The 144,179-nt window shown below is 38.8% G+C and overlaps 2 protein-coding genes across 2 annotated transcripts; both read right to left on the minus strand.

Annotated features, from left to right (window-relative positions):
* Positions 1-51,558: 51,558 nt before the first annotated feature.
* Positions 51,559-76,562, minus strand: kif3a (kinesin family member 3A). Its single transcript, XM_036575613.1, has 17 exons — positions 76,412-76,562; positions 74,112-74,394; positions 72,749-72,893; positions 71,315-71,399; positions 70,864-70,969; positions 69,607-69,746; positions 69,307-69,504; positions 68,899-69,073; positions 68,084-68,182; positions 60,233-60,389; positions 58,555-58,735; positions 58,143-58,253; positions 55,092-55,217; positions 54,831-54,884; positions 53,302-53,370; positions 53,068-53,195; positions 51,559-52,299 (listed from the first exon to the last, which is right to left on the minus strand). The coding sequence occupies exons 1-17, from the start codon at positions 76,415-76,417 to the stop codon at positions 52,251-52,253; spliced, it is 2,112 nt and encodes a 703-aa protein (XP_036431506.1). The 5' UTR covers positions 76,418-76,562; the 3' UTR covers positions 51,559-52,250.
* Positions 76,563-78,186: 1,624 nt separating this feature from the next.
* sh3rf2 (SH3 domain containing ring finger 2) lies at positions 78,187-98,351 on the minus strand. The gene is given in 11 exon segments (XM_036575612.1): positions 78,187-78,473; positions 80,088-80,374; positions 81,097-81,389; positions 82,191-82,456; positions 82,698-82,868; positions 84,115-84,172; positions 84,175-84,235; positions 88,944-89,213; positions 92,085-92,180; positions 95,590-95,856; positions 97,634-98,351. Coding segments are annotated over 11 exon segments (2,358 nt in total). The 5' UTR covers positions 98,042-98,351; the 3' UTR covers positions 78,187-78,292.
* Between the last annotated feature and the right edge of the window lie 45,828 nt (positions 98,352-144,179).

Consider the following 144,179-nt stretch of genomic DNA (forward strand, 5'->3'; position numbering starts at 1 on the left):
AAATAATGCTAAGCCGGCTTTCAGGTAAGTGATTCATCACAGTGACACCAACAGCAAAGTTGTGGGCTGCTGCACTACCACATCTGATACACAGCTAATTTGTGGCTGTTAATGTATGGTTTAGATAAACGATTTCTTTCTAAAGCGTAAGTGAGGTGATTAGGGTTAGTACTGTGAAAAAGTCTTAGACAGGAAGGAAAACTGTTTTGTTATGTATGTTTTTGTCTGTGGAAACATCAGTACATTTAGAAACAAACATAAATACAGTACAATTAAGCAAGATTTTTTGTTTCCTTTTTAAGCTATCGATATCTTATACACAGTTAGAAGAACACAAGTTTGGTTCCTGAGCCACTATATAGATTTGTTAAATTCCATCACAGTACACTGATTTAATTTAACGAAGAATAGATGAGCCAGCTATTGGATGGACACAGTAAATACTGGATTTCCCCGAGAGGAGCTCGGAAATGGTTACGCTAATACAGTGATAAGACACTAAATCACAACATATTGTTCATTTGTGTATTTATTTTTATTCTGTCAGCTTTTTTTCTAACAAATACAAGCATACTGCCCAGCTTTGCATCTCACATTCCTGAATGCCTATAATTCTCGACAGTACTGTATGCCTCCATATATAACTGAAATTGTACTGTCTTCCAATATGAAATGATCATTCAGCTCTTTTTTCTTCTTTAATGACAAGTCACCTTCGGAAGAAGACACTCTGTGGTGTGTGGTTAGTTCAAAATAGTTATCTCTGACGTGCAATCAGTGACTGAACTCAATCAAGAGATTTGAAGGGATTGCCAGTCACATCCTCTGTCAAGACTATAAGAAGACACAGAAGAGGCAGAGGACACAGAGGTATAGCACTGTAGTTCTGAAGAGGTAAAGACCACTGTAGAGACCTGCTAATTGACTGAAGCTGCCTACATCATGAAAACCTTCTCACTTTTCCTTCTGACCGTCATGGCGGTTACTGCAGCACCTACCACACCATCGTCATCGGACGAACAGAGAGTTCAGCGCGTGATCTTAAAAGAAATCATGCAAAGTGTGAAGCACTTGAACGCCTCTTTAAACAATACAGCAAAGAAGGTAAGACGTTATTTCGCTTCAGTTCTGTTTTAGTTCTGGCACTTAACGACAAGATACTTAAAAGGTCATAATACAGGAAAAAAGCATTCAACTAACAACTGTTGCGCTAACATTTTCACAGATTTTTGTTCAAGAAGCAATAACAACCAGACACTGCACTGTAAGTACAAATAAGATCTTCGTCTGAGAGAAATAAAATGTACTTTGTATCAGCTGAAATAAACTGTTCTCTGCATTACTAAATCTGACACAATGCACTTTTCCAGCTGGAAAACTTCTGCAAAGCAGGGAAGGCTCTAGAGAAACTTAAGGCAGAAGATCTCGGACTTGAGGAAAAAGACTGGCTGTTGCCCAGGAGCCTCGTGGCCTACACGAGAGTGAGTGATTATGATATCAAAGCTTTTTTTTCCAAAATGCAAAAAAACACATTTTACCATGATTTATGACCTTAAAAGATTTGTTCTCTAGATATTAATACTGCAGACACAACACAATCAAACAACCGCCAACCACATTAAAGAACTACTGCAGATTCAAGTAAGATTAAGTAGAGCAGTATGTCGTTGCTGTGAGAACAAAGTCTTGTATCACCAACAAAGTAACTTTACAGAACAAAAAAAAAAAGCTTCTCAACTTTCAACGTAAGTTAATGCAACAAGATTTTATTTTAAGTCTTCAGACTTCTATTGGTCTGTTCATCATATAATTTTGACACAGCATACAAGGCAGCTGGCATTTACTGAAAATGATAAAAGAAAAACAACTTACAAAAATGGAAATGCAAGGTGCAACAGTGACATAAACTGCACTGTCTTCTTTGTGACTTGACAACAGAACAGCAAACACAACTTTTCTTTGTTATCTTTCTTCCTTTAACACTGATTATGTTCGTTATGACTGTTTAACTCTCAGTTTGACATGACTGTTTGTTTTGCCTGCAGAGCATTCAGTGCAAAGACCCAGCATCAGATCGAGGAGCTGAACTTCAGGACCTTCTGCGTAACATAAAAGAATGTGCCCAGATGATATATGCAAAGGCTTTTTGATATTTATACCGTAACATCTGCATTTGTGTTTCTTATAATTTATGTTTAGCCTTCTGTTGAAAATGTTCATACATTGTTAATTTATTCATAAATTATTAGAGTATTTATCAGATATTTTTATGTAAGACCCATGGTGCCCATTAAAGACCCATTAAAAAATATAATGTCGCATAAGTGCTTTCTTTTTTCCGTCTTTGTTCCTGAAAATACTGCTGTCAAATATGTATGCATTTTCATGAAAAACAAACCTGAACTTTTACTAGTAATAAACTAGTAAGTACACAGTGCACAGCAAATGTTGGTGCAAAATAAAAGTCGCACTTCTTTGCTCTTTATGGGGAGATGATACGTGTTACCTCATATTTACAACCCCGTAAAAGAGAAAGTGACTCATTAAGAATCCTTTAAGATTCAGATAAACTTCAAAGAGTACATATTAATAGGAAGATACGTTCACGCACAATTCCACTTCAACTGAAGATGACCTTTTTCTCATATTTTCCTTACAAGATTATCTCCGGGGGTATGTGTCATGGCCTTTTTGATCTTTTCGAGTGCTATTCCTTCTGGAGGGTGTAGAATATTCAGTTTGAAGTGTTATACTGGTGACTTCTGTAAATGAGACTCCATTAAATAGCCAAGTAAGAAGTAATTTACCAAACAAAATCAAAGTTCATTTCTATAATCAAAACTCGTAAATAGATAATGAGGAACAAAACCTCCTGAGGTCTGTACTGAACTACTGCCAGTATTACAACCTATGTAAGCACGATGTCCACACTGTCAGTTTTCATCTTACAGGAATGGTAGTAATTTAATTTTTCATGTTGTAATGTTAATGTTTTATGGTTAATACAGTGTCTTGTGCGATGGTTAGTTCTGCGGGCCAGTCTGACTGAACAAGAAGCTTTCTACATTATGCCGCAGCTAACATTACTGAATAGAAACGAGCACAGAAAATGAATACATGAATACAACTTCCATAAGATAATATTTGACCTGAAGCGCATTTGGTCACATGCTGAAAAAGAGCGTGACAGCAGGCCCACATCAAATTCAGAACCTGATGAGACAAGCTTTTTCAGTTGGCAGCTGTGACGGTGGAATGACTAAATATGAAACTAGAAAACAAACAGAATACAATTCAGTAAACAAGATGTAAAAGGTTTGACAGACTGGCTGGAACAAAGCCCTGTTCAGGTTCAAGTACTGAAAAGGCGACCTTTTTATGTTTCTATTCAAACAGCAAAAGTGTACTTTTTGTAGTGGAAGGAAGTGCCAACATTAAAGCATATCTGATACAATGTGTTGAGCTTCATTGTTTTACTTTTTCCTTTCTTTTGCAGAACTGTTGTATTAAAGCAACGAAACAAAGGTTATGTGTAATGACGAACAACATAACAGCAGTGATAATCTGTGACTGAATCACAGCCGTGATGTTGTTGGCAATAACACATCTCTTCTTGTTTACTCAAGTAGATACTGATGCATTACTTTATGAACAGATAAACTCCAGCTTACATGGCTCTAATACAACACTTTTTTTTAAAACATTTTTTTCCTGTTTAGAGTCATGACCACTTTCCCAGGGTTCCTGGACCACCAGTGTGAAAAGGTGCCATGAGACCTTCTCCAACATCTTTTCCACCTGCTGGTCAGGTAGCACTGGTGAGCACCTCAACATACTTAAAAGAGAAAGCAAGCACAACTCCTCCACACATTTACACAGATGCCATGCCATGACTGCACGTCTACCTTAGCTTACCAAAAGGAGATTGCACATGACTCAGCTCAGAGTCAAACATCCTTCTTTCTTTCAAAATGAATGACGGGACTTATCTGTACCAGAACACCTTGGCAGGAGGTTTCACTTTAGTTCACTTTGACGTGTAATCAATGAAGATATCTGGAAGGCTTCCCAGACTCGTAAGTAGGGCAGTCACATCTTCTGTCAACATTATAAGACAAAGGCACAGAAGACGTTGCAGTCTTAGGCAGGATAATTGACAGAGGCCAACAATAAGCTCATAATAAATAATTATTAAAATATAATTTTCAAAAGTCACAATAAGATCTTTTGACTTATTCTGTTAGGGCTATTCTCATAAAAACGACAAAAACTGGAACCTACGGAATAAAATCATGGGAGTCTTGCTAGAGCTGCATCACGCCCACGTCATCTCGATCGTTCAGTGTTCAGGATGGTCAGGATGGCGGTCTTAAGTCAGTCTTTTTCTCGTCTTGACTTTCCAATAAAATAAACTATGTTTAAACTAAACTAAAAAGAGAGAGAGAGAGAGAGAGAGAGAGAGAGAGAGAGGAAATGTATGCGTGGGTGCCTGAAATCTCTGTAAAAAAATAAATAAATAAATAAATAAAAGGCGAATCTGCTCCACTTTAAAACAATAATTATATTAACCTAAAAATGTAAACTGACTGTTTTAATATTTCAAGCTCACTGAGTGTAACAGTAATGTAAGGAAATGCACAGAGGACTTTAAGAATGGCATTACTGAAGAAGCACCACATTGTTTTTTTGCTTTTCTGTTGTTATTTTGTTTGTTTTTTATGGTTTAGTTCATAACACTCTCAATCAACAGTGCTCAAACGCTGCATGTTTTGTTGATGTGTAAATCTTTATGTTCACTGAAAAACTAACTGCACCCTTTACAAGTTAATTTAAAAAACACTGGGTGATGATCTGCAGGAATATACAGTGCTACAGTGAACAGGGCTGAGCCCCAGATCCTAACACGGCCAGCCAACGTGTCTTCAGATGTGTAGCACCATAGAGTGGAGAAGGAAAAGGGTTTCTCTGCTTGTAAAATTCCAACAGGTAAATGATGGGACATAATCTCAAAACCTAGTCGCAGTCTTACGAATAGTGACCCTGCAAGATCCCCAGTCTTTGCAAAATTATAGTCTGTGACTAAAACTCTGTGAAAATGAGTGCGTTTACATGACTTAATAATCCGATCATAATCAGATTTCTGCAGTTATCTGATTTTTCAAATGGTCATGTAAAAACCATACTCCAATCAAGAAATCTGACTAAGAAATCCGATAAAGAGAACTGGAATTTTGTCTCAGTAATGCGATTTCTAAGTGCATGTGAACTCTTACCCGGATTTCTTTCGAATTTCTCAGTCTGCGCATGCACGAGAACAGACGGCGGTACCGAAATAAGCCGCAAAATGGCAACAAAACACTTTTGGAGTGACAGTGACTCGACTAAATGAAGAATTTAAATATTCTTCCTCTTCTCGTTGATGTATGTTCATGTTTCCAGGTAAAGTGGCACGATGGTTTTTGTTTTTTTCAAAGCCACAGCATGAAGTTTGAGTTTTACAATACGTTTATGTCACGGCTTATTCTGTGAGTTTACTGGCTGGTTGCAAAGCAGAAATCTAATCACTGGCTGACTCATGTAGAACGGGAGTTTCTGATTACTCAAGTGCATGTAAACGCATTGATCAGATTATTGACAAAATTTGATTTCCTGCAGTTCTTGGATTATTAAGTGTTAGATGGGAGAGTGTGTCACTCTTTTCAAAGTCTTATAGTCTATGGCTAGCATTAGATGGTATCTATCCATTTACAACAGGCACAGATCAAGCAAGAGTACTTAAGTCAAGCAGTCAAGATAAGATGCAGGTCCAAATTATGTCATTTATATACTATAAGTACCTGACCAGACCTGCTCCTTCAGTCCTGTCAGTCTCTCCTTCTTCCTCTCTCTCTCCTCGCCTGTGTAAAGTTAGCATGTTATTTATTCATTAAACTTTTTTTATTTATGAGAACTAAAGGCTTAATGAAAGATCAATCAGTTATTGTTTATTATTTGAACTGGCAAAAATCTTACCTGACTGGCGCCTTCGCTGAGCGAGTAGCACCAGAGACCCGCCCCCAGCTCTGATATGATTGGCTTACAATTTACGAGGTGTGATATGATTGGCTTACAATATTGGATGTCTGATATGATTGGCCGAGCCAGGCGTTCCACTTTTCCCCAGTGCTAAACAGCGGAAGATTGTCTCTTCAACTGGTACAAGAAAATCGCAGCACCGCCGAGGCAGCGGAGCAGAGCAGCAGCAGCAGCGCCGCCTCCGTGATGAGCTTAAGTTTGAGCAGTGTTTACCTTCTGAACTGCATGCAGCACTGGTTTGATTAGGTCTGATCTGATTGGCCGAGATTCACTTAGATCCATAAAACCTTTTTCCCAATAGCTTCTGATTTTCACAGAGGACAGAAATATTCTAAATGAGATCTCATTTTAATCTCATGAGGTCAGATTGAGCTGTTTTCTCCTGTTTCTGAAATTTGGCTGCTGAGAAATAACGCTCAGATTTTCTCACTTAGATCCAAATATTGTCACGCATATGGATTAACTCTTTAGTGTCTGACTCAGCTCAGCTCAGCCTTAGCTGAATAATATTTCCATAAGAAAAGTATAAGAGCTCATTATTTCCTTATACAGTTCTAGTTTATATCACAGAACTCTTTCAGGGGTCTGTCAGTGTAGAAGGAGAATTCTCATTCATCACCAGAACGTCTTACAATTACACGGTTAGGTTAGTCTGCTTTATTTTCTCTTAGAATTCAGAAATCAGTTATTCTTTATTGATACAATATTGAGATCTGCTTTATTTCTTTGAGACAATATTAAGAAAAACATGTTTTCCTCTGGGTTTTTCTGGGAATAAAATATGGTACAGTTCTCTTTGATTTGAAAGAGCTGTATGCCTGTATTTTCAGTATATGGTGCAAGTGAGGAAGGTGAAAGCTACAGTAAAGGGATAAATGTTTTCTACACAAGACACTAAATGTAAGCAGCACAATGATGTTACAGTACATATCTGAGTTATCCCACAATTAAAAATTGTCTCTACCTGTGATAAAAATAAATAAATATTTTGAAAATAAAATGAAATTAAAGTGGGCTAACTAGCTTAGCTTGTCTGACGATTTGTCTGGGTTAACTCATCCTGCTGCACTTCTGCTCTTTTGCCAGCCGATTATTAAAATAACATGCACACAATTTAATTTCTTTAATTATTTTTATTTTATATCTCTAATATTTGGTAACTGCACACACATCTGCAACAGTCCTTCTATCAGCATGTGTAAAGTTACATGCTAGCTAGCTACAGGTAGGGCTGGGAGTGGATCCCAAAAAGAATTCGGGAATCAAGAGTCGACTCCAAAGCTTGGGGCTCAGTTCCACTCCGTGACTTTCAGGTTTGCCCACAATCAGAGTGTGCATGGAAAAGGGCTGCCAGGTTGGGGGATTTCCCACCAAACTGGGCTAGTTTGAAAATGCGGTTGAAGGTAAAACTGAGGGTTGAATTTTTTTTAGCTATTTTCAAAATGTACCATGGCTGTCAAAATGGTTAGACTGCAAACAGTAGAAATGAAAATGAATTGTCTTGTTGGTGTGTACTGGTCCTGGCTTGAACTGCTGGGCTGACAGACAGGTACAGTAGACAACACTTGAGAGAAAGAGAGCGAGAGAGAGAGAGTGAGAGAGAGAGAGAGCGAGAGAGAGAGTGAGTGCACGCCGCATTTGATGTTATGGAACTAGGAAGTTTGAAGGTGGGTGAAAGTGCATGTAATGCCACAAAAAAGATCTCAGGAAGTCAAGTGAAGAGGTATATAGACAAGCAATGTACTGTAATGTAAATGCAGCCTAACACATATTGTACTGTTACTTTGGTGAAATAGCAACTGCAGCTCTCTGCATAGGAACTGACGTTTGTTAGGATCTAGATTCATGCGTTTGTAGAGCCTAACAAACTTCAGTTCTAATTAAAACGTAACTAATTACTACTCACCTCTGAATAAACTACTATTTATGTCTTTTTTTTAAGCCTACACTAAGCATGGTTGAGGATTTCTTGATAAAGTATCTGCACCAAGATGTAATCTCCACATTTCAAATGCAAAGCAACTTGGATGTTAATTTTATCATTACTTTATTCTCAGTGTTATATGCCACAGGCTGCAGACAACTGGACACATTCATGTTGACCCCTTACAGCACCTCTTCTGAAACTGGTGACACAGATTAAAACACAGCTGTGCTGTGGAAAGCACCCACCACCGTGGGCTAAACTTGCAACAGTGACAACATAGTACTGTTGACCCAGATCTCAAGTTATTGCTTTGGTTTTGCACTTCAAATGTAAATGCATAGCCAACTACATAGTGAGTTACACAGTAAGTTATTTTTACGGTCGATTTACAATTTGTATTGACAGGTTTGGCTCTGAGCTTATGATGTTTGTTTCAGTGTCAAGCAATGACAAAAGATGTGGCAAAGCTGCAAATCATGTCTTTTCTTTCTGCAAAACAAGATTATGCACACAATTATAACTGTTCATCAAATTCAGTTCATGTTAAAAGGTTCTAACCATACAAACACACACATGTGCTTTGGGCGTCCAGGGTCCTTTCTGTGTGGAGTTTGCATGTTCTCCCCGTGTCTGCATGGGTTTCCTCCCACAGTCCAAAGACATGCAGTCAGGCCAATTGGACACTCTAAATTGCACTTAGGTGTGAATGTGTGTGATTGTATATGTCTGTCTGCCCTGTGACCCAGAAGGATAAGTGGTTTAGAAAGTGTGTGTGTTTGTGTGTGTGTGTGTGTGTGTGTGAGAGAGAGGGACTATTTGCTTTTGTTATTGCTGCCGATAACTGTGACTTCAAAGGATTAAAGGGCCACATCACAGAACACTGAATTTTGCTGCCTATTTTAAAATAAAGGAGTTTGATAAAGTAACATTGTTAAAGTTTCAAAACGTGTTCGCTCCACAGTCCATACAGTCCCTATATACCATTCTACTGAAGTATTAAGTAGTCAGATCTTTTTTATTTACATTTTTTTTTTACATGGGTGATGTTATGATCCTGATAGAATAAAACAAAACTTCTAACACAACAATCAAACATAATGATTTAAGAGAACATCATTAATAAAAGGTATATACATAGGACATTGGAAAGTATACGTAAGACAGCAAAGCCCCTGAGACTTTTTCTGTGTGTTGGAAAATACCAGAACTTTTCTAAGCCGCAGAGTTCTTCAAGCAAACCCTTTGAACCATAAGCCACAAGGAAGCCAGCGTATAAACAGGTGCTTGATAAGCACCAAAGGAGGTGCTGGGTACCAGAGATGCAGCTTGGCCTTTTTAATGAGTAGATACAAAAAAAGACAAGTAGACCTTTTTAATGGGTCGAATTTAATTGGGTCCAAAAAAGTAATAAATCTTTGGTTTAATGATGGGCAAAACAGGCTGTGACACAACAAAAGAGAGAGAGTGGATTACCTCATCTCTGAAAACTGTATAAAAACATGGAACTCTGTACATTTTATTCTCATTTGGGTCCAGAGCCTAATGCCCAGGCTGAATGCACTTTGCCTGTAGTAAAGACTGAAGCCTTTTTTCTCCGACTGAGCCCATCGTCTGAAGTCTTCTTTGTAAACTTGAGATAGAATATTTGGTAGATGTAAGTGATATGTAACACTTACAGATAATTTGTTAACAAATAGTCTGGCATGGGTGATTGGTGTCACATTAGGTAGCGACAATCTATTTAAACCCAAGGCATTTATTGGGATTGAGTCATTGAGTAGGCCGCTTACTATGAGCTAATGTATAAACTCATGCATATAAGCACGAGAACGCTCAAACTATCACATTCAAGTGTTTATCTGTAGTAATTAAGGGTTAAACCAGCAGCCCCAACCTCAAGTGATACAGCCCCAGTTTGCTGATTACTGATACTTTTACAGAAGATAGATTGTTGTGTGTGTGCGTGCGCGCACGTGTTCCGCTGTAAGTACGCTGGCGCAGTATGGCTGCCGCTTTACATCGGTTTTCTGTTAGCTTTGTATTGTTTGTTTTGATGTTCGCCTGAGAAGTTTGCCATCATAACCACTGAGATAGTGGCTGAGAGCGGTTTTCCAACTGTGGCTCGGGGGCTTATTGGACTGGCTGTTTGGGTGACGCCGCATCGCGGCTATTATGCAGCCTGGACCGGCTGCTTGGGTGACGCTGCGGCGTGTCTGCGGGGCTCTCTGGACTGGGGACCGGATCGACGTGGCATCACAAGACCTGGGCTGGCTGCTTGGTTACTGCTGCACTACAGCTGTGAGGCTGCCTGGACCAGTAGTGTTCGGCTGCATGAGTAGCGATTAGAGCTGGGCGATACGGCCAAAAATGTTATCATGATAAACAAAATTCATCAGCCTTTGCTAAAGACTCATCTTACTCGTGGTCCCCTCCCTCACTAAATCATGTAGAAAAATTCTGAAGTAGTGTTGCTTTCCTTGCAATAGAAAACGCCACCAAGACTTTCGCTTAACGTGGAAGTGTGAGAATGGTGTATTATATCGAACATTTATCAAACATGTATCGTTTTATCGAGGAAAAGTTATATCACGATAATTATCGTTATCGTTATCGTTTTATCGCCCAGCCCTAAATACAACAAAAAATTCTTCTCAAACCTCTACAGCATCTGCCGCTAGAACCAGCCATTATTAAAAAGGTACTAACAAAATACTTTTCTCAGACGTCCAAAACACTCATGTTTTTTAAAACGGTATTGATGACTAGTCCACTAGTAAACTTTTGAACACCTAGTCGACTATTAAAATTAATTGTCGTACTCCTAACAGGGACATACAGAATATGCCGTGACTCCTATAATGATCGGCACCTTGGAAAAGATGAAGAAGTGTTGTCAAAATGAATGTGTACATTTTTGCGATTGACTGTGAAATATTTAACGTGTTTTAAAAAATTAACGCAATTAACACAGCTGGGTGTTTATTTCTTGTGGCGGCTGACCTATGACTAACTGTACCGCCAAATCGGACCATCCTGGCTAAAGATGGATAAGTTGTAGGTGGAAAGTATTACTTTAAAAATTTGCCTGATGGAACTTTGGGGAAAATTTAAGCTATCTGCACAGTTCGCAAAGCCGAATTTAATTAGCACAGAAGTAATTTGTCTTTGACATATCACCTCAAAGCAAAACACCATACTGAAGCAATCTCTTTGAGGACTTGTCAGTTTACATCACAGAAGTGTGGCACTCGTGGATGAAAAATTAAACCTGTAAGTGAGAAGGTAACTACTGCTTTGGTTACCTGGATAGCTAAACACTACTGTCCTCACTAGTTGTGAGGATTGTGATTGTGATTTAACGCTGCTAAAGCTGGTTAGGATGTACAGAAAGAGGTGAGTTCGCTGTAGGTCAGTATAGTTACACCACTGACCTCGTCACTCACACTCGGTCACAGGAGAGCAGATCGCCGGTCGCTCCACTCAAACAGGGAATGTATAACTCCGCGTTTCAGCCTTTGCTAAAGACTCATCTTACTCGTAGCCCCCTCCCTCTCTGATTATGTAGAAAAACTCTGAAGTGCGCCCTCTCCTGGCGACAGCAAAGTACTGTCGTTTTCCTTGCAGTAGAAAACGTCAACAGGGCTTTTGCTAGAACGTGGAAGTGTGAGAATGGTGTATTATATCGAACATTTATTAAACATGTCGTATCGCTCTATCGAGGAAAAGTTATATCACGATACTTATCGTTTTATCACCCAGCCCTAGTAGCGATATGCCGCAGCCACGAGGCCTCTGGACTGGTGGTGTTCTGCTGCAGGAAAATGCTACCCCTTTGTGGCGAAGGACATCTTCAGCCTTCAAGGCTTCCTGGTCCGGCCTCCTGTGTGATGCACCGTAGTTGCAGCGCGAGACTTTCCCCCGCTGCTAACGACTCTTTCTGGGCTAGCTAGCTGAGTGACTCTGTGCTGTGGTCACTGAAATTTCTTCCGCTAGCTGTCGGAACCGTGGAGTGTGTGTGTGTGTTCTGTGTTCTGTATTGTTGATTATATATTGATTGTAAAGTGTCCATGAGCATGGGAAAGGCACTATATAAATAAAAGTGATGATGATGATGATGATGGAACTGAAATCTGAATAAGCTGACTTCAGCCTCAAGAGATTATTGCGATTGTGTGAATCTCTCTACAATAGGGGTGCAACGATTATTCGACCTAGTTTACTAAAATCAACGACCAAATTAGTTGACAACTAATTTAATAGTCGGGCAGCACGGTGGCGGAGTGGGTAGCGCTGTCGCCTCACAGCAAGAATGGCCTAGGTTCGATTCCCGGCCGGGTGACCAGGGTCATTTCTGTGTGGAGTTTGCATGTTCTCCCCGTGTCTGCGTGGGTTTCCTCCCACAGTCCAAAAACATGCAGTCAGGCCAATTGGACATGCTAAATTGCCCCTAGGTGTGAATGTATATGTCTGTCTGTCTGCCCTGTGATGGACTGGCGACCTGTCCAGGGTGTATCCTGCCTTCCGCTCAATGACAGCTGGGATAGGCTCCAGCACCCCACCGCGACCCAGAGGGATAAGCGGTTTAGATGATGGATGGATAGTTTCGTGACGTCGTCACACGTCACATTTCTCGTGCTCACGAAGAACGTTTTGACATTACCGCTTATTGGAGAGTTAACAACAGTGCGATGGCAGCCTCAAGAACAAAATCCTCAACAGTGCGGGAGCTAAACTCAGAAAAAGGTCAGCTGTACTATTTGTAAAGCCGACCTTAGCTGGCTATGGGAGCACATCCTCCATGATGGAGCATCTGAAGAGGAAACTTGTCGGCTATGAAGGCGATTCATCTCGGTAAGAGGGACATAGTTAGGAAAACAAATTAACCAAAGGCTCGACTAAACAGGTAAGTTTTAGCCTAGACTTAAAGATGGAGGCTGTGTCTGAGTGTGGTCAAATTTCCTGGTTTTGCTGAGAACTCTGGCTGCAGCGTTCTGGACTAACTGAAGCTTGTTAAGGTTATGAGAAAAAAAAAAAAGAAAAACTGGCAAGATGGCTGTGCGAGCGAGCAAAGAAACCCATAAATGTGAGTAGTTTCTCCATTAAAAATTACGATTAACATTGTATTATCTTAGTTTAATGTTGTTTCAATGTATTATGGTCGTTTTCTTTGTAACAAGCATAAAAAAATTGCTAAAAGTATGCTAATATCTCGGTAGTTAGCTAGCTAACTTTCCCATTCCAGCTTAAATACTCCAGCAGTGTTGATGCCTGAAGCGCAAGAATATGACTGCTGCACCATTTAAGGTGGAACAGGAAAATTCGAGCAAGTAGCTGGTGAATAGCTGACTTCAGCTTCGTATCACCAAAGATTTAGCGGTGAGCAATAATAAATAATTGTCTTATTCCCCCTCTTTGAAAGCATGTAATGCGCTAAATGTAACTAAAGGCCAGCAGCGAGGTTGCTGAACTTTTCTCTTCTCTGCTATCACTGAAGTCGGGCCGGGTTGCCTACAGAGCACCACTAGTAACCTGTTAATGAAGTAGTGTTTTTATTTATTTATTTTTTTTAATTTGAGGGTTGTCCCATTTCGTAGGGCAAGATTTCAACCACTAGCCCTTGGAACGGAGTTAGGGTGACACTCGAAAACAAAGGGTAGGGGTAAAAAGAAGAAATGGGATTGGGCCCAAATAGTGTGTAAAAATAACGCATATGCCATTAGAGGTGCACTCGTTAGTGTCGTATTTGAAGTACAGAAGTGTGTGGTTTGGGACGCAGCGATAGTTGAGCTAGCGAGCTGGTTAGCTAACGCTAATGATAAAGCTAAATTCCGTCCTACTTCATGTTGTGAGCTGGGCTGTAGCATTTGTATTTTGAAATGCTGTTCTCTGTAATCATTAATGGAGTTTGGAACAGAGAAGCAAGTAACTTATTCACAGCGACCCTGTTCACTTTCCAGATAACGCTTACAGTTTTAAACACTGCATCGTTGTGTTAACATTGAGGCCACCGGTGCGGTCAAATTCAGTGAACACAGGGGAACGACTGCAAACAGTTCTCTGTGAACATACAGGGCAGCTGGACAAAGGGTTACTGATGAAATGAAGTGTTTACACAAAATCTTTGAAATTCAACTGTTCATAGAGAAGTTTGCCACAAACATTCGTTATTTGGTAATGTAGTGATTCATAATCTGAATAATCGATTATAATATCCGACTATCAAATTAGTCGTTTGTTGCAGCCCTACTCCACTATATTATCCAATCTGCCGCTGGCTGAAACAACAGGCAGCTCTACCGAGTTCATTATATTTGCTTCCATGTTTGTGATCAGTGATGTGCCAGTGTTTGAATTATAAGCTCCAGTTGCGTTAAAAGATTAACTGTTTTTTTGTTTGTTTGTTTGTTTTTTTATCGTCCAAAACCGAAAACGAATGTAAAACGTCGTTGTGGTCGGTTCTCTGCGAATTTGGTACTTACGGTGCTGTTTTACTACATAAGCTGGCATGGACTTTGTGAAATTGTCAAAGCAAACATCTAACATTACTTCAGTGCATCATCATAGGTAAGACAATAAATAGACCATAAACAAGTTTCATATTCTCCATGGCAATACGCTTTTGTCTACAATGATTAGGTTTAGGTGTTTAAGTTTGCTGTGTTGTTTTTCCCCATCTTCACACATCAGCTGTTTAACTTTTCTATTCTATTCTATTCTATTCTATTCTATTCTATTCTAACTTTCATGTGTTTTTTGTTTTGAAAATGATTAGGTTTTAAATTTGTACATCTTTAACTTTGTAGGTTTAACTATCCAACTTTAACTTGTCTTCTCTGGACAGAGGTTGTGTCAGTGGTGAACATGCTTTATAGTGAAGGTGCTGCAGTGTTGGTTGTGTATGTGTGAATCCAGCTTTCTGATTGGTTGCTCTTGTTTTGTATCAGGATGGAAGTGTTGGAATATGTAGGGTGATGACTGCATTGTTGACAGTTTATAGCCTGGCTTTATTGACATTTGTAATGTTGGATAATTCTTGGATTCATGCCTGGTCGAGTGGTTGACCGGGAATCCAAGGTTTACCAAAATGAAGGACTGGAACTCCAAAGATAACCAAAGAAACCTAGGAAACACAGGAACCCTGGAAACAACCCCAACACATACACTCTCACTATAACACCCACCTTAAGTGTCATTGTCTCTTTTGCTCAACTCTGGTTGCTTGTCACACTAATTTTTCACCATCACTCTTATCTCTACTCTGGGCTCACTCTGTACTTTTTTAAAAGGAAAGAAACCTGCATTTCTTATTTTCATCATTTCATTCATTCAACCAGACCAAGTTAATAAGCATCTTGTCTTTTATGTCATGAGTCTTTGCGGATTCTTTAGGTTTGCACACATTAGAAGTCACTCTGAATTAGAGCATCTTCTAAATGAACAAACATAAATATGATTCAGTGTTTTCAAACCAGCGCATAATACATTGCAGTGCAAAAGTCAGAGACCAGCCCTCATTTATTTATTTCAAGTTATGAAAATAATGGCTATTAAGTAGAAGTTATTAATTTTTTCGGGGGATATTTCTAAGGAGATTAGATCAGAGGTGGTAGAAGTCCACAAGTTCCTTAGTTAAGTAAAAGCATGAGAGATATGACATATTTTTTGCTTAAGTAGAAGTATAAAAGTACATGCTCCTAATGTACTTAAAGTAAAAAGTACAAGTATTTTTTTTTTAATTATTGCTAATTCAATTTTTTAAAAAAGACACATTGTTGTTGAGGGTTAGGAGGCACAAATCCGTGAAACTGAGTGTACATAATGGTCATAATGGTTTATACTAGAACTGCAGGCATCATCCCCAAAAATTCAGTTGTCCAGAGCATCCAAACATGTTTCCTCCTCAAGAATTTGAGATGGACATTGCTGGAATCTTACACAGGCACACACACACGCACAAACATTTTCTAAACCGCTTATCCTTCTGGGTCGCAGGGGGTGCAGTAGCCTATCCCAGCGGTCAGGGGGCGGAAGGCTGCTGGAATCTCATCAAAGAAAAAACTCTTGATTTTTATTTTAGCAGTCAATACTGAACACCAGATCAGATGATTCCTTTAAGTAAGGCCGGGGCTGGAGTGGGATTTGTTTTCAGACCAGGAGTTACGTGATGCAGACCAGCCCACCTCAAACACACACACACAAAACAAAACAAAACATGCTGATGTACAAAAGGAAAAATAAAAAAACGTGAAAAGAAAATGAGTTCTCACATAGAACAATGTACATAGGAATACCCCAGCTCAACCTCAACCTCAGCACAGGTTTCATTTCATGTCATGTCCCAAGGTTGCAAGACTGAAGAGACTTCTCTCAAGCTCTCATTCCAAAAATCCCTCCCTAGGCTGTAAATACACCTCCCTGTGTATTTACATCGCTAGCCCCGCCCCAAGTTAAACCAATTAACACAACGGGGTAGGTGCTTCTCAAACATAAAACAATCTTCAGGTGATTACTCAGCACCGTGTTTAAAACTGACATGTCATTAGGCCTAAACACGTTCCTCAGGTAAGTATACTTTAATATAGTCATTAGTAATAATGTCCTTCTTCCTTTTTGAGGTTTGCTGATGACAGGATCACCCCCCTTTCTCCATATGACTGTGGGCCCTTAAAACATCGATAAAAGAGGATGACAACCAGCTTGGCAGTTCACCCAGACGTCTCAACAGACAACATCAAGAGGTTAGTACAATTACGTAAACATATATATACATCATATTGGTGATGAGCTGGAGACTCCAGTTTCATCACAACATTGCAGGACATCAGCATGTTTTGTTTTGTTTGTGTGTGTTTGGGGTGGGCTGGTCTGCATCACGGAACTCCTGGTCTGAAAACAAATCCCACTCCATCCAGCCCCTGCCTGCAGTTTTTTCTTTGAGATTCCAGCAGCCTCCAGCAGTGTGTGTGAGTGAATGATAGAGAGAGAGAGAGAGAGAGATTCCAGCAATGTCCATTTCAAATTCTTGTGAAGGAAACATGTTTGGATGCTCTGGACAACTGAATTTTTGGGGATGATGCCTGCAGTTCTAGTATAAACCATTATGACCATTATGTACACTCAGTTTGACGGATGTGTGCCTCCTAACCCCCAACAACAATGTGTCTTTTTTAAAAAATTTAATTAAGCAATGATTTTTTTTATTCAGAATGACTTCTAATGTGTGCAAACCTTAAGAATCCACAAAGACTCATGGCATAAAAGGCGAGATGCTTATTAACTTGGTCTGGTTGAATGAATGAAATGATGAAAATAAGAAATGCAGGTTTCTTTCCTTTTAAAAAAGTACAGAGTGAGCCCAGAGTAGAGATAAGAGTGATGGTGAAAAATTAGTGTGACAAGCAAACAGAGTTGGGCAAAAGAGACAATGACACTTAAGGTGGGTGTTATAGTGAGAGTGTATGTGTTGGGGTTATTTCTAGGGTTCCTGTGTTTCCTAGGTTGTTTCCTTCTCTGTGAGTGAGGAAGGACTTGAGATGGTGTTTGATTGAGTCACTGCGGAGATCCCCAAGCTGAATCAAACAACAGCCATCTTTAAAACCACAAGTGTCACTGCCTAATAAATTTGGTGACTGTTTGCAATTTCTTTCACATTTTCCAGTCAATAAAACATGCCTGCAGTGCAAAATGAACGAACTTCACCATGTCTAGTTATTTTACGAATGGTATTTTTGTCACAAACCCCTCTTTGTCTCATTAAATGCCACATAGCTACCGCTCATGGAAATAAATGCTCAACAGTGGGGGAACAATCTGCTTGCAGATCTAGACTATAAGAACAGATTATGAACTAGTAACACCTACAGTAATTATGCAATGCATTTACACATGCGTGCAACTCTGTTCTTACCAAATGGCTTCAAAGTGTGGTCTATCTGTGCTGCCATGCAGTGCAGAGAATATCTATAATTTATACAGTAAAATAAAACATACATTTGTGTTTGAAATAGCCTACTACAAACTGCTCACACACTGATTGTGCCCAAAAGTAGTAAGTTGTATGTAGTTTGTGACCAACATGACCAACAAAGATACCCAGATGATTTACTGCCTGTCAAAATTTTCCAGTACACAACTGGAGCTATGTTTGCCATATTAGGCATCCCGAAGTACAACACAGCCATTAATCGCCTTATCCAACCGCCTGGTTTGCTCCAAACAGTTTGATAGCCCTGGTTTTAGTCTTTAATGGATATACAAATGAAATGAGAGGAAATTATTTGTCCTGCTGCTTTCTCTGCTGGTCTTGAGGTGGGTTTGCTTAAAGTTAACTAAATGCACAGGTTACGTGGTTAAAACAATAACTCAAAAAAATTGGTCTTAACCAAATAATCCGCTCAGCATCGGCTTTTCAGGCTCACGTTTGGAGTCACACTGATTATTATTCAGTCAAACTAGCTCATATTATCAACTTCAGTTCAGTATGTAGTATGTCATTTCAAATACATCCATTATCTTCATCTTTTCTGTAAAACTACACACTCAAACATGAAGGTTCTTCAAGGGTTCTTTAGTAAAGAAAATGGTTCTTTATAGAACCATTAACACTCAAAGAACCCTTTGCATGAATAAAGGGCTCTTTTCTTCGTGAAAGCGTTCTTCAGATTGATGGAGAATGTGCTGTAGATGGTTCTATATAGCACTTTTTTGAAAAGGGTTCTATATAGCACCAAAAAGGGTTCTTCTGTTGTTACAGTGTCAGGCTTGTTACAATAGAAGAACATTTTTCAAAAATCTCCACCACATACTTCATCAATCTGAAGAACCATTTCACAATGCGAAGAACTCTTTAATCATGCAAAAGGTTCTTCGAGCATTCATGGTTCTATATAGAACCATTTTCTTTACTAGAGAACCCTTGAACAGTTAGGATTTTTAAGTGTGTAGGTGCCAAAATTACTCTTCTGAAGCAGCAAAGGACCGTCATCTTCACTGCAATTTGATTTGATTTTTCAGTTTTCATGACTTAAGTGCTAAAAGAGCTAGGTAAGCTGCATTATGCTGTGTGAACCAGGATAAATGCAACAAGTTTATGCAGGGAGATTCACTCGAAAGAGGCCCCTGAATATTCTGTTGTAACTCCCATTAGGAGGAAGCAATCTGAACTGAAAAAATACGCTACGTACCTTGACGTATGTGTAATCGATTGCATTACATGCGATGCAATATCTCCGTAATAGCTCCTGGAATTTTCTTTTTTATCATATATGTCATTATATAGACTTTAAAAACTTTGTCTCGCTGTGTAAGTGTCCTAATACTAACTTTTATGACCTTTGAGATTCGGTCTTTAGTGGTTTTGCAGTGTCATGTTAGCGCCAGTATTGTAGGAGAATTGTACTGTCCCACATTGAGTTTAATACTTCACAGCTCTACCCATAGAATTTAGGATCTAGGCATGTAACATATTTTTAGTTTGTATTTTGCAGTTTTAGTAAAAACTGCAACTTAAAGCCAAACTGTGAACACAGTAAGATGAGCCCTTTCTCCTGTTAGCATTTGAAAGAATAGTTTTTTAATGGCATTTTATTTTTCTACATCATTTTAGCATGGCGTCTGTCTAAATGTCATTGTTCCACTTGTCATGAAATATTCACACAAAGTGTTCAACTTAAATAATAAATAATGATGTGAATAAAATCTTGTTACATGAACTTATATTAAAATACTGATGTGATATTACTGTAGTTTTTTCCACCTTTCTTTGTAATTAGCTTTCACCAAGTGTGGGATGACTTTCGTAGAAGCTGACGTGTAATCAGTGATATATCAAGATATACAGCTAGGCAGTCTATGTCACATCCTCTTTCAATACTATAAGAAGCAGATGCACAGAACACAGAGGTATAGCACTAAAGACACTGCAGCTCTGAGATCTCACGTCGTGGTCAAATCATGAAGACCTTCTTGTCTTTCCTTCTGATCATCGTGGTGGTCACTGCAGCAGCTGCCGCACCATCTAGGTCTGACAATCATATACTTAAGGGTGGGAATTTAGTAAAAAACACGCCAGACGTGCAGCGCTTGAAAAGAAATGTACATCATCAAATACGGGAACAAAAGAAGAGACTGTTAAAAGAAATCATGAATGACATAAATGTCGCTAAAAACAAGCTATCAAAGCAGGTAAGATTTATATGAGATGCTAAACACCAGGATTTGTAGAACTGCAGACAGGCTTATTCTTTGCAATGCCACAGCGAATTACTACAGTCATCTCACAACACAGGATGGTAAAGTTAATCTAACGAGAAATCAACTGCTCTGTTCTCAGATTCTTGACAAATGGGTCCCGGATGTTTTACAGAAGAGCTGCACGGTGAGTTATATGGACATTCCAACAGAACTTGTCTGAATTACAGTTCATTTAGGAAATGCTAATAAATGAGCATTTACGCTTTACCTGATGATGTGTTTATGGCTCTTCTAGCCTGAGGAAATATGCAAAGCAAGAAAAATTCTGGCCACATTTAAAGCAAAGGACCTTGGACTAGCGAAAAATTGAATGGATGCTGCCTAGGAGGCTATTAGTCTACACAAAGGTGAGTGACTCTGATGTTATGAAAGCATAAAGACTTTATTTAGGTTATTTCAATATTCTTAGAAAAAGTGGAAGCTTTCTAATTACTGACAAGGACTTTAACAACTGCATTAAGAAACTAAGCCAGCAGGACCAGCATCAGCTCCTCAATTTAGTACGTTCATTTAATCACTGCTGGAATATTTAAATAAAATAGTACCTTTACAGATGAAGAAAAAAAAAAACCTTCTTAACTTTCAGTCTAACTTTCCGGACTTCATGCTGACTAATTTTGATCATTTGCAGCTGTCGTTTTCAAATTATGGAAAAAGATGGAAGAGATAGAGGGTTACAACAGTGACGATTAGCTTTTGGTGTACAAAACGTTATCAAATTGTTTTATCTCACATTTAAGAAACTATATATACATTTATACATGTGATTATATGACAATAAATGTACAGTTTTACTTTGATCACCACAGAGTTTTGACTGTTTTACTTTAGGTTTATTATGTTTGTGTGTTTCATCTACAGGGCACTGACTGCTCAGAGACACAAACAGACTCTGTTGAGTCTACACTGTCAAGTCTTCTGCAGAAAATACATAAATGTGCTCACTCTGAGCTTAATTCCATCTCTTGATTGTTTACCACTTTAGGGCATTAGGATTTATTCAATGTTAATATTTATATTGTCAGTTTTAATATTTTTATTGTCTGTATGTTACTGTTTATTTATGGGAATATATTTATTAAGTGTTAATTTATTTGTAAATGTATTTGTAAATTATTGAAATAATTTATCCATAAAATATCACTAAACTAAACACAGTGTGTTTGTCTGTATTTAAAAAAAATGATATTTTAATAATTATGTTCATAATTAACATCCTGTAACATCCATGACTGTTTTCATGGTCATAAAATGACATAATTTGAATAATAATGCAGTTTATAGCACAGCAAATATATCGATTTTGTGTAAATAGTGAAGGTCACAATATTTTGAATACCATGCGCATACATGTAACATGTAATGTTTCATGTAATGAAGTAATAAGCAATGGTAATGATATCTTTGTTTATAGAGCATTTTTCATACCTGCGGCAGCTCAGAATGCTTTAAAGACAGGTGAAAAAGTGTATCAATGATAGGAGAAATTAAAGTTGAGGTTGATTAGTGCTGCACTATTACAGGGACTAACCTATAGGCACTATAACCAAACAACAGTCTGCCGAGAAGGGCCCAACTGCAAAGCCACAGTACTGCACTCTCAGACTCATTACAAATCAAAGGAATCAAATGAACAGTACAGAAATGACAGAACATGCAATAAGGCTATCAGGTTACAGTACAAAAAATTATAGAGAAAAGTAGAGATAAGTTTTCAGTTGAGTTTTAAAACAGGAAATGGATGGGCAGTCATGAATGTGTTAGGAGTTCCAGAGCTTAGGGGCCATAGCACTAAGGAACCTGCCACCCCAAGAGAATCAAACTTGGGGGACAGTCAACAGCCCAGAGCCAGAAGACCTGAAATTACATGAAGGGATGTACAGGTGAAGGAGCTGAGATAAGTGTGGAGGTGCCAGACCATGTAATGCCCTAAAAGTAATGAGAAGCATCTTGTATTTAATACGTGCAGTAATGGGAAGCCAGTGTAATCAGTATAAGACATGAGCGATATTTTCTATTTTTTGTGGAGATGACAAAAAATGCAGTTTTGACAGGCAGATTTATGTGAGATGTGAAATTAAGCAGAGGATCAAATAATACATCAAGATTATGGGCTTAACATAATTCGTAACAATAACTTCATCAGCTCCATACAAAATTTGATATCTTGGACACCACAGACTTAGGGGCATCTAGCATAACATCAGTTTTATCAGCATTGAGTTTCAGAAAATTGGCATTCAGTAGTAATTTATTTAGTAATAGTGCTAACATAATTCTGGGTGTCATCGGCATAACAAATGAAAACGAACACCATGTTGGCGAATGATTTGACCAAGTGGAAGGAAAGTAGTTAAGAAAAGGTTGGGACCAAGGACAGAACCCTGAGGCACCCCTTTAGTAATGGGGCAGTAGAGGATTACCCTTGAGTAATGGGGCAGCAGCTCTTTTAATGGCAATGGGAACTAAACCAGCTGTAAGAGAAGTGTTTGTTAGATGAGAAAGAAGAAGGGAAATTACAGATGCACAGAAGATGCACTTAAGAATAAGAACAGTTGAGAGGAGGAGGAGTTAGATTTGTTGATTAGCTCAGCAATAGAAAGGGGGTTTGTGATGGTAAAGCTGTGTAACAAGTGCTCAGATCTTCTAGGGGTGATGTGTTCAGAAGAACCAGAGGGAAAATGCTGATTTTACTAACTTTGTCTTTAATGAAGTGCAGGAAGGCCTCACATTCTTCTACCGAGCTCAGTGCAGATGGAGTATTGGGTTTGGTGAGCTTATTAATGGTATTAAACAGGATTTTGGTATTCCTGCAATGCTTATTAATGATGGCTGAGAAGCATGGGCAGTGCTCAGAGCATCACTGTATTTACGGAAATACTTCTGAGTACAGAGGTTTACCATGGCTTGGAATGAGTGGCTGGCACCTGCCTGTTCTTTAAAGAGGCAAGGTTATCAGCTTATTGAAACTGACAGAATTATATAGGGAAACCATGTCATCAGGATCTGAAATCTTTGGAATATCCATAAAGGACAAAGTTTCTAAATATATGGAAAAGATAAGAGGATCGACTGACCTAATGTTACGATAAGATGTGACAGTTTTCTCAGGTGGCTTGAGAATAAGGATGTGGAGATTACATCCAGTTAATTTGTGATCAGACATATCAACAAAGGAGAAGTTAAGATGCTGGGTTAAGTTAAAACATTCAAGGGTATGCGAGAATTCTCTGATTATATGATATGATGTTACACAGTGGTCAGGAGGCTTCGTAGCTACCGTATGTTGCATTTCTCACATGGAGGGCACAGAACACAGTGCATAACGTTTTTTAGAACCTCTTAAACACCATTCCAAACGACTCCTTACTCCCTACATAGTGCGCTATGTGAGTTATAAAATTTGGACTTACACAAAAAACAGTGCAGCGTATATACTGTAGGGAATTGTTCATATGTCTAAATAATGTGTCTTTGTTAGGCATATTAGGCACTGTTTGGGTCATTATTTAAAGACCTACATAGTGTACTACACAGGGATTATAGAGCTGATTGCAATTCAGCCTAAGAGATCATGATATAAATAAAAGGAAGTTTTCAATGTGGTTGAGCAAGAGAGATTGGCTCTGGCAATCAGCTAATCAGTAATAATTTCAGAATTAGGATCACTTAGTTTCACCAAGTATGTTGCACATGCAAGGAATTTGTCTTGATGAGTGCACACATGTTACTGGGACAAGGCCCTGGGGTCATCCTGGGACCCGCTGGAGGGATTATATCTCCAAGTTGGCCTGGGAGTGGCTTAGGGTCCCCGGGAATGAGCTGGAGGAAGTTACAGGGGACAGGGTCGTCTGGGATTCTCTGCTCACCCAACTGCTACTGCGGCCCTATCTGGACTAAGCGGTTAATGATGATGATGATGATGATGATGATGAGCGCACATATATGATGCAAAAAACACAGTAAGTAGAACAAAGAATAAGAAAGCCAGTGTGAGTAGACCTTAAAGAGATGTGTGAATATATGTATGTGCTGATTCTCATGTGGGGTCCCACAAGGGTCAATCCTTGGCTCTGTTTTGTTTTCTTTATATATGCTCCCCTTCTTGATTCGATATCATTAAGATATCATTTTTGCACTGACAATACACAGCTTTATCTCTCTGTAAAGAGGAATGATTTCAGTAGATTAGAAAGTCTTAGTTGAAGTTACTAAAGATTGGATGGCCTATAATTTCCTTAAGTTAAATCAGGGAAAAACAGAAGTACTAGTTCTGGGCCCCCAAAATGTTACCAGCATCTTAAAGAAGGAGCTTGGTTCACTGGCTAGAAGGACAAATTGTAGAAATTTGGGTGTCATTTTTGATTCAGAACTAAATTTCTCAATGCTTATAACGAAGTTGGTACAGGCTTGTTACTTTCAATTGAGAAATATTACTAAAATCAGAAAAATGCTTTCCTTTTAGGATACAGAGGACATTATTCATGCTTTGATATCTTCACATCTTGATCATTGTAATGTCTTATTTATATATATTAGTCAAGGAGCTATGACACGGCTGCAACTTGTCCAAAATGCAGCAGCTTGGGAACTTACAGGGACTAAAAGAAGGGAGCATATTATACCCATATTGGCATCTTTTCGTTGACTGCCTTTTATTTTTAGGGTACATTTTACAATGTTGGTTTGTGCATGGTGATGGGCCAGAATATATGTCTGAGCTATTAGTGCCATATTCAAATGTTAGGACACTGAGGTCCTCTAGCCAAGGGCTTTCAGTAGTCTGTGCTTTTTCAGTGTATGCTCCTAAGCTCTGGAATACTCTGCCCTTAGATATTAAATTTGATGAGTCTAAGGAGATGTTTAAAAAAAAAGGCTTAAGACATATCTGTCTGCCTTAGCCTTTGAGGTTGGTCATAGCTAATGTTCTTTGTGTGTTGTTTGTGGATGAAGTTGTATTGTCTTTGGTTTTATGTTATTTGTTTTATATTGTTTTATTATTTTATTTACTTGCCTAGTTTAGGTTTGAAGTGCGAGGTGTCCACTGTGGTTGATGAGCACTACAGCTCGGGGAAAAAGCTGTTTGCATGTCTGGTTGTGCTGGCTTTAAGGGCTCTGAATCTTTTGCCAGAGGGAAGTGTCTGGAAGAGGTGATGACCAGGAGGAGAGGGATCAGCTCTAGTTTTGCTAGCCCACTTCACCACTGCTGTTGTAGATGTCCTGAAGCACTGGCAGACTACATCCAATGATCCTCTCCGCTGTCCTGATTATGTGCTGGAGTTTAGCTCGTTCTTGTGAGGTGGAGGAATCAAACCAGATTGTTATGGATGATGTAAGGATGGACTCGATGCTCGCTGTATAGAACTCAATCATCAGACTCTGTGACAGTATTGAATTTCCTCAGCTGTCTCAGGAAGAACATTCTCTGCTCTGCTTTCTTTGCTATGGAGAGCGTGTTCTTCACCCACTTCAGGTCCATGAATATGGTGGTGCCCAGAAGCTTTAGTGACTCCACAGTGGAAACCATAGAGCTATAGATATTGAGGAGGGTAGATAGGGCAGGTTGAGCCTGATGACCACTACTATCGCTAAAGAGTTTTCCGTGTTCAGCAGCAAGTGGTTGCTGCTGCACCTGTTTACCAGCTGCTCAACTTCCTCTGTGTAGGCAGACTCTTCACCGTTGGCTTTGAGGCCTACCACAGAGGTGTTATCTGCAAACTTCAGGACCTTCACAGCTGGTTCCTTGGAGACACAGTTGTTGGTGTAGACACTGAAGAGAAGAGGTGAGAGCACACAACCCTGTGGTGCTCCGGTACTGAGGGTCCAGGGATCTGATATGTTTTCCAAGCCGCACCTGCTGTCTCCTGTTTGTCAGGAAATCAATGACCCACCGGCAGATGTGATCTGACACCGACAGCTGGGACAGTTTGACTTGCAGCAGCTCTGGCACTATGGATTTGAAAGCTGAGGTGAAGTCCACAAACAGAACTCTAGCGTAGGTTTCAGGACTGTCAAGATGTTGTTAGAATGAAGTGCAGGGCCAAGCTGACTGTGTCATCAACAGACCTGTTAGCTCTGTATGCGATCTGCATGGGATCCAGCAGCGGGTTTGTAATGGTCTTCAGGTGGGCTAGGACCAGGAGTTTAAAGACCTTCATGACTACAAAGGTCAGGGCAACTCGTCTGTAGTCATTTAGTCCAGTAATGTTGTTTTTTTGGACTTGAATGATGGTTGAAGTTTTAAAGCATGTGGGAACAGATTTAGGGTGGATGGAGAGATTGGGTCAGGTCCTGGGGCTTTTCTCACCTTCTGTCTGCTGAAAAGCCTGTTGACTTCCTGCTTTATAATGGTGAGATGAGCATGGACAGGGTTGGGACGAACCAGGATGAGGGAGGAGGGCAGAGGACTGGGAGAGAAAGGCTGAAGACTGTCCTTTGTGCATCCAAATCTGCAGCAGATCTCGCAACCCTAGCAGCTGCTGTCTGTTCTTCTGTCCAGCCTTCCCTCCTGTATCCTGTATCTCCAGTCCAGTCTCCTGCTCTCTCTCTCGCCAATTTTGTCTTCAGTCTTGTCTCCTGTCTTATCTCCTATCCAGTCTCGTATTCCGTCTCCTGTCCAGCCCTTCGTTCCTTCTCATGTCCTGCCTCCTGTTTTGTCTCCCTCCACTTCTAATGTCTCATCTGTCTCGGTCTACTGTCCAGTCTCCCATTCAGCCATTTGTCCAGTCTCATGTCCTGTCTTTTGATAAGTTTCCTGTCCGTTCCCCTATCCAGTTTCCTGTGTATTCCTAGTTGTCCCTTGTCCAGTCCCTTGCACGGTTCAGTATATGGTTCCGGTCTGGTGTCCTGTCCCCTGTCTAGTTTCCTGTTTATGTTCCTATGTGTTTTCCCGGTCCCTCCTCCTACCTGGCTCCCACTTTGAATGGCCTTTTTTCGTTTTTCGCGTCTCGGGAGCTGCGTGTTAGGAGGGGGGTTCTGTCACAGATTCTCCCTTTGTTCCTCTGAGTCTGTCCTTCTTCCCCTCTATGGTAGCCATGTGCAAGGTGTGACATAACATCAGTGATTAATCTGGCTCAGAAAATGACCAAAATCCACTCTATAACCTAAAATCAGTTCTCTGTCTTTAGGCTCACAACAAAGCGTTAACACAGCAGCATGATACACACATCACAGCGATTAGCAGGACTCATCCTCTCTAGCAAGCATGGTTTCAGCCAGCTGCAAAGAAGTATCAGCCAGTAATCCAGCTCGGAAAACAACATCCACTCCAAACGTCTCCGTTATATTGCTGTTTGTGAATGAAACCACTCTAAATGAATGAAACCACTAATTAATAATAATAATAATAATAATAATAATAATAATAATAGTAATATTCAGCTCTGTCTTTCAATTTACATTGATGGTAAGTACTAAAAACAGATGGTAGTATACATCCAACTTAAATTGAAATTGCAAAATAAAGCCTATCTCACTGTCTATCAGAGGTTTAGCACTCAGCATGAATCCAAGAGAAAATCAATAAAAATCATGCCCACCTTTTGCTAATTATTTATTTTCACTTAATAATTACCGATAGAATTAACCACCATCGAAATTCTATCATTTTCAGCTCATAGACACTCCAGACTAACAATTTATGAAACAGAGTTGACTCTTGTTTTCAGTGTCAGGTGTGAATGTCTCATGTAAATACTTTGTAATTGTAATTGTAATCAACCCAAACAGTTACACCTCATTATCTTAGGTTTAGTGTTAAGTGTTAAGCTCTTCAAGGCATGTATTTGAATTGTTTATCAATAAAATATCACTGAAGGACATCATTTGTTTTTTGTCATTACTTGAAAAAATTGACATTTTAATAATTATGTTCATAATTAATATCCTATAATTTCATGACTGTTTTAATGACAATAACATGACATGATTGTAATACCAATACAGTTTATAGCACAGTAAAAATATAGATTTTGTGTAAATTATAGTCACAATATTTTGAATACCATATGCATTTAGTGTTTTACACAATAACAATAAAAGACAATTAATAGTTAATCAATCAATAAATAAATAATATTTATTTTTAAAGCACTTAATACAGGTGGCAGCTCAAAGTGATTTGCAGACAGGTGAAACTCTAATAGGCTGAAGTTGAGTAGTGTTGCACTAAAATGGGGATTGAATGTATTTTAACTCTTTACACAAAATGTTGTTTTAGTAGGAAGTATGATTATTTTCCTACTTCTGCTTCCGTCCAACATTTACCGGACACTGCATAAAATGACCTCTACATTTAATTTTTTTGTATACTGCCCTCTAACCACCGTTTAGCAATTACACTTTATTTGGCATGATCGTAGATGTCACAGATAATGGTAACTGACCACAGCAGATCATAAGCCACCTTATATTGCATATTCATGAACTGTGAAATCAGCTAAGGTTAGCTAATTTTGTTATATAACTTATCTTGCTAATGGTACATTGATGTTAGGTACCTGCGATAAACCTGGTTAACCAGATTGCAAAGTGGCTCATCTAATTCTCTGGATAAATTAATCTGAAAGTGATTAATATGTAGGAAATGCACAGATGACACTGCTCTAAATACATTCTTAAATTATGAAATATGGCGTTCTCTAATTCAACCAGAAAATTTGATTAGCATCTGTTTAATCATGGCATTCTGCCATTGATTGAGACCCCTAACAGCCTTTCTCCCGTTGTCTTTAAAAAAAGTGAGATAGCATGCCAGTATAATTTTCATTCAGCTCACATTTAGATGATTTTGGAGTTACAGATTGAGTGTTAACATGAGGCTGAAGTTGGCTTCCTATTCGCCAGTTTGTTGTTCAAATATTCCTGTTCCCCCTTAAATGGTGTAACAGTTCATTCTGCTTGTGCCCGCCCATCAACGTTTCTATTGGTTGACGTGCCCCCACGTCAGAATGATAATATGTGACCGTTTAAAAAAAAGAAAATACAAATCACTCCTTTTAATGTTGTTTTTGGGGGGAAAAAAATTACAACCCAATTTCCAAAAAAGTTGGGGTGCTGTGCAAAATGTAAATAAAAACAAAATGCAATGATGTGCAAATCATTGAAACCCCATATTTAATTGAAAATAGTACAAAGACAACATATCAAATGTTGAAACTGAGAAATTTCATTGTGTTTTGAAAAATATTTGCCCATTTTGAATTTGATGCCAACAACACATTCTAAAAAAGTTGGGACAGGGGCAACAAAAGACTGGTGAAGTTGTGGAATGCTAAAAAACACCTGGTGGTTAGTTGGTCAGTAACATAATTGGGTATAAACAGAGCATCTCAGAGAGGCTGAGTCTTTCAGAAGTAAAGATGAGGAAGGTTGACCACTCTGTGAAACATAACATTTCTCAATGTAAAACAGTGGGGATTTCATCATCTATAGTACATAATATCATTAAAAGTTTCAGAGAATCTGGAGAAATCTCTGTATGCAAGAGACAAGGCCAAAAAAAACAGTATTTCATGGCCGTGATCTTTCGGCCCTCAGGTGGCACTGCATTAAAAACAGACATGATTCTGTAGAGGAAATCTTTGCATGGGCTCAGAAACACTTCTGACAAGTGAACACAGTTCGGCGCTGCACCCACAAATGCAAGTTAAAACCATATATAAATAGTGTCCTCTGGCCTAAAGACCACTCAGCTTGTTATCAGTGCACAGTTCAAAAGCCAGTATTCATGATGGTATAGGGGTGTATTAGTGCACATGGCATGGATGACTTACACATCTATGAAGGCACAATTAAATGATGCAAAAACATGCTTTTGGCAAAAAAAAAACACGCTACCAAGAGTGCCGTTCAGTAAAAGTATTGTGCAAAAAAGAAGGGTCTATGGCATTACACATTGTTGTGTGTGACTGACATATTGATCCTAAAAATGACAGTGTGGCTAAGCACAGCGCAGTGGATGAGCTTCCCAGTCGATGTTGTTGGTGCTTTGTTGGCGAACACAATGGTCCTTTTTCACTCTCTGATGCTGTTAAGAGGAAATAGCGACAAAGCAGGGAAAAACACATCTGGTTAGGCTTCCGGTTGTTTCAAAACCTGGAAGTAAGGCGCCTCACAAGTTGTGTTGAGGACGTTCTTCATATCTCAGGCAGTGATGTAGACTGTTTTATTAAAGAACATACACACACAACACACACCAAGAAGAATAAAGGATATAGACTGTTCTTCAGAAACTACATTTCTTTCATAGTCAGCTAACTTAGCTAACCTAGCAAGCTAACTTAGATAACCTGACTGAAAATTGTTGGCATGTTTTAATATATGTATATATATATAAAGGTTGTTATATCTACATGTAGTTTCAAATGTGAAGAATGAGGAGGATGAGGAGGTGATAGTGAGGGCCAGGTCAGCTCAATGAGGCAGAACAACGAACCTCACAGAGTGCAGCCTAGTTACAGCTAGGAACAGAGAGAGAGGCAGCATTATTGTACTGAGCTGGCTAATCGAAAACATCAGCTACTAGCACTGACCATCAAATGAGTTTACATCTGCGACTGCAGTGCTTTGTTATAGGTTAGGCTGCTTTTGCAATATCAGTAAATTACTAGACTTTTGAACTTCTGATGAAATTGCAAACGGCTTCTTATTCAAATACTCTGTTCCAACTTAAATGGTGCTGCAGTTATATTCGGGTGCCAGCACGCCACTTAAGGTGGTTGCATCATGTAAGGTGGAAAGGAAATTTGAATGAAAAGCCAACTTCCTTCTCCTCCTTACCCTGGCTGTTAACATCTCCTACCTTGTCAGTCCACCTTGTAAAGTCAGAGACGATAGCTCATCTGCTGCTGCACAGTTTGTGTTGGTCATCCTCTAGTCCTTCATCAGTGGTCACAGGACGCTGTTGGCTGGGTATTTTTGGTTGGTGGACTATTCTTAGTCCAGCAGTGACACTGAGGTGTTTAAAACTCCATAGTCTGATGCACTCATACCAGCACTGTTACTGCAGTGCTGAGAATGATCCACCACCCAAATAATACCTGCTCTTTTGTGGTCCCATGGGGGTCCAGATCACTGAAGAACAGGGTAAAAGGGAGCAAACAGGGAAACAGATGGACTACAGTCTGTAATTGTAGAACTACAAAGTGCACCTATATAGTAAGTGGAGCTGATCAAATGGACAATGTGTTAAGATACAACTGGTGTATTGGTGACTCTACAGCTGTCAATTACAGCTATGGAAATCTAATTAAAAGAAAGAAGCACTGTGCTATGTTTATTTATTAACGTATACCATAGCATTTTATAAAAGGTCCTTCCTTTTTCTTCTTTAAATATCACCATATTTATTATTATTTTTATTAGTGTATTAAGTATTTCATGTAAAACTATCTATGACAACACAGTCTCTTTACAGGAGAAGGCAAAAACATTCTTACCTTTCAATGTGAGTTAATGTAAAGAGGTTTAATTCCAAGTGATTTTAGAGCATTTCTATTGGTCCATTCATCATGAAATGTTCACATAACATAAAGGACCGCTGGTGTGTTGAAATGATGTAGAGAAATAAAAAAACGACAAAAATGGAGAGATATGGTTTTCTTTGGACTTTTACCAAGATCACTATAATTGATAGCGTGATGCGACTGCATAGAAGCTGTCTTTGAGGGGTTTTCACTGATATCTCAATCATGATATCTGATAAGGTTTCCAGCAAGTCATACCCCCTGTCAATACTATAAAAAGCAGATGCACAGAACACAGAAGTATAGCGCTGAAGACACTGCAGCTCTGAGATCTCACAAATCAAATCATGAAGACCTTCTTGCCTTTCCTTCTGACCATTGTGGTGGTCACTGCAGCAGCTGCCGCACCATCCAGATCTGACAATCATGAACTAAAGCCTGAAAATGAAGAACAGGAACAAAAGAGGAGACTGTTAAAAGAAATCATGAATGACATAAATGTCGCTAAAAACAAGCTATCAAAGCAGGTAAGATTTATATGAGATGCTAAACACCAGGATTTGTAGAACTGCAGACAGGCTTATTCTTTACAATGCCACAGCGAATTACTACAGTCATCTCACAACACAGGATGGTAAAGTTAATCTAACGAGAAATCAACTGCTCTGTTCTCAGATTCTTGACAAATGGGTCCCGGATGTTTTACAGAAGAGCTGCACGGTGAGTTATATGGACATTCCAACAGAACTTGTCTGAATTACAGTTCATTTAGGAAATGCTAATAAATGAGCATTTACGCTTTACCTGATGATGTGTTTATGGCTCTTCTAGCCTGAGGAAATATGCAAAGCAAGAAAACTCCTGGTTAAATTTGAAGCAAATAATCTTACACTAGAGGACAGGGAATGGATGCTGCCTTGGAAGCTATTAGCCTACATAAAGGTGAGTGACTCTGATGTTATGAAAGCATAAAGACTTTTTTAGTCCATTTAAATATTCTTGGAAAAAAAGGAAACTTTCTAATCATTGACAAAGACTTTAACAACTGCATTAAGAAACTAAGCCAGCAGGACCAGCATCAGCTCCTCAATTTAAGAGTAAGCTCATTTAATCACTGCTGGAATATTTTAAAAAATAGTAACTTTACAGATAAAGAAAAAAAAACTTCTTATCTTTCAGTCTAACTTTACAGATTTTATTCTGAGTAATTTTGAACAATGTCTATTGGTCTGTTGATACAATGTAACCTGCAGCTTTTTCAAGTTATGAAAAAAAACAAAAACAGAGATAAAAGATTCCGACAGCAATGATTTTATGATTTTTGGTGCATAAAACGTTATCAAAGAAGTTTGTTCCATCTCACATTTAAGAAATTATATATACACATGCATATGTGATTGTATGACAATTAATGTACAGTACTTTGATCACCACAGAGCTTTGACTTTTACTTTAGGTTTAATACGTTTGTATGTTGTCTACAGGGCACTGACTGCTCAGAGACACAAACAGCCTCTGTCGAGTCTACTTTGTCAAGTCTTCTGAAGAAAATACAGAAATGTGCTCAGAAGAATTTCTCAGAGCTTACTCCCTCCTCTTGATTGTTTACCACTTTAAGTTCTTGGTGGCATTGGGATTTATTCAATTTTAATATTTCTATTGTCAGTTTTAATATTTATATTGCCTGTATGTTCATGTTTAATTATGAGAATATATTTATTAAATGTAAATTTATCTGTAAATTATTGGAATTATGTATCCATGAAACATCATTAATGAACACATAGTGTGTTTTTGAGCTTATTTTTAAAAAATGGACATTTTAATAATTATGTTCATAATTAACATTCTGTAATTCCATGACTGTTTTCATGGTCATAAAATGACATAATTTTAATAATAATGCAGTTTATAGCACAGCAAATATACAGATTTTGTGTAAACTGTAAAGGTCATAATATTTTGATTACCATGCACATATGGTGTTTCATATTTAAGCAATAAAACATTAGAGGGATGTGTCATCACAAATAACATCATGGCTGTGATTTGGTCACAGGCATGAGTCAAAGGCGAGTGCCGTAGATCATCACAGTTGATGTAATTCACGGTAACACACAAAGTCAAGTATTCTATTGCTTTTATACAACAGTTTTTACAAAATAAAGAAACATAATAAAAGAAGCCCTGACTTTCATATTGAATATGCTTTAATACTGATAATACCTTCCGGCAAAAAGTAGTTCCACAACAAATGAGTTGTTGCTTTGCAGCGGTAACCATTCCCTAGACCAGGGGTCGGTAACACGGCTCTTTTACTGCCCTGTGGTTCCACAGCAGAACTAGATTTTTAGGTAAAAAATAAAATAATCCTCCTTTGCAGTACAATAAACCTTTGCTGGTTCTGCTTGTTCTAACACATTAACACATGGTTCTAACACAGTTTTAACAGAAAATGGTCGTAAACGCTGGAGTTACTGCATAACTGCTAACTCATGGACCTTTAGACAGACTTATTTGCGAGTATGAGCACTGAGCTGGTTTCCTGATACGTTTAATTTGCAATGAAAAACTGCTAACCACCAAAAAGTCGTGAAGCTGAGGTCAGTTTCTTGTTCAAATTGTCCCGTTCCACCTTAAATGATGCAGCAGTTACATTCTGGCACCTCAGGCACCATTTAAGGTGGAGCGGGAAACATCAAACAAGAAGCTGGTGAATGAGACGCTGACTTCAGCCTCGTCAAAAACTGAACCGTTGAGAGACATTTAACAAGAAACTTTTACTTTCGCAGAAAAGCGGCTATAGCTGAGCCAAAGCTTAAAGCAGAGCAAAGTAAGTCTGCGTTTTTATTTAAATTATGTGCTTTAGCCTGAGTTAGTACATTAGCACATACCGAGACATGTTTACTGCCAAAATGGTAAAATGGACTTGAAATGTTGTGGCTCCCAAGGTGGTTTGATTGGCTCTTCTTAACATTTGGGTTGTGACCCCTGCCCTGGCCTGTTCAGCCCTGCGCGCAGTCCAAGATAACTGGTGATGCTATAAGGCTCACCTTTTGTGGTACAGATAGAGCCATAGAACTGTCAAAGTATCAAGTTCAGCTCAGCCTTTTAAAATTGTTGCCAAATTAATCTGAATGTCCGTTTTGTAACAGCCAGTCTGTAAAGCACTTTGTGGCCCGTCTTGTTTGTCGAATTGTATTCTGTTAATTTCTAGCCGATTCCAGCATGTTCAGTTGTTCTGCTGTCACTGCAGTGGACCTAACAGTTTTCATGGTGATGGCAGATTCAGAATTTGACGTGTGTCTGCAGTCACACTTTTATTCAGAGTCTGGCTAAACAGGCTGAAGGTCATATCATATCATATCATATCATCTTAAAGTCATCCATTTTATCAATGTCTTGTTTTGTATAAGCAAAAATACAAAACAACTAAAGTATTTGTGCATTAGCTTGTCATTAATTGGCAACGGGTCACTCGTTACTTGGCAACACGTTAGCAGAGTGATACAGTTTTGGTGTAAAAAACTGTGCTGTTATCTCAAATATCAGCACGGTTAGAAGACTTCTCAACCAATCAGACAGTAAGGTTGGGACTAACTGTTGTATAATTAAAGATATACTGAGCATGTAAAAGCATCTGCAGTGGACCATCCACATAAAAACATCTTTTTTCCCTCTCTTTGTAATCACTTTCACCAACAAGAACACCATAATTGGTAATGTGAGCTGGCTTCATAGAAGCTGCCTCTGACATGTAATCACTAATATCTCCACCAGCAAGTCGTACCCTCTGTCAATACTATGAAAAGCAGCGACATCCAACGCAGATATATATAACAAACATATCAGTGGTGGAGCGCTTCAAAGGAAATGTACATCATTAAACACAGGATCAAAAGAAGATACAGATAAAAGAAATGACTGACATAAATCACTAACTCACTAAAACCAAGCTATCAACGGAGGTAAGATTTATATGAAAAGATAAAAAACCACAGGCAGACAGGCAAAGATTAAGAACTCTGCATATCCTTTACATTGCCATGGCGTATTACTACAGTCATCTCATAACACAGGGTGGTAAAGTTAATCTAACAATATATCAACTGCTGTGCTCTCAGACTTCCGCCCAATGACAGCTGGGATAGGCTCCAGCACCCCACCGCGACCCAGAAGGATAAGCGGTTTAGATGATGTGTGCATGTATGTATGTATGTGTTCTCAGATTCTTAACAAATGGGTCCCAGATGTTTTTAAGAGCAGCTGCACAGTGAGTTGCATTGACAACTTGTCTGAATTACAAATGAGTAAGGAAATGCTAAGAAATGAGCATTTATGCTTTACCTGATGATGTGTTTATGGCTCTTCTAGCCTGAGGAAATATGCAAAGCAGCAAAAATTCTGGTTAAATTTGAAGCAAAGGATCTTAAACTAGAGAAAAGGGAATGGATGCTGCCTAGGAGGCTATTAGTCTACATAAAGGGGAGTGACTCTGATGTTATGAAAGCATGAAGACTTTATTTACTTCATTTAAATATTCTTGGAAAAAGTGGAAACTTTCTGATCATTGACAAAGACTTTAACAACTGCATTAAGAAACTTAACCAGCAGGACCAACATCAGCTCCTCAATATGGTACGTTCAGGAAGTGTAGAGTATGTATATTTAATCTCTGTTGGAATATTTTAAAAAAGTAACTTTAGAGGAGAAGTAATATTGGACAATTTCTATTAGTTCATTCGCTCTAAAATTTTGAAAAAATGTAAAGGGCAGCTGTCATTTTCAAATTACGAGAAAAAAAGCGCTGGTGATTTGCTTTTGATGCACAAAACATTCTCAAAGAAGTTGGTTTGCTTTATCTTGCTTTTGTGATCTTCGACGTCACAGATAACACTAATTCACTACAGTGAATCATAAGTTACCTTATATTGCATATTCATGAACTGTGAAATCAGTTAGCTTATTTTGCTGTATAATTTAGCTTGCTCATGTTATGTTAACGTTAGGTACCCGCCATCAAATTATTTCAGGTCTGCTACAAATTTACTTTTATAACATTATATGATACAATACGCTGACACTTTTGAAATTGCCAATAGTCATTGACTTTCCCCTGTTTAGCTACTGCCATGCATAGTTAAAGCCTGTTAGCTAGACCTGGTTAACCAGCCGGATTAGAGCTAGCTAACGTTAGCTAACAGCCGAGTCTTGGTCAACAGCGGAATCCACACCGTGGCTCATCTAATTCTCTGGATAAATTAATGTGATATGTAGGAAATGCACAGATGACACTGCTCTCAATACATTCTTAAAATAGGAACTGTGGCATCCTCTAATTTAACCAACTTTTTCAACAGTAAACGGAACATCTTTTCTCTGTGTGCAGGCAAGTTTTTAGTCCGACAGAGCTAACACAGCGTCCTAACTGAAATACACTGGGGTACTCTATTTCTGACACTGCTTCAGCCTCTAGTGTGTAGGCACAATGGGTGGTTACGTTTGACGCAGAGGCTGTCAATCAATCCGCTGCGGTCTACGCCCACACAGCAGAATGATAGAAGGTGACAGAGAAAAAAGGAAATACAGATCATTCATTTTAAAATGAAAAAATGAGAAAGTAACTGAAATTTATCAAATTGCTTGTTGCAATATTTATTTTTCACAGATTTAAATAAACAACTGTGCAGGACCCTGAACAGCAAGCATGCAGTACATACTGCCAACAAAACTCTTATTAAAGTAACAACACACTGCCAGTGAAAACAGGATCGAGCATATGAATGACAGTGGGGTCCAAAACTCTCAGACCCCCAGTGAAAATGCCTCTTTTTGCATTCTTTTCCAATTTAATACAAAGTCTTACATTACAAATGACTACATAATTACAAAAAAAAAGGGTCTATGTCATTACACATAGCTGTGACTGACACATGGCTGTATCTGGTCTCAATGTAAACATGAAATGAGTGTTCATGAAATGACTGGAATATTGACAGTGTGGCTAATCACAGCGCAGTGGATGAGCTTCCCAGTCGATGTTGTTGGTGCTTTGTTGGCGAACACAATGGTCCTTTTTCACACTCTGATGCTGTTAAGAGGAAATAGCGACAAAGCAGAGAAAAACACATCCGGTTAGGCTGCTGGTTGTTTCAAAACCTGGAAGTAAGGCGCCTCACAAGTTGTGTTGAGGACGTTCTTCATATCACAGGCAGTGATGTAGACTGTTTTATTAAAGAACATACACACACAACACACACCAAGAAGAATAAAGGATATAGACTGTTCTTCAGAAAATACATTTTTTTTCATAGTCAGCTAACTTAGCTAACCTGACTGAAAATTGTTGGCTTGTTTTAATATTTGTATATTTCATATCAGAATCAGAATCAATCGAACTTTATTGGCCAGGTATGCTTACACATACAAGGAATTTGGTTTCGGTTACGGGAGCTCACAGTGCACAGTATCAGACAAACATTTACATGTAGTGAATAAAATAAAATAAAATAAAATAAAATAAAACATACACTCGTTCATACACACACACACACACATACACACACAGTCATACCTGTAAACCTTATAATGTGCAAAGTATGGGTCTAAAGAGTGCAGCAGCAGTTAAAGGGTGTATAGTGGCAAAGAAAGGGATCAGTGAAGTAACAGTCAGATAAGTGGGGTAATAAGGCAGGTTAGTGAGTAAGTGAGGTGCTAGAAGAAGCCCTGTTCTGAGACAGTAGTGTCAGAGGATGGAATGTTGAGTGTGATACTACATACCAGTATATTTAGAAGTTAAGAAGCTGGAATATTTTGGAATATTTGGAAGACTGCCAGCATTTGCTCTAAAATTAGGACCCTCTACCCTTTGGTATTGACGGGATCCATTTTGATCTTAACATGCGCTTGGTCGGAATTTTGCCTGTTTCTGTTTGGAGTTGTGGCACTGAGGAACACAGCAAAACACCTTAAAGCTGGACTGGGCCATTTGTTTTGACTGAACAGGGAATGAAATTACCTGCTAACAGAAATCAACAAAAGTGGAAATTTGAACCTGGAAATGTGAAAAGGGCCTACTGAGTCATTGGTGTCCCAGTGTTCCCACGGGCAAGTGCCCGTAATTTGTATTTACTGTGTACTGATTCACTGCAAACAGAACTGGTGAACAAATCAGATTTGCATTTGTGCATTTTCAATGCTCCTAAAAGTGCAGCAGCCTGAGGGGTGCAGCTGGGGACTAGTGGGCTTCAGACAGCATTATTTGACACTCACCACAAAAACCCAATACTTCTCATACAAGGAGCCACAGAAATGTCCAGTGAGTCACTGGTGGGTCCAGCATCCAGCTGATGTGTTCTTAATTAAATATATTTACATTTGAGGTTTTTTTGTGCTTTTGTGCTGAATTTATCATAATCAGACATTGTATTGATTCTCCAAGTCTAATAGCATAGCTTCTCTGCCAAGTTACCCTACAGTGCTGCCCCACAATTGATCTATGTGAAGAAGTTTATTTTTGTTTTCATAGACTAAACGAAGTCATACGATGTTCTAGACCACATCAATGTGCCTCTGGGTAGAGAGACTTTTTGGGCATGAATTTACACAGATGTGTTTAGAGACAGTCCAGAAGTCCAGTGTTTGTTAGCAATGTTAGCCTAGCATTTCCCATTGAAAACTAAAGAAGCAAATGTCATTTAATTTAATGATATTAAATGAAAAATCTCCATAATAATGAAATAAAATTTATATAAAATGTATAAAAAGTCTCAAATTTCCAATGTGGTCTTAGACTTTGGCTGGATATCAAACTAGTGATATCCTGCCCTTTAGGCTTTCATGTGTCGTATCTTGTTGTGGCAGTCATGTGAGATCTAATAACAATCTAGCATCTAATTTTAGTAACTATCTAACAACTGCTTTTAGTAACAGTCTAGTAATTGTTTTTAAGTAACAAATTGCTTTTAGAAAGAGTATAACTGCTTTTACAACTTCTAAAAAAGGTGGGAGGCTGTGCAAGATGTAAATAAAAACAGAATGCAATGATGTGCAAATCACGTAAACACTATTTTTAATCGAAAATAGTACAAAAACAATAATTCAAAATTGTAACAAAGAATTTCTTTTGGTTTTTAATTGTATTGTTTATATGCTCATTTTGAATTTGACACCAGCAACACATTTCAATGAAGTTGGAACAGGGACATGTCTATCACTGTGTTTCATCACCTCTTCTTTTAACAACACTCTGTTAGTGTTTGGGAACTGAATAGAACAACTGCTGTAGTTTTGAAAGTGAGATTGTTTCCTATTGTTGCTTGATATTGGATTTCAGCTGCTCAACAGTTCGGAGTCTCCTTTGTTTTATTTATTTATTTTTTTTTCATTTCATAATGCACCAAATGTTTTCAAAGGGTGACACGTCTGGACTGCAGGCAGGTCAGTTTAGCACCTGGACTCTTTTAACTACAGAGCCCTGCTGTTGTAAATCTGCAGAATGTGGTTTTGCTTTGTCTGCAACAATAAGCAAGGTCTTCTCTGTAAAAGACGTCATCTGCATGGTGGCATATGTTGCTCCAAAACCTGTGTATATTGTTCAGCATTAATGGTGCCTTCACAGATGGCCTAGTCACCCATGCTATGTGCACTAATGCCACCTCCACTTTAGACTAGAGGACACGGCATCCGTGATTTCCAAAAAGAATTTCAAATTTTAAATTATGAGACCACAGGACACTTTTCCACTTCACCTCAGTCCTACACCTCTCTTCATTTTACTGACCTGTTGCCAATTAACCTAATTGGTTGTGAGATGTTCCACCAGGGTTTTTTTTCCGCATTACATAAAGACAACCAGTCTTTTGTTACTCTGTCCCAACTTTTTTTAAATGTGTTGCTGTGATCACATTCAAATGGGCATATATAGTAACTGCATTTAGTAATAACTAGATTATTACTAAATGCTGTTACTAGTCACTAAAAGCAGTTAAGATTTAGTAACTGCAGTCGAGTCTGCCTACCTCCTGGCACTATTTGTGGTTGTGGGTCAGTCTATGTCTCTCTGTTGCTCGAGGTCACCAGATTTGTCACCAATTCAAAAATCTGACACCATCACTGCATCACTTCATCATGATAATGTCAGTACTTGTTCCTTTGTCTCCTGGCACTCACAGAGATCTGTATGACTCCAGAGAACACTGCTACTCTACAGCCCTGCGACTTGTTCTTCACCTCTTTTCATTTGTGTTATTTTCTAGCTTTCTGTTCTCATGGCTTGATCAGTTACAACAAATTGTCTTCACTTCTGTTCTTTTTGTGACAGTAAGGTATTTACAACAGGATTCAAATCTCCCACCCTGTTCTGTATGACTCTCTTGGGGGTGGAGAGATTTAGAGTATAAAGCTCTGTTTTAAGACTGGGTGTTGGGTGGCAGAGATGGACGGAGCACTCTTTGAATCATTCCTGCAAACCCTGCTATCCTGACTCTCTGTCTGTGGCATCAAAGATTTACGTCACCGGTGATGAGGATGGGATCAGGTCCATCTCCTGTTTTGACTGCAGCAGAATGGTGAGTGAGACCTGAGAAAGAAGACCTTACCTGCCAGACAGAAGAGAATCAGTTCGTGTTTTGTCTTGTGTTTTGTGTTTAGTCGCAGGCAGTGAAGTAAGTCCCATAAGTCCTATCGACTTTGAGACGTGTAATACCTACGTAGCAAGTCGGCATGATGGAATTTGTGGGTCCGACAATACAGGGGTAGTTCACAGTTTAATTCTGCGGGACAATGTTCCCGATGCATTTGAGAGAGACTTATCACAGATGTTAGATAAATTGTGTTCAAAGAAAAAAAGACACATTTTGTAAGAGGTATGGGATTCCAGCAGAATCTGGATGGAGTCAGAAACAATGTTTTATGGTTCTGGGCTAATTTGTAAAGGAAAGGGACCTTGAGGGCTGTGTTCAGGTGTTTCGACAGTGGCACTGTTTCCTAAGCACAGAATACCAAGAGCACATGGAACAAACTCAACACTCTGACAGTGTCCTGCAAGCAAAAGTTGAGTCACTTGAAAGAGAAAGAAATGAGTTGCTGGACCATGTTAAAGCAAAGGAAAAGCAAGTGGACCCCTCCCTTGAGGAGGAGCAATCATCAGCTTCAGTGTCTGAGTCTCCTTCCAATGACAGTGAAGGCAGTTCTGGTCTTGATCAGGCTGTCATAGAAACAGCTACAGTAGCAGTCAACGGAGAAAGCTCGAAGCATGAGCCTCTGAGCCCAGAGCAGGAAGACTGCCTGGCAGAAGAGTCCAAACCTGGCATTCAGAGTGATCCAGAAAGTCAGTCCACTCAGCACACAGCTGAAACAGTTTACTGCAGGGGGCTATTCTGATTGTGAATCCATTGAGGATGTGGTGAGCAGTAAAGTTAGTGTTGCTCAAAGCAGTGTGTGGCTGCACATAACTGCGGTGTTGCCCATGGTAAAAGTAGTCGGCATGGCAGAACATCTCTGTGGAGGTGGGGGGTGGGGGTGGTTGAGCGTGATGGAGAGCCAGTCATGTCGAACCAGCAGGCTCAGAAGCTGATAAGATTCACTTGTGAGTTGTTTCTGCCAGCCTACTTATAGCCAACTCAATGCAATGGGTGTGGCTTGCATCCACAAAGTGGCAGGAAAACTGTTAAAGCTTATCACTGTTGTCAGAAGAAAACCTCGTATCTCCATTTTTGACGTTTTTCAGTTTTTAACATGATTTGAAAATGCCTGTTGCCTATTGGATTGTGTGTAAATTTCATGATGAACGGACTAAAAGAAATGACCCAAACTGACTTGGAAAAAAATACTGGTTCCATTGACTTACATTGAAGGTAAAGTAGGTTTTTCCCTTCTCCTGTAAAATTCTCATTTTGAAGATACAAGGTTTTCTTCCGACAACAGTGTTATCCAAAAAGTAACTCAGTTTTCCGCTATACCCAAAGAGGTGGTGCGATTAAAATAAAGATAGCTGCTATAGGAGTGTATTTATAGCCAATTACGCATGAGCAGGACAATAGATTGTATGTGAAAACTACTGTGAATCATATTAAACCAGCTATTTAAGCCATGGTTAAAGTTCAGTCCGTCCCTGTTTAAGACTGCCACACTGGGTTCTGTGTAACCTGGGGGTGCATTTAATGGTTTTATGACTACATGACTATGGTCATGCTATTGGTTGAGCTCTTGGCTCTGTGCTCACAGTTTCTAAAGTGTTATAATTGCCTTCAAAAGAGTTTGGATCTCTAATCCTAATCGTTAATGATGACTGTAATGTCTGACTTGTAAGCTGGGGTTGTTCACGAATGATAGTTAAGGTGAATCAGCTTTTTCCCCCCCTATCTATTAATGTTTGTGGTCGGATCATGATGAGCTAATATCCTTAACTGATGAGAACATGGGTTTAGGATAGAATGAACAAACTGCTAACTGACTTTACAGTGGAGGTTTGGGATCACAAAACCGCTGAGTATATGTTGACGAGTGAGGTTTTGATAAGTTTAACATGAGCTCGTATTTTAGGTCTAATAATAGCAGAGGGAAAATTGTCTTCATAATGTAATAAAGAATGATGTGCACATTAACAACATCTCATGTAGCTTCTACTTCTTAACTGCTTGAGATTTGAAGATGTAATATGGTGTAATATTTTGAATAATGTAGACTAACTATTTGGTACTTTAAGGTTTTTGTACAGGTGAATTTTAATTCAAGAGTTTTGGGAATTTCCATGAAGGGAGACTACTAATTTTGGTAAAACAGAAATAAAAATATAATTACACATCAGGGCGGTCAAAAAGTACATATAAGACTTTATATGTAGATATTGACATAGTCCTGCAAGGGTCAGCATGTTAAGAATAATAAGTTAGTATGGCAAACAAGCCAATCTGTCACCACTAACGAGTGCACATAGAGGGAAATCTGCCTAAACCAGGATGCAAAGGCATCTTCTCTTTGGTCAGAACTTAACTTCCTAATAATGATGGTGGTGAGTGATTCGAATTCTGAGAGTGATTTCTGGTAATTACGGTGGTGTAAATTAGTAGCAAAGTTACAACCGACCTGGATTTGATGTAGTCACTGCTGGCCCAGCACAGAGTCTCAATGACTGTGAAATGCACGCTGAGTTCCCCTTGTTTTAATTTCTACCACTCCTCACTGTGAGCAGGAGCTGTGGGCAGAAACCCAAAGAGGGGAGGTGTGACAATTGGGCCAGGACAGTGAGTCATCACTAATAACCACAGAGCTGCTTCATTAGAAAAGGTTGTTCGAAGTTCTTTTAGTCACTGTTACAGCAGTATTATGTCAAGGGGGAAAAATTGGTCACATTGCAAAGTGATGCTACCACCAAAGAAATAGTGTGACTAACAACACTTTCCTCACTTCTAGTTAGTATGTAGGACCTGTGGTTTAGGCAGGGAAAGATAGGGTTCCACATGCAGTGTGTAACGTGAAGCCCAGAATTATTTAATTCATATTTATGATTGCTGTCAGATACGGTTGCTGCTGTTTGTGTGTGTGTTGCCTGGAAAGCTGAGGCAGTGTGTAAGGAACTCATGATGCTAAAATAAAGGAAGCAAGGAATGCTGCTGATTTTGTCAAAGACTCATTCGACCAGATGCAACCTGATCAAGAAACATCGCTGGAGTGATGGACATATGGATGTCCTTCGTTGGTGCGTTCATCCTTGTTGTCACCAAGACATAAAGGACTAAAATGTTATAAGAAGCAGTTAAGATGATGAAGTAAGGTCGTTAGATCTTAAAACGGACTCAAGGTTTAAGTTCACCTGTCCCTAAAATGAACAGAAATATCATGTTCCAGATGCTATTTACTTTCACTTGGCAGGCTTTGTTGGGAATTGTTTTATTTTCTAGTTTTCTGTTCTCAAGGTTTGAACAGGTTGAACAGGAACAGAACACTCACTTATGACAGTAAGGTATTTACAACAGGATTCAAATCTCCCACTCAGTCCTGTATGACTCTCTTGTGGATGGAGCGATTTAGAGTATTTAAGGTGCTATTTTTAGACTGGGTGTTGGGTGGCAGAGATGGACAGATGCGCTATTTGAATAAAGTCATCATTTCTGCAAACCCCGGTCTCCTGACTCTCTGTTTGTGGCTAGATCAAAGATTTACATCATTAGAATCTTCACATCATTACATCTTTTCACTGTGGTTTTCTGTGGAACTCCATGACTAATGCTGACTAAGTCTTTACTTATTACTCTAATACATTTAATATCACAGTATCCACATTCCATGTGCAATGCGAGAAAATGATTAATGAATCCTTTGGAATATTCAATAATTACATTAATCTCCTTTGCTGGAAATAACTTCAACCAACCCAACAAGACTCGACTGCTCACATCGGGTTCTGTCGGGTTCGGATGTCATTTGTCAAAAATGTGCCAAGTTCGGGTTGTCAAAGCTCAGCTCCTGCTTTTAACAGACGTTACCCTGCATTTCCCTCAGCTTTAGTTTTCCTCCGTGCTTTATTCTTTCACAACTGTCACTACATTAAAATCATTATTTTAATCTGGCACTCTGCAATCACCCACTCAGCACTGAGGTGAAAACAATGAATCAACTGAGGAAAGTACCTTCTAGTGCAGCCAAAAGAACATGTGTTTAACAAAAATCTTTTATGCTATATGTCCAGAATATTCTATGCACCATTCTATTTGCAGAAATACAGTTTTAGGCGTAAAGAGTTAAAGGCTAACAAATAAATGACGAAGAAGTTTGAGGCTGAATAAATTTGGTAGAGTGAAATTTAAACTGGACAACCGATTATTTTATTACAGCATCTTATTTTAAATTGTTTTAAATTTTATTCATTCACGCTCTAATGATGGCTATTATTGTCACTACACGGTAACCAGCATTGTCGTGTGGGTTTTTTTCTGTACCTTGGAAAGGCCGGTTCAGATCGGTTTCAGACAGAATTTTGCTTTTCTCTGGTCAATTTTGGACTCAAAACATGATGCTGTGTTTTGTGTTGGGCTCAAACAGAAAATTTGCTTAGTTAAGTTTTAAGAAATCTCTAAGACTTTCTCCCAACTGTGAAGCATGGTGAAGGGAGTGTAATGGTGTGGGGCTGCTTTGCTTCCTCAGGGCCTGGATGTATTGCAATTACAAGCTATGTTGTAAATTCAGCCTAATAATCCTTTTAGTGCTGTTTATCTAAGGTGACCGTTTTGGAGGTCTACCAGGTCTTGCACTTAGAAGTCACATTTTCACCATAGCTCTTAATTTTTGAACTCCAGTTTTAGAAACTCTGCTTTTTCACTTATTTCATTATTTCCCCTTCCTAATGTAAGTGGGTTATCTTATATCTAATCTCAGAAATATCTCCTTAAGCCATTTTTAACATGAGAAAGGAATATGCAAGACAGCTGAGGTGAATTTGTGTAGTTGTTTGTGTGAATGTTAATGTCTGCTTGAGGACACATAACGATAACTTAAAAAATGAAAGGTGGAGGAGTTAAACTGTGTCACAAACGTAAAGAGTGTATAAATACTGATAGATCTAATATTAGAGTTAGTGTTGAAGCTCCTGTGTCACTTTCTGTTAAATACGTTTCCTTTTTTTTGTGATCCATAAAAATTATTAAGTTGTACTTAATGTTTGTGTTGACTGTAAATATAAGTGTGTTCTGACATTTGCACAGCACTGTACTTTCATAATACTCCTAAATATCTGTAGACTATAATGCATTTAATTTTATTCTTTTTTGTATTGAGTAAAATGACTGAATATGAAATAATTGGTCTAAAAGTAAAATATATTCCATTCTTAAAACTAAAACTAAACCTACAACAAAAATGGGTGTCAAAGTTTTCATTTTCATTTTCATTAGCTGGCTATAAACTTTAGATGAGCTTTTAAAACCTGGTCCAGTTCTCAGGCATTCCCCGAAAGTTCATGGCTAAAGTGAATATTAATATCATGAGTTTGTGGCTGGAGGGTGGTTATGAGAAATTCATTCTTTCCAAAAATGAAAAGAGACACCATGAGTCAGAACTGTAATCTTGCGTAGTGACCGAGTTGATATAAACACTAAAACATACCTGAAGACACGCTGTCATTCTGTGACACAACTTTGTATCCATGATGCATTTTACGCCACTCGTTCTTACTTTAAAATAGGTCACCTTCTGTTTTTTCTCAGAGCAATACCGCAGAAGAGGAAGGCCATGCTAGGGCCTTAAGATCACTGAACATCACAGCCCTGTCAAACCCTGTTTCTGAAGAAAAATCTTTTACGTAATTTCATGATTTACTATCCCTGCTGCATAGGAAACATTGATCCCATTATTCTTATGTAGTGTGTGCAATTTGAAGTAAAGCACAATTTTTTTTTTTACAGTGTTAGATAACGTGGGTGGCCAGGTGCATGTGCAGCGTTCACTTGGGGAAGCGATGGTACCATGACTGTGGGAAGAAGACAAGCCAGTGGGAAACCCTCAGTCCAGGCATTCTTCAATTGGACACGTGCCACCTACCTAAACATCCTTATAGCCTAGGTACACCCCTCCATGTTTCCTGATAGCAGTGCCCTTTTTCAGCAGGATAATATGCCCTGCCACGCTGCACACACTGTTCAGGAATGGTTTGAGGAGCATGACGAAGAGTTCAAGGCCTTCAGATTCTCAGATCGTAATGCTTTGGCTCATAGATGGATGCTATGCTGCACCTCGGCATTAAGGGGCCATATCTTACACCTTTCTTGCATTTCAGTCAAATTTAGCAGTGATTAAATGGACTGGCAACCTGCCCAGGGTGTTTCCAGCCTTCTGCTCGATGACTGCTGGGATATTCCCCAGCACCCCCCATGACCCAGAAGGATAGGTGGCTTAAAAATGTGTGTCCAGACACTTTTTGGTGCCACTGTATACAAGCCTATGCTACAGTCATATTCAAAAGTTCTGGTGCCCCTGGTCAAATGTCGATTTGTTGATTTTCTAAGTGAAAATAGGTTCATACATCCTATACAGAGAACACACTTCTGCACATTTTAATATATAATAACATTTTGAGGAACAAAATGTATTTTTTAATGTATTTTTTCCACTATGTTAGAGCAAATGGATAGAAATCGTGCACTCAAATCTGCCATAATTGCCATATTTAAGATTCTCTGTAGAGGATGTGCTAACATATTGTCACTGTCCAAAGATATATCTCCAAAATAGTAACTTTGCAGGAGAGGGCAAAAATGTGCTTTACTTTTAATGTAAGTCAATGGAAAGACATTTTTTTTCAAAGCAATTTTGGTGCATTTTTATTGGTCCATTCATCATTAAATTCTCACACAATGTACAGAATGGCTGCCGTGCTCAAATGATGTAGAACATTTTTTTTAAAAAAATCACAAAAATTGGAGATACATGTTTTTCTTTGGACAGCGACGATATTTTCACTTTAAGAGTCAACAAAACATTACTTCACCAGGGGTGCTAAAACTTTTGTGTTCGGCTGTACAGCGGGGGGGTCATATGTATGTAATAATTTTCATAACTCGTGCAAATAGTAGTTTTCATAACATCACTGACGATTTCAAATGAAAGAGTTTCATTTCAAAATGCTGTATATTAATTTGTAACCATTTTGGACATAAAGAGTTTTTGTAAATTATATCAGCTGATATTTCCCTTATAAAGGTAATATTAATCCTAAAATAGCACTGATATTTCTTGCATGTTGTAATATATGTGTAAAAAAAAAAAAAAAAAAAGAAAAAAGGAAAGTCTAATGTGTTCTGCAATGAAACACTTCGAAAGCTAACTTGGGGAAGTCAGTGGTGCGTTCCTCAGAACTGTGGAGATGACTTGCACTTGTGCTGCTAAGTAGTGTAACTAATAAACATTGCCGGTCCTGTGAGTAAGGTGAGGTAAACCCCACAACCTCTAACACATTTTCCGTTTTTATAACACCTTTCTGCCCACCAGAAGCCCACAGCCAGCAGTGTGAATTTCACATAAGCTCTCTCTCTCTGACGTACGTTATCAGCGTTGAGTATCAATCAAGATACGTTGCAGGCTTCTTCCCAGAGTATAAATTTAGCTGCGACATGCTTCATCATGACTCTAAGGCCGAGGCACAACCCATGTACTAACTACCCCGACGCCAAGACCTAGTGACTGCCTGGAACCTAAACTATGAAGACCTCTTTGCTCTTTCTTCTCACCATCTCAATGGTTTATTCAGCCAAAGGAAAATCTACACAACAAACTATCCTAAAAGAAATCATGGGTCACGTGGATGGCATCCGTACAGAAAAGGTGAGGTTAAATTATGTACAAAAACATAAATCAAATTCAGATTGGAAGGGTAATGACAAATCTAGTTTATATTACCTCAATACTTAACTAAATTTCATGGTCTAATAGCCAACAATGCAGAAAATAAACCTTCATTTTACATTTTATTTTGTCAGGCTAATAATCTGTGGGTAATAGAGGCAGAGACTCCATGGCAGTGCACGGTAAGATGCATCAAAATTTAAACGGGCTATATGTAACAGGACAAACATTATTTACGTAACCTTAAGAAACAAGCATTTCCATTATTAATCATCTCTTATTGCTCTGTGTATTCTTTCTACGGCTATTTTAGCGCATGAACCTCTGCACAGCAGCAAAAGCTCTGGAAAAATTCACAGCAGAGAACTTGGGACTGCAGGAAGCTGAATGGAAACTGCCTAGGCTGCTGTTTGCCTTCACACAAGTAAGTGATTGATATTGTGAAGACAGTTAACACTGATTTTAGCTGTTTGGAGAGATAATACATCCTTGAAATGAATGCTGCATGCATGATATGATTAAACAAACCCAGATGCCTTAAAGAGCTCAGTTCGATAAGCATATTGTTGCTGTAGTAAGAAAGCCTAACGTTTATAGAAAAAGGAAAAATGTTCATGCAGTACGAGTTGTTTCCAAGTCATTTTGGACTAGTTCTATTTGTCCGTTCCTCATGACATGATCACACAATGTAAAGGGCAGCTGCCGTTTCCAGTAGTGATCAAAACGTATCAGGGGGAAAAAAATGAAATGATGAGGTTTTGAAATAAGTATCACAATATTCACTCGTTTCAAATTCAGTGTTGTTGCTTAAGCAGTTGTAGAGCCAGTCACGGACTAACTATCACTATCGAATCGGTCTTAAACTGCATCTAGGCACTGTATAGTGCACTTGACTGAACTGTAAGTGCATACTGTAACTGAAGAACCTAAAGAGTGTCAATTGTTGATGTTAACAGACTTTCTGTTTCAGTTGCAGCACATTTGCCCAAAACCTGGAGACAACGCCACTTTAGTTCCACTTTCCCAGCTGCTGAAGGCCATACACAGCTGCGCCAAGAGGCAATTCTCTTCACTAGCTTCTTAATTTCTCTTGATTCAGCTCTTCTTCAAAGCATTAGGATTCCTAAACAGTATTTTTATATTAAAATATTGTGTTTAATATTAATATTTAAAATTAATATTAATATTTAATATTTATCTTAATAATTTATATACAAGTGTTTATTTCCAGTACTGTGCAAAAGTTATGCCTTTTTCATGAGTTGCTGCTGAGGAGATTAGCGATAAGATAATCCACTCGCATTGCAAGGAAGGGCAAATTCAAATGAAACAGGAGTTTCCAAAACTGAAGTGTAAAAAAATGATGAAAAGATACGGAGAAAACGAGACGCCTTACAACCGCATGAGACTTGGTAGAACCCCTAAAACAGACAACATCAGATAAACAGTACTTTAAGCATTTATCTTTGAGAGAGAGGAGAAAATCAAGCTCCGCTTTCACTTCAGATCTGAGAAAAAAAAATTGGTCTCTGTCCATCCTTCCACTGTGAGAAGAGAACTCTGTCTGAAAGCATGTGTAGCTGATAAGATACCCTCAATGAGAAAAGGAAACAGGAAAAAAAGAACATTTGTAAATCAAACAAAGAAGCTGCTGGTGTTCTCGGAACAATGGACTGACCACCCCGGAGTCCAGACCTCTGAATGTGTTTGGGATTACTTGAAACATGAGAAGCAGAAAAGGCAACCAACTTTTAATAAATAAACAAAAAATTCTGTAAAATGTATCATATCGTGATGCAAAACAGGATAATACGAATTTTGCCTGTCGTTCCAGCCCTATTGTCTATATAGTGTTTATTTTCTGTTTTCACTAATTTGCCTAAAAATATTTTAGATTTTAGACTAGTCATTATAGTTTTTTTTTATTATTAAAATTAAAGACAAATTAAATTCCAGAATGATACACCATTATAACGTAAAATAGGTTTACGTAAGCACACAAAATGGTTTTATTTGAACAATTTATACATAAAAAGACTATAGTGTGATATATACCGTAAAATAACTTTTAGCTGTACCGCCTACTACTACCGCAAGTCCATCAGAAGAAGCTGCTGGAGTTCTCAGAACAATGGACTGTCCACCCAAGAGTCCAGACCTCAACATCACTGAATGAGTTTGGGATCATTTGGATTGTAACACAGAATGTGAACTACTGATAGCAAAGAATGTAAGCTGTAATAAAGAATGGACACACTAAATGCTGAAAGTTGTCAATTAGTTCTTGAGGCTCCTGTTAATATAAGTGTTCTGCTTTTTTTCCCTGACTTCTGCACAGTACTGTATGGAAATGTTTTGCTGATGAATTTGAAATTTGTTCATAAATCATGAAAATATTTATTAATAAAGTATTTTTGAAGACAACAAGGAACATAATGGATTGTTATTACTCAAAAAAAGTTTGTATTTTTATGTAAACACATTCACGTCATCACAACGAGGTCACTTGTAAATAATTTAATAAATTAAGGAGTATACAGTGTACAGCACAGTAAATGTAAACATTCTGGTGTAAAATAAAAGTCACATTGTTTTGAATACAGTGTGCATGTGGTAGCAAAAACAGTTAGCTAGTGTTAAATGGCACTACATTGGGCGGGTAAAAGAGCATGCAGGGTCTCCAGCCAAAACCCCAACCCCACAAAATCAGGTTAGTAGCACACATTAAGTACAGAGTAAAAGACTAAAATGTAATTGTAAACTGCTAATGGAATAAGCATCAAGCATGATTCATATCTAAAGCAGCTTGCAGGAGATGACAAGCTAATCAATTAGAGCATCAAACTAGTAATATCCTGCCCCTGAGACTTTTGGGCGTCCTACACTGCACCAACAACCACGTAAAAACCAAAGACCCAGTAACAGTTTTTGTTGTGTTTTTGTTCGCTCTGTGAGAAGAAAAATGAAATTGCTCTCTTGTGAAATGACATCCTGAAATTAATTAGTGTTTTTTTTAAGCAAGAGCAAAGCAGATAACAGCATTATTCCTGCATATGTACAGTTATTTTGTGTTCTTCTTTAGTTTTAATTTGCTTGGTCATTTAAGTATGCTTACATCTTTACACAATTAATATTAATTCATTCAAAACTCACAAAGGACCGGCCTAAATCGTAGTCAGAGACAGAGAAGAAGCTCACTGCAGAAGGGAATCAATCACCGTATCTGGCCTGGATGAACGCTTCCTATAAAAATTGAGCAAATATCAAATTAGTAAATTACTTGAGTACATGTTAAATTTCAAATATCTATAAAACAAATCCAACTCCGAAGTAAATACAGTGAAAATGTGACAAGTTTACACACTGAAACCCCTGCAGCAGGTCTGGTGGCTTCATTCCCAGGAGACTATTTTAGTGATTTTTAACATGAACATTTCAAAATGATCTCTTACCATACGGAGATAACTAAGACCCCACATTTATTATAAATGGAGCCCATTCTAAAAATCCCCTAAGGTGCACTGTGCTTGGACCCTGATGATTGCCACTCACAAATCAACATGTTCTACTTCAATTTCAAATAAAAAAAAAAAATGAACACAGCTGACTGCTTTGGTTTCTAACAACGCCAATTTACATGTTAACGTTTCTTGTCCACTGTTTACAAGCTACTGAAGAAAGAAGGCCAAATATGTAAAAACTAAACCTTCACTGCTCACGGCTCCCTTTTCATGTTTCGGTACCACTATCTTAGTTCTAAAAGGCCCATAAAAACGAACTGCTATATCTGTGATAGGCCCAGTAATGACTGTGAACTGCTGCTGTGCTTTGTTTGGAGAAAAGGAAGGATTCTCTCTCAGAATTCTCTGCTGGCAGTAAACCTGACAAGTCTAAGATTATTCATAGTATTACGGTCAACTAGTGTTGGTTTCCAAAAGAAGACGTGTCATTATCACTAAACCGTGCCCTTTGTTATGGAATAAACACAGCAGCTAAACAGTGATAACTGACCTGCGACCAGTCTTAGGCCTGGACTTGCTACCCTTCGAGGTCCTGGGCCTCTCCAGCTTCATCAGAGATTGGCGCATGCTCTCCTCCGTGTAGGCAAGGTACACGTGAGAGAGGTCCACCTCAAACGGCTGAACCAAACACAGGACAGAAGAAACACTGAGTAAAACTGATCTTGTGTGACACATTTAAAGGAGTTCATTGGAGGATTATAACATAATGCCAAGTGATGCTTACATCCTTTTCTTTCTTGTCTGGCAGTGGAGTTTGTTTTCTCATGTTGTTGCCGGTGTAGGCCACGCATTTCTGAGGAAAACAAGCACATATTTCTCAGATTTAGACAGACATTTGATAAAACACACACACACACACACACACACAAACACACAAACACACACACATTGTCTAAACCACTTATCCTTCTGGGTTGCAGTGGGATGCTGGAGACTATCCCAGCAGTCACTGGGTGGAAGGCAGAACACACCCTGGACAGGTGGCCAGTCCATTGCAAGGCAGACAGACAGATAGACATATATGTTCACACCTAGGGGCAATTTAGCATCTCCAATTGGCCTAATAGCATGTCTTTGGACTGTGGGAGGAAACCGGAGCACCCAGAGGAAACCCACTCAGACACAGGGAAGACACACGGTCGCCCAGCCGGGAAACCGAACCCAGTCCCTTCTTGCTGTGAGGTGACAGCAGTACCCACTGTGGCACCATGCTCTGTGTTATAGATGCCATGGTACTGAAACAGGCCACGGCCAGATTCAATTGAGCAAAAGCTAATACTGTGGTTGACTGTTAAAAATAAACACAAAAAAAAGAAGTCTGGGACAGGACTTAACAACTGAATTTATTTTAATTACCTGTGTGTCTTTGTGTATGTCCGTTTGTTTCAGGTTTTAATACTTTGACAATACAGTTGTTTGTTGTATCATCTGTTGTTGTACTGAAAATACTTAATAAAAATATTTTCACACAAAAAAAATTGTAAAGCCATTCATGTAACCAATATTTTTACCACTGTTATGAATGCGCTCCTTGCACAGTTTTATATGAGTCCGATGGAAAACACTTTTGTTTAACAAGTAAATGCTCAGGAAAAAGAACCTGCCCGCATGTGACTGCAGTGATTTGTGGTTAGTACCGCTGCATGTCAGTGAAACTCACCAGTTTCTCTGTGATAGTCAAAAGTATGAGGTTGTCGAGACTGAATTCCTAAGTGTTTTAGAGCGCTAACCTTATATATATATATATATATACACACATAGCAAACTAGAAAGCTACAGTTCCCTTGAAACAAGACATAATATAATGGTATGAGACAGAGAGAGAAAGGGCTGTAACCACAGAAGAGTTGGATCATGCAGCCACAGTTGCTCTCACTAGAAGCTGGTAATGAAAACTAAACTGCGTTGACCTTATCTTCATGTTCACCCTGCATTCATGCGATTTTATGTTCAAACCTGAAGTAAATTACTAAAGATTGCAAAACTTTCTGATGAAGCTTATTTTGTCCACTCATGAGCCATAACAAAATATAGTTTTAATAGAAATAAAAAAAACTTCTTTAGGGTCAAATAAAACTAATGTGATTAATCATGATTAACTACAACAAACTAACGTGATTAGTAGCGATTCAATCTTTTAGTCATTTCAAAGTCCCAAGAAAAACACAATAAAGCCTAAATTTCTATTGTGGTAATATATTATATAGCAAGGCTGGATTCAGCCATATACAGTAAAACAATGTTTAGACTCACCAGCTGCCACTCGCCGATGTCTTCATTCCAGTGTACATAATTCTCAATCATTTCCTAGAGGACAAAGGTTAAACTGATTACACTTTTAAGTCAGTATTAAATGTATTTTATAGACAATCGATTAATATAATCAATCAATTAAATTGCACAGACAGAGCCACTAACAGACCGAAATTTGCTATGTAAGTGTGTAATTCTTATATTATAAAAATACTCTAAAACATCAGACCTCTAACACAAAGGGCTCAAATGCATACACACCTGGTATTCCTGAGGGATAAAGTTATCGATGATGAGCATCTGCAGACGGAGCTCTCTGCTGAGCTGGCGGATGTTCTCCAATAGGCCCTCAATCTCTCTGTGATGCTCCTGTTGCAGGTCTGCCATCTGCAACAGAAGAGATGATCCTTCACCTCTGCACAGCAGGCATCCTCACTAAAGCTGCCACAGGGCCCCAAGAGTACAGCTCAAAATGTGCTTTAGTTTGCTTGCTTTATTTTATGTCAAATACACAACAGTATATTATAAATCATTGATTCCCATTAATTACATAGACCATGGCAGCCTGCCACAGTCCAATTTGTCTTGCAACAGTTTCATAATGAAGCACAAATATCTTTGCATTTCTCATAATAACAAATAACAATGGGCCTCATTCACCAACTGTTCTTAAGAAGAAACACATCATGAATGTGATGTAGACTTCTTCTTAGGACCTTTCTCAGAAAGAAATTTAAGAAGAAACTTGACAAGATATTGGTGAATGAGGCCCACTATGTTTTGCCCCGTTGCCCCCCTTCCCTCCTTCGCTGTACGTGGGCATGCTCACACTCACATGCACTGAACCGTCTTGTTACCTGGCTACATCCGAGACACGAAGGTTTAACTGTACAGTGTCCACTGCAGTTATCCACCCGTCCATACACAATCTTACCAATATCAACGTAAGACAGCCAATGTCAGTGCAGAAGTTATCACTGATAATCAACAATAATCTTACGTTAGCTTAGTTAGGAACAGTAACATCAGCGTTTCCGACTCTCATCGCCTCGTTTTAAAACAATATACTGTTCAATTTGCTGTTTCTGACTCAGAAAAGTCAGTGCTGCTAAAGGATCCAGTAGCGTATTTTCATCCTATAAATCACGACTGCATGCTCTAACCACTACGGTGATACTTCAGTGAGTTCTGAGATGTGATTCTTTGTTAAGGTCTTTGTTGCGGTCAGTGTGGCAGCATACATACAGGGCAGCACATGCTCTGACAATGTAACTATTTTCAGCCTCTAAAAGGGCAAGTTGGCACTTCATGTAATGTTAGGTTATTTGTAATGTTAACTACTAAGTCAAAGTTACCGCTACTTTTTCAAGGTTACGTATGTTATGTATGCTATGCTATGCTATGCATGCTTTAGTGTTTTTTTGTTGTTGTTGTTTTGACCATTTGTGAACTGTTAAACTGTTTACCATGCTTTGTGGGTCTGACTTTTTTGCTGCGTCATCACTGTTCATACATCCATACAAGCAGTGTGTTTATAAATATTAAAGCACAAAACTGTTTAGAGCACAAAGTTCTTCATAGATCTAACCTCTTAATTTTGTTCTCAATCTCAAACCAGTTTGATGCCATTTTCAAATATACAGCATGTATAGAGTCCGAGCAAGGTCCACCCACCATGGTCTCACAAATTCCTGTGAGAAACACTGTCATTACAACAGTACTACTCAGCATGATCCAACAGTATGCTGTCAACACAAGAAACAATTCTCTCACCATTTAAAGGTCAGATAAATGATAAGGCAATACAGTGTTATCTGCATTCCTCTTTTGACAAACTCAGCATGAATGTATCAAAAGAATAAATAGATCCCAGTCAAACGCTGAAGATCAGATATCATGTAATGTAAAACAACTGCAAAGAGCAAATTTCTGAACAAAGTATGAATTCCTTTGTAAGAAAAAAACATTGTTTAATATCAAAAGAGCAGTGGAGACAAGTGTTATGATGTACACTGCTGTTCATTTGCCATTCAATTACAATTATGACAACTATCAAGTGCTGCTATTTTATTCGGGTAATATCTTACCCAGCAGGGGTCGTAAACTGGCAGACAATGGTCCAGATATGGACCCAACAAAGTATTTCAGTGGACTGAACAGAGCACTTGAAGATTTTGATTTTATTTACTGTTTCTGGTCTGAGCAGTGAAGTGACAACATGGTTTGCTAAAAACTAAGAAAAAAAAAAGAGAGTGAGGACAAAAACAGTGTTTAAAAACGAATGCAAAGCATTTTTCTTTCCGTATCAAGTTCAAAAAAGTGTCTTCATCTACATCTGTTCAGAGTCCGTGGCACTGGTCGAAAGTGGAAGTGTTAACAATCAATACAAAATGATCACACTAAAAACGTACTAACAAAATCCAGCTCTGAGGACAAATAAAATAAACCCAAAGCTCAACATGAAAAGTCCACCAGAGTGCATGTCCATTCCCTGACAGTGCAAAAGCATGAAATGCTCATTAAGAACAGTCTTCATCATTGTTTTTTTTTATTTGTTTTGATTTATATAATTTATTTAACCCTATAGAAATACAGAAATATTTACTTCTATGGACAATGTTTATTTCTTATTTTCTCATTTAAAAGTAGCCACTGTTGCCCTTCAGTTATGTTAGTCTGTTTTTCCAGGCAAATTTTATTTTAATAACCCTCTTAAATAGTAATATAAATACTATAAGCTAGACACTAAAATTAATTTTAAGATGCCTTATTCAGCAAGTTACTGGATGTGACCAAGAAGTTGCAAAAAATGATAAGTAATACAGTGTAACCATCTATCTATAATAATATCTTGATAAGTCATCTGCCACAATATTTGATCAGCGCTTTTTAAATGCAGGCGATTCGGGATGTTTACTTTATTATAAATTCATTATCATCTACAGCTTTCAAGTTATTATCTACAGAAACATCTACAGCTCTGTTCATCACACATCTACAATTTCTCAATTTTTATAGCATCTCACAAAACTGGTTTGAATCAGTACAGACTAGTAGCATCATAACAGAATCCTTTTTTACATGTACTTCCATCAAATTGCTTTTATTTTATTGAAAATACTGATTCTACACCTTTAAACAGCAGTGTAAATACTGACTGATATTAATTAAAGAACTTCTAACAATTAATCAGTAATTCCTGTATATTATCATCATCAACAACGACACACCCATGCCACACGTCACTGCTGAAACCTATGCAAGACCATAAGCGCTGACAGAGAAGCAAGCCATGGTGTCATTCCAGCGTACCTCTGACTTTGCTGCCATCAGCATGGTCCAGACCTTCTTTAATTTCTTGGTTTTGCCTTGAGCCTCTTCCTGCAAACTGGTGTACTTCTCCTCAATATCCAAACGCTCTTGCTATTTTTGGAAACAGAGGAAATGCAAAAACAGCAGACTTGGAGTTAAGCTTTACACGGCCTAAACCAGTGGTTCTCACATCAGTCTTTAGGGTCCCCCAGACAGTTTTGCTTATATCATGTGTTGTGAGTTGGGATGGAGCGAAAACGTGGACCACTTGGGGGGGCTGAGGTTGAGAACCACTGACCTAAACAACTCTGAAACATAAACTGATATTGCTGACCTGCCATAATTTCATCACCTAGTACTTAAGGCTCCTGTAGTGTTTGAAAATAAAATGGAGCAAAGAAAGAATGGCTACCTCCTTCTCTTCCAGTTCTTTACGGAGCTGCTCGGCCCTCTTCCGTCGCTCCTCCAGCTCATTGTTGGACTCTTCTAGAAGCTTCTCCTGCTCTTCTGCCTTGGCCAGCAAGTCAACTCCACCAACGATAACCTTCTTCTCTAGAGCAGACAGCTTCTCAAGCAGTAAGTGGTGTTCTTGTCTGAGAAACAACAGAGACTGTTAAAGTAATGCCAACAAAGCAAAGCCAAAGCATGGATTTATAATTCACCTTCATTTACAGACGTGTCAGAGACAAAAAGCAGGAAACTTATATTTACAGAGAAATTTACATAAAAGTCTCCAACACAAAGATAATAATAGTAAACTCTTCCATCTTTTCAATCTTAAAGCCACTGATTTGTTCTCCCAACAAAAGCTGCTCCCTAAACTCTCAATGTCATTATGTTCTTGTTCAAACAGGCACCAACAATCACACAAGCAACTACCCAAACATGCCTTAACTGCTTCGCAAATTTCTCTCTAATGAGCATCTAAAATGGCTAAAGTAGATATTTCTGAGGAGATCAAATACAAGATAATTAAACTGCTTAAGGAAGGGGAATGTCACACAACAATAAAAAAATAAATGAAAATAAAAAATAAAGACATAACAAAAGCAGCGACAAAAGAGTTTCCAAAACTGGAGTTAAAACATTTTTTTTACTCCTAACAGAAAAAAAACAACCTCTTACAACTTTGCCTGACAGTCCTACAAAACTGTCACCATCAGATAAACGGTACTGAAAGATTTCATCTTTGAGAGACTGGAGAAAAATCAAGCTCCACTCTTGCTTCATATCTGCAAAAAAAAAAATCCACAACTCAACGCTATAGGTCCGAAAGCATGTGTGGCTGTAAAGAAAGACAAGGCTGAAAAAAGGACAAAAAAGAAGAAAAGCACAATAACACTATAACTGGACATCTCACATGCGGTGTAAGGTTTTATGGGCTGCTGAGTCTAAACATAAGATTTCTGAAAGCAAGAGAAGGCAGTATGTACGCTGCTGAAGCAATGAATGACTCTTCAAACTATGCCTACAACCATCAGTCAAACAATATAAACAACGTCTAAAGTAGATTTGTGTTTGACTGAAGGCATCATGAATGCTGATAAGTAGAAGCAAATTTTAATAACTAAGAAATTCATTGTACCGCAGAATAATAACCGTAAGCACACTGCTGAGAAGACAAATATGAATTTATGAGCAAAAAAGTTACTGGTATTCTCAGAACAATGGACTGGCCACAGCAAAAAAAGGGTTTACGGCAGCTTCAGTCCTGGATGGCTGGATTCTCATACAGTTTAATAATAATTTGTACTTAAGGCCATATTGACTGAAATTAAATAAATGAAGTGTGGTCTCTGACTTTTGCACAGTACTGTAAGTGACTGCAATAATGTCTAACGGTTTGGTTTCATTATATAAACCTGTTTTTCAGTTACTAGTTACTATTTTCCCATCTATAAATTACATATTAATTATAAATACACTACATGCGTGTTAAGACTAAAATGACTGTGATGTGGGACAGTTCCTCTAAAAACACTACTTCGTAATGACTGTGTCATTTGCCAGAATGTTAAACCACAAGCACTGTAGACTAAGGTCACTGAAGGAGAGGGGGGGATGTAGTAATGAAAGTTTCCCTGACTCACTGCGCTTTGAGTAGATCTTTTTCTCTTTTCTCCAGCTCAGCCCGTGCTTTATTTCGCTCCTCCTCCTCCATGTCCAGCTTAGCCTCCAGGGCCTTGCGTTCCTCTTCGATCTTCGCCTGCATCTCCACCATCTTGTCTGGTGATACTTTCTTCTTCCCTGTTGATGATCAATTCAGCATGGTACCAGTCATAATCAGTGTCAAAGGCAAAATCTGACATCAGTATTGTTCTAAAAACCCTTCAGTCTATAACTAAAAGTCTATCTTGCACTGTTAATGTGACCTTAAGGATATTGACTTGGCCTACAAGAAGAAAATCCTGCTTCTTCATAATGGAAACACTGTTTTGTCATTTTTCTCTGATTGGAAAACAGAAGTTCCCATAAAATACGTTGCATGTTAGAATGCATTTACCAAAAAAACAATAAACATCATTTCTATTTATTTCTACAGACTCTGTTCCTCAGAAAGCCTTTGAAGAACCATTTGTAGTACTGACTTTGAACATTGCAAAAATGGGCAATATGTACATCTACTTACTTTGGTGCATGACTTAGCAGAAGTTTGACTTAGGAGAGATCACATTTACAGAGCATTCAGCTAAAAGGGGAAAGGAGGCTGGGCTGCTGAAAAGACTATTACACCAACCTCTTTGATCTTGAATATAAGGAGATAAGCAATTCAGACGGTCGTCACATTGCATCGGTGGAGGAAAAAAAAAAACAGAAGGACACATCATATTGTTACAAAGTGGTCTTTAAAAGCTGTGTGGGGGGGATGCTGATTCAGAGACATATATCTGACCCCCACCAACACAAACACAGACTGACTAAGTCGGCAGGAAAGGCAAGTGCAGACAGAAGAAAGGAGAGTCAGACAGAAAGAGTAAATATGAAAGGCAACATGGAAAACATGATTAGAACACAATTAATCAGAGGGCTGTTACTGCCTCAGAGACGTGAAACCATATTTGGACACATCCTGTCTGGACGCCAGCATGCGACCTAAATTTAGAGCGTCGTCCGTTTAGAATTTTTCATTGAGGTCTCAGGATCAAATTCATCCAGTCCTTAAACTGCCCACTGTCCATGCAAGATGTTACAGGGGTACATGTTCTATATATTTGCTGATAAAGTGGAAAACTGAAAGATTTTTTTTTTCCATTACTCAGCTTAGTGGAATTTTGGCATGCAATCAAAAACTGTAGAGCAAGCATACGTCAAGGTGAATCAGTGAACAATACCCACCGCGCTGGGGAAATGTAAACAGGCTTTGTTACGTCACTTATGTAGAAGCTGGGGTTTGCCCGTCACAGTTACTACACGACCTGAGGCCATATTCACGGAAGCTTGCTTGAGAAAAAACTTGCAAAGGTTCTTAAGACAAACACTAAGAAGTTTGCAAGAATGTTCTTAAATGCGATTCTCAAAATAAAACTTAAGTTCTCAAATATGTTTCTTAAGATAATCTTAATTATTTTCTTATACTGCATTTTACCACGTACCATAAACAAAGCAAGATACCTTTTGAATTTGTAGTAATTGTTATTTCAGTTATTTAGTTTGGTCCACTCAGAGGAACAAAATGGAGGAAAAACATCAAACCAAGTGTTTAAAAAATTTTAGCAAAAAATTTCAGCAAACAAGAACTAGAGGTGATGGAAGAAACAGCCACAGGGAAAAAATCATCATTGAAAAATGGATAAAGGATGGGCAGGAGTAGCAGAGGCAGTGTCCGTGATAAATTTAGATGCTGACCTTGTCAACTCTTACAGCCTAAGACAAGTAAGGCCATCGAAAGGTTAAGAAAACACTTAAGCACACAATATTTTCAAGAATACCACTGGTTCTTAGAATTATTCCCAAAGAAAACAGTTAAGAAAATAAGATTATTCTTAAGAAGCTCCTCGAAGAATAACAATTTCATGTAACTTTTTTCTTAAGAATGAAGTTAAGAAAAAAAACACGTTTAAGAAAATTTACCTTCTTAAGCCACTTTCGTGAATCCGGCCCCAGATCGCACATATTTTCCACAGTTGTGAGTTATATGTAAGTCAGATGTTTACATCGCAACAAACAAAACGTGAATTCAACTAAACGGAAATGAATGTGTTTTCATCTGTTAGATTGAGTCAAATACATGTTCATAAAAATGCAGAAAATGCACTGATCGATGAGTTATTGATGTGTGATTCATGGGTCTTATGAAAATAAAACTTCTGACTGGTACTATACCACCACTAGAGGGCAGTGGTGAGTACTGGTTGTTTTTTTTGTTTTTTTTATTTTAGCTCAAGCTGCATCTTTGGTCAGTTGTGAGCTACTGAGCATCTACAACAGGGGTGTTCAATCTTATCAGCAAAGGGCCACTGTGGCCACCCCAAACAAGCTGGAGCACACCTGACTCCACTTGTTTACTCAGTTGGTCTTAGTTTTCAAACATTTCATCGGATAATCTCCTGCTTTGTTGGAGCGATAACCTGCAGCCACACCGGTCCTCTGCAGATAAGACTGGACAACGCCTGATCTTCGAGTACACTATGTGGACAAAAGTAGTGGGACACCTACACATTACACCCATGGGCTTTTATGACATCCCATTCTAAATCTATAGGCATTAATATGGAGTTGTTCCCTCTTTGTAGCTATAACAGCTTCCACTCCTCTGGAAAGCTTTCTACAAAACTTAGGAGAGTGTCTTTGGGAATTTTTGCCCATTTATGCAGAAGAGCATTTGTGAGATCAGACATTGATGTTGGACGAGAGGGCCTGGCTCGCAATCTCTGTTCTAGTTCATCCTGAAGGTGTTTGATGGGGTTGAGTTCAGAGCTCTGTGTGAGCCAGTCAAGTTCTTCAACAAGAGCCATGCCCTTTCACCCAGCCATGCCTTTATAGACATGCTTTGTGCACTATGGCTCAGTCCCCAACAAAGTTCCCACAAAGTTGGAAGCATAGAATTGTCCAAAATGTCTTGGTCAGCTGAAGCATTAAGATTTCCCATTACTGGAACTAAGGGTCCTAGGCCAGCCCCTGAAAAACAACCCCACAGTATTATCCCTCCTCCACCAAACTTTACAGTCGGCACAATTCAGTCAGGCAGGTAACGTTTTCCTGGCATTCACCAAACCCAGACTTGTCCATCAGACTGCCAGATAGAGAAGTGTGATGCATCATTCGCGTTTCCACTTCTCCAGAGTCCAGGGGGAACATGTTTTTTCTTGGACCTTTTTTTATTGAGTGATTCAACAGAGGACAGGTACTGTGCGCTTCAGCACTCACCGGCCCCACTCTGTGAGTTTGCATGATCTACCGCTTTGTGGCTGAGCTGTTGCTCCTAGATGCTTCCATTTCACAATAATAGCACTTACAGTTGACAGAGGCAGATCGAGCAGGACAGAAATTTCCCAAACTGACTTGTGGCAGAGGTGTCATCTTATCACAGTGCCACATTTCAAGCCATGGAGCTCAACATGACCCATTCTATTGCCAGTGTTTGTCTATTGAGACTGCAAAGCTATGTGCTTAATTTTTACACCTGTTAGCAATGGGTGTGGCTAAAACACCTGAACTCAATAAGTAAGAGGTGTGTCCCAATACATTTGTCTGTGTAGTGTAAGTAATCAGCCAATTTGCCCACTGTAGGCTTGTAGTTTCATAGCTGAATACAATGAAAAAAAAATATTTGAAATTATTTATGATAATTGTCAGCTAGAATTTTATGACTGTGACAGGCCTAGCTGATAACTTATTTAAGCATATGGTTACGTCAGGTAAATCTAATAACACTAAAAATCATGACATCTAACCTTGAACTGAACTTTTAAGTGTTGTAAATTTAAGTGTAAAAGATGAATTTTCTTTTTTTTTTATTTTTGTATGGAGTGGTCAGGCTACTCTATAAGGTTAAAATTACGACTGGCCTGAACAATCTGAATTCTAGAGCATTCATTAATTACTTCAGTAATTTATTTATTTTTTTTACTATTTGTATATACAAAAACAGTAGCCTAAGCTATAATCATCAGCAAAGACCTTTACATAGAACAGTGATTGTTACATATACAGAAAATATTAATAAAGCAATAATACACCAGAGCCGTGTGTAACTGTGATTTTATCACGTTCTTAATAGAGTGTTCCTAAAATCCCTTTTCCTGTGGTAAAATTACTGTAACGTACGGCTTCAAGTGGGTTAATAATTTTATAAAATGGCAACAAGTTTGCAATAAATAATTTAAATAATTAAAGCTATAATTAATAATAGCAATAATACACAATTCTACCATCATCAAATGTACTTTATTTAGAATATTATTGTTGCCAACCAACTGTAGACAACTGAATGAGGAGAAGACTTGTATACTGCAGTCATTTCATTAACTTTGTCATTTCCACTAGCACTTGTGTTACTGCCTGTGTTGTGCTAGCATCAAGCTAGCGGTATCATACATTTGTTTTCCTGCACTCGGTTAAATACGACCTAAGACAGACCTGTCAAAACATTTTAAGCGTGTACGACGTTCAGCTATTATTCTTTACTATTTATGTTGCAGCTCTATAAAGAATCATTCACTAAATACTTCAGTTTAAAGCCTTACACTGAATACAAATGGAGGAGTGGTTTAGCCTGTCAGCTAACGCTATCTATCTTTTAGCCTGTTTAGCCTGTTCTTTTAGTCTAGTTGTACCTTAACTTAAACAAAATAAGATTCTTACTCTATCAATACACTCGATGGCCCATGTGAGCAGCTTAACAGTCCATTCACAGCACAGGTTTTAGTGACTTGGCACATTATTACAGAATTCAGTTGTGAGGCAGTCATCGTGTGTTTACAGAGTATTTTAGAACAGCTCAGCCAAACAAATTTAACGTCACCTCAAGAATGCAATTTGTTGCACTCTGAGGTGACGTGGACGTCTGGCATGAATTTATGATGCCTTTAACTAACTGCACTGTTTTCCACAAGACAATCAGAGCTAAAAAAGCTAAGATGCCTCAGACTTAGTCAGTAAAAAAAAAAATGCTCAGTGTAAAATTTGAGATAAGAGGTTGGTATACCACAAAAGCATGACAAGACTCATGAATCATCTAAAAATTGTAAGTTCAGTGATCCTTATCAGAGTACCACTTGAATGCAGTCCTTTCAGTTCATTTGCACTATAATAATGTATACATTACTGATGCATAGTTACTGTCTACAGGACATACTCTGAACTGCGGTAACAAACATATTTAAATCACAGTTGATTTTGAAACGTAAATGATATCGTTTTTAAGGGTGGTTTTGAAACCGAGTATTTAGATACTCATTTGGAAATACGAGTATTCAAAGCCTGTAAAATGCTATTTAGGCGAGCCCTAGTTAAAATTATAGGCATTAAATGTCAAATGGGTTAGGAAACAATGCTGGACTGAGAACAGTGGAGGACATGTTACCCTTGAAGGAAAGGATCACTGAATGCTTCTTCCTGCTTGCGGTTCTCTTTTCACCCTGAAGGGACCGTGTATGCACAACACCTTTTTGTGAGGTCACAATGTGGTCATGGTGTGACTCTGATGTGTGCACTCAGACAGCTTCTTTAAAAGGCTGCTTAGGGTCATTGTGGAGGGGAGGTGAGGAGGTTTTTAGGATTGCTGGAAGTGACTGGGGCAGAGATGGGTGAGACTGGGGCTGTTAAGTCTTGGTGAGAGGGGGACGTGGGACTGCTGGTTACTGGAACACTGATCCCACTCACTAGTCTGAGTTTTCCCCTCAGAGCGCTGAGCTACAGGGCAGGCAGAACCTGTACTACTGCTGCTGCCACTGTCTGCAACACAGAGAGAAAGAGAAGCTGCAAAAGTCGTGGCACAAGGCACAGCAAGGGCAGAGAGAAATACAAAGAGAGAAAGAAAGAGCGAAAGAGCACAGAACAGAGCTAGGACCTGGGGAAAGCACACCGTTTATGGCTAAAGGATGTGGCCTAGTCTCTGAATTACACTGACGCACAGCAGTTTCAGTGGTAGAGCATCAGACACTTGGGTTCCTGATGCAGAGACATTATCTCTTTTTGATCTCGGTCAGCAAAGGGAAATATTAGCAAATCAAAGCCACAACATCTACAGAGTGGGCAATTTACTTACTTCCTTACTTACGTAACTGACACAAACTGCATTAATAAGTCTTCTCAATAAGCATTTTAACCTTAGCTCTTAATTATTAAGCTTCACTTGTTTGATGCAGAATACCTTTGCACAGACCTCACAGAATAGGTCAACATTTTCACACAAAACGTTTTTCAGCATTCACAGGTTTTAAAATAATTTTGGGGTTTTATTTTTGAAATATGTGCTTCTAAGCCAAGACGTTGCATCATTACATTCCTTAGACCTTTGCCTGACACAGATCCAGTTCTAGGTGCACGGTGGCCTTGTACAACTACAAGCTTAAAGCAGCTCTTTAACATCACGTCCTAAAGTTGTTGCATGATTCACAAATTAGTATTTTAAGATATTCAAAAAATTTAGTATGAAATCCTTAGAGACGGAAACTCGAGAGTCGACGACTCATACTCGAGACACGTTGCCCTGCCTCACTACTTGACTCAGGATGCGCACTTAACTGACTCACAACTCAACTTGGACTTGCATTTAACTGACTCGCATCACGATTCAACTCTGACTTGTGTTTACCTAACTCACAAATCAGTCTCACACTAAGGTGACTTGTGACTTGACTCGTACTTGCGCTTAACTGACCTGTGACTCAACTCAGACTTAAATGACTCGTAGCTTAACTCATACTTGTGCTCCACTAACTCGCAACTTAGATTTGCACTTAACTGTCTCACGACTCAGACTCACAGTTAACTGACTCATGGCCCAACTCAGACTCGTGCTTAACTGACTTGTGACTTGAATCGGACTCACGCTTAACTTACTCGCGTCGACTTGGACATTTTAACTTTAGAACTGTAGACCTCTCGTTCAAATACAGCATCTAAATGACCGCTTTCAATTATGGCTCTCTTGTTAAGTTATTTCTATCTACTGCAATGCTGTAAATTTGCTGATCTCCAAACTATGTCCAAAGCATTATTTACAAATAAAAAAAACAACACTATACCATTAACATCAGTGACATTAGCACTAAAGAATGCTGATTCAGCCGATTACACTGGACAGTGTTTGTGGGAGAACTGTGGATAAATCAACAAAGCAAAGTGGAAAGCTACAGCAGTATGAGCAGCAGCCACTGCCGATCTCGCTGGTCGCTGATGATGAAAACTGGAAACAGAGTAAACCTTACTTACATGCTCACCCTGCTTTCATGCGAAGCTCCAGTTGAATTATCAATTATAGGTGATAGACATTCTGAAGAAGCTCATTTTGTCCACTCTAATAGCTATTAAAAAATGCAGTTTTTTTTTATGTGAAAAAGCTGTGAAAGTAATTAAGATTTATTATTTTTATTTTTGAATTGACAACCCTATTATATACCTATTAATTTGATAGCTAGAATGCTGGTTGTACTACCTTCAATAAAGTTCCTCTGCAACAAACAACTGAAAACAACTTTCGCTAGTATAAAAAGGATGCTAATGCAGTGATGGAAAGAAAACTAGACATTGCATTGGTGCAACAATGAATGCTCATCCCATCAAATCAATCTTATAAGGGGAAAGACAATAAAACTATGTCAGAAATCCCCCTGCAGTGTCACTTCACTGGTTTGGGCTGAGTAGGTGTGCATGTGAAATTTTACCTGAAGACAGCTGTTGACCACAGACTGCATTATTGACTCAGAATTGAACAGTACCAGGAAACCAGCTGATACTGTGTGCTTCTTAGGAGGAAAGGATGGTTAGACTCTAACCTCGTCGTTTTCTGGGCCTCTCTCCACCATTTCCAGCCTCATCCTCCCCTTCATCCATCTCTTCCGATCCGCTGCCATCTGACCCTGAGATTTCCTCTCCTGCAGAAAGCACCAAATATAGAGCTATATAGGTAATACAGATGTAGCATTGTAATGCTGCTCCTAGGTCAGCACTAAGAAATCTTGTTGGGTCCTGGATGGGGGTGGGGTGGCGAGGGAGAGATAATATTTTTCATTACTGTCAAAAATTATGTCACAATACTCTTGTCTCAGCATACTGTGGATATGTTAAGTACTTAAAGAATTAAGTTTCATTAAAAGAGACAACATACTTAGCCCTGTTTAACTGGCTTTAGTGTAGTATGTGAAATTATAGTATTTTTAAAATATGGCACTAATGGAGCATTTTTTTCTGTTCTAACCCTCCCAACTTCAAGAAAAGTAAATATAATATGTATTGTGCATCATGAAAATGCCTATAAGTATCATGATTTATCATTTACTCCATTCTTTGCCCCAAATGTTACTTGTGATGTTGATTTTTGTCCAATAAAATGTTCAATAAACTGTATGTTTGCAAACGCTCATAATGAGCATACACATATTCCTATTCAATATGCAAATATTTCTTAGGGCATTTTCACACTTGGACCGTTTCAGCATCTGAAGTGGACTGAGACCACCGAGTCATGGTTTCTTTTGCATATGTGAACAGGCCAAACATACTCAGACCCCTCTAAACGGCCCCAAAAACAAACCGAACTGAGACCACCTCTCAAGGTGTTTGCACAGTACTGTATGTAACTTTAATGTACCTTCTTCCAGCTTTCTCTTGAGCTCTTCAATTTCCTTCTGAAACTGGCGTAATAGTGCATCTTTGGGGTCTTCGTTGATTCTGGCCTTATTCTTGATGTTCTTTGCACGGTTAGCATAGCGCAAGGTGCTAATGGTCTCATCATAGTTGTAGTCGGCGGGCCCAATGTTCGCACACTGAAAGAGAAGCAATAACTAAAATAACATAGCCAGGACTCCACACAATAGCACACTCCTGTTTAATAAGTAATGCCATGTATTTTGTGGCAAAGTGATCAAAATGAAAAGCAGCAGAGATGCTTGAAAAAAAGGAACCATAAAAGATTTTGTGCCTATAAGCTAGATTAATTAGATGTGTCACTGTCAGCAAGCCAAACCACTGAAAGTCTGAGTTCTTTGCTTGTCTGTACCATCATGGTTTTAGAGTTTCCTCCCAGAGAGTCTTGCAGCAGGCGGGTGAGTTTGGAGTTCCTGTAGGGCACGTGTGTGCTCTTCCCATCCACTAAAGCCGAGATGACATTTCCCAGGGTGGACAGGGACAGGTTGATCTTTGTGGCCTCTTTAAGACGTTGTCCAGTGGCACCCGTCTTCCCCTGCCTCTCAGATCCCTGAGCAGCAGCAAAAATACATCATCTCACTTCAGTTCAACTGAAACAAAAACAAAAACATCACCATTATTAGTGCTCTGCTCCAGGCCTTGGACTACTCACCGCGAGATCCACCAGGTGCAGTTTGCCCATGCGCACGTGCTGGTTTCCATCAACGCCCTTCTCACTGCACTCGATAGTGATGGTGAATATGGCATGAGAACGGGAGCTGTGCTCATTCATATTGGTCGCACCTACAGAACCTGCAATCAAAAGAAGAACCGGGCATGTCCAGATGAAATTTTGCCAAGTCATTAAAAGCTGACAGCTGAAAACCTGCATGTTCTATACCATATGGTTTATCACATCTTTTGTGTAATTAAATGGTTAAGATGTAAATAGTCATTCTAGAGAAATTTGCCAAGTCAGAACTGTTCATAATGGTGGGGATAGGAACCAGACATCCAACACTTTTAATGTCTCTAAAAGCTTCCTCAAAGACGGTTACTAAATGAAATGGTTATAAAAGCCTGAAGCCTGAGACATTGTTCTACTATAATTTTGAGATAAGCTTTGGGCATAAAACATATTTTAAAATGCATTCATAGTGGACAGGTACATGCAGGTTGATGTAAGATGAAATAGTGCCCAAATAAATATTTACATTAGATTATAAAAAATCAAAACACGTGTATAGGTTCAGTGGTTGTTATGGATACTAAAGATATAAAAATATAAGCAATATCTGCATTGTAGACAGTGTAACCTCTGGTTCCTATCATCACAACTGTAAAGAAATCCAAGTCAGTTTTTCTACAATTAATCATTTCACATCAAACCACTCTGAATGACTGTTTGCATCACAACCACTGACTCTTAATTATTGAATTACACCGATATTTACACTGAAATTTCTTCTTCTACGCAAACAATGTTACAGACATGCCCATGTATATTTCCAGACTTATTTATGTGATTTTTTTGGTTTTGAATCCCAGAATATCTCTTCTGGGTATCCCAGAAAGACTATTTAGAAAAAAAGATCAGTTTTAGAAATTCAGTTTTAGTAATGGAAAATCATCATTAAGATGGTCAAGTTCAACTAATTTCATTATATGCATGCTCAGTAAAATACATGTTGTTATGTAGTGATTTCTATAGCATATGAAAATTTGCTGCATATCTAAATAATTACATTTAAAGGGAACATCAATCCAACACTTGGATCCAATGTTTGAAAATATTTCATTTCCCTGAGACAAATAATACGACACCTTCTTCAAAAATTCTTATCTAACATCTAGATTCAAACAGTATTTATAACAAGAATGATTAGAAAGATAAACTCTTCAGCTCATACAAATGCTAATATAAGCTTACGGTTTTTGTGGCCAAGAGTCATAATTCTATCCATGTCATCTGCATTGTTCACAACATAGCCAGAAAGATCTTTGATGTAGACTCCCACGTCTGGCCTCTCTTTCACCTATTTTTAAAAATGTATAAAACACATGCAATGGTTAAAGTATAAGAATCAAATACATGACATAAACATATAAGGATAAGAAGAGGATGTAAGAAGTAGATAAGTCAAAAGCCTGCAAGAAACAGCTGACTCCCCAAGTATTTTATCAGTTCATCTAGCTATTTTTGGTAAATGGTTACCACAGATATTAGTTAATAATCACTTGATCATTTCTTGGAAGCAGTCCCTTTATCTGATGACAAGCTGAAAATATAGGGTAGGATGATTGCTGAAGAAATGCTTAAGCTTAAACAAACTGAATCTGCATGGTCAAAAACTATATTGCAAAATCTGTCTGTTTCTCACCTCCAGCCTCTGCATCTGGTCTTTCCCCAACAAGTCCCTCACTTCCTCATTGTAGATTTCCAAGTAAGAAACTCTAACCAAAAACCTGAAATGAAAAAGGCCATATTCTGTGTTAAAACTGCATATCTCTGTTTCCTGTGTTGGTAAGGGGCACACCCAGGTTTATTTTGAGTGGAGGGAAAAGAAGAAAGGATGTGAAAAGAAAAAATGATGAATTTGTGACCTTTTAAGAACATCATTTTAGAGCTAGTACTGCACATATCAGCAATATCTGATATGAAGGTGACAAACCGTTACGTTTTGTGTGCTATAACTGTGTCCATAAATAACCTTTAGGAACTATAATACTCTTTTCTCCCTAGTTTAGTTGTGGCCAGTTCCACCCATTAGTTAAGTTCCCCCCTTATGCTATTAAGCTGGGCACATGAAGGCTACAACCGCTGGACGGGATCAGAAAACAAATTCAAAATTTCCCCTTGTTTGTCAAATATTTTACTGCAGACAATTTTAAAAACATTATTTTGCAAAGAAAATAACTACGGAGATACATAACTGCAGTAAACGCCAGATTTCTAAGAAAAAAAATCATGTCTGCTAAACCAACAAGGGGGCGCTGAGCATGAATTAGCAAGCACATTGTGGTTAAACCAGTGATTATCAGCTTGGGGCTCGTGACTCCTGAGACGGTCATTAGAAAAGGTAAACAGACCTATTCTGATGTATCTTTCAGAATGTCTTCACCATAAACTCCCCATGTCAGTGACAGTGGCTGCGATGAAAGCACAAAGACACTGATTGCAGTGAAAGTAAAAGTCTGCAATTAGCAAGGGTGACTACCTTATAATTACCAGGCGATTGTGTGTGTGTATATAAATGTGTGTATTTACTACACTAAGAAGCGTCCACATTCAGAGCGTTGGCCTGTCTAAAATGTTATCTGGAGTTCAGTTACCTCACTTGAGATCGTATTTATGCTCATTAGTGTTATTCAGCTTATAAAGTAAACACATCGCCTTATTCAAAACGACTGAGCCGCTAAAACCTAACGGACGTTTTCAACAACCCCATAGTTCATAAAAACCCCATACAGTTGGCACTAAAGCCAAAACAGTTCATTGTTTTGTTTGTTTATGGTCAGCTATGGCATGCTCTTCCCTCCATTGGGTAGTCATGTTTTGTGACAATATTAGTAACTATTTGGCCTGAAACACAGCAGCAGCAGAGGCTTTAAACATTTGAATGAACGTTCTCTGCATTCAAATGAATATTTTTTCATTGGATTCAACAAATACGTGAATGGCACCACCACTGTGGGCTTTAAGTTGAGCACATGTTGTCTAATACACATACTGCATTCACTTTAGACATGAATGGTAGAACAAACAAGAGAAGGCCTGTCCTTCACACCCTACAATTAAGAGACTGTGTGCTCACCTAGTGTCTCCCTCTGCTTTAGCGATGTGGCCAAAGATGTGAGCAAAAGAATTTGGTATGATGCCTCGGAGCTCAGGTACCGCCCTCACTCCCTCCATGGTGAAGGTCTTCCCAGTGCCTGTTTGACCATAGGCAAATATGGTTCCTGGAAAGAAATACAACACATGTTATTTGCAATGGTAGCATTTTTGTCATATAATTCAACTGCAGTATAAAACTGTAAGTAAATATCAAGTGCAGTGTAGAATGACCCACATTTTAAGATGTTTAGCTCAGTAACAACCATACAGAGCGCTGACAAAGAGTGCACTGCTGAAGCCTCCGCTCCTGCGGCCCATATACTGCGGAAGTAAGTGTGCCCCAAAGACTTGCACTGATTTTTTTTACGTTTTTTAAAGATATGAATCAGAATCAAATGTATTTCTGCTTTCTGCTGAGCACAACATATCTTTAGTAATATAATGCTTTTTTCCTTTTATGAAGTCTTTGTTTTCTTTGATTTCTATCATTACAATAATGTTCATTTTCATTAGTGCCTTCACAGGAATCAGTATATAACATTTACACCAAGCTGACTAAGGTATACTTTCATTCCTCCACACTGGATTTACTACTACTTACAACAGCTCCACATAAACGAGGACATTTGAAGACATATGTGTCAAATATTATTTACTTTGTTTTGAAGTTATTTAGTAAATTCTTCAATAAATAATTTAATTTCAAGCCTTTGTCTCAATGTTATTGATGGAGCTTCATAGCCGGTTAATTATCTGAGCTATCTGCTGGCTGGTTAAAGTAAACCACAGGGTGCGCTTAGATTGGTTTCAGATATTTCACTTCACATACATGCAGTTTGTGAAATAAGCTACGTGCATTGCTGCATTCATTGCAGTTCCAGGCTGCACACTCTGTCCAAAACTCACTTACAATTTACAATACATAATTTATTTATTTATTCTTATTCCTAAAGTAGGCTACACAAAAAAATTAGACAAGTTTGGATATCCATATATTCACAAAGCAACAGCCACTCCTACAAAATAACAGACCAGAAAGTCTATATCAGTCATAAAATTAAACTCTTACACTGACACTTACACATAAAATGCCTTGTCACAGCAAGTGTAGTGTTGCACCGCTCTGCTTTGCCTTTTTGTTCTATGCTCATTATTTTTGAAAGTGCCATATATATATATATATATATATATATATATATATATATATATATATATATATATATATATATATATATATACATAAAATGTATGTATGTATGTGTGTGTGTGTGTGTGTGTCTGTGGAAACGAAAAGGAAAGGGAAATGAGGCTCTGGACTGCAACTGTCCAGAGATATTCCTTACCATTGTATCCCTCTAATACAGAATCAATAATTGGCCGGGCTGTTAGATTGTAGACATCCAGCTGTTTGCTGTCAGGACCAAACACTGTGTCGAACGTGAAGGTCTTTGGTGGCTCGTTGGGCGTCTCAAGCTTGTTCACAGTGATGGTTCCTCGCATTTCGTCCACAGTGACAGACTGTTTGTGTCCCATCATTTTCTCTTTCTGGTTGAGGGGTCGACATCGCACCACCACCTTGACGTTATCACTGACCTCTGCCTTTTCTGGTTTATCAAGCTTGTTGCTCTGCAGAAAAGACATCAGGGACAGTTAAAATGTAGTTATCAGTTAGAAAGCAGCATCATCGTGTTTACTATCATGTGAAATGATTATGAAGAAAATTCAAGTGGTACATAAAAGAACCAATAAATTGTCATGTTACAAAGAATGCATTAAACCTAAAGAGTCCACATCATGTAAAATTTATTCCCCATGCTTTTTTTGAAATAAAAGAGTTTGATGTAATATGCAAACATTATTAAAGCTTTAAAACATACCATTCACTCTCCAGATAGTACAATACACATATGGAAACTGAATTGCAAAAACTGCCCTTTTCAAGTTTACTGTTTATGTGATGTCACAAAAAACAGCACATTTTTTTCTCTGTTTTTATGAATAAGGCCAATGTAGGGCAGCCAATCAGAACAGGGCTCATTCACAACAGCCTGTTTAAGTCAACATAAATCAAAAATGAGAGCACAAGAAACAGGACATTCGGGCAGGAAATAATTATGGGTGGCACATGATTGTATCCATTAGGATTTGATTGTATTCAGAAAAGTGGGTGTTCCAAAATGAACATACAGTCCAGACCCAGATACCTGGATGCCAATCTATAGTCAATTGTGGAGGGCTACTCGCCTTCTCAATACATCTGGCACCTGCACTGGAGGAGGGAGGTGAAATCCTGCTAGTAAAGGAAGTACAGCAGGGGGAGGTGCTAGGAGGGGCACAACCCGCTAACATTAGGGGTTAATATCACTTTTCCCCCCGCCTGTGGTGCACAGTCAAATGATTAAACATCAGAAGGTGTTCAGAGGCAGGAAAAATCACTAAATTTCAAAGATTCCAGTAAAAGAAGAATTTCGCCTTTTAAATGCTATGAGGAATTGTGCTTAATATGGCTACGAATTAACAAGGTCAATTTCTAAAAGATATTGAGAGATTTTTAAAGGCGTTCTGCTTGTGTCACGATGTCAAGCCTGTGACAACAGCAGAACCCTTTTTGGGCCTATATACAGTAGAACCTTTTAAGTCTATATAGAATCATATACAACACATTGTCTAGCAAATCGAATATCCATTTCGCCAAATAACCGTTTAAGCAATCAAATGGTTCTGTGTAGAACTCATGGCTCCAAACAGATCCACTGCCTTTACTAAAGAATCCTTTGAGAACCATCTTTAAGTGTACAGGATATGGGCCCTTTAACAGGAACTACACACACAGGGCTACGGAACAGTGACAGCAACAAAATTAATCAATCAAATTGAATTAATACGTGGGTGACATCACTAATAATGGTCATTTCTAACTTCCCGCTGTGCTCATTTGTATTATTTAGCTAATGCACAATTCGTGGATTAAAGGAGCTTCGTGTTTACACTCACGGCCTTACAAGCATCCACACGGTTGCTAAGCAATATTAGCGGACACGACAGTTAGTTATTAGCTCGACACCTTAGCGTCGTTGAGCTTGGCAGTAACAAAGCAAACCAAAAGACAAAAAATGTATTAACTTAACTCTGCTGTTTCGTGTTTATAGCAGATTAGATGTGTAGGTTACCTCTGAGTGCTGCTTTAGGATTGCACCGGCTATGTAGACCGCTATTTCAGGTGAAGTTAGCTCAACCGCTAGCAAGCTAAAGAGTCTTGTTCGAATTGTCCCGTTCCACCTTAAACGGTGCAGCGGTTCCATTCTGGAGTCTGAGGCCAGGACGCTACTGCTGCCATCATTTAAGGTGGAACGGGAAGATTCGAACAAGAAGCTGGCGAATGGGAAGCTAACGGCTAAACGAAGCCGCTAGCCGCCCTTACCCACCACAATTTCACTAATGTGACGTGTTGACGTTTAAACCGACCACCAGAAAAGGTGTTAAAAGCAATAATACACAACTTCATAGCTACGCTAAACCTAATTTGCCAGTTTTTCACCCGAAACGGACTGGCTATGTTGCTAGCAGGCTAGCCCAGCTATTTGGCAAACGCAGCTCGGTGAGAAGGTAAAGATGATTAAAACCAGGCGATTTTGTTTCTTACCGGCATTTTCGACTCTTTAATATGTTGTCTGTCTACAGACGACGAAAACGTCCGGATTCCTGAAGGGTAAACAATATGTCTGAGGTCATCCGTTGTTAAGTGTCCATGCTCAGATGCCCATCCCCAAACTGCCACCGTCTGGTTGGGATAAACAGAGGCTGCGCAGTGTGCAGGTATGTGGAGACATGGCATGAATAAATAAGCGTATTTCTCAACATCATTCCGGCCGTGTGGATGCGAATCTATAGAGGCCACTGGAAAAAAATATAAAGCCATCTTAATAATGAGAACGGTTTCCATAATTATCACTTAGTACATCATAATTATGAGATTTGATCGCACAATTACGACTTACTATCTCAAAAGTATGACTTAGTATCTCATAATAATCACTGACTACGTCATAATTATGACTTACATTCTCATAATACGAATTATCTTATTATTATGGCTTGGTATCTCATAACTGGGATATAGCATCTCATTATTATGACGTGTTATCTCATAATACTGAGATTCTATCTCAAAATGATGACTTGATATATCATAATAATGAGAATTTTTCTCATAATAGTGATAAAAGTTTTCTCATAAATATGAGAAAGTAAGTCAAAATGATGAGATATTAAGTCATGATGATGAGAAGATTTCTCATTATTATGATAATCATGAGATGCTAAGCCATAATTATGGAAGACTTTCTCATTAGTATGACTATATATGGCCATGTTATTTCTTCCAGTGGTGGAAATGGGCTTCCATACAAATCTGCACTCACTGGAGGAGAAAACCACCCTCACAGGTTTAGCTGCACTTGATGCTATTGTGGGTACTTTATTACTGAAAGAAATCAGAGTTAGGGTATACATGTGCTGAAAAACCAGATTACTGAGCTAAAATCCAGCTCTCTATCACATTTGTAGGCCTTAATCTGATCTAAGAAATCAGAGCACACTGTTTACATGGCCACTTAAATAATCAGATAACTGCCGCAGTCCAACAATGATTGAAATATTAAGTGCATGTAAAGGCACTCAGCTGTTTATTTGCTGAATTTAGCATACCGAAAAAAACAAACAATAAAAGCAAAAGTTATGGCACATTTTATAGTTTGTTTTTTTTTCCCTAATATGTTAAACTTATGCTTTTCTCTTGGCAGGAGAAAATGCCATATTCAAGCTTGTTCTCTGTAGAGGATGTGTTATTCATTTTTACTTACAAAAACAACATCATTTGCACACAACTGTAATATTATTATATTGTTCCCTATGCACTCCAGGATTATCAAACCTATAAAAGAGGACAGAAAATAAAACACAGCGACATTATAATTAATAATTTATTTTTTGTATTACTGGTTTTCAAAAATAAAGTGACCAAATAGTAAGGATTTGGTTAAATTACAGGGGGTAGAGGACAGAGTCATTTCCTGCCAGTTACAGAGGTAAACTGCAAACAGGTTTCACGGTGGTGTAATGACAAAACTACCCCGCACGGTTACTGCATTCAAACAATAGGATCTTGTGCTCTCTGAGACAATCCGTAGTCCATATCAACAGTTTATTTTTTCAAGTGTCAAAAATACAAGCAGATTTCATCCTAACAATCTTTATCCCAAAGTGCATTTCACCATCAAAAACCCCAAGCAAAGGCACTAGTGTCTGTCATAAGTGATCAATCACACAGGAACACATCTGAGCAGGATCTGGGGTTTGTTTGTGTCTGTTGACTGAGATGAGGCATGCTGTGCACTGAAACACATAAGAGTATATTGCTTTCTTGTTAAGTTCTTTTATGCAACAGTCTCACTCCACGTGATTCCAAAAGCAACACTGCTCAATAGTGGAAAACGAACACACACGAGTACAATAACAGTGGCACTCAGACGACTTTGTCCAATATGTCCAGAATACTGCTGTGGAAAAGGCCCGTCCGTCCAGTGATCTCTTGGGTCACCAGGACCCTTCCGTCCGGTCGAGGCTTTTGGACCAGGACCAGCTCTCCTTCTAGAAGGTTCAGCTCTGCGTCAGTCTGTGCGTTGTATCCCATCACCACCCTGTGCCTGAAAGAATGGACATCACCATTACACACCATACAAAATGCACAGTTGGAAAGGATTTTCAATTTACTTGAAATGGAAAAAAGATCATGTTTAGGTAACGGAGGGCGGTATGACAAAAAGTTATGATAAAAAGTTTTTTACAATACATGATATGTCACATTTTTTTTTCTCACATCTGATGAGTTAGAACAGACACAGTAAGCCCTCATTTTAAAAATACTAGTCAAAACCATACATTTATTTCTCTTTGTAATTAAACATGCAATTGGTAAAGTGTTTATATATTAAGTACTGATGATATCTATGCTATGCTCAGAAAAGCATATTGTGACACACCACGATGTAATTTAGCACTGTAACAATAAATGCTGTCATATTGCCCAGCTCTAGTTTTAGGTCATTGTTTAAATGTATGGCAATACAAATTCAAATAATCCATTTGGGAGGCTGAGAAATGATTGAAAAATGTATTTCTTGCATGTGGACTGTTTCCTAGGGCATATTTACTGTTATCAGCAAGGATCACTTTCTGTTCTAAGAGCAAAACACAAAAGATGTGGTGAGGCTGCCTTTAGTGCATATGCTCCTAAACTGTGGAACTGCCTCCAATAAGACATACAACAAACATCACCAGTTAGCAGTTTTAAAAACAGTTTAAAATGTATCTTTTACCTTTAGCATTTCTCAAGTTTTATTTATTGTACCATCTGACATTTTTATGAGCAATTAATTGTGTAAATTCTTACTTTATTTTGATTATATGATTTTAAATGTTTTTCTCTATTTCATATTGGGATTACTTTATCTTTTATACGTATTTCACTGTTCCTTTATTATTATTAGATTTTTATTTTCCTTTACTTTTCATTCCTTTTTTTGTTTTAATGTTTTAATATACTCTACTTTCTGTTTTTCATTTGTATGTTGGCTTTTCTTTGTGATCCTTCTTAGTAAGCACTTTGAGCTCCACTTTAATTTATGAAAGAAGCTATATCTAGGTGCTATATATAGATATTTTGAGAAAAAAAAACGTGGCCTGTGCAAAGGTTCTAACACATTTGATGTTTTTTTTTCCCAAAATGTTATACTGAATAAAAACTGTGCATTAACAGTCGCAGGAAAATGACATTTAAGTTTCACTCTGTAGATTATGTGTTAACTTATTTTCACTTAGAAAATCAACAAAACGTGTCTTTAGGCCAGGGTGTTCAAGCTTTTACACATAACTGTATGTGATTCGGCCTGTTTAATTGGATGTAAAATGTTAAACAAAAATCACTGTAATCAGTTTTTGATAGTATTTTTAAATGTTGTACTACTGGTTATTTTTTTGTCTGTTCCAGTTCATCAAACCTCAGAAAAACAAAATGCTATGACATTTGTCATTAAAAAAGCCTATGATGTCTAAAAAGTATTATGATGTTACATTTTAGCCATATTTTACTCCCCCCCCCCTCCCCCAACCCTCCAATGACTTCCCATCAAGATTTTAACTTAAATCTGCCTATTTTCTTCATCCGTCATAGGCAATCTGAATAACATAATGATGGTAACATTCTGAAAAATAAAATTTCCCTATTATCCTTGAAGACTGAACTGAGCGGCAGCACATACCTGGTGGGACTGGAAGCCATGTTGATAATTGCTGGTTTCATGCTTAAGGGGAGACCCTCGACAGACGCGTGATTCTGAGCAGGACCTTTTCTCTGCAGAAACGTCTTTGTGTCTTTAAGGACTGAGGTACTTCCGTCCCGACCCAAGATGGCTGATGGGTTCCAGTGCTCTAGAGCTGTGGAGCCGCTCTGAGAGTTCCCGATGGTCTGTGCTCCAGACGATAGTGAGCTCATCCTCGTTGTGGTCTGGGGAACGTCTTCAGTCAAGAACCGCACTGACTTCACAGGCTAAAGAATAAATTACCCATGATCAGATACAGATGAATCAGAGACGTTTCCTCTAGACTGATTTGACTAATTGATTTAACATAATAGTTTGGCTAAAAATCAATGCTACACAAATATCACCACCAATTTACTACAAATGTTGATGATCAGCCAAGTTTGATGTCTGAAGTTTGAAGTTACATTAAACTCGTAGCACTGGAGCTACGAGTCTAATGTAGTAAAGAAGTAATGGAAGCTTCAACCACATTGAGATGATAGGTAATCTCCAATAGACAAACAGGCATATGTGGTTTCTGACACTGTCTAATATACTGTTATCTGTACTAATGGACAAGGTAGCTGATATTACTTTTTTTTAAGTATCCATTCATACAGATAACAGTACGTAACACAGTGTCAGAAACCACATCAACAAGTCTGTTTAACATTAATCAACAGCTCAAAATGGTGTGATGATTTAGGCATGCGCTTGCATGATGCTAACGGGTGGGTATAACTTTCCATTAATTGTTAGCTACGTTAGCCAAGCAGCTCCAGTGCAAAATTAAAGACACTAAACATGTTTTGGCTGATTAACTACCTTTAGCAAAGTTAGCAAAATTGATTTTTGAAGTGTTGCTCTAAAAACTTCACACTGAATGCATGTCTAGCATCACATATATGTCAATGTGCTGTAAACAGTAAAGCATACATAAAATGTCGCTAAATATAGTTCTGTTTACCTTTTCTGTGTTGTGTCTATGTGAATCTGGCTTTACCAGAATGGACTGAGGAAGCGTGAAAGCTTCTTTTGGAAAAGAGTATTTGGCATCCATTGTATGGTAGCCACCACCAGAGGGTGTCATTCCTTCATTAGTCCAATATTGTGGCCTGATGGGATTTGTAAACAAGCCATTTCTTTTCCTGGGGAGAACAGGGGAGCGGCCAAAACCATAGATCTGTCCCAGATCCTGAGGTGGGTGTTGAAAGCTTGGGGTTGGATTTTGGGAATGGTAGCTGTTACGGTGGGGTGACCCTAAAAAATAATAATAATAAAAAAAAACAAAGAATAAACACATTTCAGACACATAAACACATTTCTAAAGTAAAGTAAGTAAGTAAAGTAACATTATGATAACAACATTGATTTGTGTATGTATGAAACATCTTCCATGCAGATTTTTGGGAACTGTAGAGTTAACAGAACTTTGGTGAAAGGTGTCGTATAAATGTCTTAGTTATCTTTATTATTATTATTATTATTATTATTATTATTATCATCATCATCATCATCAGTATTATAGATGTGGGCAATGTGACAAGTGGTGTAGCCATCTAATGTTTCGTCTTATTTCATTAGCCGACTGTGAGTTTGACTCCTGACAATGGCCAGAGTCCAAGAGAGCATGACTGGTCCTGCTTAATTGGATGTAGTGCTGCACTGTATGTGACACATAATTTAAAAAGTAACTGTATAAAAAGTTTTTAAAGGGCCCATATAATGTAAAAACCATTTTTTGCCAGTTGAAATAACAGTTTGATATAGAATGTAGTTTCATAACATTTTGAATTTATTGTTTTTGTGATGTCATGAAAAACCAAACCATTTACATAAATCCATCTATTCAGGCAACAGCAGGTTGGCTCCACTCATCCAAAGTAAGCCATCCATTCCAACTTATCTAACCTCTGAAAACTGAAGTAGAGTAATATGTACCATGTACTGTGAAAATGACTTCAAGTATCATGATATTTCTGCCCAGCCATATTTGCTAATTCTAAGTTGTCCTCCACCGACCCAAACAGATGCTGCATGTTGCTGCTCTGTGGTCCTCACCTCTGTGTGAGGGCTGGAAGGCCCGTCTGACCGTGTCCCAGCCTGGCTTGCCTCCTGCCTGAGGAGCTCTCGCTCCACCGCCAGATGACACGGCTGGCTGAGGCGGCATGGCAATTACTGGGGCAGCAGAAGTCCCATCAGTCTTCACTTTATCCAGGGCCAGCACCACAGCCTGGGGCTTCTGGGGTGTGTATCTCTTTGTAGACACAGCAGTGCTTGCAACAGGCACAGCAGGCTTTGGCTGCTCGAGAAACCTTGCAGACGTTCTGCAAGAAACAAGTCAACACAGCACAATAGGTGCACATTCCTTAATAGGTCAAAGAGCTTAAACAGGCCACACCAAGAGATTAGATTAAAAGTGGTTGATGCACGTCCGACTGCAAGACTGGATGTGAACAATGCTTTTTTACCTGGTGGCTGCTGATTGGACGTTTCCAAGTGAGAAGTATGACGTTTCGCAAAAAACAACCATATCTACAGTACATGGGTGAACTAATATTCTCTTACCTGAGCACAGGAGTGACGTAGTTAGCGGGCAGAATGCCCACTTTGCCAGTTCGGAGTGAGAGACCACGTAACCAGCCCTCCTTGAACTTCCCATAAACTCCCACCATCTCGCCCTTTCTCAGTTCCAGCTCCTCGGGGCGATGGGGACTGTACGAGTACAGCGCAGCACACCTAGAAAAAAAGAGGTATCTGCATCATACTCCTTTGTTGTTCAACCACAAGAAAAGCCAAAATGACAAAAGTTTTCATCACAGATTTGCAGATAAGAGATTTCCGTCGAATGAGGCGTGTGACCCCCCGAGAACCACCTCATTTAAATATCTGCTTAGAGCTAAAATGAGTGAAAAAGTAGAGCAAATAAGAGAAAAAACTAATTTTAAAGGCATATTTCAGTGATTTCAACCTGTTCTTTGTCTACTGTATCTGTCTGAATACAATTACCACAGACAATAATAACAGTGTTTCTCTTCATACTTAGAAAACACACTCACTCAAAACACACTTATAATAGAAGCCAATGGGCAGTTGCTCCAGAAGAGACTAGATTAAGAATGCTGGAGTATTCTTTTAAACAATAACTCAATAGCAGACATGCTCAACCACATTCCTGATCATCTACCCACCACACAGCAAAGTTTATATACATGATCTAACCAATGTACTGTATAGTGCAAAAGTCAGAGAACACCCTCCATTTGTTTAGTTTCTACTCAAAACAGCCATTAAAAAAATGTATTTATCATTTATATTTTTCAGTGTTAGGAAAAAACTACAGAAACATTTTTAACAAAAATGTACACAGAAGCCTCAACAACTAAATATAATATCAAATTGTTGAGTATCCATTGTGTCCACTCTTTGCTTACAGCTTCCATTCGTTTCATGAGACTTGTTTTCAGTTTTTCACAGAAATCTACAGGGATATTTCACCACACCTCTAAAGTTCAGTCTTAGAAGTTGGTTGCAGTTTTTGCTTCAAATAATCCCAAACACATTCAGCAGTAATAAGGACTGGACTCTGGGGTGCTCAGTTAATTTTTCTAAGCACAGATTTTTAGAGTGGAGCTTGATTATCCGCTGTTTATTTGATAGGTGCAGTTTTGGTGGTCTACCAGATCTTGCATGGTTGTTAGACATTCAATTTTCTGTATATCTTTTATTATTTTTTAACTCTAGTTTTGGAAACTGCTGTTTTTTCACTTATTTTCCATTTACTTTACCCTTCCACATGCAAGAGGATTGTCTTGAAAAAATGAGCCACTTGTACTTAATGGTCCATGGCTGGAAATTAAATAGATGAAGGGTGCACAGTCCTGTAGGTGTTAGAACATGTGTGTTATGATTAGGTTTGGGATGATTAGAAACCAAATCTGAAATTAGAAACTGAAGCAGGAAGGACATATATGGGGGTACTCACACACTGATAGAGAGCTGCTGAGTAGAGGACTGTTTGCTCTCTGGTGGTGGTGGAGGGCCTGAGGGTTGATCAGAGCCATAGTGATGGTTGGGGGAACTTCACCATTCATCTTCCTTTCAACCTATGAAAAAATGAAATACAATATATACAACTGAGATGATGCATGATGTAAACACAGGTCCAATGGTTGCAAAGGAGAACCCAGCAGACATACTGCTTAGCTGGTAAAACCGGTGTTGGCAAAATCTTGCTGGTAAAATCACTCAGGAATATGATGCTGTTTTGAACAACAACCAAATATGTTGCCCAGCACCAAGGGATTCTAGTTAGAGAGGTCAAGCTAGAGGTCTAGCTCATTTCATTGACCTGTTTTAAGTTTAACTAAAGGCCCATATAACAGAAAGATGATTTTTCCTGGCTTTATTAAAAGAAAATATGTAAAAATATGTAAAAAATGTACTGTTCACTCCTCAGCCTGTACAGTTCATGTACGAAAACTAAACCCAGAAGACAGACCTGTTTTGAAATCACTGTTTTTATGATGCCACGAAAACCAGCACATTTGCATATGTCCACTTATTCAGTCTAAGGAGTGTTACAGCCTGGACTGTTTTTGAATGAGGGGCAACACATGGCCAATCAGAACAGAAATAATTGACACATATCAGTCTTAAGGGCACAGTAACAAAAACAGCCTATTTAATTCTAAGAGAGGTTGGTAAATGTATGATAATGTAAAAATTAATTGCAACTGTTTTTGGTAAAATAAAACTATACACATCTCAAAGAAAATTTAAGGATTTAAGGATCATTTTAGCTAAAATTGTTATTGGTGACAAAACTTTCATATCTAATATTGTAAAAAGCTTAGTTATGCTGGATAAGCTTAATACTTTTGTGTCTCACAAAGTCTCCACATGCATTTCTCTATTTGTCCTCTCACATTATGTTTCATAAAGCCATATATAGTCTATTTAAACCACAAAGTGGCTCAGCAATGTTTCATGCCGGTATGACAACAGATTACAGTGCAACAGTCCCACTGCTCCAATTATCACACATCAGCACCAGTTTTAATCATTAATGTGAACCATAACAAATCTAAGCCATCAACACTCATTTATATAAAACACTTCACTGGCAACAAGCTCAATTTTACTGTCACGCATCCACGGCCTAATGTATGATTATGGTTCATCATAATTCAAAAGTTTTTTGTTTTTTTTTTTCATTTTGGTTATATAAGAAAACACTAAACATCTCTGACAAGCTTATACAGCACTAAAGAGCTGACTCAACCAAGAAACAGCCCCAGACTGTGGTTTGTCCCAAGGTGTGGTTTCAAACTGTTTAGGAGGCACAATTGTGAGAGCTGAGAATAGAGTTTGAGTCATGGGTATTTTTCAGTGACTCAAATCTAGTCTTCATATTTCCGCACACCATAGTGCTAGTATTATCACTGTTGTGTTACTGTAGGTTGCCTCATGATGCAACCAGAAGCCAATGTGATTATCTCTACTTTGACCTTCACAATAATGATAAATCTCACACAATTTTGCACTAATCTCACAAAATCATGCAAGATACATTTCATAAAAAGTGGGCCTTTTTATCTCTCACTGCACATGTAATTTAAGCTCAGTAACCACAGTAATGCTGCACAGTGAGAAATGGCTTAGCGAGGTTTAACAGAAAAGCATGCTTATAATGCTGCTGTTTCAGTCTCTAGGAAAAGTGCTATGTGTGTAGAGGTGCCATGGAGCAGAAGTAATTGGAGACGAAGTCAGCACTTCCCATCCTCCGAGACAAGTAATGATCGTTTTCAAGGGTAGATGAATGATAAAGAGTTCTTGTATTTCCTTTCAGGACTATAAAGTAAAAGTAAGAGTGGGAGAAATGTCAAAAATATAACATCACCATACTTAAAGGCATTTTCACAGTAACGTGATATTTAATTTTTCGGAGGTTTGCGAGAAGTTGCAACTAAATGTATCAGAAAAGAGCGATGCAGCATTTTGAAAAAGGGATGAAAAACTATGAGTACAAACATTGTTATAGACAAATACACAGCCATGTTTGGCAGACTGAAGATTCTCCACAAGGGGGAGTAAAATTGCTTTTCTTAGGATCACTGAAAGAGAAGAAACCCACACAAGCATGTGTGTGATCTCATGAATACAAGTTTGTAATTACAATTTGCATGTATATTCAGTACAATTAGATGTTTGAGGTTGCAAACTGTGTGTTTATAAAGTAAAAGTGTACATGAAGCAGAACGTTTTGTTCAACTAGGTCTAAGCTGAACAGCTCAGCAGATAGCTAACAGGCTAACAGACTATTCCAATATTATTCAGCGTTAGGCTTTACTTGTTAGGCTTTACACCAATTCACTGTAAAACCACAACATGCATAAAATTTCCATAGAAACACTAGAAAAGCATTAGCATTATCATAGCTGTTTTACTCAGGCTATTTAAAGTGACGATTTCTGCATTAATCGCTGTTATATAGTGATATACATGGCCATGAGTAGTTTGTGAGATAATTGGCTCGAAGCAGCATTAAAGAATTCTCAAAATGACATTAAAAATGACTTCAAATGCATTAATCTGAATTTGCTGATACTTGTGGATGCCCTGATAATGCATGTTTTAAATTGTCCTACAGGCTGTAAGAAAGCAGTAAAGTAAAGTATTTTGTTTTCAGTGAAGTATTTTTGGAATTTTTGGCTCTGCATAGTAAGGTCAGCCTATTTTTATTGTGTGGCCCTTTAAAATGAAAGATTATTTCTTACTAGAAAGGCTTGTAGAATTCTACGAACTGTGTTTTGTTAGACAGTCCCTCAGCTTCAGCCAACACTTATCTTATTATGCGGCATTATTGACTTCACAACCAGAAGTGACAGAGCGCATGGTGCCGGCAGTCTGATGTGAACGGACAGAGGTAGCCCTGTTTCTCACACGCTGTCAACTTCAGATGACTTGTGAGATCAGATTGTGTTTGCCCTTTGACCTCATATCAGCTCCTCATCCAGCCTGTCGCTGTGGGCCGGTTCAGCGCACACACACCTTGCAAACGCTAACAGCATTTGGCGCATGTTGCTAGCACATTAGCGGTGCGAGAAGCATCAAAGACCAGCCACATATAGTACCTGACGTGAGTCTATGTGATTAGGAATTATCGCCCAGTGACTCACACAGTAATTTCACAGTCTAGCAATGCAGAAATGAACTACAGGTTCAAACCTCAGCAGCGTTGTTATGTGCTGATCGTGACCAGGCGTTGTTGAACGTGGCTGGTTGTGTTCTCTTTGGGTGGGCTGAATTTAAATTTGCACTGGAGGAGGCTTCACCCTCCTACATCCATTGTGCTGACATGCAACGTGTGAGTCCATCTACAATGGAAGGGGCTTAGAATAAAATCAATGTTTCAACTGTGAAATCTAAAACTGAGGAAAAAATGCTTATAAATGTTTTAAAAAGCCAACATATGTCATCACAGACATATGAAAACCTTCTAACTTTTTTCAGTTTTTGTTGTTTTTACACCATCTAAAAATGCCAGGTGGCCTTTGCATTGTGCAATCATGACAAATGGACCAACATAAATGGTCCCCAATTCCTTGGAGATTTTTCGAGCTTTTTCTATGACAATGAAATGGACTTGCTAGACCCAAATTTGGTGACGCAGCAACAGAAATATAGTGACAGCAAAAGAGAGAGAGTTGTGTCTGCTTTTACAGAGTGTTGCGCAATCTGAATGGGGGCGGGGGGAGAAGCCTGCGTTAACTGGCCTACGGGCAGGTCAGAGTCCGAGGCAGGCCGAGTCTTCTGCGTGCGATGATGTGCCCTGCAATCGCCCGGTCAGCTATTAATGGTGCATCCCGTGCGCGGGAGGGCGGAGGGACAGAGAGAGTCAGAGAAGAAGGGACAGAGAGAGAGAGAGAGAAAGAGAGAGAGAAAGTGCGAGTGAGAGAGAGGGAGGGAGTCACTGCTCAGCCGAGAGGAATAAGCCTTTCAACCAGATAAGGGGGTGGGGGGGCGGGGGTTGGGGGGGGCTTACATAACCACGATATGAGTCATGAGCTTACGGAGCAACAACAGAGGAGGGAGAATTTTTAGCACCAAAATTGCACAGAAATGATCACAACCGGGCTGCATATAGTATTATAAGGTATAATGAAATTTCTTCTTTTTGCTTTTTCAAACAGAATAAACAACAGTGTCACGTGTCATACACAAACGACGAAGAAGTGATGACTGGCCTTTTAACCCTGTTCACCAGCAGTGCTGTTGATAACTGAATGAATTGAAATTAACATTTTAGAGAAGTAAAAGAGTTATTGTGATCACAGTCAGCACATACATATGCAGGCACTGCTGGAATCACTTGACCTCCTGGGGACAATCATGTCAGCTCATATGTCATCAGGATTTATCCTGAAAGTTTCCTTGTATACAAAATGCATTAACTGACACTAAATACACACAGATTTCACGAATTAGTTTGTTCACTAATTCACTAAATTTAGCACTCAGACAGTCTGGCTTTTACATCAACCTTATAAGCAAGTCATTGTTAAAATGTAATAGCCTTCATTCCTGCCTAAGCAATAGTTCTTCTCTACTTGCTTCTTGACTCAACTATCTTTCACATCTTTCACATCTACTGGTAATCTCTGAATCTACTGTGAAGATATTTAGTCGAATCTACGTTAAGATCTTGTCAAACTGAGATGCCGTCACCTTCAAACCACTACCTATTTGTAACTCCACCATGCACTAACAGACAAACAAGTGTACGCCACCAAAGACAAACACTCCCCTCACCTTTGTCAGGCTTCTGCGCGCAGTTCCAGACCGCGGTTTGGAGGCTGGGGCGAGCTGGGCTGCTTTACCCGGGGCAGGTGGAGCTACAGGCCCACTGTACTGGCTCTGGATGTGACTATAAGGGGACCGCTCGTTGAGGCTGTTCAATAGGCTGACCTGGGGAGGCCTGGTCGTCCTGGAGATCCGCCTGTGGCCACTACTCCGTCTCGTGTCCTGCGGCCGAGATCCCACACCACCTCTCCCCAGGATTTTGAGAGCGGCCGGATTTGGCTGGGAGAAAAAAAGAAAAAGAGAGACGTTAAAAGCAGACAATGGAAGAGACTTCGTCGAGGCTTGCGTCTTCTGCCAGGGCCACTTTACCTGCTACCTTCCCTGTGCCGGAGTCCAGCGTGAACTTTAACTAAGACAGCAGCACAATGCCATTAGTTACGCTTTCGGTGCTTGGCCCCCTCTCTCTGGTCAGCCTTGACTGAGAGACAGGAAGCCTTAGCCACTGCTGCTGCTGCTGTTGATGCTGCTGCTGCTGTGGGCTTCGGGAGAAAGAGAAGAGAAGAGAGAGAGAGAGAGAGAGAGAGAGAGAGAATGCTGCAGCACTACACACACACAACTGATGCTCTCTCTCTCCCCCTACACTGATGTGCTGTTATGCCACCAAAGCAAGGAAAGCATTACTGCGCCTTCACGGCTGGCTGGCCAGCACGGAGACGGCAGGCTCGCTGAAGCTCGCCAAGAGGGAAGCAGCCTCTTTTATCTGACAAATAGCAGATACAGGGCAGTCCGTAAGTAATTGGACAGTGCCACAGTGTGTTTGACTTTATATTCAAGCATACTGCATATGGCTGTGATCGGATTTGGCTTCCATTATCTGAAGGTATTTAAACCCAAGAGAAGTGAACTGTACAGAAATCATAGTAACACTTTTTTTTGAAGGCTACTTTCATAGGGAATTCATAACACATGCATTAGAAATGGATAAAGCATTTATGAAGCAATACTTCAGTATTCATGAACAGCTTATGCTGGTAACCACAAGATAATGAGATGTTTTATGAAATACATAAACTTACTACATTTATTCAATGAATGTATTGAACTTAAGGGCCTTACTCTAAAGTGACAATTTATAACATTGTTATGAAGCATCATTCCCAAGTACTGGAATAAGTAAGAGGCCTAGTTAAGAGCTCCACATATCTATATGTTCTATATACAGTACTGAGAACTGAGGCATCTTAGAAAATTACATTTAAAAACCTATTGCTCTGGTGGTAAGCATTTATTTGCTCAGAAATACACTAATATTAAAATACATAAAAACAATATTAATACAAAAAGTAGTGATTTTTATTTATGTCAATGTTCGTTTATCCAATCTCTCCTTGTGGACGTCCACTATTATTTGTAGTCATCATCCATTGGCTTAACCAGTCCTTTACTAAATTAAATCAAGAGTGCTTAGGTTCCTTTGCTTAGATGCCTAAGATTTTCACACAGTATTGCATTTCTATTTGAGTTAGAGTATAAAAGTATTTTTTTTAAGGAGGCGTGTGTGGCTACAGACATAAACCACTAACTAGGTTATTCATGTCTGGAGCCACACAGGTCTCCATAAATAAAAACTGGCTGTCAAAGAATAAATAAATAACATATAACAAGTAACACATTTACTTTTGTTCAAGTACATATAAAAGAAATTAAAGCTGTACTTTTGCATTCGAAGAGAAATACAGACAGGGAGCTAATAAGTTCACTTAGGTGGGAATGATGCTTTATAAGTGTTATAAACGGCATGTCAGTGACTTTAGTTTGAGTACCCTTATGTCAGTTACTTCAAACAACATCAACCCCTTTACAGGCCCTACGTAAGTGGTCTTAATATAAAGTGTTACCAAAATGTCAGTCTGTTAAATGTGATGCTTCAGACGCATCTGAAATGTACACAAATTTTCCCTTATCTTGAAGGTAGCCAATGACCTATGATATATTTGATGCCTATAGTTTGATTCTTTAGTTTTGCACTGAAGCTATGAGGCTAATGTAGCTAACAATTAATGGAAGCTTTTGGCTACCAGGCTAACATTGTACAAACTGCATGTTTAAATCATCAATCGCTTGCCATAAACCATAGGAAGTAATTTCATATTGACTTAGTTACGTAGTTTCTGGCATAGTATCTGACATACTGTACTGGGAACCAGTGGTTATAATGTCTACAACCCAAAATAGCCATTTTATTGACCATCCAAATCCACCAGAGATTAGTAATAACTCTGTAAAGGAGCTTTGAGTGGCTTCAGATGTCTGGTTCCTATCACCATCACCTGACTGGTATGTATCTCTAGAATGAAGCATTTCACAACTTTAAACTACTATGAATGACCTTGTTTTCATCTTAAGGATTTAATCACGCAGACATTTTGAACAACTGGTGGAATTCTCCTTTAAGATGGCTGCTACAGCTGTTTCAAACAATACAGCATACCTTTGTCCATTTTTATACATAACAGTATGTTATACAGTATCAGAACCCACATAAGCAAGTCTATTTGAGATTACTTAGCAACTCAAAGCACTTTGAGGCAAAAGTGTGATGATTAGGGCAGTTTGCATGATGCTAATTGGTTGGGTATACACTTCCATTACTTGTTAGCTAAATTAGTCCCATAGTTTCAGTGCACAACTTGCAAAAAAGCAAACTGTACATTTGTAAATTTGTTTTTTTGCCAAACCAACGGTTTAATAGGTATCCCTTAAGTAATTGGACAGCTGCCTGCTCTGTTGTTTTTGGCTGTGTGTCAGATCATTTGGATTGTCATTTCTTTTTGAGAACATCTAAATCATGATGTCAACATGGCAATGCTGGGCTTCCTTTGATAATGTTGTCAAAAAGCCAAAAGCTGACAGTCTGAACAGAGATAGGGTTAGACGGAAACACACAGGGGCCTGTACACTGATGAGAAAATAACAATAATATCACAGAGAAGTTGTAATTCAGGAGCAAACGCACTGTTTTGTACCCAAAAAACTATAATTACACATGCAGAGTCACCACAGCTGCTGAACAATTCCTCAAATTTGTTTTATTTTCCCCTCTTTTCCTTACAATGTCAAATAAAGTATGCAAACACAAGTTAGTCTCACCTCTGTGAACTGCAAAGGAAAGATTCCAACTCTGTCTCTCACCCTCCCTTCGCACCAGTTCTCATCCACTCTCTTAATGACACTAATGAGGTCTCCCTGGATGCAAAAACAAAAAAGAGACAGGGACAATATGAGGCAGAACGTGTATGTGTGGTGTGTGCGACAGAGGAAAAAGAGAGAAAGAGCCACATGTCATGCTTCTAGAGATGCACGGGTGTCCCAGAAGACGTTTTCTTGACTGAAATCACTTTGAGCTGGAGATATCATGTCCCTTTTGTGCCTTCAGGACCCTTAATTCCTTTCCCTTAACTCCAATCCAAACCCATCTGCTCTCAAAAAAGCCCCACTTCACTAGGATGCTCTTTAATGGAAGCCTTGCCCAAGTCCCTCCTGTTACATAATAGCCTCTGAAGAACAGTCTCTGGCAGTATGTGACTGATAAGAGAGGAACACAGTTTTTAAAGGCCAAGGGTAAATTCTGTTCCCGAACCTTTAGTCATTTATCAGACATAAATTACTGATGTATAAAAAGCATAATCCATCACTTTAGACCTTCTGTGAGGTTATTTAATATGCTTGGAATCATTAGTACAACCAGCTCTTCTGTAAATCCCCGTGCATTCAATCACATGCATCAAAAAGTAGCTTACAAAATGAACACTTAACACTTTAAACTTCTTATTGAATTAACCTCCAAAAAAGTGGGACAGAGTGTGAAACGCAAGTAAAAACAGAAGAAGTCTGGATCTGTAAATCCACTTTGACCTGTATTAAATGAAATCAGTACAAACACTAGATAAGTAATGTTTTATCCTGTCGACTTCATTGTTTTTGTGTCAGTATACGTTCATTTTGAATTTGATGCCTGCAGCATGTTTCAAAAAAGTTTGGACAGGAGTAAATTAAGGCTAGGAACATTATAAAATGTTCAAAAAGGCCTAGTCTTTTATGAGCAAGGATGGTCTAGGCTCACCACTTTGCCAAAAAAATGCATCAGGGAATATAATCCAACAGTTTAAGAACAACATTTTTCAATGAGTGATTCAACGATTTTAGATTTTTAACTCTCTGCAGTGCATAATACCATCAAAAGATTCAGGGACTCAAATCTTTTGATGGTAATAAAAAAAAACTTCTTTGTGTAAAAGGCAACGCCAAAGCCACAACTGAATGCCCATGACCTTTGGTCCCTTAGATGGCACTGCATTAAAAAACAGCATCCATTATGGACAACGCCGCATGGGCTTGGGAATAAACCATCGTCAATAAGCACTATTCATTGCTTAGTTAAGACTGTACTATGCACAGTGGACACCATATGTCAACAATGTCCAGAAATGCGGCTGACTTCTCTTGACTCAAGCTTATTTGGACTGATGCACAGTGGAAACATGTGTTGTGGTCTGATGAGTCAACCTTTTAGATTGTTCATAGAAATAATGGATGTTGTGTTCTCCGGGCCAAAGACGAAAAAAGACCATCCAGATTGCTACCAGCGTAGGGTCTGTCACGATATGCATATTAATGCACATGGAAAGAGTGACTTGCACATCTGTGAAGGCACCATTAATGCTGCAACATATACATACATTTTTGAGCAACATATGCTGCCTTCTAGAAGATGTCTATTTCAGGGAGGCCCATGATTATTTCAACGTTATTCCAAGCCACATTCTGTATGTGTTAGATGGGCATGGCTGCATAATCAGAGAGTGTGGTGTGCTATATAAGATGAACCTCTTAGTATAGTTATTAGACTGGCCTGCAGTCCAGATCTATCTCCTATTGAATATGTGGTGCATTATCAAACACAATGAAGTCCCCACGCAGTTGCACAGCTAAAGAATTGTATAAAGGCCAAAGCCACATTCGGCATGTGTTAGAACAGCATGGCTACATAATCAGAGAGTGTGGGGCGCTATACAAGTTGAACTTCTTATTATAATTATTAGACTGGCCTGCCTGCAGTCCAGATCTATCTCCTATTGAAAACGTGGTGCATTATGAAACACAATGAAGGCCCCACGCAGTTGCACAGCTAACGAACTGTATAACAGGAAAACAGCTAAACATAGCCCTTTTCAATCTCGATCAACTGGTATCTTCAGTCCCCAAACAATTATCAAGTGTTGTTAAAAGGTAAGCTGATGTAACACAGAGGTAAACACTCCCCCTGTCCCAGCTGTTTTGGAACATGTTGCAGACATTAAATAAATAATTAGAATAAGTGTATATTTATAAAGAAACAATAAAGATCATGAGGTAAATCAAATCAAATATGTTTTTTGCACTGCTTTCAAATAAATACAGGTCACTAATATGTGCTTTCTGTTTTTATTAGCATTTCACATTCTGTGCCCAGTTTTTTGGAATTGAGGTTTGTATATGCAACATAGACTGGATTGACTAAGATAAATAAAGGTTCTCCAACGGAACATTTTCAAAGCCTGCTGTGCCGCCCGTTGACAAAATAAGCCCCAAAAATTACAATCCCTGGAATTTAAGTGAGTTCAGAAGAAAAGACATTTGAGTATGCATGGGACCACAGCATAAACCCCACCCCTCTCCACCCACTTTACTCTGAAAGGATGCACCCTGACTAAAGTTCTGATCACTGTGAGAAGTTTCCACAAAGGATGGCAAATGAAAAACCCTCAGAAGAGACTGAAGAGAGTATCAGTGATACAGTTTTAAAATACTGAAACACTATTTGAAAATAGATCGATATGTTGAATTATATTACATTTTTATGAGTTACACATTAATACTGTATTTTTACTCTGTATTGGCTGGCCAATATAGAGGTCCTGTGGATTTGTCAGTACCAATGAAAATAAAAAAATGCCTCTGATAAAACACCAATATTTAGTGGCTTAATTTATATTGTAACAAGCAGACATTTCTGTAATGAGGAAAACCATCCAGCAGTAAGCTGTTAGCAGTTTCATGCTTGTATGCCAGTCTTCACAGGAACTGCTAAGCTGACAGTCGCCACCTGTTCATTTCTACCACAGCAATTCAGGCAACACGAAATGTGCCAACATGATTATCACAACAAAAAAAAACACATAAAATGCTCAAAACCTTACATTTAGTATGCCGATAACATGTTATAACACATCTAAAGCTTACTATGAAGAGAGAACTGATGAAAAATAACAAGCATAAGAGCCAACAAAATCAGCTTACAATACAAGACTCTGTGAGTTTCTGCTGGTTAGGTTTAAGAGATTTGACAACTGAGAGTTGACAGTCATATTTGATCATGAATAGTTAACAACTGGCATTCATATCAGTCAGTAAAGCTCTGTTTCACAACAACTATTGGAGTCTGTTTAATCTTTGACCACATAAAATGATGGTTGTCTAAAGTGTTATCACCTTAAATCAATACCTGCATCTGTCACAAAACGATCATAATTAGCAGATGTGTGCTTTGCAACTACATTCAAACAGTAAGACTGAGCAGGCATTGTTTTCCCCTTGGTAAATAATAAACACTGACCTTTAGGAAGGGCAGGCATTCCTTCCTGTCCTCAGGATCCAGCCTGTTCAAGTCAAAGTCATACAGGGCCCGGCACAGAGCCAAAGGCTGGACTTGATCACTCAACACCTGCACCATTTTGGTGGGAACAAGACCACTGCTCCCTTTGGCTTCTCCGTAACACCAGTTCTCGTCCACTCTCCATCGAAGGCTGATGATGTCGCCAGATTTCATACTAAGCTCTCCTGGGCCATTGCCTTGGTAGTCGTACAAGGCTTTAGCTAACACCTGGAAAAACAAACACAGATAAGAGTAATGAATGGCTGGCAGGAAATAAGAACGTACAATTGGCACATATTATGAGCAATATTTATTAAAGACACATATTAAAGCATCTGTTTGATGTAATTTTCAAAGGGATTACTTTTAGCATTTACATCCAAATCATAAATACCTTACGAACATAGTAGGAATGGCGCTCACACAAACTTTGGACAGAACTTTTTACAATTCATTTAATTCCTGCCGTGTCCTTTGCATCCAGAGAAACCCAAAACGTCTGACCTACTTAAGCCGAACTAAGGCCCACTGTGTTGGACTGGCTTTGTTAACAAGCAGCCAAGGCCCGAGAGACACCGGGTCCAAACAAACGGAGCTCTGACACTGATATAACAAGCAAATTTGCAGAGCAAGAGCAGCCCTCTGAATAAAGACAACACAAACAGCCCTGAAATCATGGACTGAGATTAAACAAAGCTTGTCAGTAGAAATTCAGTCCGTTCTTCTCACTTTCAGTTCTCACAGTTTATGCTTCAGGACAAACAAGTTAAGAGAAATCACAGGGCTTTGGTTTATCATGACAGGCCAGATTAGAGTGAAATGAAATGAATGAATTACACCTAATGACTTTAACAATTGAACTACTTTAACTACTTCAGAGTAATGTTGTCATTGCACTTCATGGCAACTGTGATTGCGACACTCCCTTTGATACCTGAAGGGTAAACATATTTGGTGTGAAACCTGTTAATACACTAAAACTGGCAAACCACCCAAATAATACCAGGTCTGTGGTTTTCCAATAGTGGTCCCTTTCCATTGATGGATAGGGTCGAAGGTAGGACTGATAAGCAACAGACAGGCTACAGCGAGTAACTGTATACCTACAAAGTGCACCTATATGATATGGCCAATGAGTGAAGTTAAAAAGTATGTATCGTTAATAGACTTTGTATAAATAGACAGAAGGACAGACTGGCTGGTAGACTAGCTGATAGGCCGATGGCATTCTCTCAGGCAGAGCATGAGAATCGGCCAGATATGTACAATCGTATGCAAAAGTTTGGGCGACGCTGGTCAAATTACAGGTGTATTTGATTTTCTAAGTGAAAAAAAGTTATACATCCTCAACAAAGAACACACTTCTGCACATTTTAATGCACAATTACTGTTTATTTATTAATTTTAACATTTTTGGAAAAAATAAAAACTGTGCAAAAGTTATGGCGCATGTTGTCTTGTTGTTATGGCGCGTGTTGTGTATGTTTTATTTTTTCCATTTTAAATATTATCTTAAATAAATGGAAGTTCTATATTATTTTATAAATAGAAGTTGTGCATTAAAGTTTGTATATTTAAGTTTATTCCATGTAGATTATGTGTTATTTTAACTGAGGAATGAACAAAATACTGGACATGTTCAAACTCGAAAGATAGACTCATTCTGAAGGACATTAATGGGATATTCTAATAATAACAATGGGACACACAGACACACAGACCACACACACACACACACACATATGTGTATATATATATATACTATATATATATTATATATATATATATATATATATATATATATATATTAGTTCTAAATCTAGTACATTGAATACACAAATAAAGTATTTACAGTATAATATATATTACAGAAGTAAAGCAGTAACACAAAAACTATTCCATCTGTGTCCACATATAAGGTAAAGCTTGCCAGCTCTCAGAAGCTGAGAAGGAGGTCATTTAAAATCCCTGTCCAAACCAGCCCGGTAGGTCCAGCAATACTCACCTCCTGGGTGCCCTGACCCTTCTGCTGTTGGGCAGGTTGAAGATCCTCGACCACACAGCCCTCCTGAGCTGTTGTGGAGCTCACGTACACTCCACTTCTGTCCCTTGGCGTGGTCACTCGATCCCTTTGGAGGCTGTGCAGGAGTCTGGCCAGCAGCAGGTTGGTGGGCAGGTTCTCTATTCTCCCTGAAAGAGGGGCACGGCATTCCGGGCAGCACATGTGAGGTGATGACGACGCCTCCAGGCGCAGAAGGCATGGCTTGCAGAAGGTGTGCTGGCACGGCAAGACCTTGGCCGTCACGTCCAGGGGCTTCATGCACAGAGGACATTCCAGCAGCTCTATCAGAGCCAGAGGCTCCTCTTCCTCCTCCACACTTCTCCTCTCACTACTCGCCGATGCAAAGTGCATTGTGTGGTCTTCACAGGCTTTTCAAAGGGGCTTCAGAAGGTGGGCACAGGGGGCAGCCACCTTTTTACGCGAGTCCTTACAAGAATCCTTCAAAAACAACTTGTAAACACATTTTAAACTCGAGTTAGTCGCGTTGAATGTAGTGAAAGCCCAGCAACACTTCCGTAAACACTCCTCCTCCTGACAGGCAGGAGCTCCACAACAGGTACATTTAACACCTTTAACACAGTTCACACAGACAGACGCGCTGTACAGCAGCACCTTTAGCTCGGGCCAAACAGGTCAGCCGAATAAAACAGCTTATATTAATATAATTACCTCATGTTTTTAGTCTCGACTGGACTCTCGTGGGGCTAAAAGGCTAAAAGTAAACCACATTTCTGTTTGAGCACCTGACAGAAAGAGGAAGTCAGTAAAACTGCGCCATCACCCGGTAAACTGTGGCTACCTCTGTTTTATCTTTTATTATTATTATTTTATTTTGCATTATTAGAACGATTTAGCGATTTAGTACAAGTAAACCTTTAATTACAGAAGAAGCTGAAGTTAGCTTCTTATTAGCCAGCTTCTTGTTCGAATTTCTCCGTTCCACCTTAAATGGTGCAGCAGTTACATTCTAGAGCCCCGGGCGTCAGAATGTAACTGCTGCACCATTTAAGGTGGAACGGAAAAATTCGAATAGGAAGCCCACCTTAGCCAACCTTCATTTAAAGTCCATTTTTATGCTCCTACTCACCTTCATTTCCACACAGCTCAGCCCCAAAGAGGAGTGAAAGCTCTGAGAGCTGAACAGACCAAACGAGTTCCACTCGGATCATATTTCATTATGACCTGCTGAGATTCACATTCAGGAGGCTGAGACTGCACTGAACCATGGAAACCTGCACTGCATTTCCAGTCTAAACAAATTTTAAAAAAAATTACAGTTGCACTTTATTATGTTTATTATATGACCCCCAAAAATGTATGCACATAGACATTAAAGGGAAAGTCCACTGATTTTTCAACATTTCTGCATAATTGAATGGTTAAGATGTATACAGAATCATCCAGAGAGGTTTGATGTGAAATGCTCTGTTTTGGAGTCAGAATTGCTCTCAGCAGTGGTGATAGGAACCAGACGTCCACCTCTAAAAGCTCCCTCACAGATAGTTATTACATGAAATGGTGGGGAATATGCTGCTAGATGCCGGAGGCATTGTTTTAGGAAAGTGTTGAGGTAGGGTTTTGGTCTAAAACAGGTATTTTTAAACGTTTGTGGCAGAGAGGTGCAAAGTGCCATTGTAGTTAACACTATTTCACCATCATCAACATTACATATAAAAACTCAGAAGATACGTGTAGGTTCACTGATGGTTTTGGATCATAAATAAAATGACTATATTTGTATTGCAGACATCATGACCCCTGGCTCCTATCAACACCTCTGTAAAGTAATCTGAGTCAGTAAGTTTCTCTACAAATGAACCACTTAACATCAAACAACTCTGAAGGACTTTGTTTACATCACAGTGACTGATCTATGCAGAAATTTTTAATAGAAAATGAAATGAAAGTGTTTTAATGGGTATGTTTCCCTACTGTTTTCATTTCTTTATTGGTTATGTGAGAAATCGTAGCCACAGGAAAAATGGCTTTTTTTCTTAAAATCACCTTTTTTCTGCCTTCAAGTCTCCTCGAAAGTTCCTGCTTAAGACTTTGGAGGTCGTAAGTACGACTTGATTTGTGTTTAAGTGGTTTTGGTTGGAAATAAGGTAGAGTAATGTTTTTAGTTTACATTTGTTTTTCTGTCATTAAAGAGTGCAACGAAGTGAGGAGCAGAGGATGCTTATTAGAGGAGTAGTGTTTTTATGCAGTTAGATGTATCACATAACATGTGCTTATATCTGTATTTCCATATGTGGATGGTTTCAGCCTGCAGTGTTAAGGGTGTGGCTGATGAATAACCAATACAGCCAGTTTATCAGCGGCTATCATTGCTTTTTTGTTGATAACCCCCAACCCTGAAACTCGGGGCTTACAGAAAAATCTGAGTTTCCCACTAGCATATACAACACTGTGGTGGCGTTCATGTGCATCCATCTCGTAAATCCAATGTTTCCGACAGGACTTGAAGGCAGTATTTGTCTCAACAGAGACAAAGCAGATCTCAGTGTTGTATTAATGAAGGATCACTGATTTCTCGATTATTTCTCCTAACACCACCACCACTGTAGAACATGTTTAAGGAGAACTTCACCATTTTTTCAAAATCTCTTAAAAAGTCAGTCACTGAGATGTAAACGAAGTCATTCAGAGTAGATTTGATGTGAAATAGATTACTGTAGAGAAACGTACAGACTCTGGATTCTTTACAGTGGTGGTCATAGGAACCAGGGGTCACAAATATATTACAGCACAAATATAGACATTTTATTTACTATCCAAACCCACCAAACCCTAAAAAAGTAATGTTGATAATAGTAAAATAGTCATAAATCTGAAAAGGTAAGTTTTCTTTGGGGACTGTTTTACCTGACGACACCCTGCATGTGCCCTTCCACCATGAATGCATTAAATTAAATGGATAAAAATATGTTTTAAGTCAAAACATTATCACAAAACTGTCATATAATAATGTGTCAGACATCAGGCAGCATATATGTAAATATTTCATTTTCTGTGAAGGAGCTTTTAGAGGTGGACATCTGGTTCCCATCACCACCACTGTGAAAAATTCTGCCTCGGCAAGTTTCTCTAGAATGGAGCATTTCACACCAAACCGCTCTGAATGACTTTTTACATCTTAACCATTTAGCTTTGTAGAAATTTTGAAAAATCTGTGAAGTTCCCCTTTAATAGAAGAGGTTGACGGAAGATGAAAGAGGTCTTGTTCTATACTGACAGACTAGTGAAAGAGTTTAAATTTAGATGAGAGCTGTAATTATTAATCGTAATTATTCAAAGAGTTGTTTTTCAGGATCTGAATTTTAGGAGAAAGTCTCACGCTGACTTAACTATGTCTAGGAGAAGTGAATGAGATTAGCCAAAGATCTTATCTGGAATCTCTTTTCTCTGGGTGCCACTCATAGTTTTGACCACACACGCACAAGTTTGTACCAGTACTTAACACAGAAGTATTTCCACTGACCTTTATGATGCTGTAGCTAAATAATACTACACCTAACCCAACCCAGTTTTAACCTTACAGGGGAATTCCACTGATATTTTCAAAAGTTCTGCATAATTCAGTCATCATTCAGAGTGGCATAAGTGACGAAATGCAGCATTCAAGAGAAATTTACTAAGTCAGATCCAAAATTAGTTTGTTCACAACAGCAGTGGAAGGAACCAGAGGTTTGAAGGGTTTCATGCACGTATACCTCACAGGAAGTTACTAGATGATTATGAATGTGTTGCGTGATGTCTAAGACATTGATTTATGATAATTCTGGCCAAAAACATGTAGAAAGTGGCACATGCAGGGTGTTGTAGGCAAAATAGTCCCCAAAGAAAAGGTATAGTTTTCACATTTACCACTATTTTACCATCATCGACATTACATGTAGATACTCAGAAGACACATGTAGGTTCACTGGTTCATTTATAGTAGTAAATAAATAAATTTAATGTAGTAAATAAAATGTCTATATTAGTGTTGTAGACGTCATGACCCCTGGTTACCACCATTGTTAAGACAATAAGCATGCCGGTAAGTTTCTCTGCAGTTAACCAGGTCAGAACACTCAGAATAACTTTGTTTACCTCTCAAAGACCCAATTCTGCAGAAATTTAGACAAATCTGTGGAATTCCCCCTTCACCTCAAAAACCAAAAGGAAAAATGTAAGTTATTTTACTTTTTAAACAAACATTTACAATGTTCGAAAAACATGTATTTTTTCCTTGTGGAAACCAGCCAAATGTCTGCAAAACCTCAAAGTATTCATGTTTTCCATTATCCTGGGGACATTTGGTCCCCACAAAGACCTCAATAGACCTAAAAAGTAAACATGCACACCTTTGGTTGAAGAGCCATCTGTGCCCATTCTAATGGTCTTTGAGCTCCCTCTGGTGGTAGACTCAAGAATTAGCTCACATTTTTAGCCTACTGGAAAGTCTTTAGGATGAAAGCAAGTAATTTAAAGTTCCCTCGGTTCCTCCCTGACTTTGTTCTCTGCAGTGCTTACCCTATTGCTTATTCTTTGCTCATAAGGATACTAATGTGTTGATGATGAGGTTACTGGAGACGTTAAAGTTCACAATTCACTTATTTGCATGAAACAAATCCAACAGATGTTTGGAATCCATCAGATTTCAATTTTACACATCCCTAAAACCCAAAGTCCCTCTAACATCACAGGCCTGAATAATTCATCGACATTGGCTCTGCGTTCTCTACAAGTTCAGGACATTCACTTAAATTTTTTAAGTGCGCATGAATCTTTTATCTGCACGTCTGCAGAATATGAGACTTTTTTTGAGAGTCATCCCTTTCAAACAAGAGAAGAAAATACGTTAAACTTGATTTGCCTCCCTTTAAGACAGAATATTGCCTTCAGCTCAGAGGGGCTCTGCACCTGCTGAAAGCTCTAGAATAGTGCACCCTCAGTAATTAAGTGCAGGCTCCGCTATATCCCTTTAAGAAAGTTTGCTGTGGACTTTTGAGATCAATGGACATTTGATGGGAGACACATGATTGCTTTTTAACAAGCATACAGTATGATTCTTGAAATGAAGGGAGGTTAATGGAGTCTATAAACTCAGCACAGAGCATTTGATTACTGGAAGCTGTAATGCTACCTCCATTAGAGTGCTGTATCTCATCTGTTTTCGTATAATGTGGTAGAGCCCAGTCTAGACATAATAATTCTGAGAAAGCCAGGCCGGATGAGCTCGGGCTTGGCAGTGAGTGGGGTTTTATCGGATCAGGGAGAGGCCTAAGCGCACATTATGGATCCTCTAGCAGGGAAACAGGGTCCAGCAGAGGGAGCACTTTGCATTCTTTCATAAGAGCCAATGATGAAAGCTTCTGGTGCTTCTCAAGTTTTATGTAACATGAGCCTGGCCTTCATTTCCATTCTCCCACGACTCTAGCCATCTTTTTTCTACTCAGCACTGACCACATTTATGATCTGAAGTCAAAGTGTGTCCTGATAGGCTCCTCCATTACAATAGATCAATTATTCACGAGCTGATTATATGGCTGTCATTGTATCCTGTCATTATTCCTCAGCTGTTACATTTATCAAAAGCATCAGCACCCCGTGCTCCCCGGCAGCTCCGGCCCTGTGCTGAATTTACTCCAGTAATCATTGCGACTAGAGCCAATAATGATTAAAACATATTAAACCTGTCACTGCGAGCTTTATGGCTGTTATCCTGTCCATATAGGGATTAACAGTAAATCTAATTGCGGCTTAGGTGCACCAAGGCAATGTAATTATCCTGCTCTGTTGAGGGGACCTAATCGGTCCTGGCTGGGGGACACCTTCCCAGCCGCAGTTGTAGAGGGATCCAGTGCACATTAGTACTGATAATTTAGTTGTATTTATTAAAAGCCCATTAGGATGAGATTGAGAATCTGTTGAATGTCTCCGTACAAAGGGCCCATATCATGGAAAAGCAAATTTCCCTCGCTTTTTTAAATAAAAGAGCTTGATGTAGAAAGTTTTTAACCTTCTGTTCTCTCACTACTCCATACATGGAAAAAACAGCCCATTTTTTGTGATGTCACGACCAGCAGTTTATCTCTACCCACTTGCACTGAAGTTATAAGGAGTGTTTTAGCCCAGACTGCTTTTTGAATGGGACACCATTAAAATAGAGATCATTTACATATATCAGAGTGTTTAAACCTGTTTAATTCAAAGGGATAAAGAGATGGTCATATAAAAATGAATGTTAACTGTTTTTGGTACAGAAAAGCTCACAAATGTCAAATGTGGAAGTCAGGGAATAAAATATAATACAAGAAAAATGTAGCACAGGGGCTCTTTAAGATGACAAAGCGCAGCTATTTGTTCACAAAGAAGCGGGAGGACGAGACTAACCTGAAAATCAGCATTCTGCTTTAGCTGGTAGCCAAGACGTCGTGTTTGTCACTGTCACTCAGTTATAATCTTTTTTTATAATTTTTTACAATGAGTTAGAAATACTGTACACTATGTTTAAAAACACCAGCAACGTCGCCATGCCTGATAAACTTTAACCAGTGGTCCTATGGTGGTCCCTTTCCATATATAGATATAGGGGTAATTGTTGAGCAACTAATGGGTTGCGGTCAGTATTTGTAAAGTTACAAAGTGCATCTATGTGGTAGGTGTTGGGAACACTCAGGATTTTCGGTCTCACTTTATTTGGATACTCCACTATAGTTCCATATAGATTATCTACAGAAGTTCAAATTGTTAACAGATTTAGAGTTAAAGAGAAATATTGCCAATTTAGTTGAATGTAACTTGAGTATGTAAATTAAGTATATACAAAGTCGAAAGTGGACTATCCAAATAAAGTGTTACTGGATTTTCTAGGCCTTGATATAAACATCATGCTTATTGAATTTAAACTCCTTAAGTTTTTTTTTTCCCCCTTGGTAATGTGAGACAGAAAAGCAAGCTCTCCATTAATTAGGACTTCAGGAGCTGAACTGAAGGCCTCACATGTCAGGTTAACCGATAACAAAATTAGGAACTATTAGTGGAATCAACCACTTGACATTTAGATTTCCAGTGGGTGGGACCAATTTTATGACAACAAAATGTCACTCTAAGCCCCCTGGAAGTCCTAGATATGTCACTGAATGTGAGTATGAGTGGTTGGCTGCCTAACGCACCATTTAGAAATGGAAAGAGCTGCAGCTCTGTGGCAGGACTCTTCATTGAAAGAGTCACTGTAAAACTGGTAAATACAAAATAAAATATCTGTTACAAGCTTCAAATAAAAATATGCAATGTCTTTTACAAGCCTCACATGTCTGTGTTAATCTAGAACAGAAAAAAAATTAACATGTGACTTGCAGTTAGCTTAGTGCTAACATACTACGAGGATCCCATGGGGGGCGCTAGCAAAAATTAGCATTATTGCAGATATCGTTCTGACATTTATAGCTAGAACTGAAAGCCTAGCACCAACAGTCACAGTTCGCCAATGTTGTTTGCCAAAGAGTGGCCAATAAGTGTAGGAACAAAGTAGATGTACTTGATAAACCAGTGACTCAGTGTATATTCATAAATATACTGCTATCTCTAATGGAAGAAAAAGCCTCTGTTAGTCAAGCAAATGTCATACTGTATCGACTCAGTTATCCTTGTCTGAAAGCTTTGAATCTTATTTGGATTCCAAATGTTAGCAGGCCTCGTAGCAGGTGGTCTCCTGCCAAACGTCTTTAATGTCCATCTGCGGAGCACCTGTTTTCCATTTCAGCCTTCGCTCGGGTACGTCAGACCACTCGCTGCAGGCCAGCTTTGTCAATGGCTCTTAGCACATGTTAGCATTGTTTACTCATGCAATTTCAATATTTCAATCAATGACTGATAAGGGACAAATATGTGAGCGAAACAGTGCTAACTGTTTGCAGTGGCTGTGTGCAGTGGCTTGTGCTGTGCTATTCCACATTAAAGGGATAGTTTGGTGAAAAATCTACACAGTTTACACAGATGTACCCCGGTAGATCAGCCAAGACATGTCTGGTGTCTGAAGTTTGCTTCCTTCATTTTGCACTGGAGCTACGAGGTTAATGTAGCTAAAAAGTAATGGAAGCTTTTAGGCCCCCACTACATTTACGGCATGTGGGAGACACTCTTATTCAGAGCGACTTACAATTTAACCTTTTTTTTACGCAGGCAGGCAAAGGTAGTCTTAGGAGTCTTGCCCAAGGACTCTTATTAGTATAGCATAAGATGCTTGCCCAGGTGGGAATCAAACTCCAGTCTACAGTGTGGGAGGTAGAGGTGTTATCCACTACACTATACCAACCAGTCCTGCTCTGCTAATTAGCATAATGCAAAGTGCCTGCTAAATCATTGCTTAATCTTCAAACATTTCAAACTGCATCAAATTGTTTAGTAATGTCCATCAGATCTGCTCATTTCTATAGATAGCAGTGCATCATACAGTGTCAGAAACCAGACAATCAAGCATATTTGAGGTTACTCCACAACTCAACACAATTTAGGCAGGCACATTGCGTGATGCTAATTAGTGGGGAGGCCTACAGGCTTCAGTTCGTTGTTAGCCTCATTAGCCTCATAGCTCCAGCAAATCTAAAGACGTTCAAGTTCATGCAAAACATGTCTTGGCTGATCAGCTACATTTGGGGAAAATTGTGTACATTTTTCACTGAAGTATTATCGTATAAAGTCTGTTCTCATAAGAACAGCAGTATGGAATTCATGTGCATTAGCACGCAGAATATGGTTAACCTTTCTGTAATTATGCCGAAGCGGACATCCGTGGTACTCTATATGCAACAAAAAGCTTGTGTACTGAAGCTTGAGGGCGATTTTGCATGGTGGCTTGTTCCATTCAGTCATCTTACTGTATGTCTCCATTTAGAAACGACTGTCATCATCGTGGCAACGGGACGGCGATGACGTCCAGCCCGACCCCGAGGCTGGTTGCCTGAGTCCATAGCTGCCTCCCTGGGTCCATGGTACTGACAGGCCATCATTACACATAACCCTCAACCGCTTCCATTAGAGAGGCCATTACATTCATTTACACAAACATGATCTGATGTGTCCTGGGTCTAAGTGTGCGAGCACCACCTCGTACACTCTAATAAATCAACCAAGATGGTTGTTCAGCTTCAAATATGTTGATGTTTATTCCAATTACTTTATACGTTGAGCTGACAAAGACCATAAAGGCTGACTCTACACTCTAAAATAAAGGTTCCTAAAAGGTTCTTGGCATGAACATGTGGTTCTAGGAAAAATCATTTTAGAGCCTTTACATACTGTACAGGTTTTATTTGACTATAAATGGCTCTTTGCACTCAAACACCTCATTTACAGAAGTGGTTCTTCAAGCTGCAATATGTAAGTTTTTTTGTTGTTGTTAAAATTGAAGGAAGTAGCAGTAAAGGAGAAAAAGACAATCCTAAAGTCACCCTGTAAAGCAGGGGTGCACAGCTCCGGTCCTGGAGGGCCGGTGTCCAGCACAGTTTGGAGGTTTCCCTGCTCAAACACACCCACTAAACCTGGCCATTTACAGGTGAGTGTGATCAGGTGTGTTGAAGCAGGAAAATCACCAAACTGTGCTGGACCCCTGCTGTAAGACTGAAATAATAATTAAAAGTCGTGTCGGGTTGGATTTCGTGGGAATTTTTCTGACCAATGTCATATGTCTTTATGTATTAATGTTACACATGCAGGTTCAAAACGATGGTCCATCATACTCAACTGCTTGTGGGGATTTGAAGCACAACTGATTTTATAAAATGTTCTTCCTCATGTTGTGTGCTATAACACTTTTCCACCAGAGAGGCCCCGAAACGTACATAGTGTAGCTTTAAAGAAACGTCAACAGGGAACCAAGTGGGTCTTCTGTGGGATCACTCCAAGGACCCTTTTATGGCACCTTTATTTTCAAAGGGACATTCTGGCCAAAATTAAAAATGTAACCACCCAAACTACTTGCATCTACTGTAGTGTCTACAATGAGACTTTCCACTTTTAAGACTATAAAACTACCTATTTCATAATGTATCATTAGGGAGGAAGTTTTGAAAAACTGCGACTTCTCTGGAGAGGATTCTTCAGGGCGAGCTGTTTTAAAATGTTTTTCTGTTATTTTTGTTTATTTGTTTGTTTTTTTTACTAGCTATCAATTACTGAATGAAGTCCGATAGCTAGCATTCCTATCTTACATATCTAAGGATTATGTCTAAACTCAAGACATTACCAAAGATAGTAATAAGTTAAATATATACAAAATCAGCATTTATAGGGTACTGTTTACTGTTTATTGGTAGGTGTCTGTTCTAAACCCTAACCCCTAAATTTCAACTTGTGAAAATAATACTTTTTTGCATTGAAATGATTTTTTAATGTAGTTTTTTTAAAGACCTTTTTGATCTTTTAAATTGAAAATGAAAGATTTAGATTTATCATGAGTTTAATTTTTTAAGTTATTTACATTTACATGTAAAGTTTTAATCCATAGACAGGGCCTTATTTTAGCCACACCCCTGCATTTTAGAGCAGTTAGATCCCATTTTTTTTTAAGTGTTCCCAAGTCTTATGTGTCCCCAAGTCTTAAAATCAGTGTAACCCTGAAAATTCTCACTACTAAAACACATATTTTTTGTAGCTAAGGAAACTTTTATGTGTTCTAATGAAACTATTATGTTTTTATGTGTGTACAGCTGTTCAAAGCTGTGTTTACTAGTCATGTACTGGCTAGTGTTTTTGAGTTCTGCTCAAAATTAGTTAAAATCATCACTACTGAAACAGTCACTACTGAAACATTTGGTAAAGTTTGAGTAGTGTTATTATTGTTTTGGTGGGGATAAAATTGAATGTCTAATCATTTATTTTAATAAAGTAAACATGAATAAGTCAGTTAAAAGTCCAAAATGTGTTTTGACCCAATTTAGTAGAATGATCCATATAAAATTGTGAACTCTGTCAGACCAGTGATGCTGAGTGATATAATACTGGGCTACAAAATGCTGCAACAGACAAAACCGTAATGTTTGTAAACATAAAACATGGCAATACCTCTGGATGGATAACTCACATCTGGTCAGCGAGTAAGCAAGAAGCTCAATGTTCAGTAAATTAAAAACAACAGACAAAACACTGGCAATAATGGCAAAATCTTGTGTTCGAGGCTGTAATAGCAAATGTACTCAAGTATGTAATTGATTACTGTTTTCCAATCTTCAAAAGCAAGTAGAGCTGCTGTTAAATCCACTGCCATCCTTTGTCTTTTGTACTACTTGCAGCTGAAGCCAACAACAATTTAGCGATTCCTTTACTCCTCTAGATGAAGTTGCCGAGTTCTATCACACAACAAATAAGTGCACCAGAATGTAAAATAGGATGTTATGTTGATGTTGATCTCTATTTTTAAAATTATTACTTTGTAAAGAGTTCGACATAAGGTGGCATAAGCTATAGGGAGCTAACACTATTAGCATTATGGCCACAAAATGGGTGTTCTTGCTCATATTTTCACACTCAGTAGAGAAAAACTGATTCTACACATGATTCTGTGTGAATGTGGGCATTTGTGTGGGTCCGTGCAAAGAACAGTGCACTGTATCGTTTTATAGCCATTAAGGTGAGCTAACTGGTGAGCGAGGAAGCTAATTAGGCAACTGCTACTTTAGTAAATTCAGCAATGAAATGTGTGGCTGGTGCCTGTTCATTATTATATGATAAAAATCAACCAAAAAATATTTACCTGGGAAGATCAGTTTAAAAAAGTGATGTTCTTCCAATATCTCAGCTAAATAAATTTCAGGAGAAGAACTCTGACCTTCTCAGGGACTGTTACGCACTCATCACTTTAACTGCTCCATAAGCTCATTCCAATAGCACTACTGTTTATATTTGCACTATTTATACCCACAGATCTTAATCTGTTGTGCCTCATGTCACTTCGTGTTAATTTTCAAGATCTATATTTATATATATACATATATATTTATTATTCAAATTTTATTTTATATATATATATATATATATATATAATTTTTTTTTATTTATTTATTTGTGCTTATTTTTACGATTAGTGTTTAGTGTTTATTTAGTGTCTATTTAAATTCACACTTTTCCTGTTTACTTTCTATTTAATGTTATTGCTACACCATGGGGTCTGAGAGTAACGCAATTTGAATACTCTATGTCCTGTACATATTGTAGTATTGACAATAAAGCTGACTTGACTTGACTTGACTTGAAGTAAGTAAGTCCTTTGCTGTTGTGGTGTTAGGCTGATTTGTCCTACAACACAACAAATAACAAATTAAAAGCCATTTTGAGACCAGAATGCCTCTTCGAAATAGAGTGTACTCTATCTGATTGAAAGGAAATGTGTGGTATAATTAAATTTAGCTCAACTAATAATTTGGTGAGAGATCTTCAAAGAATCGATGCCACAGTCGCCCCCCCGAAACTAAATTACACTCTTGGTCCGAGGCTTAATCCGCATCTGGAGACCCGGCCCACGAGGTGCAGCGAATAGAGCACTGAGTATAAAAGATTCGGCCCTTATTGGGTCTAGCATTTAATTCCCCTGCTTCACTCTGAAACGTCTGAATACACAAACAGCTGTCTGAATAGGGAACATGCGCACCGGAGCCTAAATATAGGACAAACACAAACACACACACATGCACCTCCGAGCCAGCTGCCTCTCTGCCTCAGGAGCTCCCTGAGTGCACTCTATTTTCACTGCTTCTTTGGAAAAAAAAAAAAGAAAACGAAAAAGAAAGGGAAAAAAGGGGAGGGGGGGAGTGGATGGGGTCAGGAAAGAGACGAAAACCAAAGCAGTAATCTCCCTCCTCTAATCTGCCCTGGGTTAGGCCTGATTAGCCAGCACAATTAGAAAACCACCCACAACGACCTCGACACCAAACAGATTTCTGAAGTGATTAATCTGCTCCAATTCCCTCCTGTTTCCTTTGCCATTGATTTCCAATGAGCCCTGCTGTAGCCCTCCCTAAAGGGAAAAATGCCTTGACTGGTGAATGAGAATGCTGGGCAGAAAATAAGGCCATACGTAACGTCCGTTGACACAAAGTAGGCTATATACTAGATGAGCTTCTTTATTGCGCGCCGCAAAGACCAGAACCATCTGTATTATTTCTCTTCAGCTACTTGAGGCTGAGTTTCTGTTTCTCACCTCTAAATCAACTCATTGAGTGCTGTTGGTTTAGTGCAGATAAATAAGGGAGAGATCTGAGCAGAATGTGTACACGTCCTGCGTATATGGCCCATACGAAATGAATAAATAGCCCCCAGCCCCCCTACACCCCCCTTCATTTATTTCCCCAGATACCATGCAACGGGGCTGCTTGGTTTCAAAGTAAAAACCAGTAACGTGATTACATAGCTCCCCGCGTGTTTGTGAATGATGAAAGTAATTCACGTCTGAAATTATACTGGCTCTGTTTCCCCTCACTTATCTCCTGTGGACCGAGCCAGCTCCATCGCAGCTTTGATGTGTTTGTGTGCATCTAATTGTAATTCCATACAAAGATGTCTCAGCGTCTCCTTCTCTGTCCCTCACTCACTCCGTCTCAGATCGAGAGAGAGAGGGAGGGAGAGAAGGGCTGGGACAGGGCTCAGAGTTTGATGCTGTTTTTATTTTTTATTATTGTTTGTTTTCCCTTTTTAATAAATGCCACTGTGGATGAACACAACATCTGCTGTTTTGTGATCTGTGGGGAAGAAGGAATAAAAGTAAACATCACCGTCCATTGAGTGCATCTGTCTGGATTATGATGGCATATCTCAAAATCTGTCAAACAGGAGAAATCGTCACAAATCTTTGACTAGAGAGAACATCTTCACAACACTTATTATTATTACGAGTCTTAGAAATTAACAAAATAAACCTCCCTGTCAATCTGACAGAAAATGAGTGCATGCACATGGAGATTCTTCTTGCTTATCATATTTCTTGGATTTTAACACAACTCTGTGTGGCTAATTTGATGGAGAGATGATGTATCATCAGGGAGGAATGCTTGAAAAATTACAATTGCTCTGGAGAGGATTCTTCAGGGCTGTTTTGGAATGTTTTTTTTTTGTTTGTTTTAGCAGGCAATTACTGTAGGAAGTCCAAGAGCCAGCATTCCTATCTTAGATATTAAAGGATTATGTTCATTGTGATAGTAATAAGCTGAATATACAACCCCATTTCCAAAAAAGTTGGGACACTGTGCAGAATGTAAATAAAAATAGAATGTAATGATGTGCAAATCATGTAAACCATATTTTTAAAGGAAAATACTACAAAGACAACATATCAAATGTTGAAACTGAGACATTTTAAATGTTTTCACATTTTGAATTTGATGCCAACAACACGTTACAAAAAAGTTGGGACGGGGGCATGTTTACCACTGTGTTTCATCACCTCTTCTTTTAACAGCACTCTGTAAGTGTTTGGGAACTGAGGAGACCGACTGCTGTAGTTCTGAAAGTGAAATGTTTTCCTGTTCTTGTTTGATATTGTATTTCAGCTGCTCAGCAGTTCAGGGTCTTTATTGTCATATTTTTCATTTCATAATGCGCCAAATGTTTTCAGTGGTTTCAGGTCTGGACTGCAGGCAGGCCAGTTTAGCACCTGGACTCTTTTAATACGGAGCCATGCTGCTGTAATACATGCAGAATGTGGTTTTACATTGTCTTGCTGAAATAATCGAGGCCTTCCCTGAAAAAGACGTTGTCTGGATGGCAGCACATGTTGCCAAAACTGGTATATATAATTAAGCATTAATGGTGCCTTCACAGATGTGCGCATCACCCATGCCATGTGCACTAATGTCTCCCTGTACCATCATGAATACTGGCTTTTGAACTGTGCACTGATAACAAGCTGAGTGGTCTTTAGGCCAGAGGACACAGTGTCCATGATTTCCAAAAGGAATTTCAAATGTTGATTTGTCAGACACAGGACACTTTTCCACTTCACCTCAGTCCATTTTAAATTAGCTCGGGCCCAGAGATGGCAGTGATTTCCACTAGAGATTCATGTCTGTTTTTAAAGCAGTGCCATCTGAGGGCCCCAAAGATCACAGCCAGCAAATACTGGTTTGTGGCCTTGTCCCTTACATACAGGGATGTCTCCAGATTCTCTGAATATTTCAAAATCTGTCAAACAGGAGAAATCATCACAAATCTTTGACTAGAGAGAACATCTCCACAACACTTATTATTATAACGAGCCCTAGAAATTAATAAAATAAACTTCTTTCTTATCAAATTTCTTGGATTCTAAATTCTTGCTAATTTAATGGATAGATTTTGAGTCTGATATAGCTTGTTTATACCTGTATGAACATGTGATTCATGTCTGGATCATGTCCGAATTCCATTTTCACTTTTTACTAAAATGCTTCCCCAGTATGACCACATGAGATTTTACTTTCCTGCTTAAAAAGCACATCAGAACACTTTTTACTTCTGTTTACTCCCCTCCCCCTTTTCTGATATGAATCAACACGCTTGGCTTGGATGCGTTCATCAGCCTAGAGTGCAAGAAGACACTCAGTTTGAACTCCAGCCTCGCTTATCCTCCACCTTTATCCTCTCACTCACTAGTCAGCATTCCGCAGATGCCTTAATGCTTATGTAATTGTATATGAATTTAGTAGAAAAAACTCCAGCAGCACTGCTGTGTCTGATTCACTTGTACCAGCACAACAAACACTAACCACCCAACCACCTAGCAACAGTAGCTACAATAAAAAGCATTTGTAGGCGGGGCATGGATGGGTCACTTAGCCAATAAAAGGGCCTGTTTTGATAGGAGTCCTCATCTGCTGCTCACTCCAGCACATTAGCGTGTGTCAGAGGGCTGTGATGATGCTCAGGTGTGACACTGCAGTGGCACTTTTCGATGCCGATCAGGCTGGAGAAAGCTCGTTCGAGTCACAGGAGACAGGAGGTGACAGCCCAAGGCCGAGCCGGGGTCAGAGCTGCATGCGAACACATACAGTGCAGCCGAGAGAGGGGCGAAAATGTCGCCTGTGCCCTGAAGGCTCTGTGCGTCTCAGGGCGAGGGTCACCGACTGGCCCTTTAACTCAAGCGAAGATATCACATCTGCTCATTTATCACCCATGACAGTCTGGCCTCTCCACAAAATGTTAGACAGCCATAGCTTAGTCTGGCGCCATTTAGAATCTGTTACCGTTTTAAGACGGAACATTTTTCTTTCTCTTACTTTATCCCTATTTTACCTTCAGCTTGTCAGTGATACTTTCTGAGACTTTGTCTACCTTAAACTCATTCAAATCTGCCAAGGGATTGGCTGGCCTGTGTGCATGTCTGTCAAAACAAAATAGATCAGCATGTGGAACTGGGGCTTTTGCACAATTTAATGCACAATTTATATTTATTTGCTAGATTTAATATATTTAGCGAATGTGGCCTGTGCAAAAGTTATGAAACCTTTTATATTTTATTTATTTTATGTTTCATTTAATTCATTTAATTTCAGTTAGATTAGATTGCATAAATAAATCATTATTCAATGGTGATTGTAAACAATATTCTACACATGAAAATGATAAAACTTCACAATTTATCCTTCATCTGGTTACCTGTGACAGACTGCTGAGAGCAGACTTTGGTATGGGGAGACAGATGAATGTTTTTTTTGTTTATTCTCACTATCCAAAGATTTCTCCTTCACTGGCTCAGCTCTTCAGCCTCTTTGTCATCACAGCGTCAAACAACCAGGACGGTATAATAGCTTACACCATTTTGTTCTTTGTTACTGTTGTTACTACAATCATAAACCACACAGCACACTATAGCTATATATTATGTGTCAGAATGCTTTATTAACTAACAGTGTACAAACGATGGCTCTGACAAGTGTGATGTCAATCCAGTACTACCTATAGCTGCAATTTGCTACATGGCACTTTACGGCACAGCACAGCAGGTCACTCTAAGGGTCAATACGAGGGTACAAACGTCAATTCCTCACTCTTATAACTACATTACTTACGTATAAGTAGTTACTGAATAATTCATATTAGTCACTGAGCAATAGCTGCTATTAACTTAATAATAAGCCAAGGCTCAGTGGGTTAAGTAGACTCTTTCCCTCTTACCCATAATCCCCTTGGGCTCCCCTGAAGTCTGTGGGCCTCTAACCAGCCCGGCTGCTGGGAGCCACACTGGCTGCATCATTGATCCTTAGCGCAGCGGCAAAGGCTCGGGTCAAAGCATGTCAAGCAATCCTCTGAGCCCGAGCTGTAGGCCGTAGTATAGATTAAGCTTCCACTCATTAAGTCCAATAGCACTTATAGACTGGCCCCAAGGCTCTCTATGCGCCATAATGACCGTGGTGGCTGGATGTGATGAGTCAGTGCAACTGATGACAGTTAGAAAGGCCATTATGCCACTGTGCGACCATGTCTGCGCCATAATGGAGAAGACAAGCTGCGTTTTAAGAGGCTGAGCTGCTAGTGCTTGGTCAGGCACTTTCTAGTAGACCAGTGGTCCATAAGCACACACTCAGGGGAGTTTTATCGCTTGCAAGTCCGCAGCATATGCACATTATGATTGCAGAATCTGGTCAACTGTGAATCAAATTTTCTTATTAAAGCACATTTTTATAAAAATGAAGGACCATTCTGGTCATATTTTAAAGAGAAATAAATTAGAGAAGACAAATCTTTCCCATTGCAAGGCAACATGCCATGCCTTGGTGTCCTTGAGAGCCTTGAGGCTGAAGCTTTAGCAATAGCTAGAAAAACAGAGAGCAAGAGATTAGTCCATAGCCATGTCTGATACTGCTAAAGCAACATGGCATTTGGCCAGTCACAGTAGAAGTCCTCTTCTGCCTCATAACGTTTTATTATTATAAGATAAAACTGCTATGGATACAGGCATATAAAAGCACAAGTTAAATGGATATGTCTGAAAAACATATGCCAAATACTAACGGCACTACAAACAAACTAAATGTAGTGTTTTATATAGATTGTATATGCTGTTAATGACAATACAATCAATGATAAAACGCCCTTATGCGGCTAGATGAGGACAAAATTGTGGCCATTGCATACACTATACACAAGTAGTCACAGTACTCACAGCAATCCATTACTATTGGTAAACATAGAATGTCCACCGCACCTGTTACTCAAGGGCCTCCTCAAGGTTCTCTTCCTGATCCCTTCATTTTCATCATTTACATGTGTCCCGTTGACCAAATTGTCCACAGCCATAATCTCAGTTTCCACTCCTATGCAGGCAATATTAAGATATACACTATTTGGCCAAAAGTATGTGGACACAATTCCTAATCATTGAATTTAGATGTTTCAGCCACATCCATTGCTAACAGGTGTAAACTGATTTTAGCCATGCAATCTCCATAGACAAACACTGGCTACAGAAAGGGTTGTAGGGAAGGGATCAGTGACTTAAAATGTGCCACCTTTGCCACAAGTGGTTTGTGAAATTTCTGTCCTGCTAGATCTGCCCCGGTCAACTGTAAGTGCTATTGTTGTGAAATGGAAGAGTCTAGAAGCAATAACTGCTCAGCAGACCATGCAAACTCACAGAGCGGATCACAGAGTGCTGAAGCACGTAGCACTTAAATATCACCCATCCTCTGTTGCAGCACTCACAACAGAGTTCCAAACTGCCTCTAGAAGCAACATCAGCACAAGAACTGTGTATTGACAGTTTCATGAAGTGGTCGAGCAGTGACTGTGACTGTGTCCCTGTGCTGGAGGTTCATAAAGACACCAACTCCATATTAATGCCAATGGTTTTGAAATTGGATGTCCAACAAGCTCATATAGGTGTGATGGACTTTTGGCCAAATAGTTTATGTAAGCAAAAACAGCTTAATTCTCACTTCACCATAGGTAGTGAATTACTACACTGGATGAATGACAATTTCCTAAATTTAATACAGAAAACAAGCGGAGGTACTGTTAGTAGGGCCCAAATTACTTGTTGCTCGAATGTCTAACCACACAGTTGACGTAGATGATCTGTCAATAAGGCCTTTGCTAGTTGCTAGAGAATTTAGAGTACTGTTAAATTGCTTACTCACTCACTTTTGAGGCTCATGTTAAGTGACTAACCCAACCTGCGTATTTTCATTTTCGTAATATTGCCTGTCACTGGGCATTACTCACCTCTAGTGATGCAAAAACATTGTTTCATGCCTTCAAATCCTCCTGTGTTGATTACTGTAAATCTCTCTTTACTGGTCTCCCACCTAAACCCATTAAAAAAACTCTCATTCAAAACTCTGCAGCTTATTTGATTTAACAAAACAAAATGATTTAACAAAAAATCTGCACACATCGCCCGTATTCCTAGTCAGCTGCACTGATTACCAGCAACCTCACATATTAAGTATAAACTACTGCTCACTACTTTCAAAGCCCTTCTTGGCCTGGCTCTGGAATATCTTGGGGAGCTACTCCATCTCAACTCATTTATTTTAGTATCGTCTTTAAATCTCATAACCGCGCTGTTGATACAAATACAGAATAAATCAGAGATGCATGTTGCATGCTGGGTAGTTTACCTGTCACCCCACTGCACAGCTTGTCTACAGCTTGTTTTGCTGTGATAAAAGTAAACAGGTGGTGACTCTAAGCTTAGCTATCGCTAAATAGCCTCTCAGTAGGCAACCTTCTAAGGTGCTCTATTGTCAGGATATCGCATGAAAAAAATCTAGCTTAGGGCCTCCAAAAAGCTAAAGCAGGGCCTGCTCAGGTGAGCCGGGCCTGCTCAGTTGATGTCCATTCTGCCTGTGGAATGGCCACTAGGGGGCCGGCAGAAAGATCTTTACTTTTCTCCGTCTCCCACCATCAAACTACAGTACGTTACATTATGATGCACAGGATCTATTACCGCCATAACTAATACATGAGGTTAATTAGTCTAAACGCGTAACAGTCGTCCTCTTGTAAACGTCAACTGCCAGTTTACGAAACTTAACAAAAACAAACAACGGCATGCACAATTTTGACAATGTTTTGAGTACACACACATTTTCTAAAGTGTTTATCCTTCTGGGTTGCAGAGGGTGCTGGAGCCTATCCCAGCAGTCATTGGGCAGAAGGCAGGAAACACCCTGGACAGGTCACCAGTCCATCGCAGAGCAGACACACACATTCACACCTAGGGGCAATTCAGCGCGTCCAAATGGCCTGACTGCATGTCTTAGGACTGTGGGAGGAAACCCACACAGACACATGGAGAACTTGCAATAGCGCCCTGAATGTTTTGAATAAATCAGGAAAAATGAGGAACAACATAGGCAATTGGCTGTCATGTTATGAGCTGATTAGCATATTATGTGACATAGTGCAGTCAGATTTCACTGCAAAAAAATGGTATCTTGGGAAGTGAAAAATCTTCAACCAGGAAATATACTTGAAACACGCTAAATTATCTGATGCTATGACAATACCATGAGATAAAATTTACTTAATAAAATCACTTAAAACAAGTAAAAAAATAAAAATAAATTAAATAGTTGTATGATATTCTTACAATAATCTTAACACGAGAGGTATTACTTACATCAACAACATCCTTTTACTTGCCTAGATACCTTTGCAGTGTTTAATCCAAGGAGCATTTGAGCATATGAATGCTTGTGGTTAAAATCCTATCAGGTAACTGTCCATATCTAAGTCACATGAAACAACCAGATATAAACAGCAACAAAGGTAAATCTGATATTTTAATAGCCACAGTGTGAGGCCTATGTGTGTAGCCCCCTCTCTGCTAAAGGACTGAAGCAGGTAAAACACATCTGAGGAAGAACACAGGCACGTGACAAATGAGCCCTCTCTGGGTCCTGCCACGCAGTCTAGGAGGTAAACATCATCTGTTTCTGAAGCTTTTTCTTTTGGTGATGAGTAGATAATAACTCACATCAGGGCACTAAATGAAACTCACCAGGAAGAAGGAAGAGCAATTTACTCTCCTGCTCATCCCCGACACTCACCGCAATAAAGATTAATGAGAGCCTACTGATACCCCACCACGTCAGAAACATAAAGCATTTCACCTGGTCACCACCCATAAACATCACATTCCTCAGCGTTACTGTGTGTCCAGAGGTCTATAGACACCTGCTCATCCAGTGTCTCTTCTGAAATCAAGGGTATTTATAGGGAGCTTCTCACCTTTTGCTGCAGTAACAGCCTCTACTCTTCTGAAAAGGCTTTACACAGTAGTGTTGGAACTTTGCTGTGAGGATTTGGTTGTGTTTAACCACTAGAGCATTAGTGAGGTCAGATACTGATGTTAGATGATTAGTTCTGGATCACAAACACCTCTCTAACTTATCCCAAAGGTATTGAATGGAGCTCCATCACTCCACAGTTCCACTGCTCCACAGCCCAGGGCTGTGGTAAAGGTTTCTGTATAATTTAAAATCATTCAGAGTAGTTTGATGTGAAATGGTTCATTTGTAGAGAAACTTACTGACTCTGATTTCTTTACAGTGGTGGTGATAGGAACCAGGGGTCACGATGTCTACAAGGCAAATATAGGCATTTTATTTTCTATCCAAAATGACCAGAGAACCTTCTGAGTGTGTATGTAATGTTGATGATGGTAAAACAGGTTTTCTTTGAGTGCTAGTTTGCCATACAACACTTTGCATGTATTTTGCTGCCATGAATGTATTCAAAATGCAATTTAGGTCAAAATGCTTAATTCAGAACTATCATAAAACAATGTCTCAGGCATCAGGCAGCATATTTGTGACATAATTTCATTTAATTCCCTGGTGATGCTACAGCCAGCCGTGGCCAGGTGTCCAAGAGAGCACAATTGGCTTTGCTCTCTCTGGGTGGGTAGGATGGTCCCCCCTTCTACCCCCATAACTCAGCGCGATGCTAGTCAGCGCAGGCCTTTGTTGGCTGATGTAACAGATCTGGCGGTTGCCGGTCTCCTCCAAGTCGGTTCAGCTGTCCAACGACGTTGCATGAGCAGCAGTTCGAAAAGATGCAGCGGCGCTTCACAGGTCTCGGAGGAAGCCTGTGCTAGCCTTCGCCCTCCTAGCACAGGTGATATCGTGTGACTCGGGGAGTCCTGACTAGTGGGTGTAATTGGATACGCTTAAATGGGGAGAAAATTGACAAAACAAAAAGAAACAACACAAAAAAATTATTTCATGTAATATCTTTCTGTGAGGGAGCTTCAAGAGGTATTGTACTCTTGAGACGTCTGGTTCCTATCACCGCTACTGGGAACAATTCAGTGGTTGGTATAGTGTAGTGAGTAACGTTTTTGTCCTCTATGGGCAAACCCCCTACACTATACTAATAAGAGTCCTTGGGCAAGACTCCTAACACTAACTTTGACTACCTGTGAAAATATATGAACACATCCTCTACAGAGAACACATAAAAAAATAAAAACATATAAGGATGGTGTTATGATCTATTTAAACTCAAAACATTAACTGAGACAGTAATAAGCAAAATACATACAAAACATTTACAGGATACTCTCTATTGGGTGGTGTCTGTCCCAAACCCTAACATCTAAATTTAAAAATAATAATAATAATAATAATAATAATAATAACAACTTTTTTTCATATTATTTGATTATTTTATATTTAAAGGTTTCTATTCATTATGTGTTTATTTTTTTTAATAAAAAAAAAAACTTTAGTCAAAAAATGGTGTTCCATGATTTCATGTCACAACGGAAACACAAAGAGTTTTAGTCTGTAGGTGGAGCCTTATTTTAGCCACACCCCTGCATTTTAGAGCAAGAAGTAAGACTGCATCCCTGTCCCTCATGGTGAGCAGATAGATCCCACTGTTTTGAAGTAAACATGTCCCAAATCTGAAAATCATTGTGTAGTGTTGATGTTTATTCACACCAAATGACTCTGAATGACTTTCATCCTAAAAACGTAATTATGCAGACATTGGTGGACTTCCTTTTTAATGTGACAAGACTGAAGTAATTTTGGACCATTTCTATTGGTCAGTTCATCATGAATGTAAAGGCGACCTGGCATTTTTGATTTTTAATGTGAAAAATTATCATTAAAATGACCATTAATTATAAATGTTGACTTGACAGTGGTGACAAAATCCTGGTTGGTATGCCAGCATAAACATCAGTGCTCCTTTTTCAGGGCAAACACAGAAGTCTGATGCAGAAAACAGCATTGGTAGCATTTGTTTCTGTCCTACCGATGCAGTACATATTCCAATAATAGCCAGCTTGCTTACTGTGCATTGTTCTGTTGAACCGATGTGCACATACATTGCAATTAATGAATCCATATGGTGCCCTCTAAAGAAACCTGAGGCCTTAGACATCAGGGGATTCAATTACGCAATATGTTCCAGCCTCAATTCAGCTTTCAGCTGTCAATAACAACATTTACCTTTGAAACCAAATGGTCGAATTAGAATGCTGAAAGTGTAGAGAAGAGCCGGCACCAAATTAGCAGCATTCCCTGCACATGGCTGTGAATGATACAAACTGAGAGCTACAATGTTGACGTGTCATGTGACCCTTATGAAGGATTTATTTAATTAAACCTGAGTCACTCGATAGCCTCGCAGTCAAATGAAGCGCTCCATTTCCACACAAAGATTACTTCTCTCCTCCGGAGTGCCAACGACTCCCTCAATCCACGCTGCAGCATTCCGTTTTCTCCCGAAGGCTCCTTTTTCAGAAGCATGGAAAGAAATTGTGACCAAGTCTGGCCCTTATCTCCCAACACTCCGAAAAGGGCAGCATGGAGAACACTCTCCAAAACTAATTAAGGGGAGATTTGTAAAAAAAGAAAAGAAAAGAAGAAAAAAAAAAACAACAATTGCACCTCGGGGTCTAATTTCAGCATGCATCTCCGATCTCAGCAGGGGCACTGCAGTAGCTCAAGTGTGTAACCATTCTGGAAACACACACATTTCGTTGGCCAAAAATGAAAACCTCAAGGGATGATTTTTTAAAAACTTTTCCAATCGAGAAGCTTCTGACTTGAACTAGATTAAATTCCTAGGCAGTGATTATGTAGCCAGGCTATAGGATTTCAGCTAAAAAAAAAGCTAAAAATAGCCTCAGGAGGCAACAACAGAACACCTGCTATGTTGTTAATGCTTTAGGTCTGTTACATGCGGCAATATACAGTCATATGCAAAGGTTAGAACACCCCCAGTTAACTCCTTAAATGGCCAGTTTTATTACACAACTCTATAACCTTAGAACAGCTCAGCCAGTTTGCATTGAAGTCCCTGTAGCTACTAAATAATACGTCGTAGTATGTAATAAGCTGGGATTTTAAGAGGTTAAATCACGTTTTGTTGATGTTCTAAGTGAAAATAAATGAACACATCCTCTACAGAGAACACATAAAAAAAATAAAAACATATAAGGATGGTGTTATGATCTATTTAAACTCGAAACATTAACTGAGACAGTAATAAGCAAAATACATACAAAACATTTACAGGATACTCTCTATTGGGAGGTGTCTGTCCCAAACCCTAACATCTAAATTTAAACTTGTAAAAAATAATAATAATAATAATAATACTAACATTTTTTCCATATTATTTGATTCTTTTATATTTAAAGGTTTATATTCATTATGCGTTTATTTTTTAAACAAAAAAAACCTTTAGTCAAAAAATGGTGTTCCATGATTTCATGTCACAACAGAAACACAAAGAGTTTTAGTCTGTAGGCGGAGCCTTATTTTAGCCACACCCCTGCATTTTAGAGCAAGAAGTGAGACTGCATCCCTGTCCCTCATGGCCACATGGTGAGCAGATAGATCCCACTGTTTTGAAGTAAACATGTCCCAAATCTGAAAATCATTGTGTAGCGTTGATGTTTATTACTACCAAAACAAATTTTCTTAAATTAAGTAATTTTTTATGTGTTTTAATGAAAATATTATGCGTGTACAACTGTTCAAAGCTTTGTTAGTCATGGACTGGTTAGCATTTTAGAGTTCTGCTACTACCAAAGCAGTCACTACTGAAACAGTCACTCCTGAAACATTTGGTAAAGTTTCAGACACATTATTATTGTATTATTAGTGACAAAATGGATTGTTCAATCGTTTGTTTAAATAAAATCAACATAATTAAGGTACAGAGTCACTCAAAGCAAAAGGATTTTCAGTCAGTGAAAAGTCCCAAATGTGTTTTTAGGCTCTGACTTTGAACTAATATGGTGGAATCGTCCACGTATAAAAATAATACTTTATCTGGTAAAAAGCAGCTGATCTGGTTCATTCATAATGCCGCACAATAAAAAAACAGTTCAGATGAACAAAAGTGTTAGTTTTGGAGCCCAGTGGACAAATGCAGGACTTCTCGATGTGATGAGAAGTCAGAGCACTATTTATGACCCTTATTTATGCCGAGGCCAAACTATTGACACCAAAACATATCTGCTCCCCCGCCGTCCCTCCACTGACCCAGCGCGGGCCTCTGTGGCCTCCATGCGACTGGCTCAGCCTGCTTCATGACTCACAGTGACCAGGCCGGACGTAAACGACAGGCTGATGACACATCACGGCTTCCAGTGCAGCAAATTACGGCACACAGTATAAATAGGTTGCGCTAATTAATGATGAGAACAGTGTACAGTTAAAATAAAACCCTGAGACACCCACACACACTCACACACACACATGCTCAAAAAATTATATCTTGGCAAGTGAAAACATCTTAGATTTAGTTACTATATTTAAAGTTTCTCCTTTAGAGAATATTATAAGACTACTTAACGTCTTAGATGTTTTAAAACTAGAATACATGCAGCAAAAGTAAATGAAAAAAGCAGTGAACTGGCTCTCTTTATTTTGTCTGTATTTTAAATTCTCTGTAACTAGCCCATATTCTGCCCAGCAGAGCTAACATGCTGACACACTGGAAGGCCAATAGGATCCACAGACAGCTCAAATATTAAATGTATAACTTATTGTAACACTCTAACATACAGTGTTTAAAAATAAGTTACCTCAAAGTCTGCCCATTAAGTTTAAGCCAGAGCTGATACTAACATAACCTAGAACTGATCAAAGATAATCAAATGACTGGACTATCCTATGCTTTATTTCATGGTTGCATATTTCTCCTATCAGTCTGAGCTCCTTCATGAGGTCACAGTGGCTCTTTGGAATTTTCAGCCCTTTTTCAGTGCCGAATGTGGCAGAAACTGACTCATCTAACCGGATTATCCGAGTGAGTGAGTCTGACTCGACTCAGAATCTCAGGCTGTGTCCGAATAGGATAAATTCCTTTCTAATTTGCTCTAAGATGCTACTGAAAAGTTCAGCTGGACTTCTGAATCAGTTTGACCTATTCTTTGAGAAGAGATCTAGAGATGCTATTGAATTGATAATAATATATTAATAAGTTACGAAATTCACATTATTTACATATTAGTCAACTGTTATACCTAATTAAACATTAGTTATTACTTATTTACTGATTAAGTAACTAGTAACTGACTGCACTATTAACTGAGTTTACTTTGTTCTTGGTTCATAACTCATTTATGGTTTGCTAACTGCTGCTTATTACGCTGCTAATGAGTGAATACATGTGTTCACTCATATTAAGAAGTAACATGATAACTAACTTGTACTTCTGACTTAGTGCCTTCAATCATCTGTTAATAAATCTACTGATTTATTAATACTGACTACTACTTTGTATCCCACCAAGTAAAGTGACCATTTTTACTAATGATTCTATCAACTCACGATTAAGACTGAACTACTTACTGATATAGTATATTAATTTCTTGTTCGTTTTTGTGTCGTCTTGAGTAAATTGGAAAATATACTTACATTATCATTAAATTAACATTTATTCAAAATAAACTCATAAATTAAACCAAACAATGTGTCAAGAACAATTTAGTTTAACTTGTTGTTTAGGGATTAAAGAGGTTTCCATGGCAATGCTTTAAAAAGAACCATTATAATTTCAGATAATAGTCTGACAAATACTGTCAATTTGTGCGTATCTCATTCTAAAGCTACATCTTTAAATCAGCAAACTGTGTTTTAGGCTCAACCAGTGCATCCAGATAATGAAGATGAGAGGCTATTTTAAGAGAGTATCACACCTATTATCTCTCAAATGCCGTGTGATATATCTCCTATTTACATTCAGTTCAGACCCCACACTGACAGGATCAACAATGTTTATACAGTGATTCGTGGAATGTGTATTAGCTGCTCTTAATCATGAATACGTAGTTTAATTAGTGTATTAGTGAGGAAGATATTTACTTTACTTAGTGGGACACATAAAATAGTAATTAATGAAGTCATTTGACGTAAGGAGTAATACATGGTGACACTTCTGAGCAGTAAGGCGGCGGAATATGAGGAGGTGAAAGAAAGTGTCCAGTGAAGCTTAAGGACTGGGTTCCACTCAACACTGCACAGTGGAAAAAATGCAACAATAAATCAGTAGATTAATCAACAGACAGTTAACAGCACTAGTAGTTAGTTTTAGTTGAGTAAACTCATTTATTAGTTCATTGACAGTGTAATACACAGCAGATAATGAGTCATTGAGCTGTGAACTGATAACAAGCTAAACTATCAGTTAACAGTGTTCTCAATTACTAACTACCAAGTACTTAAGTACTAAAATGAACACTTTATTCATACATAAATAATAAGTAGTTAATGATTTGTTAATGATATAATTAATCTTTGCGATCCCTAATTCAAGTGTTCCCTAAGTGTTACAGTGTTACAGTGTTACATGTTCTACATCATATAAAGCTTTGAAGTAACTTTTTTTTCTGGTGAATTTCTATGGGTCTTATTCCACTGGCAGATAATTTACTTCTTTTTCTTACAAAATATCTAGATAAAATGACTTAAAACAGCATTTAGAAATAAATGAAATAATCTCAAAATACTCTTCAATAGTCTCATAATGAGACATTTTAGCACCTCGTATCTCCAAAATGATAACTTTACAGGAGAAAGAAAAAACATACCTTACTTTTAATGTAAGTCAATGGAACCAGACTTTTTTCCAAGTCATTTTGGGCCGTTTCTTTTAGTCCATTCATCATGAATTTTACACACAATGTAAAGAGCAACAGGTATTTTCAAATTATGTCAAAAACTGAAAAGCAACAAAAATCAAAAATGGAGATACAAGGTTTTATTCCAAAAGCAGCAACATGAAATACATTTCAGTGGAAGTGTGCATGATTTACAATCTGGATTTCCTTCTATATAGGTGATCAAGCAAACATTTTTATTATGCTTATAAGTTATTTTTATTGTGTCAGTTGTACATGATCCTTGATATGAAGAAAGCTGCAGTTGTGCTGTCCGTTTTGTCTTGGCATGGCCATCTTTGTGGAGAGGTGTGAAGTGTTTTTACAGCAGGGGGTTCTCAACCCTTCCCTTTCACCCCTTATTGCTCACTAACAGCTCAACACAGAGTCACAACATTTCACACAGAGAACCAGCAGTGTTGTAGTTAATCTACAGAGGTAAAAACAGAGAAGAATATATTAATTTGATATTATATTTGATATTAATTAAAAAGTCCATTTCTATTGCGCTGATGGAATGGCCACCAGGGGGCCTGCAGAAAGAGGCTACGATGATTTTACTTGCCAAGATATCATTTTTTGCAGCGTGCACATTTTGTCCCCCCACCCTCTCACACCACACACACCCCCACACACACGCAGAAGATCATCACTCGACCACAGAGATAAAAGTTGCTATTCCAAGATTCAATTCCCAGGTGCAGATATAGGCAGAGATGAAAGTGCTGATAAAAAAAGGGAAAGAGCTCAGCCTTTGCTGTGAACTGATGGATGTGTCACACATGGGCTGATCCTGACAAGCCCTCTGCTGTGCACACACGGCGTAAGGGATAGGCATTAAGCCTCAGTCGGACGGAAAATGAAAGAAAAGCAGCGAGTTATGTAGCGCCTGCCATTCCTCGACTCTCGTATGTCTTTTCAATTACCTCTGCTGTCCTCGCTCCAGGATTCAGGGAGGTGTTTGCATATTTTTGGGAGGATTTAGAGCTTGCTGGGCTAAAGCGGAGGAGCAGTGGGCGGATTGGTGGAGAAGCAGCAGCTCTGGGTGTTGGCACAGGGGTCCGGTACAGTACAGACACTTTTTCATAAATCATCAAAATGGCAGTTTAGTGACAGCATCGAGCAGTTTATTGACTGTGAGGGATATTAATTCATCAACGGGTAAATATTACAATGCGCCAGCGCCTGAGGGAATGCTCATTACATCCAGACGCTGTGTTGTTCCAATGCATCAACATATTTCATTTTCCCCTGTAATACTTTTTACAGGAGCTCTATAAATTACAGCTCCGCTCGCACCTCCGACTTCGCCAGGGCCCCGAATCCTGTGTGCCGTGGCAGGCCTGATTAGTAACCTGGGGCGGTGATTTATAGCCGGTGGGATCTCCGGTCAGAATAGCTTAATTGACTTTCTGTACATTCCGTGGCAGTCCTTGAGAGAGGATTGGGTAATGAGGGGGAAAATGACGAGGCCGTGCAGATCGGCTGTAAATCACCGCTCCTGTAGCGAGACGCAGACGATCGCAGGGAAAGACAGGCAGCCAACTGAGAGTGGGGAATGCTGACGGGACAGGAGGCTTCTCGGACCCCTGGGGAAGGCCCTTTACATGGCACCTCGGCACCAGTCCCCGCTGTCTCCACTCATTCCAATCAAATCTGCAATCTGCAATCCAAGTAATGGAGATGTAGTCTGAGATGCATTAAGGAAAAGAAAGCAGGGCTGCCCAAAGTGGGGCCTGCAGGCCAGTGTTGACTCATGAGGCATTTGTTTTGGCCCACCATAGCTTACCAAACCCAGCCCCCTGACATGATATGTGAAGACAAACATATATTTACAGTACTGTGCAAAAGTCAAAGACTATCCTTTTTTTAATTATTATTTTTTTAGCGTGAAGAAAAAAGCAGAAAACATATTTAACAGAAAATTAAACGAAAGCCTCAACACTATAATATAATATCAAATGTTTCAGCGTTTAGAGTGGTCAGTCTTTGCCTTTATTGCAGCTTCCATTCTTTTCAGGAGACTTACTTTTTAGTTGAACAAAGAAATCCGCAGGGATATTTTTCACACCTCCAAAGCTCAGTCTTAGAAGTTGGTTGCATTTTCTGCTTTTCACAATACAAATAATCCCAAACACATTCCGTGAGGTGGAGGTCTGGGCTCTGGGGCAGTCAGTCCATTGTTCTGAGGACAACAGCAGTTTCTTGACAGCTACACATCCTTTCAGACCCATAGCATTGAGTTGTCTTCACACAGTGGAAGGATGGACAGAAACACCTGTAGATTTTTGTAGATAGATATATAGACAGATTGATAGATAGATCGATAGATACATGTACATATGTACACATGTAGATAGGTACACGTTTTTATCAACCAAGACTATTATTTAGGCTGATTAAGGCTTTATAAGGCTTAGATGTTAACAGCACAGCTCATGAACAGTTATGATGTTGTTGGGAACAGGCAGCATGGCCAAAAACAGCCCTTAAAAATGCAACGTGAACCCCCCAAGGAAAAAAGGCAGTGCAGTGCACCTTGTGTTTTTCAGTCACTATGTGAATGCCCACTTTCTGCACTTGTCCTCGGAGTAATAGTACTAACAATGTCCCAGTGGCCCGAGGCCTACATGGTAGAGATTTGGGCCAGTTGACTGATCTGTCACTTGCTCAGTAATGCTTTAACGCTGCAGCATCATCATTGGCTGTCACTGAAGCAACTTTTCAGTGCTTGTCCCTAGATTCTGTACAATCTTATTGGATGCTGCTGCTGTTGCTATAGCAACAAAGAAGCCATTTTAAAGTAACGGCCACTTTAAACTGCAAAACTAAACCAAAAATCACTTTTGATGTCTTAGAAAAAACAGTTTTCATTGGTGAAAAATGCTGAGAGTAAGTCACTCATGTTCTGCACCATATGTCACTGCTTTCCAGTGAAAGCAGATAAAATGGGTGCCTTTTTCACAGGCACAAGCAATTATCGCAAGCAAGTCTTTGATGTGCACGACAAAAGCCGGCAACATGTTGCCTTTGTTCTTGCTAAAGTGTTGCCGAAAACCTGTCAGCCAGTCCTCAGTGGAATGTTGAATGAAATGGTATATGAGTATATTCAGGAGCGGTCTTTGCACCAAGCAAAAGTAGGCAACTGTGTATAGCCCTCATGAGCCAAGGGCCCCATGAAAATATACATTAGATGCACTGTACATGTTGATGTTAGATCATATTTTATAAAGTATATATAATTTTTAAAATTGCTTTTATTTGTGAATGTAGCTTTCATTTCAATGCAGCCCCACCCCTCAGTCATGGTCATAATGGACTATTCCATGTTGTTATATGATGACACAACTGCATAAAGACAGACTGATATGAACAAGGCAATCAAGCCATAATCTATGGAGAGGAGGTTCTTCGGTGTGGTTTTCTGGGTGTTTAAAGGAAAAATCAAATAAGGCTATACAAGTGTAGCAAAGAAACACAAAAAAGGAGGAAAGCAAAACTTTGTCGCTTCAGTCCCAAAGATAACCTTGTTTTCTCAGCAGTACATAACACTAGTGTTATTGTTAGTATAGATAGCTATAGTGTTGGGAAAATAACTAAAAAAGTAATTAATTACAAGTTACTAACTACCTTTCTCAAACTGTAATAGGATAACATTACTTAGTACTTCCTGAAAAAAGTAATCTCATTACTTCTACCTTACTCTGTACCAAATTATCTTACTATACTGGCTGATACTTTTGCTTGTTTAAGCATTTCCAAGCAGAATGATCCGCCAGTATAGTGAGATTATTTCAGACAAGACAAACTTAAAAAAGTAAGTTAAATATTCTCATAATAATCTTACAGCAATCTCAAGATGAGAAATATTAGATATAATGACTAGATTTAAGATGATTTGATTTGACAAGATATGATTTTTTACAGTATAGACACTGTCACTAATTTAAAAATGTGCATTCGGGGGCCTTTTTTCTGTCACAGTCACTAAATCCTCCCCTGAATATATACGATTTTGACTTAATTTTGACTTATTATGTATTTTTATACATTGCTCATAATAAGCAGTTCACTTCTGGAGAGGTGCCAGTAAAATGCTACTGCAGTGAGTATCAATCTGAATGACTGGTCTGGTCAGACTGGTTTAATGTTTTTTTGTTAAGCCCTGCCTGAGGGAATCCCTGCTATCATTTTGAAGGCTGTTTCTATTTTGCAAAAAGGGTCAAGCGAAGTTGCCCCCAGCAGCCCCTCAAACCCTCAGCTTGGCTCGATGATGGTAGTCTACACAACTGTAGACTTCATACAGTGCCATGTTTTCATCACAAACCTATGGCAAAGAGCTAGCCCCAAATGAGAGCATGTGTACAAGCATGAGTCAAGACTAAAATCTTATATCACGATAATTTACTAACTTTTATCACAGTTTACTATTTTATCACAATACTGTATTCTTAAAAATGCTACATATTTAAAGTTAAACAAGCTTCTCAGTGTTCTCAATGTCAGTTTTTTACACTAGTAGTGCTGGCAGGTTGTCATACATGTACAATATGTACAATAAAACGATCCTAAAAAGGATTAAAAATTAATACAAACTTCATATATTAATATTCACTGTGGATATAATTATCATAAAGGCCTGTTTGCAGTTAGAACTGGAGGTAAGAAACTCTGATGGAGCGTGCTGAAACCCTTTCTGAGAGCTGTGAAATTGCTCCAGCATAAAATAAAGCATGAGATGTACCAGTCATTTCCTAAACCTCTACATTTTTTACAATTTTAATATCAAAAACCAAACCATGTTTAATCAAAAACATGACATGCATATCATGATATAACAGTGCTTAATGTGGAAACCTGTACTTTATATGAAGCATTTGTTTACCCAGTACTAGACTACGCAGCTGTAGCCTGCACGTGGGCATTTGAAGGTTTTAATGGACATTCAGGTAACATATTTTGGCCTTTTTCTTTTAGTTTAGCAGCGAATCTTTCAGTAAACATTTTAACTTTGAATCTTAACTCTGAAAATAACTAGATTAGCCTCTTAGCAGGGAGATTGAACTGTGAGTGATTACTAAGGTTTCAGGCCTTTTACTTCATATACACTCAATTTGGGAGTGAAAACATATTTGTATTTATGAAATACTACATTTTTTTCCTCCTTCAAGCTGGGTTGGACATGAATTGTAACCTTTTTGATGTGGGAAAAACGTTCTGGGAGCTCTCCTCCCTCACGCTGTGAATGTTTACCAGCTCTGAGGAGGAACCAACACATGATCACGGTGTAACAGCACAATGGGAGCTTGTGAAGCAAGAGCTAATCTGTGTGTGTAAAAATCTCTGGTGAAGCTGCAATGTGTCTGATTAAACTGCAGTAACAGTATTTCTTTGTGCCCATTATAATGTTCCCATGCATATTTAATATTATAATATGCCTAATTACTGGATACCTGTCTATGTGTGCAGATTGAAAGCATGGTAGTGGAGGAGAAGGAACGGAATGAAGGAATGGAAATAGAATTGGTGGTGGGATTTTTCTCCTCTCTCTGCTTTGCCTGCCCTCCTGACCATAGGCTGTGCTGTTGTTGGGGGTGGCTGACCTGCAGGGCTGGTGGTGCTGTGTCTCTGCAGTGAGGGGCTCTCTGGAGAGGCGAGCGAATGTCAGGGGCTCCACTGCTGAGCTCACAGAAAAGATAAAGCATATAGAAAACACTGCAGGAGCTCACTGAGGGGGAGGGATTATGTATTTTCAGGATAAAAGTGTCCTAACTTTGTGGGAACACCAGAGAAAAACAGAACTGTCTTGCAAGACCAGCAAAAATACTCCTGACTTCATAAAGTGCTTTTTACAAAACTCTGTGTTTCATTTTAAAACTGACAGAACAAAACCATTTTATTCTGGCTATTGAGGTGAAGGTTAGGGTTGGTTATACATAATATATGTGGGACATACTGTTACTGAATGTAGATACTTAAATATACACTATATGGCCAAAAGTATGTGGACACCACTCGAGCTGACGCTTGGTATTGCGCATAGTCATCTTGGACTGCCGAAGGGAAATTGCAGTGTTTCAGTAGGAAGAAATATAATTGCACATGATCTAGCAGTCAGAAATTTCACAAACTGACTTGGCAAAGGTGGCACCCTATGACAGTCACTGGGCTCTGTGGAGATTGCATGGGTATATACTCTATTTTATCCACCTGATAACAGTGGTTGTGGTTGAAATATCCAAACTCAATAATTATGAAGGGTGTCCACATATTTCTGGCCATATAGTGTATGTAACACCTATGGTACATACAGTTATTACATATAGATACTTGCATATAAGTACGTATATGATATATTCTTACATACAGAGCCTAAAAAGTGGTGGCACTTGGAACAAAACCTCTCCAAAAAAGTAACTTTGCAGGAGAAGAAAAAACATACTTAACTTTTAGTCATGTTCATGGAGAAACTATTTCTTCCAAGTAAGTTTGGATCATTTCTTTTGGTCTATTTATCATGAAATTTTGACACATTGTAAAGGGCAGCTGGTGATTTCAAATTATGTCAAAAAATGAAAAACAAAAATAGAGACATGGAGGGTATAATTTATATTATCATACAATGTATGTAATTCGTAATACATGTAGGTACTTACATTTAAATAAAATATATGGGACATATATTTATTACATATAGATACTTATATATAACAAACTTGGGACATATTATTATTATGTATAGATACTTACACATATATGTGATACATGTGGAACAGTATGTATGACCTCCTGTCCTAACAATGAAAACAGAGGCTTTACCTCCACGTCCTGCTATTGAATTAAAACGTGTGTGTGTGTTTTCTGTCAGCGTGTGCTGGAGCTCTGGGGTGTGGAGGGGGGAGGTTGGAGGGTTGACGCTGTTAGCTGTCAGTGAAGTCTCATGGCTGCAGCAGCCAAGGGGCCACAAGACCTGCTGCGGTCAGCACCACAGACAGCTACAGAGCCGGATACACCTCTGACCTGCACACTTACACAATCTCCCCTCCCCCGCTCGCTCTCTCTCTCTCTCTCTCTCTCTCACACACACACACACACACACACACACACAGTCCCTCGCTCTCACACTCACTCTTACTTTTTGACAGCCTTTTTAACTTTCTCCCACTTTCTCTGACTCTCAGTTTCTCTAATACATACAGAACAGAGATAGAGAGAGAGAGAGAGAGAAAGAGAAAGAGAGAGATAGAGAGAGAGATACAGAGAGAGAAGGAGAAGGTACATAGAGGAGAAAGAAAGAGACAATGAAGAAGATAAAAAGAAAGAAGAGGGGGAGAGAGAATGAGATACACAAAAACAGATAGAGGAAGAAAGAGAGAGAATGAAGACAAAAACAGAAGAGGGGACAGAAAGAATGAGTAAAAGAAAAAGAGAAGAGGAGAAGAGCATGATAAAAAGACAGAAGAGGAGAGATAGAATGAGAAAAAGATAAATAGAAGAGGAGAGTGAAAAAAGAAAGGAGCAAGGAAAAAGAAGGAAAGAGAGCATGAATAAAAGAAAAGAGATGAAAAAGCAGAAAAAGAGGAGGAGAGGGAGAAGGAGAAAAAAGCTAAAAAGAGATGGGGAAGAGAAAGAATGTGAAAAAGATATAGAGAGAGGTGGAGGAGGCAGAGAGAGAGAGAAAGAGGTGTGAGAATAAGAGAGAAAAAGAAATTGAAAAAGGAAAAAGACAAAAAGAGAAAAGGATAAGAGAGAATGACAAAGAAAAGGAGATAGAGGAGGAGAGAGAATGAGACAGAAAAAAACAGAAAGAAAAAGGAGATATATATAGAGGGAGAATAACAAAAGTACAAACAGATGGACGAAGAGAGAGAGAGAAAGAGAAGAAAAAGCAAAAAAAGAGGAGGATAGAAGGAGAGGGAGCATGAGTCAAAGAAACAAAAAGGAGAGGAGACAGCATAAGAAAAAGAGAGAGAGGGAGAATGAGATAAAGAAGAAAGAAGAGAGAGAGAGAAAAAGACAAGAAGATGGAAGAAGAGAGAGAGCATGAGAAAAACAGATAGAAGAGGAGAGAGAGAATAAGATAAAGGAAAAAGGAGGAGAGAGAGAATGACAAAAGGACAAAAAGATGGAAGAAGAGAGAGAAAAGCAAAAAAAGATGAGGAGAGAAGGAGAGGGAGCATGAGTCAAAGAAGAAGAGGAGAGAGAGAGAGCATGAGAAAAAAATAGAAGAGGAGAGAGAGATTGAGAAGGAATGAAAGAAAAAAGAGGGGAGGAGAGAGAAAAAAACAAAAAGATGGAAGAAGAGAGAGAGAGAGAGAGAGGGAGAGAGAGAGAGAGAGAGAGAGAGAGGGAGAGAGAGAGGGGGAGAGAGGGGGGATGGAGAGAAAGCTGAGCGGAGTGAAGCCACAGAGGAAGCGCTGGTGTTGTGAATGAGTGTAATTGGCTGTCCGTGTTCTGGCTGGTTCTTTAAAGGCTGCTGCTGTGGACTCTGCCCACCCGCAAACACACACACCCTCCTCACAGAGGATTAACCCTCAGCAAAAACACATACGGCTCCAAAATCACCCAGAAAGGCTGAAGTTCAAACAATTCTAAAGCGTGTTATTCACCACACACACACACACACACACACACACACACAACACACACACACACACACACACATCCCCCAACAGAGGTCAGTCTGTGCCGACCCTAATGATGTGCTCTGTTTGTACTGCGCTGTTGCTTGTTATTGTTGTTGTTCTTGTTGTTTTATTGCGAGGAAAAGAGCTGCCATGGGCAAGGATCTTCACAAAGCCGGGACGCAGCGACATAGCTGCTGCTAAAATAAATATCTTACATAACGCATTCCCTTTTTTTTGTCTTCTACCAGTGTAGAACTTGTCATGCCTGTGACGCATCGATTTTGACAGCCGCATCATTAAGACAGTGAGAGAAACTCTTTCAGGGAAAACAAACTCCCTCTCGCTGGAGTAAAGCATGCACTCAGCTTACATCTCTGATTCTGGATTTCCACTGCGGCCAGTCCTTTACACACGGTTTATTATACAACTGCACTGCAAGATCACATATTAATGTATGAGATCCAGACTTAAAATCAGCTAATTAGACCCAAAAACAGACTTAATTTGTCTCCGATCACTAAGAAATGGCTCGTATTCTCATCCCTTTAAAATGTACTGTTTATAGTCTATTGCGATGTATACTGCCCATCTGGATTATTTGCTATACAATAGCATTATGAGATCAAATATAAAGGCATTAGGTCTAGATCTAGACATAAAAATCTGCAAATTCACACTAAACTGTATATCTAGAACCCATTAAACAGCTTCATCTCTCAGTCGCCTCAGGATTAAGAAGTGGTTTATGTTCCTGTTTATGTTGATGTTTGAATTCAGCCAGCTCCATAATTATTAGCACTCTTAGTAAAGATGAAAACAAAAGGTAATTTGTAGCAAATTAGCTCAATCGTACACTAAAATATCTATTTTTAAAGAGAAATCTAACCTAGAACTGCCTAGAAATTTGTTTAGATATGCACTAATCGAAATGAGATGTGTTGCCATTTATATTTTACTTTTTAAGGCCATCTGAATGTCCAGGAACTCTTAGGTGGTCATTTTTTCCCTGGGGTACAAATGTGAGGCAGCACAGCAGCCAAATTAGCTTCATAAATCAGGCAATGGCTGCAAAAACAACAGCTACATGCCTGAAAATGCCCATATCATCTGTTAGGTTTAATACAACTAGAGCTGTAGTGAACCTTACTGGAAGAGGACTCATGGTTATTTTGTCCCCACACACAGTGAGGAGGACAGTTAGAGAGATTAACATTTCTCCAAGGATTCCAGTTGAAGAGTTGCAGAAGGTATTTTGATGGCATTCCAGAGCACTCTGGTTTCATTAACCACAAACATAACTGGGCACTACTGGAACCAGGTTCTATGGTCAAAAGAGAGAAGAGCAAAGACAGAAAAAGGCAGTGCAATGTATTGAATGCAGGGTTGCTAATAATTGTGACAAATACACAAAAAATTGACAGGTTTTTGTTTTCTTAGACTAAATTTACTTTAATTAAAGGTTCAGGGCCAAAAGTTTGGAAAGATCTATTTCATATTGTTTTTATACACAAATAGGCCTGCTTTGTTAGACTAATCAGGTTTATTTTATAATGTCAACAAGTGCTTCATCAATACTTTCCTATAATAATTATTTAGGCAAAACTTGATCTTTATACCAAGGAAGACACTTTTTATATGCAAACTATCTGCAACTTCCTGTTTTATGCTGTCAATACTTAGTTGGTAATAAACAAAAATGAATCTGAAATGAATTGATTAAGAAGAAAGTTCTCCCCAACTTTTGACAGACAGAGTATTTGAAAACAGTATTTTCTATTGAGGGTTTAAAGGTATTTGAAGGTTGTATTATAAGACATGTTTTGTCCCTGTGGTCAGACACTGGTTTGTCCATTTTTGTGCTTGTTTGGAGCTCCACTGAAGGCAGGCAGCGAACAGAGAAGAGCCCCTGGTCAGACACTCTTCCATGTGGGCTTTCTTGAAGAGGACGTGTATTATTGATCCGCCACTCAGACCAGCAGGCAGTTCATGAGGCCAAATTCCATAGCCCTCTCATGCTCTTAGCATCGATCCGTGCGGGAATATGTCAGGGGCGTGAAGAATATCCGCACGGGCCATTTGGGGTCATGATATGGAGTATAAATGCACAGAGTGCAGTCTGGGGTGGAGAGACAGACGCAGGGATTCCTGATGCCGTTTGAAATATTTCCTCTGCAAAATTGATTACGTGGGTTTTGAAGGTGGAACATTAGTATTCAAGTTGGGATGGAAACCTAGAGTTGGGGGGGTCAGTGACAGCTTTGGAAACTCAGAGTTACAGAGGAAGTGGCAGTTTTAGAAACTCGGAGTTATGGAGGAAGTGACAGCTTTGGGGTGATAGAATCTTCCACTTATGTATTTAATCCTCTCAGATCAAAAATTCCACCTTTTCTTTTTCAAAGTTTCTCCGCCCAAAAACACGATCTTTCACAGTAGCAGTCTGAGGTTGCCAGCTTGGCAAAAATCCAATCTAAACGGATGAGTTTCAGTTGGAGTTTAGATTGGCTATATAATATTGAGGTTTTCAGTTTGAAATGTTACACTAATTAGCTGGACTGCGCTGTTGTAGCAAACAACACTAGTATAGTATAGTATAGTATATACTACTACTGTAGTATACTATAGTAATAGTATAGTATAGTAACTTTTCTAACATTTCTAACGCTTTATTGCTTTTTCGGTGTTAATTCAGTTTTAGTAAGTGTGTTATCCAGACTAAATGTTATCACTTATGCCTCTGAAAGGCTCCCAAGTGGCACAACCGGCTAAGTGTTGGTCCTCATCAGGAGATTGTGAGTTCTATCCCTGGTGATGTTACAGCCATCCGTGGCAAGGAGTCCAAGAGAGCACAATTGGCCTTGCTCTCTCTGGGTGGGTAGGACCCCCCCCCACCCCACCCCCATCACTCAGCGTGATGCTAGCCAGTGCAGGCGTCTGTTAGCTGACATAACAGAAATGACGGTTGGTGCTTTCCTTCTGGCGCTGGTGGTGTTGTGTGACTGGGGGGAGTCCTAATTAGTGGGTAGATTGTGCATGTCTACTTTGAGGAGAAAATTGGGGAAAAAAATCTACCTCTATTTTTAGTAATAGTAGCATATTCAAATAAAGTCATTTAGTCTCTTAAAAGTGCCCATCTACAGTTTTATGTAGGGAGCTACCTATAAATATGCACTACAATAGGTCCTTTTGAAAACATAGCAGAATTTGTCAGAACATGGAAGCACAGAGGCAAGTGGGCATTTGATCCACCACTTCTCAATCTACTAGGGCGATAACCCACCACTCACTGACTGAGTTCAGGATGCTAAGATCAAAAAGAAAATCTCTATCTAAACTGCACAGAGCACTGAACTATAGACATGAAAATAAATTAAAAAAACTCATTGACAGAACCAATCTAAATCTCCATTTCAGTCGAGGGAGCAATACATTTCCCAAACAGTGAAACCCTCATGAGTTCACTGCGCTTGGTCACAGTTCATGTTACACTATGTGAATTTCCTAAATGTCAGGTCGAATGTTTTAAGCTGCTGCCTTGCTAAATTAAGGGTGCACACCTACCTTGTTTGGTGCAGCCCTAGCAAACTTTTCCTCTAGTTGAGTCCACCTTGACGTTAACACTCTACTCGTACTCAGGTCCACACCAAAGAACTAAAATGGACCAGCATAAATAGGGGGTCGTGGTTTGCTTCCAGTGAATCCTGCTTCAGTTCACTGCTGGTGGGAACACACTTTGTGATGGTCCACACTGCACAAGAGAATTCAACGTCAGAGTAAGCTTTTCTCAGTGCACATCAGAGCTGTAGTTTCTGTGTAATGTGCCTGTTTTAACATTTTACTCTTTACAAACACTCAAATATTGTGTTAATGATAGCAGACAAGCAGTAAAATAATGGCAAAACGTGGAACATATTTTTTGGTCAAGTATCAGCAACGTAATTGGTTGAATTCAAATTGGTAAGCAAATCACAAAGAAGTGGATATCAAGTAAGGCTCATTGTTATTGGTTTGTTTGTGACACAGACCTGCAAAATGTCTGACCAATAAACAAACACTGCATGTGTAATTTAGTCCACTTTAGCTGCTGAAGTGAAAGAAAGAAAACAAACTGGGAGTTACAGCCTGCTGTTCTTCAGAGATGTTAGCTAGCAAAGTTTGGTGTCTGAGGCTGAACCCAGAGAAGTTGAGGGTGTAACAAACACTGACACTAGGCAGTAGTCAGTCATTGACCTTGTTCCATTTTTTTTTTTTTGGAAATATTTTGTCTAACAATATCCTACATGTACACACGTAAAAAAGATGGTGCTTCATGAACACTCAAAGAACCCTTTGCATCATGAAAGTGTTCTTCACACTGATGGAGAATGTGCTGTAGATGGTTCTATATAGCACCTTTTTAGAAAAGGGTTCTATATAGCACCCAAAAGGTGTCCTTCTATTGTTACGAGCTTGACATCGTAACAATAAAACAACCCTTTTTGATAGTACATAGAACCATTTTCAAAGAGGTTCTATGTAGAACCATACACAAGACATTCTCCATCGGTCTAAAGAACTATTTCATGATGCAGTGTACATCATGAACTATTTCATGATGAGTATTTGTGTTTCTATACAGAACCATTTTCTTTACGAAGGAACCCTTGAAGAACCACCTTTTTTAAGAGTGTACCTCTCCACCATGAATGCGTTAGAAAAATATATGCTAGGCCAAAATTTTATCATAAAACTCATGTAAAACAATGTCTCAGTCATCAGGCAGTGTGTTCATCCATTTCATGTAATAACTTTCTGTGAGGGATCTTTTAGAGGCATTGAACTCTTCAGACATCTGGTTCCTATCACCACCACTGTGAACTATTCTTTATGTTTCTCATGAATGGAGTATTTCACATTAAATCACTCTGAATGGCTCTGTTTACATCTTAGCCATATAATTATACAAAAATCAGTGGAATTGTCCATTAAATGTCCATTTTCTCAAATGATTAAGAGAAGTTGCAGCCATAGTTTTATAATGTGTATGTCTGTATGTCTTACAGAGCCATTTTAGATTCTGAACTTTTATAAATATGTCTTTATCACTCTGCCATGCCTAATGTATTTAGATCTCTTGGAGCAATGAATCAGCCCCAAAGCTTCTCAGTTGCAGAAGAAATATGGCGACACTGCAGAATGTGTTGACTAAAAATAGTCAGGTCTAAAAATGGTGCTTGTGATGCATGTATTTCTCGCCACGTTTTTCCTGGGAAAAAAAACAAACAGGGAAGAACAAACGCATCGGAAGCCGTGGAAAGCTGCATTACAAAATCCTACCTCTGCAATCAGCCGGATAACCGCCGAGCAGAGAGAGCGCAGAGTTAACTCTGTCTGTTTTGTATTAGATCCAGTAAAGCTCATAATCTGTAAAATTCAGAGACGGCATTAGAATCTTGCATTGTTTGGGAAAAAATAGAAAACGCACCTCCTCGCCAGTCTGCTGAGACTGCATTCGCTCATTTGACACAAACAAGCAAAATTGGCCACTGGCTTGTTCTCTCTATAAGCCTGTATGTGAAAGCTGTGCCTCTTACCAAGATTCCTCCATCACACCTTGCAAAATTATAGGCATACGAGTGAATTAGGCTTTAAACTCAGCTCATTTAATGAATCGTTGCACATTCACAATAAGAGATTCTTCATATACCCAGAGGCAAAACCGGTTCAGATACACCACAAACAACAGTCCGGACGAAAAGTGTTCACAACGACAAACAGGAACAGTCTAGCAATGATAAACAGCGCTGTTTTATCCTCTCGAGTGCATTATTTCCATCAGATTTGATGTGTTCTGCTAAATGTCAGTGAGTTACGTGGGGCGTACAGCACAAATTAACTGGATCTAATTGATATGAGGCAATTCCTCTATGTCTCATGGTACTTGGCTCGGTGAAACAACATGCATTGTTGCCTTGCTACAACAGGGAACATCACCATCACCATCATCATCATCATCATACTGAATGAAATGACCTTTTTCTTTTGCAAAATCACCAAAAAAGAGAGACGTGTTAACACAGTCCATACAATTCAACACAACACCAGATTTATTTATTTTTTTTACATTTTTTCCACATTCACACATACACTACCATTCAAAAGCTTGGAATGACTTGGTATGTTACTAACTGTATAGCTATTCATTTCATTATAACTTCATTCTCAGTGTTGTACAGCTTTCTAGGTCATTATGGAATCATCTACACCTTTGTTTTGGACACATCTAGCGACATTACGCTTTATTTTGTAGCTTCCTACAGATTACTTGAAATCTAGAGAACTAGAATCATAACAGAATCACTGCATACATTGCAGTATACAGACCTCTCCATGCTCCACCCACAAATGCATTCTTTCATAGCAACTGTTGCCAGGTTGGACAGGCAACAACAGCGGCGGTTCTTGCTATACTCTATATAAGCAGCTGCTGATGGCCCTCAAGCCACAAAGGCCGCCACAAGCACATAGCTGTTTTTTAATGTCATTTATGTCAATCAAAAAAGCAGAAATTATGCATACACCACACTCAAAAAGGGTTCTATATAGTTCCAAAACAAGAAGGTTCTATTGGGGTGCACAACCCTGGTCCTGGAGGGCTGGTGTCCAGCAATGTTTGGAGGTCTCCCTACTCATACACACCCACTAAACCTGGCAATTAACAGATAAGAGTAATCAGGTGTGTGTGAGTAGGTAGAACAACAAACTGTGCTGGACACTGGTCCTGCAGGACTGGAGTTGTGCACCCCAGTTCTATGGTTTATAACAGTAGCCGAACTCTTTTTGGTGCTATATATAGCAGAGGTTCTCAAACCGGTCCTCAGGGACCTTTAGATGACTCATAGGTTTTCTATATCCCAGTGTGTTGCAATGTCACAAGTTATGATGGAGAAAGAATCAGGACCATCTGGGAGTCCTCGAGGACCAGTTTGAGAACTGCTACGTAGAGCCATTTTAAAGTGGTTCTTTAAAGAACCATACACAACAAGGCTGTGACTGTAATTGATCTGTATTTGTGTATCATGATACTCTTAAGTACATTGGCCATTTTTCTCTTAGTGTCAGAACTGTTGTGTAGTGAAGTGATACTTTATTTTGAGTGGTCCTTCTTAGATTAAATAAAAACTTAACAGACTCTCAGTAACATATCAACAACATATCAATGATGCAGCAGTGAATACATTCAGTAGATTTTCAGGAGACTTTTAATTAACTGCATAAATAAAACTGGTTTCTAATCTGCTAAATTCAGTTGTGTCCACTTTATTTGGAGTGTCCAAGTTCATATCTGTAGATGTTTAACCTGAGAGGTCACTGAACATGTAACAGGTCTAATACAGACCATCTCAACATCCTCAACAAGCTGTTATAGACACGCTGACACCTTTCTGTAACTGGAGCTTAACTGGATTCGGTTTTGGTTAGAATTAGAGTTAAGATTAGGGCCAGAGTGAGGGTTAGGATTAGGTTGTGGGTTGAGGTTAGGGTTAGGATTAGGGCCAGGGTGAAGGTTAGGTTTGGGTAAGGTTAGGTTTTTGATAAATGGAAGTACCATATAAAGTCTACTTCATGTAGCATCTTAACAATACATCTGCTTAATGTGTCAACAGAACATCTTGAAGATATTTATCTCAATGTATTCAGATGCTTCACTACTACAACTTCACTGAAATTTTGTTGATGTTTTACTGATAATCTGTGAAGAGTTTTTAACCATCTACAAAGAACCACTCCAAATAAAGTGTTACCAAGTGTAATTCCAGAGTGATTCTGAGGGCACTACAGTCTTTTACAATGCACTCATAATTTCTATTGAATTAATTGCAGGACAGTAGTTCTCCACATCAGCTGAATGTATACCAACATACACAACGAGTCTTTTGTTACCAAGCAACAAACAGAAGAATGTTATATTAACAATAGCCACTGAGCCACCAGAAACAAAAATTAGCAGATGCTCAACTCAGAAGAAAAACTGCAGCTCTGTACACGTTTGCTGTCTGCTGCTCATCATACAGTAAAAACACTGACCAGTAACTGCAGGATACTGCAGTCATGTCAAAGAATTGAATGTGTAGCCTCATCAACTTTGGCACTTATCCACTTCAGAATCCAACTTCAGCCTCACTCAAGTGACTAATGTTGGTCTGTTTGTGTTGATTGCATTTTTACTGCTGTTTAGTAAACTCAATAGCTCACCTCTATACAGCACAGTATAAATGAAGCAGTAGGGATCACTCAGTCACAGCCCAGGTTTCCCTCATAGAGAAGAACCATTTAATCATGCAGAGAACCATTTATGCATTCCAATGGTTATTTGAATTGTCATGGTTCTACATACAGTCGTATGCAAAAGTTTGGGCTCCCCGGTCAACTTACCTGTTCTCTCCAAAGGATGTATTTACTTAAATCAACAAAACATGTCATTTTACCAGCGTTATCCAAACTATTGCATACAACTATATAATCATGGCCTATACTAAAGAACCCTTGAAGAACTCTTTTTTTCATTTACATTGTATTTTATTTCTTTATTTTAATTATATTTTGATAAATTATATGTTTAATGTTTAGTTGTATACTTCTCCTGTATACAGTTAATTACCGTGTTAATAAACTTTTGATAAAAATAATTCAACATTAATTATTTTCCCTTCTTGCATTCAACATAATACGACTAGTCGTCCCCTCCTATTATGTTATTGTTTAAAGCTCCCAAATGTTCAGAAATGGCACGGGTTGGCAGAAATCCTATTCAACCAAATGGGAAATAGCACAGGTAGGTTAAAGGTAGGTTAAGATCATTACATAGAGCAGAGTTTCCAGTTTAAAATACTTTGCTACCAGGCTGGATTGTGTTGTTGTAGCTAATTGAAACTAGTGAGGTCAGAAATATTAACCACCATGCTAATATCCCTTTGATTACACAATAAAAAAAAAAAGTGTGACCTTCCACATGCATACAATATTGATCTCATTGGAAATTAGTAGTGTGTTCTAAATGTAGGTGCTCATTAGGTTCACACACTTAGTATAGTCAAAAGTTCTCCCTGATTCCTTTTGTAGTTCTGCATCTCAGTTAGGTTAATAATATGGAATTTGTTTTAACCATCACACAATCCCATCAGGCATTTTCTCCTCTTCAGACATGGATAGCGGTTGCTTTGCTGGGCCTCAAACTCATGATCTCCTGATGTTGGGATCAATTGTTATACAGTCATACCAAAAGTGAGCATGCTACTTTTCAAAGTTAAAACAACAAATATTTTCTGCAATGTATTAAACATTTATGGACATGAAATCTGAGTAACTTTAGGTGCAACAGATTAAATCTTCACGCCAACCCGGAGGTCATGAGTTCGAACCCCAGCAATTCCATAGCCATCCTTAAGCGAGAACCCAAGAGAAGAAAATGTTTGATGGGACTGTGTGATGGAAAGCTAGTGGGGAAATTGAGTGAAAAAACAAATTCTATATTATTTGTCTTATTGAGAAGAAGAGCACAAACATTAAGACGTAAAACTTTTGACTAATCTAAGAAGTTTGAGTTGGGTGAATTCCACTGTCCTCGAGTTGGGTTAACTGTATAATCAGTTACCCCTTTAAATTTAAGTTAACAGTGTGGGGTTTTCTCCTATGAAGAAAGTACTGTGGGTGGAACATGGGAAGGCATGACCGGTTTTATAAGATTGACAACCGTGATTCCAAACTTTTGAGCAGTAGTGTAACTCCTGACTCAAGC

The sequence above is a fragment of the Colossoma macropomum genome, unplaced genomic scaffold, assembly GCF_904425465.1.
Source record: "Colossoma macropomum unplaced genomic scaffold, Colossoma_macropomum, whole genome shotgun sequence".
Taxonomy (NCBI): Eukaryota; Metazoa; Chordata; class Actinopteri; order Characiformes; family Serrasalmidae; genus Colossoma; species Colossoma macropomum.

Coding starts and splice junctions, on each gene's coding strand:
- kif3a (XM_036575613.1), bottom strand. Junction 71,400..72,748: donor AAAGCAGAGGGAGACACTAG/GTGAGCACACAG, acceptor TTTTCATTTCAG/GTTTTTGGTTAGAGTTTCTT. Junction 53,371..54,830: donor ACATCGGCGAGTGGCAGCTG/GTGAGTCTAAAC, acceptor TGTTTTCCTCAG/AAATGCGTGGCCTACACCGG.